Source organism: Gossypium hirsutum, chromosome A05, assembly GCF_007990345.1.
Source record: "Gossypium hirsutum isolate 1008001.06 chromosome A05, Gossypium_hirsutum_v2.1, whole genome shotgun sequence".
In the NCBI taxonomy this organism is placed as follows: domain Eukaryota; kingdom Viridiplantae; phylum Streptophyta; class Magnoliopsida; order Malvales; family Malvaceae; genus Gossypium; species Gossypium hirsutum.
Window position 1 is genome coordinate 23,960,804 of NC_053428.1, and position 122,648 is coordinate 24,083,451.

Consider the following 122,648-nt stretch of genomic DNA (forward strand, 5'->3'; position numbering starts at 1 on the left):
CAGCAAGTCAGATTATAAAAAAAATAATAATAAAGCAGTTTTCTGAATTTTCTTTTTCCTTTTTCCTGGAAACTTCAGTAAAAAAAAAAACATTAGAAGACAAGAGAACAAGTTTTAGTGAGTTGTAGTTGCAGCTTTCTTAGGTAACAAAGAGAGTTTCTCGTCACTTTCATGCCATATGATGCCGTATGCTACAAAAACTTGTTTAACATTATTAATTTCCCTTACATTATTAAAAGAAAAAGTGCATTTTGAGTTATTGTCAGCGTTAGGTTTATTGGAAAAATTACGGCTTTTAGATTAATAAAGCTTGTAGTAAATGAAATGTCTGCCTGCCTTGACAAAAAAGGACAACTCTCGAAATGGCCACTTTATTTTTAACTCAAAAAGTTGAATGGGGAGAAATTAAGTGTTAATAATTACACTAAATTCTTCCTTTTTCTATTATTGCTGACCTATTCGCTATTTGGGTATAAAATCTGATATATAACATTTTAAAATCTTTAATACTGCTATCATTCCTGAAAATCACGTTTTTAGAATATAGTTATTTGTTTAAAAATAATATAATTTATTTTAAATATGAAAAATTATTTTTATAATTTTTTTAATTGAGTTGGTGTAATTGGCTCTTAATATAACTTAGTCTGATATTTTACTAACAGTATAGGTATATATAATTAATAGAGAATAAAATTAAAATGTAACAAATTAGGCCTTGGTTGGATGGTAAATTTAATATTTTTTTAATATAATTAGCATGAGTTTAAATCTCATTATATGTATATTTTTATTATTTTTTTAAATTTAAAAAATCTTAAATTACCATTTAATAACTTATTTTAAACACATAAAGGTTTTTTTTTCTTAAGCGAATTGATACTTGATTGACTTGTTATACCAACTTAATCAAAAATTTTATTAATAATATAGACAAAATGATAAACGAATTGTTAGATTAATTAATTTGGATATTGATCCAAACCAAACATAAGTATATTATTAAGGAACGTAGAATTCTAATAAACAATTTTACATTTCATGACCCAACAGTTTGCTTTAAAGGAGTTTATTTCAAGCCACTGTTTGCTAGAAAAAATCTAAAAAAAAAATGAAAATATAAGTGAGAATTATTTCTTCAAAAAACCAACAAATTACACAAATATAATATGACATTTAAATATCTAAATTCAAAACAAAAATTAAAAAAATAAGTGGGAATTATTTTTTATTTTGAGTAAAGCCTTATTTAAAATTCTTGTACAAATTCAAGCAATATTATCCTGTTATTTATTGATATTATATTTTTTTTTAAAAACCCTTAAAAGCCTACATTTTCTTTACTCCCCACTTGTTCTAATTAAAACTTTCGGGTGAAATCAAGCCTCCAATGGCAAATATATGATCTTCTAGAGGGAACCTAGCTATAGACTTTATTTTTTAAAAGAAAATTAAAGTTGTTAAAAAGTATTTTTCTTTAATATTTTCAAACTTATTAAATTCATGGACAGTACTTGATTTAGAAACCCTAATCAATCAAGCCGATTGAGCTTCAACTTAGTTGATATCGTTATTGAGTTCAAGCACATTTAAGCATATTTTTTTATATAAATATTAAATAAGAATTTTGAAAAAAAAAACCTTAATCAAGAATTGTTGAAAAAAAATTAACAAAAAACCCACTTAATTTGTAGTTACAAATATTTGATGTATTTAATTAAAAATGCTAACATTTTGAATATAATTTGATTTGAAGGCATTAAATATCTCATGCGTCATCATCAGTTAATAATAATATAATATATTTCTAAATTCAAAAATTGAAACTTTAAAAAACAATATCCGAAACCTAAGGCTTGAAAGAAAAATAAAATAAAATAATTTTAATTTTAATTATGTTTAAAAATTTGAATAAAAAACTTGAAATTCAAAACCCCAAATCTTTAATTTAAAATAAAAAAACTTGAAACTCAAAATTTAAACACAGAAAGAAAAACAAAATAATTATAATTAATATTTAACTATCTTTAATACAGTTAATATTATTTATTTTCAAGTCCTTCAATTTTTTTTTCATTTTTTACACCAATAATGATGTAAAACAAATATTAATCATACATTAAATTTGTAAATTAGATCTAAAAAATAAAATATATACTTTTATATTAATAAATATTAGGTGCGATGATAAATTATATTATATGTTTTAAAAAAAAGAATTCGAGTTCAAAGATTAAAAGTGTTGATTATTAGGAAAACAACCGTGAACTCAAAAAAATATTAATTTTTATAATTTGAAAAACAAAAAAAAAATCTGAATAATATAAAAAACAATAATACTCCCATATGACAACCACCACCATAATGCTTTAATTCAAAATGGTCCCAACTGGAAAACAAAGAAAGAAAAAGGGCAGGAAAACAGATTAAATAAAATCTTTCCGTACAAAGATGGATCGACTGACTGAGTTTATAAAATTTTGTTATTATTTATTTTAGTAAACACTGATATACTTTTTAGGCATTCAATTGCAGGAGAGGCAACGCCCACCTACCTTCAACCCCAAACAGATCTCGTCTCTGTTAAAATTTGCAGGCCTACGCCTAGCTATCTCCTAAACGTTTCTCCTCTCACGTCTTCCACTGTTTGGTTCTCGAGAAATAAATCAATTTACAAATTTAATGCCATTCATCTTCAACTATCTTTACCTCTTTCAACCCAAAATTTTCAATTTATTGCACCGTCCTACTCGTATCGTATGTTCCCCGTGTATATTTCGCTCTACGTTTTTTTTTTAATCATTTTGTAATAATTTGGTTTTCCTTTTTATATATATATATTTATTTATTTAGGGCTTGAATTTTTTTACTTCATTTCTATGAATTATTTTTAAATATATATATTTTTATGTTTATTTTATTGTCTATATTGGAGATTTGTAAATATCTCTTTTAACAATGTTGTCTCTTTAAACTCGCGTTCTTTTCTTGTTAAAAAAATATATTTAAATTATTTTTATAATTTTAAATATAAAATATTTTTACATCATAAAAATAAAAAATTAATAAAAAATAAAATTCGCTCCAATTCGATTTTAGTATCTACAACTTTTTAATTTACATTTCAAAAATAATCCAAACATCAATTTTCATTTATTTTTCTTTTTTTTCAAAAACCCTATATATGGTTATGAATTGAGCTTAAAATAAGCCTTGTAGATAAGTAAGATGAATTCGAATGCTTTTGGATTCTTGTAAGAGAAACATGAAGTTTGAAGGAATCAGAGCATAAGATTTGGAACACTCTCTGATCTTTTAAGTCAATCTAGAGACTTTATCATAAAGAAATGAAAGAATAGAGTGAAAAAAGAGACTCAATTAAAATTTAAAAATTATTTATATTAATTATTTAAAAAATACTTAAAATTTATATTTCATATACCACAATATTAACAATGAGTTGCCGTGAATTATTTTATTATATTTACACTATCGTTCAAGTTGAATTTTTTTTAATACCAAAATAATACTAACTTGGCATCGTAGTAATAATAACATGTAAAACTAAGAATAATTTACATTTAATTCTATTATTAATTTTATTATAATTTAAGTTTATATATTTATTCTATATATCATAATATTAATTACTTAATACATTATTTTAAATATTTCGATTATAAATTAAGTTTATATATTTACTATATTATAATATTAATGAAATTAAATATTAAACATGGACATTTTATTTTTGTAAAAGCATTTTTTAACTTCAATGGTAAACTAAATTAATTTCTTGCTATTTTGGTTCTCCTCGTAACCAGATATGTTTTAATATAGTTTTTGTATTGTACAAAAAAATAATTTAATGTGATTAAGTTGTTATGTATTTGATATTAGTGTAAATAAATATAAAACTCGTCTAAATATCGATTCAATTTTTAAAATTTTATAATGTATGTATTTATTTATTTAAAAAAATTATATTTTTTTAATATACTTTTATTATTCGAAATTATTGATATAATTGTAAGTTAGATTTTAGTAAATTAAAAATATTATATGATATAATAAAATTGAAAATATCACTAAACCATTATTTAGAAAAATATTAATATTATTAATTATATATATATTACTATAAAAGTTTGACTGAGTTAGTGTTAGCCGTCAATCAAGTCCCAACTCAATCATAAAAATATCAAAATGTTAATTTTTTTATAAAGCAATAAATATTATTTTGAGGGTATTTGTATATTTTTATATAAATAAATGAGGAGTATTTGGTACACTCAGTGTACTTTTTTTTATTCTACTAGTAGTCTTAAAAAATTGACATGTTTTTTTTAATATATATTTTTTAATAATTTACTATATTTTTTAATAATTTAAACTACCATAACATCTCTCTAATTCATAAATAAGTGAATAATACGTTTTAGCGTATTCGAATCTATCTTTTTATAACAATACTTATTCTAAGTGAGATAAGACTTTATGGGCATAATTTTATTTTATGTAATAAAAAAAAAAACCTAAACGGTAAATAGAAGTGGCAAAGGTTGAATCTCATGGGCTAGAAGGGAAAGGAAAACATTGTTTTATGAAACAAAATGACATGACGGTTCTAATTTTTCCTTCTTTTTTTATTGTATTTGTGGTATTGAGGAGAAGAAATATATAGAAAATGAATAAGTTGGTAATTACTAAATGTAGCAAAACCCGAAAACATTCTTTGACTCGAACATCCAGGAATAAATAATGTATAAATCAGTTGACTTGTAAAATAATCTACCCAGGGAGGGAAAATATTTGTGAAACTGGAAGGGATAAACCTATAACCATATTTCTTTTTAATTTATTGACCACATTTTTGGTTTATTAAATTGAATTATGAAAAGAGACAGATCATATGGAAAAAGGTCCCACTTATCACCAGACTCGTGGCTTTGGGTCTGCGCAATCAGACAGTAGAAGCTCCCAAAAAGAGAAGTAAGGTCAAAAGAACCCCCCAACCCAACCTCCCTTTAAATGAAAAGCATCACTCTACTGTTTCCTTAGCCCGACTTTGACCCTTCCCCCATTTTCAATTAAAATACCACACCCTTCCCAATATATGTCTTCTTGTTTGTCCCCCCAAACTTCGCTTTCATTATCATTATTATCCATATAATACGCGTAGAATAATTTAGGTACTATTTTGAGTTGGTTTTCAAGAGGATTAAATTAAAAAGAAACGACAGCGCATCTTTCTCGCCTTTTCATGTGATTTAAATTTTAAACCCCCCACCCTTGCTCTTTCACTGCAAAAAGAAAAGCGAATGAGCCCCCCCCCCCCCATTTTTACTTTTTCATATATAAATAAACTGATCAAATAAATAAAAGGGAAAAGAGATGATGAGACAATCCCATGGCAGTATGGGACTTCTCACTGATCCTCCTCTTTTTATAATTTATCTCATTCAATATATTTTTTCTTTTTAAGAAAAAACTTTTAACAAAAATATATCTCACCCAAAAAAAAAAATCATGATATTTCCCATCTCCTTGCTATAAGCTGTACACTTTGTTATTCCAAGTTTCCCCTCTTCACCTCCCTACTTTTTAATCTATCTATCTCTTGGAACCATCTTGTTCCCTAAATCTTCACAAATTCACAAAATTTCCACCCCCATGAAAATCATAACGAAATTGAATAAAATAAAAACAAGGAACCCCACCATAATCCCCCAATTTCTGTCCCCCCCCCACCTCCTTTGAATGTACAGGAGCTTGCACCATCAAAATCATGATGATGATGAATCAATCCTCACTTCACCCACCACCATTTCCAACCCTGCTGCAGTCGACTGAGATTGAGCTATCCCAAGATGTTTTGCTCACTAGCTTGGTTTTAAGTGTGCCCTGTGGAGTCTTAGCTCAAAGCTTGTAACGGGGGCCTGAACGATTTCCCCTATATGGGAGAACTGAAGTGGCATTTTCAGACTAGACACAGGCCAGATGTTTTATTCCAATTAGCCTTCTGATCATGCTCTACTCTTCTTCAATGAAAATTCTTCCTATAAAATCCCGAAACCTCTTCGAGTAGAGTTTTGGACCAACAGCTGATATTGAAGAAGGATCAGCTTGTAGTGATTTGTAGGCATGCTCCAATTTCTTGCTGATGTCGTAGTCTTGTAAGATGTCAATGATGCCAAAGTATAACACTACTTCATAAACTTCGCCACTATGTGAAAAGAGACCGACTCCACCCTGTGTATACTGATCAAAGTCGCTTCTTCTTGACATTCGCACTGCTCTTGCTGGCATGTTTGCTCCTAGCCGTATCAATGGTTTCCTGCCAAACGAAAAATACATAGAAAATTATTTAGAATTTCTGTTAAGTTTTCTTTCCCTACAGAATCACAACTCGCAGAAGAGGCATCAATCCACAACACATAAAATTCTAACTGCATACTATCAAAGTCCATTTCAGATCCAATTCCCTAAAGTATCTCAAATGCGTATATAATTTTCACCAAGAGGGTGATGAACAAATGGTATGTCATATGGTGACAGTCCAAAGATCATTAGAAGGGAAAGAGACCTTAAAATAGAACTAGTGATATGCACCAAACCATCGGGTCACATTCTCCACCATTCTCATCCACTGAGTTCATGAATCATTTCCTAGAAACTAGATAAATGGGTAACAAAAAATCAAGGCAACCCTTGATTCTTATCTAGTAGGATCATAAAGGGCCACAATTGCTACATGCCCCACCAAAAAAAAAATTTGTCTTCTGAATTATTTCCACAAAATCACTCAGACAACACAATCAACCTTCAATTATTCCATCGAATATGATCAAGTATCAACAGTTGACCGAGAAATTTAAAATTTAAGCATCATCATGGAGGAGCCTTGCCTAATTCCACATCTACAATAAGGAAATAACTAGAACCAAAAGTATTATCTAAGGAAGAGAGCAAAACATACTGGCCAGCTAAAATCCGATCCATGTCCTGTAGCTCAGCTTCAAGGAATCTACAGCCACGCATAAACTTTTCATTCTGATATGAATCCTTTTTGCCTGCATAGGGAAGGCATATTCAAATCCCGATTCTTATTTCAACAGATATTATCCATTCAAATTTCATGAGGAATAGTATGGTTTTCTATTAACTTACCTGTGCGCAAGAGAAACGGTGATAACCCCATTTTATCGCCTCTATTATCATCCCGAAAGTGTAGTCCAACCAAAAGACTATAATCCATAATTCTCTCAGCCTCCAAGAACTCGCAATCTCGATCAATTTGCCTATCACCATGTAGTCATAGGAAATTAGCAAAATACACGACACTGACATAACTGGAGTAAAGTAATAAAATATAGCTTACTTCATAAGCTCTTGGAACCAATTCCTCTGGAGGCGAAACACATAATTAAGATCCAGGTCTTTAAGGGTAGTGGTTTCATCAATTTCCTCTTCTGGCTTATCAGTTGAGCGGCCATGGGAGGATCCTTTCAGGTCAAACCGTCTATGAATTCGATAGTCAGAGCAAAACAGATTCCCCATCACAATGAACCGTGTCTGGTATTTAACAACAACAATTTTTGAGCAAGTGAGATAATTTCATCAATGATCAAAGCGTTGAATGAGAATAAATTCACACTTACCTTTTGGCCACCTATAGGTTTGACACAGTGCACACCAAAGAATTTTGTCACTAGGGAATTTTCGTATTTAGAAACATGTTGGTAGTAACTGGGAAGCATCCTTATAAGAACCTGATACAGCAAATCATAGACTTAAATCAGTCTAAGCATCCCTACCATTAAAAAAATGTTAGTTTAAGTAATTTGAAAAATGAGAAGCAAACAATTTTCCAACTTTAAAGAATGCATCAGGAAACACAGCAAATTTCACGTTAAGTCAAAAAGGGTGCCAACTAACCTTGACTTCAGATTTCTTTACTGTCTTTATCATAAATCTGTCATCCTGAGTAAGGTAAAAGAAGCTTCCACTCTTCCCCGGGGAAGAAAGCTCCCTAAGGGCATCACTACCGCAAATAGCCACCATGTAATCAGCAGGATCAACTTGGAATAGGTCCCTCAAATGTCTACAAAAAAAATCCAAAAGGAATGCAATCAACAATATAGCACAAAGCAATTAAAACAAATAGGAAGAGCAACAAAACATTTTGAACCAACCGTACCTAAACACTTATCTTCAAAATTTGCAGATAAACCAACGAATTGCAAACAAAGAACAGATATTCAACTAAGAAGAAGAGGCAAAAGCAAACGGACCTAAAAACCACCGGACAATAATCCTTCCACCGGAACTCGACAGATTGATGAGGAGGTGTAAGCTTTGATCCTTCAACAGGAAACCTAGTCCAGAACTTCTCCTTGGGATCAAAATCACTTGGCTTCAAATCGCGCAAAATTGAGGCATCTTTCCCAACAAAATACCTACAATAAAAAACACTCACAGTTACAGACAAAATCCTCAGAATCGACCTATTGAAATCATGTGTCGCCCAAGGCTTCCAAGTGTATTCACCTGATACCCAATTGCAAGTTAAGCATTAACTCATAATTCTTATGGCCTTTGGAAATAGTTTGTCCTGGCTTCTTAATTTCCCCGCTAAAACAACAAGGATTCTTTCTAAATTGCCTAAACCCATCTCTGTAAATCATCGAAGCTTCCACATTATCAATTATATCACAGGTGATATCTCCGGCTTCACCATCGCTTTCCCATATGCAAATCCTTGGGAAATTCATGTTTCTTTCCCCTAAGCTTCCCCTCCCATCTACGGACGATCTTTTCCTCGGCATAAGCACCAAACTCTCTCCTCCTTTCAGGCAATGCTCCTTCCCGTCGTTCCCGTGATAAAACGTCCCGTTCAACTTTTGAGTTTTCTTCATGTTATCTCCGTTCCATGCTCCGATATAGCAACTTCCGTCCGGCCAAGAGAAAACTCCGTCTCCTTTGGGCATACCGTTTTCCCATTGCCCATCGTACCGGTTTCCATTTGCCCATATCAGGGTTCCACGGCCAGAGATGACTCCGTTTTTCCATTCACCGACGTATTCGATACCGTTACTCCAAACATAACGGCCGTGCCCCTCTTGTAGGTTTTTCCTCCATGATCCTTCGTAGTAATCCCCATTTGCGTAACACTTATGACCAAAGCCATGTTTTAGATCGGAGCTCCACGAACCACGGTACGTGTCGCCGTCGGATCCGATAAACGTCCCGAATCCTTCCATCCGACCTGACTTGAAATCACCTTCAAAAGTGGCTCCAGATGGCCAAGAAAACTTACCTTTCCCGTTGGCTTTCCCACGACGCCACTCTCCTTCGTACATGCATCCGTCTTTCCAAAGGTACTTCCCGGATCCGTGTGGCGCGTTGGTTGAGAAGCTACCTATGTAAAGATCACCGTTAGGGAGGAATTTCTCGACAGTATCGCCCGAACCTATGGTGAAGAAAGACGCGGCGGTAGTCGTGGGAGTCACGCGCCGTGTGGCAGCTTGAGATCGGCTCCGGTGATGGTGATCCGTAGGAGTCGTAACAGCAACCACCAACTGGTCCTTCTCCTCGTCGGATTTCTTCTTCTTGGCGTTTAAAACGACGTCACTCGGCTCATTGAGCACTACTTCCTCCATTTTTATTTTTTTAAAAAAAAACTTGCTTTTTCTGTCTTAACTATTTTATGTCTTCCTTCCCTCCTCAGCTACTGGATTTCCCAACTCCGAAACACGCCGGAGAAAAGAGCATTTCCAGCTCCGGCAACCGCTTATCGAAAAATAAATTTCTCGTTATTTGCTCTACTTTTTCTTTTTCTTCTGTTTGGTGCTTTTGTGTGTTTGCAGAAATAGGTGGGAATGGGGGAATCCTAAATGAAATGAAATAAAATTATATCAAAATAAAAAAGAAAGTGAAAATAAATAAATAAATAAAAGGGAAAGGGGAAATTAAAAGAGAGAAGAGGAAGGGACTAAGGGAGGCGGCTTTTGCATAGGGAAACGTTGTTTACTATGCTCAGTAATTGTAATGTTTTAGTACCACACAAAACCAGCTCAGCTTCAGAGACTACTTTTCTTTTCTTTTCTTCTCCATTTTTTATTTAGTTCCTTCATACCGATTATGCCCTTATCTTTCGTGCGAAATATCGGTATCCCCCAACTCCTAGTGAGTATTTTTTTATTATTATTCCACTGGTTATCTTTGCGACGTGACGGAATAGTCTAGGAAATGCGGAGGGTATAAGTGCGTCATTTGTGTCTCTGTTCTGTTTCTGTCCTCCCCATTCACTTTAATTACATAAACACCATTCCTTTTCATTTATTCTCAGAAAAAGAAAAAAAAGATGGGGGGAGAGTGGTCCTTCGTCTTGATTTGGTCCCATATAGATTGCTGGTCCAATTTTTGATGATTCATTCTTCTTTGGTTCTAAATTGTATAAAAAAATAACCATGCATTTAAATGATGTGGATAATTCATGTTAATTCTAAATTACGCTTTGGTTCTATAATAGAATTTATGAGAATTTTGTTATTTAATAAATTTTCAACAATTATCTTTCTTACATTACAGATTGGGAAGGATCCAAGTTGATGCCAATGGCTTGACCATAGTTAAATAAGAGATAAAACAGATTCAACAAGATTATTCATTTTTTTGGGTTGAAATAAAATTATAATGACCTAAAATTGCAGTTATCCCATTTAACCTACACTCCTAACTTTACATGATCAAACCAAAGTTTTAGTTTGAATAAATTTGGTCTAAAACCAGATGTATTTCAGTATGATTGCAATTTGTATTTATTAATTTTGGTTTTAATCGTTCAAATATATTATTTGTAATGGTCCTTCTAATTTAAACCTATACCTTCTTATTTTAAAAAAATAAAAAATTACCCATTAATTAACATAATAATGCATACTTTGTGATTTTTTAAAGATTAATGAATTAAAATAGGTTGAATTCATTTTTATTTTTATAAATTTTTAATGATAAATCCAACCATTAATTATAGTAAAAAACCTTACTGTTTGGAATTTGTTCTCTTTTGGTGTGCTCTATTTTTGGTGAAACAAATAAAAAGTAGCTCTAATGTTATAGTTAGTAATAGTGGATAATTTAATAATCAAACAAAATACAGTACCCATCAACTTTGAAAATTTAAATTACAGTATGGTTTCTATTATTTCATCATCTACCTTTTACATGAAATAGTGCATGGAAATAGTATAAAAAGCGTAGTTATAGAAGCTTAACGTCCATTTTTACAACATTGGAATTCATGCAGAAAATCAACTCTCATGTTAAAAGGGAGCTTATATAAAAATAATTTTAAACTTTTTTACTCCCAGATATGATTTTAACGAAATTTGCAGGCTTATCTTTTATGCATAAATTATTACTTACTTTCTTTTTTTAGTTATATTTTAAAGTGAGTTCTATTTTTAATATGATTTTCTTGTCATTTTTAATTATAATTTATTTATAATTTTTAATGATAATGCATAATTATATTAATGAAATGTTTAAATATATCAAGCTTAGACCCATAATTATATTTGCTTTATTTATGATGTATTAATACATAAAACAGCACATCAACTACATTTATTTTATTGATAATATATTCAATCATTTATTAAAATTATAATTACTTTTTAAAAAATATTTTCACTAGTTAACATGAGTATTAAACATTATTTGATGATTGGAATTACAACTAATATAATATAAATTATTAATTTTATATTTATTAACCTGTCAATCAAATATAATTATAGGATAAAAATTTATTACACTGTCACTACGAGTTTCATAACCTATTTTTAATTTTTTTAAATGATTATGAAAATATTTAAGAAAATTACTTAATAAACCAAATCAAACTGTGGGTGAAGAAACTAGTTTATTATAATAAAATTGAAACATACATATTAATTGTGTATTCAAAGTTGAACAAATAATTATAATTATTTTTTCATTTTATAAAAAAATTTATTTATTAATTATATATTTAGTATTACCAAAGATGAATTCAGGAAATTGATATTGAAGGGTCGAAGATAGAATTTTGAAAATTTAAAGGGCTAAAAAAATTATTTAAAGGGGCTTAAACTAAATACTTGATAATTGTTAAGGGGTAAACTTACAATTTTTTTTTTGTTTTGAATACGATAAACTAATATTGTTGTATAACCATAACCAAGCCGACAAAAAACCCTTCACGATCCTATACCTTGAATATTGCTGCAACTTTAAGTTGATAATATAAAAAATACTAATAAAATAATATAATAAATTATATTGGGATGATGTTTAAAAGTGTGATTTTTAGGCACCAATAAATTATTGTCATGCCATTAAATTTTAGAGATAAAAAAATTTATTATACGCTCATCTATATCTAATATCTTATCTAACTTAATTCAACTTAATTAAATTACTTCAAATAATTAATTTTTTAAATTATAAACAATCATTTTATTCTTCTTTTACAAATCTTAATCATTTTGTTTTTTTTTCTTAAGTTAATTTTTTCTGTGCAACAAATTTAAAAAAATTAGTAATTTTTGTGCACTTATTTTATGTCATTAACACATTATTATAGTAATTATTTTAATCTGAACTTCGAACATAGAACCCTAAATTTTAAATTCGGACCTTGAACCTTAAACCTTGGACACTGACATTTAGGATTTAGGTTTGAGATTTTAGGTTTAGAGTTTGTGTTTGGGGGTTGGAGTTCAAGGTTCAAGGTTGTGTTCGTGTTCAAGGGATCGAGGTTACAAGTTTCAAGGTTACGTGTTTAGGTTTAAGGTTTTAGGTTTTTAATTTAGGGTTCGGGATTGTATATCTAGGATTTAGGGTAAAAATTTTTACCAAAATTATGTGTCAATAGTATAGAAAAAATTTTGAAATGTGATTAAATAATTGAAAAGAAACCATGAATAATGTAATAGAAAAGGTCCATAAAATAATTTCTCTATGGATGAATGTATAATAATAATTTCATATATTTAGACTTTGATGATGTGACAAAATTTTATTAGTGTATAATAAAAATCTTAATTTTTAAAATCATCCTTATATTCTATAAATTAATAATTTATTTTAACAGTAAAATTAAAGTGAATTTTGTTAATCGAATTCGTGTAATATACATATGTCACCGATTATATTTAGGTTCTATAATCATTTTTATTTTATTTACTTTTTTGAGAATCTGGGCTACGTAACAATAATTAACTCCATAAGTGGACAAAAATACATTAGAAAGAATGAACGACGGGCCAACCTTTTTTAAACCCTTTTTCCTTCAAGACAAATCTACAACCTATTCGTAAAGATTTTACTGTGTGAAATAATATTAAAAATTATTCATACATCATATATATATATATAGGGCAATGACCTTATTTAGACGTCCCGTTTATCATCATATATTATACAATATTTGCTCAATTTAACCCAAAGTCAACAAATCACGAAATTAATAGGAGCCTTTTTCCTGCTGCTTCAATTCATCACTGGTCCAGCCAATGAATAACGAGATTCGATGTTAACTTTCAACGACCAATCAGTTGAGCAATTTACCATTTTGCTTCGTTTTGGAGGAAAATATAATTTAAGTAAAATCAAGTATTATTTCAAGGAAAGATTAAGTTTGAACTTTGTTTTATCTGCTGTAACTCAAATATTTCTTTCTTTTTTTTTGCGTGAAAATTTCTCATTAATTGATATTTTAGGATTTTTAATTAATATAACTATAATTCACAAGTCATTGCAAAAAAAAAAAATGCTTATTTTATTATTATTTTTGGCCAAACCTATTTAGTATCAAAAAGTCGCTTTCACGGTTGGACCGACCGCGTGAGCTGGAACAGTGGGACCCACATTACCAGGTGTTTTCGCTGTCGAGTGGGGTCATTTTTACGACGTCGCTTGATGAAAAGTACGACGTGCTTGCCATCTTCCCCCGTTCAACGGGACACAATCGTCACCCATGTCAACCACGTGTCTTCTTCTTAAGCTCCCGCATTTTTAAGTGCCGCGTCAGACTTAAAATTACATTTTTTTTTTCCTAAATACAAAATAAAAACCAATCACGTCTACGCAAGTGTTTCGTTTTAAACAGCTAATTAGATTAATGGTTTCATGTCAAACGTTGTTTTTTTTATTCTTTGAAGTGAATGCTTAAAAAAGTTAAAAAGAATCGTTGAAATTGAATAGCGTTAACTTTGAAATATTCTACGTATCGATATATAAAAAATGAAACTGTCCACATTTTATGAATAGCATATTTTTTTTTCTTTTAGCTTTTGAAGCATGAAATTCATATTCCATCTCTAGTTCCTTTTTAACTTTTTAGAGTTCATATCCTGTTCCCATAATAATTCTGAAAATTAAAAACTCTAATTTAAATTTTTTATATAAAATAAAAAAATCAAATTTTGCTACAATGACATTAGCCGATGTTTCACACGTATGATGTTTTTAAAATCAAAAGTGATACAATTACTTCTTTCTTCAACAATTTATTTTATTACTATTTCGCGAATACATTATTTTTGGTAATACAAATTATAATTATACAGTTATATAATTTACATTTTTAAAAATAATTATTATTATAAAAAATAATTTTTAAACAAATTATCATCAAATATATCACATTAGTCTAAAAATGTAGTTGATAATATGACTATTAAAAAAATTGTAAGAAAAATAAACATGATGTGCAATTTTATCTAATTGTTCTAGTGCATATTTGTTGGACTATCCCCTCTTTAATATTTAACATATACTATTTATTATCATATGTTGGTCATTAACTAAATTCGTTATCTTCTGAATTTGAACCCAGATCATTAAAATTATCAAAATCTCCTTTTTTTCCATGTACTCTATGAAGTATGGATTGCCTCGGTTCCCTTTATGATTGAAACTATGAAATATGCAACATGCTAGTATGATCATGTGACACCCCTAACCCATATCCGTCGCCGGAACAGAGTTATAGAGCATTACCGGAGTTTCCGAAACAAATACAGTTAATTTATGTCATTTACTATTTATGTCTGAAACCAATCATATTGTCGATTAAATGGACCCTCGAGGCCCAATTTATGGGTTAGAAACAAATTGGGACTAAATCGGAAGCTCAAATAATTTTTCGTAAAATTTCAAAAATTTTGCTAGGTGCAAGGGACACATGCCAGTGTGGCCGGCCGTGTGAGCTACATGGCCAGAAGACAAGCCCGTGTCTTAGGCCGTGTGGGCATTCGATGTGAGTCACATGGTTATGTCCCAGCCCGTCTTCATACTCGTGAGGCACACGGCCAATTTGCCACCCTTCTCTCATGTACCATAGCAACCAAAATGGTACCAATTCAATACATATTTAAGCAACCCAAAATATGCTATTTCATACATATATCATGCCATCTATCCACAACCAATTCAACTACTCAATTCCATACTCAAAACATACCAAATCATTATCTATAAATCATACCATAATATACCATTCCTCAAGCATTAATACACCAACTTACAACTATCCAAAATAGCCAACACATAAGACATTATATACATCACAAATATATCACTTATCAAACACAATTCAAGCCAACTTAAATGGCCATACATACCAACATTTACAAGCCAAATCTCATGGCTAATATCATAACTCAAAACATACCAAGATGACACTAGCCTATACATGCTATATACCATATATACAAAGCTTCAAAAGTACCAAAAAAATGATCGATAGTGTGATGACGTTTCCCGATGATCCCTAAGTCCGAGCTAGCTTTAAATTCACTATAAAACACAAAAGAAACAAATGAGGTAAACTAAAAAGCTTAGTAAGTTCGTATTAAATATACTTAGTAGTTCATAATATACAAATCATCAATTTGAACTAATTAATGTCTAAATCATGGTAACCAACAAACTTTTCTCATATTTATTCAAGTGTTTACGAACAAGTTCATAACTTCTTCTATTTGGATTTCATGCTTTATATGTACATATCTGTACAAATTCATATCAAACTCATACCTTTACGTGATACTGTCGAATACTTGATACTCGCACACTAAGTGCCAAGACATAACCTAAGTTTTTATAATCTCACACACTAAATGCCAAAACATAACCAAAGTTATTATAATCTCGCACACTGAGTGCCTTTCACAGCCGAAGCTATCTTGATCTCGCACACTAAGTGCCATATATAACCGAAATTATTCTGATACGCACACTAAGTGCTGTATACAGCAAAGCTATCTCGAAACCCACACTAAGTGCCAAAAATAATCGATTTATCGTCGTACTCAACCGTAGTCTCATATATGCAATTTATGTAATTAATAAAGCATTAAAACATAATTTTAACAATGTTTAACACGTACGAACTTACCTCGGATACTAAGATGACGAATCGAAGCTACTTTACACTTTGGCCCTAAACTTTCACATTTCTTACAATTTAGTCCTTATTTAAAAAATACACCAAATTCACAAAATTCAATAAGACCCATGCTTAGCCGAATTCTCTATAGGTCCCGAGTAGCCCATATTTTTCCTTTATTTCACAATTTAACCCCTCAATTTATACTTTTTCTCAATTTAATCCCTCATATGCATTTTTACTCAAAATCACTTTACAAAACATGTATATCAAACACCAAGCTTTCATATTTCATCATCAAACATCTAAAAATACATGAATTCATCAATGGAAACTTTCAAAATCATCAACACTTTCAAAAATTAAGGCATGGGCTAGCTAGAACACGAAGTAACGATCACAAAAATATAGAAATCATAAAAAACTGAGCTCAAAACATACATCAATCAAGCAATGCAAACGCCAAAATTTCCAAAGCTTCAAACGCTATCTTCTTTTCTCATTTTTGGTTGTAAAAAGATGAGAATCAATTAATGAATTTGTTTTGTTTAATTAAAATATGTTAATTATTAATTTACTAATTTGACATTGGTTTAAAACATTAATAAACATCAAATTTATGCCCATTTATATCCATTACCACTATCAATGGTCTAATTACAACATAGTGACCTCCCATTTAATAAGCCATGGCAATTAAGCATTTTAAACAAGTAGAATGCAACTTTTGCATTTTACGCGATTTAGTCTTTTTTCTCAAATTGAGCTATTAAACGATAAAATTAGCCCACGAAATTTTTACACATATATATTCACATGCTATAAACACAAAAAATAATATTAAAATAATTTTACGATCTCAAATTTATGGTTTCAAAACTACTATTTTGATTTAACTAAAACCGAGCTGTTACAACCATCAAGGAATCCCTTTCTACAGCCAAGTTGCAAAACCTTAAATCTTCGACCATTAACACAACTTGAAGACATGCAATCGCCTCTGTCGTGGTTACATCGGTTACGAAACAGTTCTGGTAAGTGTATGTTGCAAAAATAAACCCTTCATAGTCTCGATATATAATTCCCGTTATCGAAACTAGTGAGTTTTTATTATACGTTGCGTCAAATTTGCCTTTACCCTTGTTTGTTCTTGGCGGTTTCCAAGTAATATCTTGTTGATGTATATTTGTTGAGACTCCCGAGTCTATAAGATTACTTTCTATTAGATTGTATTAATAAATGTGATTAATCCTGCTGCGTTTTGTTTTTCACCCTGATGATAAGCTTTGTTTCTCTAGTACCATACTACCCATAATATTATTGCAAGTCGTGCATATTGTTCTTTATTCAAGCTATTAAATAGATTGGCTAACCAAGGTTCCCATTGTTGTCCTTGGGGGCTGGCGGAGCCATCAATCCCTACCCCTTTACAAGGTATTTTTGACTATTGCACAATTCCAGAAAATGTGATTGATTGGTGCCTCTTCTGATTGACAGAGTGGAAAGTTGTTCACAACTTCCAACTTCCTTGACTGGAGACTATTCAAAGTAGGGACATAATTATGTATTATTCTCCATGTTGTTATTTTTTTTTATCTTACTTACAATTCCCAAGTTTCATAATCTGTTGTAGAAACTCTATAGATTTGTTGGTTGTATTAATTATTCCCCTTGTGTTGTGGTTTGAGTAAGAAACCATTTGTAATCGCTTTTAACGGAATATACCCCTGTATTGTCCCCTCTCCAAATCTTGATATCATTGATGTCAACTCCAGCAATCGAAATAGTTTGGATTATGTTTGCTTGCTCCTCATCAAAGATTTCCTTTAGGATATCTATTCTTCAGATATGTTGCTCAAAATTAATTAAATATGCTACCATCATATAGTTGATATTGATGTTCTGACCCATTATTTTTCCTTGTCTAGGTTCGGAAAGCCAAGCTTCATTCCAAATGTTAATTATTTTGCCATTCCCAACTCTCCACCCCAATCCTGCTTTCAACAACCTTTGCGCACACCATGTGCCAATATTTTTTATAAAATAATGTAGGATATCCATCCATGTCTGACGCTTTTAAATGAGTCATTCTTTTTCTTGTTGTTGCTACTTCCTCCATGCTAAATTCATCTATCAACACCTTATTCATATTTTGTTGAATGCATCTTGTAGTACCCAATAACACCCTATTGTTGATCCATGTATTTGATGCTGAAAATAACACTTTGAAATAATCTATTGCCACCTTTAACTTAACTTATTCGTCTACAACCCATTCTCTATTCGGTCCTTTTAATTTTTTAAAATTATTTCTTTTTTTTTCCGTTGGTTCACGAAATTGTGAAAGAAGGAGGTATTACAATCCCCGAATTTGAGCTAGTTTGCCCTTGCTTTTTGTTTCCAATATAGTTCTTCTTTGTCAACTTCTAAATTTAGGGCCAGTTTGATTTCTTCAATTTCTGCTAACGTCTTGTCATTTGGATCATTTAAATTTAGTTCAGTTAATTTCCTTTCTAGTAATACTTCGTCTGTAATAGCCCGATTTAGACCCTATTGGGAACGGTGGTTTTGGGGCCATGAATTCAAGTCAAAAAAATATTTAAAAAATATTTTATGTGTTTACTATGTTTGAGTTTATATCCATGAAATTTTCGTGTTTTAATGTCGATTTAATAAAAAGGTTTTAATCGCGTAAAATGAAAATTTGATGGTTAAATGTAAAAGAGCCGAATTATTGTTGTCTTTTTAATTTGAGGCATTTATAATGCAATATTACCATTGTTAAAGTGATGGACGGTTTAAGACATGAATTATAATGGTTATATATTTTATAATAAAGGTTAAAAATGTAAATGATAATAATGTTATATATAAGATAAAACATAAAATAAATAATAGCTATGCATGTTTATACTGTTGGTGACCGAATATAAAGAAAAGAAAAAGAAATAAGGTTTCCATAGGTTCGGCCATTGTTGAAGCTTGATTAAGGTATGTAACTAGCTCGGTTTTTGATAATTTTTATGTTTTTGAGATCGTTGCAATGTACTGTACAACACCCATGCTTTAATTTTTTATTTTGATGAATATTTTAAGTTATGCCATTGATGAATAATTGAGTTTTGTGATGTTAGTTGATGAATTATGAAAGATATGTTTTAGATTAATATGTTTTGTATTGGAATTTTTGATGATTTTGAGTAATTAGGGCTAAATTAAAAAATAGTAATTTGAGGGACTAAAATGTGAAATAAATGAAATTTTTGGACTTGTATGAACATGGGCAATATTCAGCCTAAGCATGGCGTGTGAAAATTTTGCATGTTTTGTGTTTTGTGCAATTTGGACTAAATTGTAAAAAGTGTAAAATGTCAAGGGCAAAATGGTAATTTACCTATTTATATGTTTCTGGACTAAATTGAATGAAATTATGTTTGAATGAGTTTAATTTGAATATGTTTAGATCAAGAACCAAAGAAATCAGATTTAGATCGGGGGAAAACCAAAGTTGTCGATTAGTCATCCCGTTCTGATTATTGTTGTCCGAGGTAAGTTTGTAAGCAAATAGATGTTATTTATTTGATTAAATACGAACTATATATGCTAAAATGAACTATGTGAAAGTATATATGTGGTAACTGAATATAAATATGCTTGGGAGCTATGTTTACGAATTCATTTCGACCGAGTTACGACGTCCGAAAGACCCATACGAACCTTAGGAATAGCTAGGATACATATGTCATGACATAGGATTCCGATATGTGATGTGCGAGTAAGACCATGGCATCGATATATGTGTGCGAGTAAGACCATGTTTAATACGTTGGCATCGATATGTGATTCCGATATATGTGTGCGAGTAAGACCACGTTCAATACGTTGGCATCAATATGTGATTACATGTAAGACCACGTCTAGGACGTTGGCATTGTACAATATGTGTGATCATTCGAGTACCCTATTCAATTCCGAATGGTTCAATCGGCAATAATAAGTTGTGATCGAATGTGTAAAACGAGCTAAAACAATCAGGTATGTGATAGTTGATCTCCTATTTGAAAATAAGGTAAGTTGGTTAATTGATATATGATGTAAATTATATATGATACCTATGTAAATATATGTGTATTTGTGAAATATATTCGGCCACATGTTATATATAAGTATGTGATATTAAAGTTTGATTCAGAAGTATACGCTTATGAGTGTATATATATTCGGTTATATAATGGTACCATGGTTTTGAAATTGAATATTACTTTGATAATAGATATATGTATATTCGACCAAGATAAAATTTATATATGAAAGCATATGTTGTATATGAAATTGTAAGCTTGAAATTAAATGTGATTATGATAGCATAAATTGATTTGGTTAAATTGAGTTGATATTGTCATTGTGTTTTTTATTTGCTTATGACTTACTAAGCTATGATAGCTTACTCTGTGTGTGTGTTTGCCTCTGTTTTATAGATTTTGGAGTCAAGTTACGAGCTCGGGGATTGTCAGCGAAGTTTATCACACTATCGACTGTTTTGGTACTTTTATAAGTTTGAATTTAAACCTATGGCATGTATAGGCTAGTTTATATATTTAACTTTGGGGTATGTAAATATGAGCCATGTGAAAATGACTTATTATTTTGTTAAGCTTGGATTCCTTTGCTTTGATCAAGTGATGGCTATGTTTGGTTTTGGTGTTTCGGCTATGGCTTATATATATAAGTATATATATTTATATGTGAATCATGTTTGATATATTTGCTAATGATGATGAAGTTATGTCAAAGTATATGTGTATAGTATATTTGGTATGATGTCAAATTGGCGAATAGATATTTTTGTTAAGTAATATGCATGTCATATATATATAGTGTACTTGGTATATGCTTATGGTTTTAAGTAATGATATGTATAGCTTATGATCGTTCATTATGGTAAGCTTGTCATAATGGTATGTTTTGTATATGTTTATTTTTATGATTCAACTCAAATGAAATAAACATGTTGATGGATATATATATTGGTTGTGGCTTAATAATGGCTAATTTTATATATAAGTATTTGCTATCTTGATCATGGTTCTTGTATGTGCTAAGTTTGGTTTGTATGCTATGCTCAAATGATGATTCTATTTGGTTTGGTTGAATCGACTATGGAATGTATAAAAGTATGAATTATGCTTGATATGTTACTTATTGTTTAATGTTTTGATTAAATGTTGAATTTAGGTAATAGAATTATATTTGATTGATGATTCAGCCATGTTTAGTATTTATAGGTGAAATATGTTTTATTTATATTTGTTAGGTATTATGGTAACTAGGTAATTCGGTTGTGGCTTGTGATAAATTTGAGTTCCATATGCTTGCAATAAGTGAAGAAATTGTTATGAATCATGTTAGTAAGTTAATCATGATTTGGCATTTATATATATAAGTATATGATATATTGGTTTGACATTTTATATATATTATATGAGATATAATGTAATATGTTTGATTTGATGTGCAAATTATGGTTGATATATATAAATATTGATTTATTTTTATGAAAGGTTATATGCTTATAAAGTGATAGATTAAAAATGATGAATTTATACATTGAATAAAGCTTATGTATTAAGCATGAATACATTCGGCTAATGTATTGAAAAATGACCAAATGAATAGTGAATTGTGCATTAGTAAAACAAGAAGATAATATGAGTTTTATATGATGCATATATGTTCGATTTGGTTACAAATTGATGTTTGAGTAGTGTATGGGTTAATCATTAAATGATGAGCATAAGTTGATTGATTTATAAGTAGATTTGTTCATGTTTTAGTCATTTTAAATCATATGTAGTAATGTACACATGCCATGAATGATTTGGTTCAATTTGATATATCCTTATTGTGTCAATTATGATATGGTCAAAATGATATGTGTTTCGATTTGTTTGATTTATATGATTTATGTATGAAATAATGGAATAAAATAATTATATTAGTTAGGATATGCGCATATGCTTGTGTGGTAAAATGATATAAATGATATTTTTGCTTATGAATTATGTGATTACATATATGTTCATTATATGATATGAAAGGATTTGTAAAGAGATTATGTTAGCTATAAGATTTTAAAATTTAATGTTTTGAATGAATAAGAATAACATATTAAGTATGAAATGATATGCATGTAAATTTCTAGTTGTATTTTGTCAAGTAATACCTCATAACCCTATTCTGGCGACGAATACGGGTTAGGGGTGTTACATCCTCCTTTCTTTTGCTTGACATAAAAATGCCTATCTCCTCCTTAAGTGCTTCTCCTAATTTTCGAAGCTTCGTGGGTGCATCCTCCAATTTTTCTTGCCAAAATTCCTTGATACGTTGTTCACACATGTCTTCTAGTATCCAATTTGTATTAAATTTGAATTTTCCTTCGCTTCAGTTCTTGGACTAACACTATTAATCCACAAATCAACCAAGATTGGACAGTGATATTATATGGCATGTGTTAAGTGTTTTAAGAAATACCCTGGAAAGCACTCCTACATAGCTTGGTTCATCACCCCTCTATGAATTCTTTCACAAACATTGTTTTCTGGCAACCATCCTCTTTCCCACGTATACCATTTTCTGGAGAAATCTAAATCATTAAAATCACAAACTGCCAACACATCTCTAAATCTAGCCATGTTTCTATCATTCCTCAATAGACCCCCATCTTCTCAAAGGAAAACATTATCTCATTGAAATCTCCCACGACTATCCATGATAGCTTTTGGTCAATCCCAAAATTTCTTAGAAGAGACTAAGTTTCCCTTCTTTTGTGTTCTTTTGGTGTGCCGTAAAAACCTGTGAATCTCCAAAATGACATTTCTTATTTTTCCATGATTTCCACATCGATGTGATTTGTTGAGAAGCTTCTTAACTGAACCACATATTCCCTTTTTCCATTCTATCGACAATGCAGCTTTTGATCCATTTGCTCCCACATCTATTCCATTGATAAAATCACATTTTTGACGAACTTTTTCCATTAGGGTTGTACATGCTTCACCTTATTCCGGAGGCAATTAATCATTGATAGATGCCCTAATCCACGAATGTTCCAACTTATTATTTTCATTGCGTCCAGTAGGCACGCTTACTAGGAGTCGTCGATTTATCAGCAGGTTGAATTAATGCACTCGAGTTCTCCTCTTTGGCCACAATTTCATGTCTTATTATTTGCCTTTTTTTTCCTTCGTGAAATATGACTGGATTGTTTTCCAACACAGATTCCCTTTAGCCCATTGGTCAATCCCCTTGTGCAACTTCTTCATCGTTTATGTCTCCTTTCATAATGAAAGCATGCATATCTTTCTCGCCCTTTTCCCAATGCTAAATTTTTCTTTCTTTTCAAAGCTAATCTTACATCAATTTTCACTCGAAATCTCATGTACCTTCGTTCCCCTCTTGAGATTAATGTGGCATCATATTGAATGAATTGTCCTATATAGTCCCCCAATTGCCTTGCTAACCTCTTTGGCTGATCTATGAACTTGAATCGAAAAATACGCGTGGTTTAGAAGGATTTTCTTAGGATCTTCTCCGGTAACCAAACAATGAAAAACTATAAGGTGTTTATTAAAAGACCATGACATTCCATCTATTACCCTCTTAATATCCACCTCGTACAAAAATCGAAAAAGATACCTTTTGTCCTCTAAATCTGATATTATTACTCCCCTTAACAGATGCCACAGATCAGCCAAAGTTCTTTTGAGGGAAGGAAAATGATTAACACAGTCAATTGAAGCTTTTCCAACTAAGCATAGTTGATGCTCATTCTCATCTTCAATCAGATTCTTTTCACACGGGATCAGTTCCTCCTCTTCATCCTCCAATTTGAGGTTTTCAAGATCGACCTCCATTAATAATTGCCTTTCTATCTATGGTTCCTTGCCTCAATTGAGAACTACCAAAACCTTAAATTGTGCCGCCATGAATGCCCACAAAAAAATGAAACATAAAGAAAAAATGAAAGAGAAAAAAATGTGCCAAACCCTAGCAGACGAAAGAACTGAAAGAAAGGAAAATTTTAATTATAAAAACTTATATAAATTTGATTAGGAGAAAATCTTATGCTAGGTTAAATATCTATTTTATAATATGTAAATTAAGTAATAAATAATATAATATTCATAATATTTATAAAAGAGGTTTTATAAATTGTCCAAAAAGTTCATAACACTTATAAATAATATAAAAATTTTCATAAATTTAGAATTTTTTTATAAATAAGTTAGGATAAAAAAAACTATAACATTTTTTGTGAATAAGTATATTATTTTTATAATATATAACATGGACACATAAAAAAGTTATATTCATACTTGGCTATAACTTTTTATAAATAAACATATTATAACACTTTTATAAAATGTAAATTATTTTTTTAATAAATTTTTTTATCATAGCTTTAAAAAATTTTAAGATTTAAATAATATACTTTTTTTTCTTATAACTTTTTAAAATACACAAATTATTTTTATAATATATTTATTTTTAGGATTTATAATGTAAAATAAAACAAGCTACCACGATCCACCAGGAGAACTCATAAAGTTGATCGAGAGCGATTTGGTATTCTTGAAGGAGATGGTAGAAAAATGTGTGTAAGGGTAAGTGGAACCCAACTTCCAGAAAATGGAGAGGGAGCAAAAAGCTACCATCACTAGTATCACTGAGACTATGTGGCCCTTCAAGAATGGATAATTCGTAAGCAAGATTAGTGATTTGGATCCTACGCATAAGTAAAGCTCAACTCATTTCTTCTTCTTTTGTATTACAAATGAAGAAATTGGCTTCTATAAGGACCTTTGAAGCGCATTGTCGCGGTGGACAACGGGGAATTAATCAACTACCAGCTCCTCTCATTCTCGACATGTTTTTTATGTAGAAGGAAAAGAAGTTACCTTGAAGAAAGTCTCAATCAAGCCTGTTTGCAGAAAACGTTAAGATTGTAAGTTTAGGGTTTCCAAAACCCCCCTTTTAAATATGTTTCTCTTCCTCGTATTTTGATGGTTCAAATGACTGAGGAGCACCGATGGTTATATAAGAACAGATGCAATCCACTCGTACACGTGGTAAAATTAATGTCATGTCTCAGTGGTCATTGCGTATTCAGCAAGCTGTGTAAATGTGAAGTGATGGCCCTAAGGATCGCCACTTTATAGCCCTCCTTAGACCCAATATAGGGCACTAGATTGTTATGTACTTATGATCACCAACCCGAAAACTAGATAAGGTACGGGTCGCCTATAGTACGAAGCTCGCAAAGGGTGCTCGCTGAGGGAGCTTGTAGACTCCGCTCACATACTCCAGGGGGTGTTCACAAAGGAGATTGCGGTCTCGGTTTGCATATGCCTAATGAGTGTCCAATAGGCAGCCCAGAACAGTACACTTATGCAGCATGCATAGAGTCTACTAATGAGACACGACGAAATTTTACTCAACGACGAAATTTTACTCAACAAAGAGTAATATAAAATTTTGTCATATCACGAAATCTTATACCCTCATTGAATTACAACTTGCACAATGAGGCCCAAAAACACAAAAGAAATCCCTTAAGTCCTCCTGATTTCTACCACCAGAACTTACACATAAGTGTCTCGAGGTCTGGGAATAAGAAATTGGAAAACCGAAAAAACACAATGCATTTCACCTGTAATTGATTTTTAAAAATAATTTAATTTGATTGGCGCATTAGCCAAACTAATTCAATTCAATCTATTCATTTAATTTTAACTGAACCCTGTATATATTTAGAAAAAAGAACCCTTAAAGGATGGGCCAACAGCCCGAGCATTGTCCGGAAAGTTTTATCACTAATCAAGGGTTTTTTAAGACTAATCTATTCTTGAAGTACACACGAATCATGTCTTTATAATTTTTTTTTAAAAATTTTCTAAAAGAATCTACCTTTTAATCATATACCCAAAACAACTTATGTGACCATAAAATATGAATATGCTGCTAACTTTAAATTATAACAATCAATGCTAATTTTTTTATCGAGAAATAAAATTGTATTTGTGTATTGCTCATTTAATAAAATTTCAAATTGTCATTATCATTAAATAATCTTATTTTTAATAGGTATAATGTTAAATTTAACCCTTAACATTTAAATCTTTTGTTAATTTCACCCTTATTCTTTTTTTTTGAAATAAATTTAACTCTCAACTTTTGAAAAAAAACTTCAAAATTTGACCATCGACTTTTTAAAAAGAGTTGAACAACTATTTTCTAACGAAAACATTGAATAAAATGTGAAATTTTTAAACACGGTAACTTGCATAGCAATCCACATATGTTTCATATTTCTTTTGAACTATTTATATATTTTTTGAATTTTAAAAAAAATTTATTCAAAAAATAATTTGTAATTTTTAAATTATTTATTGACATGGTATATAAGGTAAATAATAACATGTCAACACAAAGCACAATGGACTGCCACACCAGCATTGTTAAAAAATTAATGTTTTAGTCAACATTTTTATTAAAAAATAATTTGATTATTTTTTGAAGGATTGAAAATTTAACTAAAAAAAGAATAATAGTCAAATTGATAAAATATGTAAACATTGAGACCTAAGTTTATTATTATACCTTTTTAATAGTAGGTTTATTTTGAAGGAGAGATAAAGTACTCATTTAATATTTTAGGGGTCATTAATGTTTAAATCACCTCTTTGATCTTAACATCATATATATTTATATTATATCAAAGAGGGAACGAGAATATATAAACATTCATTTTTGGGATAGATTTTATAGTTTCAAAATATTCCTTTAATTATTAGTTAATAATTACGAAACTCGTTATTAACTTTATTTAATTATCATATTATATACCTTATTATTAATTATATAATATAATATTTAATTTGAATTAATTTAAGAAGCAAATATAAATATAACATTTATTTATCAGATTTCTTAGGCAAGAAACGGGATAAAGAAATAACCTTATTTTTAGTATATATAATAACTTACATACACGTATCATATATATATATATATAATAAAATAGAGTTTTGAAATAATTTTAATAACAATTAGTTTTAAATTAACTTTAAGATAATTTTCGTTTATTACATAATGACAAATTAGCATAGTTTAATTTCGTAATCAAATTATCGATGGAACATTATAAAAATTAAATAGATTCATAAAAATAATTAAGTGCATTTTAATTAATATATTCAAAACACATCATATTCAAAATTTCCTAAATCTTTTTTTTTTCCATTAAAAAAACCACCTCACTCAACCCAACTACGTGGCTTTCTTTTTAATATAGCATAAGATTAAATTTAGACTTCAACATTTACATTTTATTGTCATTTTGGTCATTATTATTTTTATAGTTAAATTTAGCCCTCAACCTTTTAAAAGAGTTGAATATGACCACAAATCTTTCAAAAAGAGTCAAACCGTTGACTTTTTAATGAAAATACTAACTAAAATATTAATATTTTAATTATGATAGACCGCATGACAATCTACACGTACTTCATGTTCTTTTTTTTTAATTTATGAAAAATTTATAATTTTAATCTATATTTTTTAGTATTTTTATAATTTTCAGATTATTTGTTGACATGACATATGAGATAAATAATTTCATGTTAAGCGAGTTGTCTTACTAACATTATTTAAAATAATATTTTAATAGGTATTTCTATTAAATAAAGCGATTGGGCTCTTTTTAAAAAGGTTGAGGGCAAAATTAAGATAAAAAAAACTTAAATTAATAAAAAAATATATAAATATTGAAGACTAAATTTCACATTATATCTTTTAACATTAAATTATAATTTTTTTCCCAAAATGACATTTTAATTAAGAAAGTAATCTTTCCAAATTAACCTCACATTAATATGCGTAATTAAAACTTTAGGGACAAAAGAAAAAATCCCATAATTTCTTAGCTTTTTCTTAGATATAAATCATGAATTTAATATTTAATATATTGATAATATATATTTTTTCTTTAATTCCATAAACAAAGTTAAAGAAATTTTATTATCTCATTTTAAAAAAAATTAAGATTATAGTTATATTTTGTAAGATAATTATCATCATTCCAATCTTAGTTGTGGAGTTTAAAAACTCTCAAATAATGTATCGAATATTTTCTATGTATGTTAATTAAGATAAAAATTAAAAAAAATTGTTTTTAAAAGAAAAATTAAAATATGATTTGATGGGTTATGAAGTTATGAGAAGGAAATTTTTTTAAACAATCTCATTATAAGTTTTGATCATATTTGCTGTTTTTGACAAAATGTCTAAAATTACCCATAGCTCATCTCCAACCTATAAATAGGAGGATAATGCTTTTCATTACACTCGAACTCAAATCCTCCTACATTAGCAACAACACCTGTACTAATCGAGTTAAACCTTAATCAAATATTCAAAGGAAAGTTAATTAGTGGCAATAGAATCTTATTCATCGTTGACATCCAAGATATATAAAGTTATACCAAACAAACTTATCGTATAGCATGATTAAACTAGCCAAACTTTGGATTCTACAATGTTGGCATATGTTCTTTATATATATATATACATGTAACGCGTCCTCGAATATCCAACTTATCAAACAGAATATTAGCTATCAAATAAAATAAATCAATAAGATGTGTTCCTACATTTTTAAGCTATTCTATTTTTATAAATTTTGAAATACTCATATTTGTACAATATTTGCATGTTAATTCATTTGAAATACTCTTCATTTTTAGGCAGCTTTTATCCTTTATTTTAACTTGCATATCGTGTTTCGAAATTTAACTTTATTTGTTTTTTTTTTATGTCTTCTTTAATCTTAAGACAAATCTTATTTCAAACTATATATATATATATACCAAAACCCAACCAATCTCTGAGACCAAATATCATGATTAATTGAAGGGGAAGTTGAATTTTTTTTAAGAAAAAAGAAAGAAAAATTGAAGGAAAAGGACAAGCAATTGCAACACGGCCATAGCTGGGGTGTCAGTTGTGCATGCAACATGAAGAAGACCCCAACAATACCTAAACCCTAATATCAACAAATACAAAAAAGAATAAAAATGGTCCATTTAGGCACTTAGAAACATAAAAATCGATCAGATATAATTAGGCAGAGATTTTAGATCACAATAAATAAAAATAAATAAATAAATAAGTAAAAATAAGGTTCGAGTGGTTATAAGACAAGCTCTTGGGTGGTCCACCATCCATGTGATGATTTTCTTAAGTGAATAAAATCCCTTCCCATTTGAACATTTTTCTTTTTTATCTTGTATTAATGTGTAGTTGCTGTTGTTTTAGACAAGGAATGCGAGAGGTCAGGAAATATTTCATGTTTGTGACAAGACAATGCAAATGAAAGCGATATAGGGTCGAATCACATAGCCTTTGAAACACACGAAAAAATAATATGAACGTAAGAATTTTGCTACTGGGATCATACAAAGCGTAGATGACGGTGGTTTAGGGTAAAATGGAAAGTTGTTGTATAAGGTGGTCGGGGAGTAGAGGTTATCGGTTTAAAAGAGTGAGAGACAGATAGATAGATAGATATGGATCCCTTTACCGAGGGTTTATGTATCCTCAGTTGTGATCCTAAAATGTCACGTATTATTTCTCTATTGATGATCTCAAAGCAAGTTGATAGGGTGGTAATTGAACACGCTGTTAACTACTCCAAATGAATCGTGATAGTTGATGTCAAGAGATAATGGTTAATGTGCAAGACCCACCGTAGATGTGTGATTAAATAGCAATTATAAAGGGTTATTCTTAGAAATATTTTTGAAAAATAATTCGGTGGGGCAAAAGTATATTTAACAAAGATGTATGAATAAATATTATTATAAAAAATTATATAATATGAATTATTAACGTATACAACAAATAAAAATAAAAAATACACGTAGGAACATTATTAGTTGATAAACAAAAGAGCATGCGGGATTCCCTCATCCCCGCAAGTTTGAAACATCCGACATGCAAGTTGTAATGAAATTTGGATGTTCCAAATGAAGTTTGATCCAACTATTAGAAAAGATTGTGTCTAATCTAAAACCCAAAGCCAATTACATATCCATTCAACAAATATAGATATCGTGTCTTAAATTTTAATTACATGGTTATAAATATTTGTTTTAGTGCATTAAATTTAGAAGAGATTTAAGGTTTTCAATCATTAAACGTTGAAAAATGATGGAATAAAATTTCTTCTCACTACCCATCGTCCAAAATCCAATAATAGTGGACAGTTAAATGAAAATAATTATTATTATTTTATATAATGATGGGTTTGATGTTACCAATTTTCATGCGAACCAAACTTATTGGTTGCTTTATTAATATTAATATTATTATTATTTAGTTTTAAATGCTAAAAATAGTCAAACATCCCATGATAAATAATGCATAAGAATTATAGTAAGTTGATTACAGCAGTATTTGCTTTCAACAAATTGTTGAAAGCCAAAGCAACATAATTAGAAAACACTAACCCTAAATAATTATGTTGATAATAAAACAATAAAGATTAGATAACTATAAAACAAGTATATATTCATTAAATATGATAACGTTTTGTAATTTTTTCATCATCTTTTACCATTTTTATTTTTATAAAATTATTTAATATTCCTATCTACTATTTAGATACTTAACTATACTTTTTTTAAGCTTTAATTATTATGAAAATATTACACTTCAGAATTAATCTTTTTTTTCTGTTTTTTTGTAAAGGAAAAAACTTTTTAAGCACTAGTTAGCATAAAAGTGTAATTTTTAGTTACATGGTTAATGTCTTTTAATCGAAATAAAAAAAGAAATTAAAGAAAGGTTTGTTTGAGTAAATATTTTCTGTTTTTGGAGCTACTGTCATTTATTTTTCTTCTTAAAAAGGACTAACTTTAGATCATGAAATGTTTGACTATCTTTCACTAAGAAAAGAGAAAAGAAACAGGAGATATTTCATATTTGGCACACACAAAAGAAGTCAAAATTTAGATAATTGTTTAGATGTATCCAAAAATTATGGTTTTTTTTTAACAATATTCATACCAACCAAATTAATATTTAATCGGACAGTTTTAGATAAAGAATTTAAAAAAAAAACTTTTTTTAAAGAAAAAATTGCTTAAATTATATTTCTATAAATTATTTCAATCTATAATTTTCATTGATTTCAAGTACAATACAGAAAGAAAGAACAAAAAGGGGTTGTTGATGGAATATAATAATGGAGGATTAAGGAGTAATCTCAGGTCATAATCCCACTTCCAAAATCAGATTGATTCGTAATGAATTTGATTAATTACTGAAATCATAGAATTTTGTAGCAAAAACACATATAAATATTAAAGATGTTGAGTGGATCAAGACTTTAAATGGTAGAGTAGTTTGAGTGGAAAGAAAAAATAGCAAAAATGATCCCAAATGTAATTTACTTTACAGATAAGTTATAACTCAAAATTGGTAAAAGGAAAGGGAAATTGGAATTCCGCATTTAGAAATTGCACGTGAGAGGTAGAATTAGATGTCTGTTGAATTTAAAAATCCCCATTATTCCTTGCCTAACCGCCCAAACTGCTGGATCAATGATATTGTGACTTCAAATTAATTATAAAACCAAATAATATGTTTAAAGGTGACAGCTAATTTGGTAATTATTTTCTTGAGTTTTCAGAAAAAACAAAAAGAAATTATATGAATATGCTATAGATAACGTAACAAAAGGTGAGTTGACGAAGAAAGGTTTGTTTTGTATCGAGAAATGTGAGATTGTCATTAAAAGAAAGATCACCAATTATAAGTCTATTATTTTTAAAAAAAATATATTCAACATATTTATTTTTTAAATAAATAAAAAAGGAGCCAAAATAGAAAATCCCTAATATACCGACGTTTGTTTTTTTTTTAATTTATTTCTGGAGAAGAGAAAAGAAGAGGGCCCTTGGCTTGGCTTATGAAGTTTGATTGGACGGTTAGAGATCATGTTTGCAATCCCATCATCATTTCCTATTTTTCATATAGAAAATTTATAAATTAATTAACAACCAAATTGATAAGAAAATATTATACGATATTAGCAATTTTTTAAAAAAAAATGAGAATAATTTATTAGCAGTTATAGATGCCACAATTAAATGGAAAGTTCGCTATAATTCGATGTATCAAAGATGAATGAAGTTATTGCTTTAAAAAAAATAAAATAATAAAATAAATGAAGAGGAAAATAAAGCATATCTTTTCTTCTGCAAGAAATCGGCACACAAATCCTTATTGCGTCACCGTGTATCTTTTACTACCTTGTGGTAACAGAAACGCCCAGATTGATCTGGATTTGGATGGTAGAATCTCAAATTATCACTTAACCAACAGACTAGGCTTTTCTTTTTTTGAGGGTAGGCCCAGGCCGACCAAATTTGCTCGTGGATATGGTAGATGGTTTAGGGTTTTGTAACGTACGGTGCTTCAATGTTTACTATAAATCATGTATCTGTGTGTTCACTTCACTTTAAAAACTTGGATTAGTTTGCGAAATTTTCCTTGTATTGTGAATCAATACAATCTGTTTAAACCCTATTTTTCTTTTCTGTTGTTGACTTACCCCAATAACTGGATTATGGTTTCAATGTTTTCTTTGTAACAACAGAAAATAATATTCTTAAAGCTATTATCTTATATAAGGCCACCTGCAATCTCCTACATGCAGTGTAATTGTAGTTGTGATGGGGGCAGCTTTGGCCCAGTGGAAGTGTACCCGTGCCCGCCCTGTCTCGTGAAAATATCGAGAAAAAGAATAAAAGAATCAACAAGTTAATGATGGGGCAACTTGCAGTCAGTCAGTCAGTCGGTCAGTCAGTCGAGAGGAGCCTAATCAGAAAGGATTTGACCAAAAATATCCGGACATGAATCCCACTTTCCCTGCTGTCTAGCCTCCCAATATCCACCCACATAACGGTATGTATCGTTGTTTTTCTCCCTTGCGAACCACCTTGGCTTCCAACCTCTCTCTTGCATCTTCCGAGCCTGATTCCCCCATCCAATCATATGTACAAAAGAGACCACATGCAACCATTAACCTATTTGCTAATTCCTTTCATGCAAATCCAGAAAACTGAACAGGATTTCGTTAAACATCTCAGCAAGGATTTTTTTTTTCTAGTGACCAAACTATAATATACCTGCAATGACTCAACTCATAACAAGTATCGCAGCGAGGGTTGTAAACAAACCAAAAAAAAAAAAACAGTAGTTGTAATAGCGTTTTTGGTATTAGCAACCGAGCCGTGTTTCATTCATTTACAAATCCAGAAACTGCTGTTCTCTGAATTTCAACATTGGAAAGGAAATTTAGAGCAAAGACGCCTACAAGTCCATTTCTAAGATTAACAAAAAAGAAGCACTCAAGATGTGGTTAGGCTGATCCCTAGATTGCTCATCCTACTCAGTTATGATCACAACAAGGTAGTTTTCTTAGTTTACCCACGACAAATGATTACTAAACCGTTTTCATGTAGGGTCTAGGATAAAATCACTGCCTATGCATCTGCAAAACTAAGATTGGACAAAGAAACAAAGATGATGGGCAATCCCCATTGGCGTCCAAGTCAGCAGTTGAGTTGGGCTAGTTGCTAGGTGCAATATGAAAACTTTCAAGAAAATGTCTAACTAATATTATTGTTCCCCGGTGATGTCCTTTGGCTTCTTAATGTTTATAGTACATGTTTGGCTCAGCTCATATTCTCTCCACACGGTCGCCTTGAGTCCAACCGTTCAGAACAAATTGAGTAAACCCAAGACATTAAACATTCATATTAGGTCCTGCTACTGCTATACCTCCATATGCATCATTTAAGATCTTTACATTTACTACCTCATTGGCATTTTCTAGTCAGTTCTAGAAAGCTTTGGTGTCTTTATGTCATTAAGCTTTTACTCTGTATTGGGAGTCTAAAACTTGGAATGAGCAAAAAAGCAACTTTAGTTCGTCTTTTCGCTTCATAGTTCCCTAAAAACTCAAAAAAAGAATTTCATGGTGATCTAAATCCATGCCTTGCCAATTTGTGCTGCTGATGCTTAGAATTGACAGTACAGATGAAATGAAATGGTAAGCTTACCTGACGTTGCCGCTGTTCCAACCGTAGCTTCTCTGAATTTGCCATTTCATACTCCCCATTTTCCAGATACCTCTGATCAGGTCTCAGCCTTGAATCAGTAGGGGGTAGCTTTTCCTGCATACAGGAAGGAGATTAAAAAAGTGTCCAATTACTGCAATGTAGTTAATAAGCTATGTAGAGATAGTGCAATGGTTTCAAATTGTTCCATTTTTTCTTACAGGTTCAAATGGAAACATTAGTTCCGATACTACACAAAAGAATTTATTACCAAAAATTAAATTATCAGAGTTTATGTCTTAGTAGCACCCAAGCGAGATATTGTACCAAGTACTAGTTGTAATAGTGAAATTATTGTAGGGATGACTCAAAATGCAATGGCAACCAAATTATATAGATATAAAGGTCACCAAATATCTTCCTGTGTGAAATGAACTGACATAAACCACAATGGAATTTTCACACCACCCCCTTAAGGCATTAGATTGGTACCAAATTTATAAATCCAATCAAAACTATACCTTTAGATCAGGAGTGACTTCATTCAATGTGATGGCAAAACGTGTTAAGTTATATCTGGTCGGAAATTTAGGAGGCTTGCTCTTTTTCCAGAGTAGGTCGGCTTCCGACAAAGACTCTTGCCCTTTTCCCTTGACAGAACATTCTCCATTCACATATTGCATGCTCTCATTCCATTTTCCAAATAACGTAGCTGCTGTCTCTCCATTCTTACCTTGAACTACACCATGTACCTGAATGTAAATTTTTTTTATAAAAATGAGGATAATAAAAGATATTATAATTCTAAAAAATGTAGTTGATATAATTCAATAAGAAGTTACATCGAGGAAAATGAAAGATCACCTGGCGAGGATTTCTGTCTACAATAGATTGCTCCTTGAATTTCAACTTACATGAATATTCACGATTCCCTTTTATTTGCATGGTACCATAGTGATCGCAGTACAACTTTCCCAGTATGAGATTGTATATTGATGTGGTAACCTGCAAAAGAAAGTACAATTTTCGATTGGAGACAACGAATATGTCTCAGTACATACACCACAAACCTAAATATTTGTTTGTTAACTTTTGAGGTTATACCTTACTCCATTGGAACACTTCTCCATCTTCAAACTCCAAGGTCAAAACACCAACAGGTTCAAGCATAATTGAGCGACCCCAAAATTTGCTCTTTAAATTACTATCACCCCAAAATTTCCACCCTGTACCCTCACAATGACATGCTACAATCGTAGGATGATGACTGACCTGACACCAATATGGAATAATTGTCAGCAAATTCATAAATTGCATTAAGATATAAACAAACAAATATGAAAAAAAAAAAAGATTACTATGGAAGTATATGTATACACACAGATGTAAAAAATATTACCATGGAAGTATATACACAAAATAAGCACTTTGTAGCTCATTTTCCAGTACCCTAGACAGAGTAGGAGGTATTAATGCCTCAAGAAAAGCAGAGCCACTAACACTGCCACTCCTTAAGATCTAAATGCATAATATGATGTTTAACATCCTCTATTGAGGTTCAGTGGCTTCGGCACGCTCTCCTTCCCTTCCCCCAGTAATCCAACAACGGCAAGGTTGATTTCACCAGTCTATCAAAGCCACTAGCTTCTGTTATAGTTAGGCACTCAGTCAATATCATTTTAGGTGATGACTAATGATTGATTAACTTGCTACCTTGTTACTTAATGCCCTATTTATTTGCTTTGTTAAGGTTGAACCTATAACAAGTTTTTCTATGAGCATTTAGACCAAAGTAAAAAAAAAAAAAAAAAAAAAGGGCAGCAGCAGATGAAGAAACAAAAAGTGGTAAGGAATAAAGAAGGAAATTCTCACTCTGCCTTTCTACACACCAAAGCATCAATAACGTACTAAATTTGCAAAGCTCTTGCAGTATAGCATTTTGGCTTCAGGGATACAACAAAAATTGAGTTAATTTGAGATCGTTGAAATAAGCATGTGAACTGATGTAGCAGAGAACATGCAAAGTTAATTTCAGCAATATTCCTTGACTGAGATTTACACATTAAAAAAGGGAAGTCCATTACTTGAATCTTGGTTGACGTGGTGAAACAGGCAGTAAAGTTTGAAAGACAATTTTCCTTAGATGGAGTAAAATGAAAAAGTAGACAAGGATAGACCAAGATAAACCTTCTCTGAGAAGAAGTGTACGCCTTTATCTGGAAAGTCGGCCTCATATGTTTCCCCTAATAATGGATTAAAAGGTTTGCAGATTCTTCCTTCTGTTGAAGAATATCCAGACACAGCAAATGCAGCCACATTAAGAATCCTCATGAGGCTATTCCCCTGCAAATTTTTAGAGGGAAAGATTATGTGTGAGAGGAATCTTGCCAAAGATTCAGATTCTCAAAGTTCCTGAAGAGAGGGAACTGGTATAAGCATATAAAGGAAAGATATGTGTAACAGAGAAAAGAGGCTGGGAAATCAGATATAAGAAAGATATGTGTAACTAAATTAAGGAAGTGATATGGTGATAGAGGAATATTAGAGCAGGATAACTTTATATTGCAATGAATGTTCTATTTCCTGAGTACAGACCTCCAAGACTCACCCTTTTCCCCCATTCATTAGCACGGTCAAGTAGATATGAATATTCCAAATCCTCAAAACACTTTTGAAGAGAAGAGAGAGGCTCATTGAAGTAAACAGGAAGACAAACTTTTGTAAGGTCTTTCCCAATATTATCCTTAATCATTGACCAAAGACTTACACCCTTCTCCTTTTCAACAGGGTCAGGCAATTTTTTTCGCCGTTTAATGTAAGGAAAGCTATTTCCAACTGATTTGATTTGAGGATCAGTGTCATCTTCAGAACCAAGAGTATTAAGACCATCATCTGAAGAGAAAGATGACGCCCGGACATCAGATCCATTGTCTTTGAAAGAACTCGATGATAAAAATTCACGAGTATCAAAGAAATTATGGTCATCATCATCAGTTTCTTCTTCTGCAGCATCAACTCTTTCAGGGTCGTCATCTGAGTCGGTTGTATTTCCTTCTAAGTAAGAATTTGGACAAAGGGGAAAAAAACCATAATTAACAATGCTATGAGCAGAAAGTAATGACAATGACTTAAATGAAATTAAACAAAAGAAGACAGAAAGCAATTTGTATATCCTAGCAATCAACACTATAAACACCTGATAATATTATTAAATGGAACACACAATTAACAATAAAAAAGATGACTGAGAAACATACACAAAAATTGATTCAAGATGACTGATAAACCTCTGCTTAACAAGCGTTAAAGTTGTCGACAAATTAGTTTATAGAAGCGACAATTGAAATAAAATAGTTTTACTGCCTAATAATCTTACCACTTCTGTCATGCTTTACCATGGCGTAAGCCTCTTGATTCGACTTGTTTTGGCTCTCGTTGACCACTGTATTTTCCAGATCAACTTTTTCTGCCTGCAAAATAAGAGTACAAACTAGCAATTTCTTAGCAGAAGATTGCAAAAAAGAAGTAAAAACCTTTGTTTCATTTACCTCTAACTGACGCAAGGTTTCAATGAGGAGATACTGTTTCTGTCTAAGCAACAGCATCTGCTTCTGCATTGTTAAGAATTCCGTCCTCATAATCTGCTGGCTATCTTGGATAGCCAATTCGCTTACCCCTTCCTGCATCAGCTGTTGCCTCAACTTCTCCGTGGAAACTGACGCATTGTTCACCTGAACCATGAGCTCGCTATTAGGTATCCTAGGGAACATATCCTTAACCGCCTGAAGCGCTTCAATCCACGCGACCTTATCGTCCCGCGTCTCGGCTCGTAAATGAAGCATTTTCGTTCCGGTGTAAATCGAGAACCTCTTGTCATCTGATTTGCTTTCCCTAATCGAGGAAACCTGAGAAAATTTCAAGATTCAATAAAAAAGAAAGAAAGAAAGAAATGAAATTCAAATTTGTTTTTCTTTTGCTTATTTTAATCGTTTTTCTTCGCTTTGACCTTTAGGTGGACTTCACCGAAGGGTTTGCGACGGGTGAGGGATTGATGACAAATGGGTTTGCGACAACTGGTTATAATACGAAGAGACTCTTCGCCGATAACTTTGCATCCTTTTTCCGTTTCTTGGCTGACGACGATCTTATCAGGTCCATGGAGTTTATAATATGATAGCACTCCGTCTTGCAAAACGAACCACCTCGGTTTCCAACCTTTCCCGTAATTCACCCATTTGTAAAGCACTCCGGATATCCCGTTCCCTACAATGTTGTTTAGCTTCACATCCACTAGGGCCGCCGTCACCTCTCGTCCCGACGACTCTCCGTTCTTCTGTTTCATCCGATTATAATAATTCACGCTTCTGCTACGATTATAGTGAACCTGGTGGCTTGGACTGCACGGGCACTGAATTTGATCCAAAGGTAGGGTCGACTTGGATCGGGATATAGGAGCGGAAGAGGAAGGGGAAAGGTTTCTCACAGAAGGATTACTCATAAAGACGAACGCCGTAGGAAATGTTTTGATCGGAGAATGGCCAGGTACGGTGGTTCCAAACAGCAAAAAAGAATGCGTAAGATTAATTGTTCTTTATAAAAAAATAGAATAATCGGAAGACACCGGGATAGGTAAAAGCTGACGTGGCGATGGAGAGCACGGTGGTTACAGTTACAGTTTTCATGGCTCTCCACTCTTCATTTTTTTTTTTTTGTTCTTTAAATTTCTTGGATTGTCATTTACGAGATAGAGAAAAAGGAGATCCATTAGTTGAATTTTGTTTATTTATATACACATAAATGTCAGTAGAATTTGGGCAGACGGTTACAAAAAATAGTACTAAAAAAGGACGGCCGTTTGAGGAAAGGGGTGGCCGTTGGCGGGAACTTCGGGCGGGTAACCCGAGCGAGAGAGGGAAAATTTTAATCCGCTGACCGGTTCGGTTCAACAAAGATGATATTTAATTAAGACATAATAATATCAGAAATTAGCGAAGAGATGCATGAATTTTGCCATTTGTATTTAATTTCGTCCAACTAAACACCACTTTGTATTAATATAATTAGTTGATGCTCATAAATTCTTTATTTAGTCTCACTAAGTGTTACTCTTAATGATATGTAAAGAATTTATTTATATTTAAATTCATTATACTTTGTATTAAGTTTAATTTTAGTTCTAATTAATGTGTATTTATATTTGTGTGATTAAGTTGGTATAACAACAGGTCAATCAGTTATCAATTCAATTAAGAAAATTACAAAAAAATTCTCGTATGTGTAAAATAATTTATATTATTATGATGGTATTTTATCTTTTTATAATTTTAATGAATTCAGAAAATATATATAAATAAAAAACATTTCCTTTACTATTCTAACCAAAAGCTTTATTTTAATATTTTCATAATACTTCAATATTATTTCACAAAATTTTTCATCCATGTCGTTTTGTATATATATTGATTCTGTCGTTGATTGAATTAGTGTCACAAGTTGGCTTGATACCAACTCAAGAAAAATGATAATATCATGATAAATAATTGAAGTGCATTTAATATTGGAATAATATCTAGTATACTATCGGTTAAGTTTTTAAACTTCACAAGTAGAATCAGAGAGTTGATAAGTCTATAAGAGTATAGTAAAATATTAAAAAAAAAAGAAACATGCCAATTTTTTAATATTACTTATGAAATAAAATATATATATTATCAGTATATCCAATACTTACCCTTTAATATGATGTATTCACCTATTTAGATACTATTTTACTCACAATTTAAATCAATTTATTATTTTAATTTTGTATGTGTTATTATTTTTAATTTCAAACCTTACATTTAATTGTATATTGTTTTTAGTTATTTGCTTTACTTGTATTAATAAACATCTTTTGAAAAAAATTAACCGTTTGTTCGCAAAAGAAAGAAGTAATTAACCAATAAGTCTTTTCTTAATATATGCATATAATGAAAGAATAAATTATTTTATGGTGGAAGAAGTAGCATTAATTAATTAGAACTAGAATTATGCTGGAAGACAACGGCATAGGTTCTAGTGTGGTAAAAATCTTAAAAGGGAAGAGTCAACTACAAAGTTGGAGTATCCTTTGGCAGTGCATTGAATCTGTGACCTTCTCGACAAAACCATCAAGCACAATTGGAAGAAAGCATGGATGTTAGAACTGGATTCAGTTCATTATCCAAGAAATAGAATATTCGATGAGGGAAAGTATCATTAAACCACAAAACCATCCACATTTGTCACATCATCTATAATTATTGTCCACTTTCTTTTTTTGTTGTTGTAAAGCAACTTGGTTTGGTTTGTGAGTGTGCAAGTTTAAGAACAGCAGGCAGGTCGGCAAGTAAGACAAATCGCTATACGATGTTGACTGTGCTGCACAGTAAACAACTTCTACAACTGCACGACAGTCCAAAATTTGTTGATATTTACTTCAAATGATTACTTCATTTTTTCCCATAATTTTTCGAACGAGTCAAATTAAATTATATTCAAGATTAACTAATTTAAGACCTTTTTTTTTCATTTACAAAAACTGGAAACCCAGTCTTATCAACCTGACAAAAGCTGCAGGGAGATGCAATTGTTATGATTGTTATTTGTCCTCATGTTAAAATATTTTATTATAATTTCGTATGGGTTTTGTATACCAGTTCGTATAGGTTCGAACAAGAACTTTTTTTTTGACATAAAAATGTTTCTTAATTCTATCGAATTCATAAATTCATTAAAATTAAATAAAAACAAAACGCCCACTAATATCAAGTCAGAATGACTAAAATGTTTTCTTGTCGGACCTAAGAAACAACGCCCAGGCTGAGAAGGAGAAAAAGGGTAGGGGGGATGGCAATGTTGGACATGAAAGGAAAAAATAACAACATAACACAAAACACCATAAATATAAACATATGAATCTGTCAAAATCTAGATAACAAAAAATTATATAAAGATAACCTACTTCAAACACGTTTATGATAAAAAAAAAACAATATACAAACGTGAAACTAATACATGACACAAGTAAATAAATAAATAAATAGAGAGCATATAAGTTGCATACATGTTATGACATGACAGTTTGCCTCCCGTCAAAGATGCCCTGGAAACGGATGATCTTCATTCAAGTTTTCTTCGGACCAGTCCTTTGAAGAAATCAAAACTGTGGCCAAATGGATGTCAATGTTATAATGAAACAAGGAAATCTTAAATGGCTTGAAATTGGCATGTGAAAGTACATAGAAACTATTACTGCCAATGAAATCGGATGGTTGATTTCATATCCATGGATATTTTAGAACAATCAAAAAGGAAGCCCTAAATTTTCAGTTTGCCGTATTATTGCTTATTTTAACACTAAAACCTTTGAAGCTAGAATGTGTTGGATGGTGGAGAGGCTACATGCACTTTAACAGTGGAGAGAGAACTTATCATCTGTTTTTGCTTTCACTATTGACCCATTTTGCAAATTGCAAGGCAGAGCCAGAGTCTGTCCTCTGCTTTTCCAATCACTATAGGACCCATTTTATAGGGCAGGCCAGAATTCGGGGACCCTATCATATAACTACATTTGAGCCATATATATCATTTTGGATTGTCAGAAATTTTGCCCAAGTTATTTCTGTCACTTTCAGCACCATTTAATTTTAATAGCATTTTAGGTTCCACACATGCAAGGAGCAGAAATTTTTTTTAGGAAGTGGATTCACTGTTTAGAATAATGAGGAATGAAAATAGCACATGGCAGTGTCGATTACTTGGTATCCTCTGGTGTTCTCAGAGAATCCAGTTTTAGAGGAAGCCATTAAAGCTTCAAGGATCCATGATTTGCCGCTTATTTTCTGTATAGTTAATCTGTTAGATTTCTTTTGTAAGTTCCTGGAAGAGGTTAAATCAGATACTACCGATAAAATAGAGCTGAATTCTGCAAGGTGCTAATGTTATCTTTCTATCTGATGGAAAATTTTCTAAGGCGTCATAGGGCAACTTTAGCAAGGACAACAGTAGAAATAGATACCTGTTTCCATCGGGATGAAGCTCACACATTTGATTGTCGTCACCAATAGCTAACAAATAACCTGAGGACGTCAAACCCTGCCAAAGAGAGGTGATCAGTAATTTATAAACGTAGCTTGTAAAACACTCTAGTTTAAGTTAGCATCAATGAAATGAAATCAAGTTCATTTATATGGAACAGAAATTGCTACAGAAACAATAGAGGTTCACAAAACAAGCTCCATATCTTTATGACAAGATCATTGGCTATACCCTTTTCACGTCAGAGATCCACAGGTGTACTAAGGCAATGAGCAGCTCTAGATAACCAAACCATATGTTTGAGCATGACCACTAAAATGAAGACGTTCTTTCATTGCCCCCTTTACTTTTACAAAAAATGATATGCAAATGAAATTTCACCAAGTGACAAAGTCTAGACTAGCAAATATAAATTACAACGTGAAGAATGGGATGGGAATAAATTTACTAACTGAAAATTATTTACTCCAAGAACACAAATAGTTAGTCATGGAAACAGAAATTAAAGTTCCTATTATAGAAAAAGACAAATTTCATCGACGAACTTCAATATTTAGAAGGCCATTTTTTTCACATGCTTATATCCACAAGTTGACATGAAACCAATTAAGCAGTAACCTTTTTGAGTATACCATACCTGGATTGTGACCACGTTTTCAACAACTCTATCCTCATTCTTTTCCTGTACAATAACTCTCTGCCCACTGCACAGCCAATTCAAAATAAAATCACACATCTATAATAACAAAGCTTTACAACATATATAGGCATGCCATATATGATAGGAAAGTTTCAACATGATCCATATGGTTCAGAATACATAGGAGATGCACAAGCTCAATTGGGTTGCATCAATTAAGAAGAGAAGCAAAATGATGCCAGTGTACAGATGCATAGAAGTTTATTAACATAAAAGTTATATAGAAAAGATCAGTATGGAGATACACAAATCAGCACACATGTTGAATAGGCAGTTCAAGTTCAATTAAATTATGGAGACTACTAAAAGCCATAATAGCCCTGGAAGATAAGCAGACCACAATTCTTTTCTCTGGATATAGCCATCCATAAAAACCACCTTCTAAAAGGTTTCTCCACTATATACATTTTAAGACAGTGGGATTCAAATAAGAACATCATCACATTGGCCAACCTTCCTTGACTTTGATGCCATAGATGTGGAAAGGCAAAAATTTTATTTGACTTCATATTAATGCAGCCAGGGGGCAATTGTTTGGAGCAACAAGAAAAGATTGAGGTTGATAAGTGCAACAGCCTAACTTAAATCATGAAAGCCAACTTGGTGCAGACATGCTACAACCAGAGCCACAATCATCCCTAGATCACACTTCAATCATATATTAAGTAACTAAAATAATTTCTTCTCTTGAATTATTAAAACCACAAAGTTTCATAACAGATCAAGTGCATATATTGAAAGGTTAAAACAGTAAGAACTTCACCTGTGAAGCCATGTTCTATAGTAAAGTTCCTCAAGAGTTTGAAATCCTGCATGTTATAGCCCCACCAAAAGTGAACTTTGACTTGGTCTTGTATTGAAAGCTATTAACTACAATTAATATAAATCAACAATTATAGCACATTGTTTTGTTATTTCTAAAAGAAGACTCCTGAAACCATTTGTTTCATAGTTTAGACAATGAACACTCTATATATTTATAGGATTCCTCTTAGAAAACCAAATGGAGAAAACAAAAACAGTGGACACACTATAGCTAAGGGAAGATAGAAAATTTTTGGGACCTACACCATCAGACGGAGACGCAACTGCTTTTATTCACCAAAGGTAATCCACACAAATTTCAAAGCCGATAATTCATTTAGAATTAACTGTAACAAACACAAGCATTTTCTAGCATTTCAGTTTGTCAGAAATTTTTAGAAAAATCGTTTTAGCATGGCACGAAAATTGTAAATTTATATGAAAAACCAATTCAAGAGAGCAAATAGTACTTTCACATACCAGGATACTGTAGAGAAGACCAAAAGATTGACTCACCTTGATTTATAAAAATATCATAGAACATCTCAAATTTATTAAAGAAGGCAGCCATGACATCTTCTCTTCTAAACTCATTAGGAGTAGTAGAAAGCTCTTTTAGTACTGTATTCAAACATGTTGTTGGTTTCTCATTACCAACATTAAAACCTATACCTGCAAAGACATCCATTAATTTGTAAGCTTCATGATGCACATAAATTGTACAAATAAAAAACACAAGCAATATCCTATTCTTGATTGTAGGTTAGGATTTAATAGATCAGTAGTAAACCCCCTAATGAAGCAAGAACTTTGCATGTTGGAGAAGGATGCTAATTGAAATGCCTTCATAGGTGAAAGGGCATAGCAGAAATACCGGGGTCAATATAAATACATTTTTGAAACTACAAGGAAACTCCAAATATCAGAAATTAACTTTCAAGAAATTTACAGGGTCACATCCCATAGGCTTATATCTAGCTAATGGCTCTGCTACTGAATCTAGGGATTTGAACAAACAGACAGAAGTATACATTGCAAGATTGAATTTTTTTATTGTCACCCAAAAGGAGCGAGTCTTTTTACCACAACTAACATTGAACTTCTTTGATTTATATGTTGATGTGCAGAGAATGCCTCCAACTTTAAGGCCATTCAAGTACAGATCATTCGGCCACTTGATCGTAACATTAATAAAGGGGAAGCCCTGAAACAATTTATTAAGAATAAGTCTATAAAAATCTTAACTTCAGGATTACACCGAAAAATAATTTGCAATGTAGTAATGGAGCATGATCTGAATTGCCGAAGTACCACCAATATAAACAAAATAGCCATATAGGCAGAAAAGAGAAAGAAGGCAGGCTTACATTTCGATCACAAACATCCTGTATAGCCTCCGTCACAGCAAGAGACACAACATATTGTACCAGAGGCACAGTTTTTCCATCTTCCATTTGTAATGTAAATGAAAACATAAGGCATCCCCTTGGAGACTCCCACGCATTCTTGGACCGACCTGCAAAGTGTCGAAACATTTACAGAATCACATTAACCGAATTTCAATTTTTTAACATTTCATAAATATTATTTACCTCTCCCTTTAAACTGAGTGTCAGCTACACAAACTGTACCAACTGGAAGCTCACAAAAATTACTGTTCAAAAGCTAAAAATCAAACTTTAACCTTCAATGAATAAAATAGTTCAACGAAATTCGTTTATTTTTTTGCCAGTTCATCATTTGCTTACTGAGAAACGACGTCATGTGTAGAAGGCAACAGCGGGGACCAAATAAGGAACCGACCGAATCGTTTCGTTGAGAGTGAGTTCAAAAACAAATCGACATTAAAAGCATATTCACCAAATCGGAAAGTATTAATCTCCGATTGTAAAAGAGCAGAAACTTTGCCGCCGTTCGGGAGATTAAGAGTGTCGTTGATTTTCAAGGATTTGGCGACTTCCCATTCTGATGATGATTTTCCACATAAAAACAGCATAGAAGGCGAGGCACTATCCATGGCTGAGGAGGCGACAGAGAAAGAAAGGCTTGAGGGAATACGTTTCTGAATGGGAGGGAAAAGGAAGCGGAAGCGGAAGCGGCTGCTTTGTACTAACATGCAGAATCAGCTTTTGGCGAAGTTGGGGTTAGAGATGGAGATGGGTGGGTATTTGAGTGCCTGCCCTTTACTTTGACGGTTAGAACGGAGAAAACGATGAAGGGAAGTTATTCTTACGGTATCAATCGAGGAGTCGGCATCACAGACACCATTCAGACCGTAGATTCTGAGTCCTGAATGAGTGACTTTGGGCTTTTTTTTTCATTATTAAAGTAACCCTAAAAATAAATTAATTACCAAAATAACTCATCCTTTTAATTATGTATAAAAAAGTGGTGGAGCTATATAATATAACGCTACCACTTTACCACATCATTAAAAAATTAATTTTTAGTGAAGTCATGTTGAATGGCACCACCAGTATAAAATATTAAGAAAATATTAAAAAATCTAAAAAACGAGAGACTTAAAAAAAATTTTCATTTTTAGGTGGAGCCATTCTAAATGGCGTCACCACTTTTCTGATGTGTCAAGTTCTTATATTTTTTTTGGTTTTTTATTTTTTACTTTTTTACTTTTTTTCTTATATTTTGTCTTTTTCTTAGATTTTTTTTCTTTTTTATGTTTTATATTATTTTCTTAATTTATTTTGTTTATTTAATTTATATTATTAATTTTAAAAAATTTGTAATATATATTTAAAATGTTTTATAATATATATATTGTAACACCCCTTACCCGTATCCAACACCGGAATAGGGTACGAGGCATTACATTTTTTTTCGTCGGATTTGTGGTCCCGAAACCACTGTTCCGACTAAGCCTAAAATCGGGCTATTACAACTCTCCCCCCCTTTAGGGATTTTCGTCCCCGAAAATCTTACCAGATGGTAGGTTAATGATTTACTTCCACAATATATTTCAAATTCACACATGATTTTGGATTTTCATATCTTTTACAGATAATCACATAGATTCATAAGAAAATCAGGATAGCGATATTTCAGCATCTGAAGCTACACAAAGTATCGAAAAATTACAATCCATATAGAATGATATCCATTTTGATAACCTGAGTAGTTTTCAGAACTATCAAATATTTCTCTCTTTTTATATTGTCCTCATTTTCTAATTCATTCACTTTTCCGACCACATTATTATTCTCCCGTACACGAACTTCTGTAACACTACACTCGTAAGCTTATTCAACCAAAATCTCACAAATTTCATTGTAACATTTTACTAATATGGGGGTGAGTGTAGTAAAGCCTCAAATTTATCTTACACATAAATGCGCATAACACATACCATCACAAATAGCCAATTCATTACTAAGTTCACATTCTCAAAGCATTTAATAAACATTTGCTTTTAATCACTTTTGTTCTCAACACAAAATTCTAACTCAAATCACTAATTCACAATCAAAATTTCTATATAGCATCATAATCCAAATATCATAACTCATATGCTTGTATAATTATAACATTCATCAATAAAAAAATGTTTTATTCTTTGATCCATACCTTTATGAGTTTCAACTCATAATCAATACATTTTCACTCAAACATTTTAGTATTTATTTCTATACTATTAGAATTAACTCAGTTGAAAAACATATCTGTCTCATCAAGATAATTTTCGTCATAGAACAATACTGATAAGGGGGTGATGGTGAAGTCATAAATCTTTCAACTTGCTCTCATAGATACATATATATATGATTTTGTATTCATCATCAATGTAATACCATCATAACCACGTAATTCATTCCAAGCAAATTAACACATCTATTTATTACAAATGTTTTCTGTCACTCACAATTTCACACAACGAATTTACTGACTCAAGCTCAACGTTAATATCTAATTAAATTCCAATACTTGGCTTCTATTTTACTTACCGACATTTGCCAAATTAGAGAACGTCTTACGGAATTGAGTACTTCGTTTTCTCGATGCCATAGTCCAACTATGGTCTTACACGTAATCACAAATCACATACCGATGCCATAGCCCAACTATGGTCTTACACGAAATCACATATCACTTACCGATGCCATAGCCCAGCTATGGTCTTACACGGAATCACATATCACACATATCACTTACCGATGCCATAGCCCAGCTATGGTCTTACACGGAATCACATAATCACATGTTCACATGTTGCCATGGTCAAACCATGGTCTTTTCCGTCAATTCATCACATATCACTGAACGAAAGTACTCATTCCTGCGTTCTACTCAATTTGACTTCCAATTCAATTTTTCATACTATTATAATATTCATGGTTTAGACATAAACAAAATATTTATTATCTTTAATTTAACAATTAAACATAAGATTCTATCATATGAACATACTGATTTCACTTATTCAAGCAGATGTACATACACACGTTCCATCTATTTAAGTAAATTTGCTTATCATATTCACTTAATCAAATATGTTGAGCACATAGCATTATATAATCACCAACATACTTGGATGAGCTTGTCACAACATAAACTTTTTTTTTAACTTATAGTCATCTCTTTTCATACATGAACACATCCATATCACAAATTTTTATACTTACCTTTCCAAATTCCAACATAACGTGAGCATATTTCATTTATCTCAATATCATTTTTAGCATTATCGAAAATAGCTCGATTGAAAATCATCTCTGTCTTAACAAAGCAATTTCGTTAGAGCCCGGAGATATCACATCATCAAGAGTAATAACGTGGCATGTATAGCTAGGCTCACATATGCTACGTTTGGTCCGAGAACCGACTAAACCGTAGCTCTGATACCACTAAATGTAACACCCCTTACCCGTATCCAACACCGGAATAGGGTACGAGGCATTACATTTTTTTTTCGTCGGATTTGTGGTCCCGAAACCACTGTTCCGACTAAGCCTAAAATCGGGCTATTACATATATTTTTTTAAATTTTAATTATTATTTTTAAAAATATTTTTTAACTTTATATATATATTTGTGAAATTAATTTTTTATAAATTTTAAAAATGTATTTTTTAAATTAGTTTTGAAATTATTAGTTTTATAATATTTGAAATGTATGTTTAATATTTTATTAATTTTACATACAATTTTAAATATTATTTTTAATTTCTTTTTTTATCATTAGGTATATATATATTTAAATTTTAAAGTTTAAATTAAAAATTATATATTTATTATAACTAATCACATGATGTCAGTGATGTGACTATTAATAAATTTAAATATAAATATAAATTTTTAAAATATATATATTAAATATTATTTTATAAATATTAAATATATTTTTTTTACTTTTTTATTGTTTTGTTTTTTCTTTTATGTTTAATTATTATTAACTTTAAAAATTTTGAAATATTTTATTAATATATATATTTGTAAATTTTAGATATGTATTTTGAGATTATTTTTTTAAATTTTAAATACAATTTTTAAATACATTTAAAAAATTATAATTTTTTAATAATATAATAAATCATAATATTTTAAATATTTTTTAAAATTTTGTCTTTTTCCTTTTTTTTATTTTTTTGAAATTTTATGTTTTTTCTTATTTTATTTTGTTTATTTATTTTATTATTAATTTTAAAAATTTTGTAATGTATATTTAAAATGTTTTATAATATATTTTTTTTACAATTTTAAATATTATTTTTAAATTCTTTTTTTAACATTAGATATATGTATTTAAAGTTTAAAGTTTAAATTAATATATATATTTATTATAAATTGTCACATCATGTCAGTGATGTGACTATTAATAAATTTAAATATAAATATTAATTTAAAAAAATATTTATTAAATATATTTTTTAGTATTTTGACTCTTTTTATTGTTTTGTTTTAAAAAAAAATTATTATATATATGGGTGGGTGTTGGTCCCCCTTGTATAGATGAAGAAGTTGAGGGAAAAAAAAAAGGTACCTTTGTTAAAATTTTATTTTTTTGTTTTTATATTTTATAGTTAATGTAATATAATAAATAATTATATTGTATGTTTGTTTTTTATATTATACAGATTTGAAGATATCTTCTGGAGTAAATACGGATCATACTTCATCGATTAAAATTAATAATATAAATTAAATAAGTAAAATAAATTAAGAAAATAATATAAAACTTAAAAAAAATCTAAAAAAGAGAAAAAATATAAGAAAAAATGTAAAAAAAGTAAAAAAAAATATAAGAACCTGACAAATTAGAAAAGTGGTGACGCCGTTTAGAATGGCTCCACCTAAAAATGAAATTCTTTTTCTAAATCTCCCGTTTTTCCAAATTTTTTAATATTTCCCTAGTATTTTATACTGGTGATGCCATTTAACATGGCTCCACCAAAAAATAATTTTTTAATACCCCTGGCTGACATGACAAAGTGGTGGCGCTATATTATATGGCTCCACCACTTTTTACCGTAGAAAGTAGGTTATTTTTATACATAATTAAAAAAAGTAGATTATTTTAATAATTAATTTATTTTTAAGGTTACTTTTATAAAAAAAACCGTGACTCTAACTGTGACCGTGACTCTAGTTTTAAATGAGACTCGGAGAGGGCGGCAATATATTAAGTCCGCAAGGTCAAGTTTTTGGTAGGTTTAGACTTACAGCTGACGAGTTAATAATCATAATTTTCATGTATCCAGTTATGTAAAATATTATTTATATACACCAGATTATTATTGTAAATTGTAATTAAAAATTTTATTTAATTAAACAAATTATAACATTTACTATATTTTGTATAATTACATAAAACATTACCCAAGTATATATCACTAGTAAAAAAACATTATCCAATTACACAAATCATCCAACCAAAATATTTTTGATTATAATAAAAAAATTTATCCTAATTACAAGTGGCATTACCCAATCGCTCAAATTATCACAACTTCTATGGTATTTTATGTTACTGTAAAGAGCTTTCCTTAGATTATATCTTTAAAATACTATGGAAAAATTGTGTTGCTATTAATTATATTTTTAATTATAAAACAGGATGACTCATGAGTAGATACATTCACGAAATCTCTGAAGGTTAATGTTTCATCTCGGACACAACAAATGTTAATTTTTACATATTATTACAAAGGGACCAAAAATGAGCTCAATTTTGTCATCCCACAGTTGCAACACTCAAAAACAAAAATGCTGTGGCAAGTATATATTCTCCCTTTTTCACAAACTCTTACCCTGACTGGCTTAGATGTTCCTGGAGCTGAAAACAGAGCTTTGACATTTGAGTTAGCAACTTGCATTGTTGTTCTCGTGATGTTAGTGATTCCGATGTTACCTGAGACATCGGGTCTCTAAGTAGCTGAGTGAGCCGAGAGCATAACATCAAAGCATCTTGATTGTTGGAACATGCTTTGGCTATAAGTTCAAGCAGTTGACAGCTTTGGTCTGGAGCCAAAGATGGTTGGGGAGGGACTGGGGGAACAAGAAAAGGGTGTTGAAGTAGCTCAGGGATCCGCCACCTCTTGTTACGGTCCCATGCAAGACATTTCTTCATGATATCAAGAAGCCACGGGTTAGAAACTGGTTCATATGAAATCTCATGGTTTGGATCAGTTATAACTTTAAACTTAGACCAGAAAGTCTTGTAATCAGCAAAAGGCGTCCTCCCATAAACCATTTGATAAAGTATGCACCCAAGGGACCAAATATCGGAAGGTCGGCCGCATTTTATGGTGTTTCCATTTGCATCACTCTCATTGCACATGAATGCTTCAGGAGACATGTAACTCAGGGTTCCCACCTGCAATGGTAGTTTACAAAAGATTTACATGTGTTCGAGATATATTGGTTTAAAGCATTAACATGACAGAACTAAATCATGAAGCAATTTCTTTGGCCAAGTCATCAACCACTTCAGATAAATTGAGAGAAGTTAAGACATGATCCTGCACGGCATATATGAATACCAGAACATATTGGAAAAAAAATGTAAGTAGAAGTGCATTAACTATCGTTGTCTTGCATGAGATAATAGATTAAATACTCATCTAGCCCATGTACTACATAACTTCTGTGAGATTGCTATGTATAGAATTAAAATTCAATTTGAATCTTATGGCTGGGCAATCGGCATTGGTGGCACCTTCCCTTCCCCTCACTTTCCCTCCTTTATCCTTCTCTCTCCCTATTCTTTTTTCCTTTGTCCCTTAAACATAAAATATCCAAATAATTCTCATTTTTGGGTTTCTTACCACATTACTCAGTTAACAACGATATTAGGTCATCGCCAAAACGAAAGTTCATGCATCTACTTGTGAATTTTTGTCTCTAAGTACCAAACTGACAATAAGTGAATAGTACAAGAGCCAATTGAATATTTAACCCTAAAACAATCAAAGTTCTAATTGATAAAAGTAATAATTTTGAAAAACAAATGTGAAACAAAATTTTGATTGATAAAAGAGAATGATACCGTAAATCTAAAGTTGAAGAGAACAATGAGTAATGAATACCTGTGAATCCCTTTGAATATTGGTTGTATCACTCATTATGGCTTTGGCAATACCAAAATCAATAAGTTTTAGAGAGCCTTTTACAAGAAGAAAATTAGCTGGCTTTAAGTCGGAGTGCACAATTCGTTCCTCATGTATAGTGTTGACAGCTTGAAGTATTTGCTACAAATTGCTCAACAAACTAAAGTAAATATTCAGCCTTTTTGCATAATTAATAATATAAGCTGAAGCTAAAGACTCATAAATGGCACACAAATTTAAAAAAAGTAGAAACATTGAGGAACTTGCTGACAAGAGCATAAATATCTAAACTCTAAAGTGAGATTACTCTGCTTTCAATTTTTCTGAAAATACTGAAACATTAATTGGGAAAGAAGTTTTATATTTTTTTTCTTAGAGTGGCCCTTGGTTCAATGGTAGGTTCCCATTATGACCTGCAGGACACCAATACAAGCTGCCAAAACAGCTGCAACCGAAAGCAAGGGTATGGTACCTAAATCTAATGCTCTCCTATCCCTGCAATGTCTTACCTTTTCTAGACCCTGATATGCAGTGGCCTCCGCAAAATTTTGCCCACTTGTCCTACATGTAATTTCCATTTTCCTCTATTTCTTTCCTTACTGAATTTTCTAGTTTTCCTCTTGATGCACTTGGTTATGATGCCAAAAACTACCGAGTGCATGAAAATATCATCACAGTTAGCAATGAAACTTGTACTATCATGCTGAAATTATTTGAAACAACTAAATATATGCATGTTTAAACACTGTTGATTTCACCTATCAACTTCTCATTGCAACTCTTTTTAGAAATTTTAATTTAGAGATCCTAAACTTTAGCCTGCAAAATCTCAATTTTAATCAAAGCAAAAAAGTTGTTTCCAGAATCCTCATTAGATCCAACTTTGGCTTTCTGGACTGTATGAGACACCAAAGTGAAAGAGGAACATCATCTTATGGAATGTGTCTTTGTATATGTTAGTAGAAAAAAGAGAAAATACTTATGCCCCAAAACACGAAAAGGAGAAGAAATAGCTAAAGAAATTGAAGGAAAGCTAAATACAAATAAGCAAGCTCAAAGAAAAGGAGAAAACCAGAGTTTGCTCCAAAAAGATGCTAAATTGTTAGCCACAACAAAGAAATGTTTATTTAGGTGGATTGCCATTAGAGAAGCACAGCATGAATGATTACAACTATCAAGATTCAAATTAGCTTTAAAATTCTAGTAGAATTAATGCATATAATTTGAAAAAAGAAAAGTTATCAATATTATTAGGAAAAAACAACACAGATTCAAAGAAAGGAAAGCTTTAAAACCTGCCAGTAAAATCGAAGCCAGTTCTCATCTATAGTCTGATTGGAACTATCCATTTCCTTCCATTTCTGGGATAGCATGTGAGCCAAATCAATTTCTCCATATTCAAGTACCATGTACAGATAGCCATCATCCTTGACTCTGCCATCTTTATTTGACATGCAGCCATTCATCACTTCTCGGAGCAGATTCTTATCTGTCACCTAATATCAAGAAAGACTACTATCAACAAGAAAGCTGACGGAATATAACATAAAAGTTCAAGTCATTTATCATTAACACGCCCCCCCCCCCAAAAAAAAAAAAAAGAAAAAGAAGAAAACAAATGATAAACATTCTTGCCAAACAAGATCTACTTTTATGTGCATGGGTGCTATAAAGAATTTTTAGATGGAGCGCTTGATCCTGACATTGCATGTGCATATCTTTGCATCATAGTGAAAGCTCAGAAATTGAGATGAGCTACAAAAGTTATCTCAGGGGAGGCAAACCCCCTCCGAGGCCCCCAACTTTCTGAGAACATAACAAGCAAACAACTACAATGACGAGAAAATGTTCCAAATAGTCTAACTGCAGAAATAAGACAGATAAGCTCCATGGCATATGAAGTTAGTCTGCAAATCAAAGGCTCAATTTGTCCAAAAATATCACTAGTCACTACTCCAAACATATTAGTTTAGCGTGAAATGATTGACCAATATGAGTATCTGTTTAATAGCAACTTAATTAGATTATATCTTACTAATTTGTGCTGTTGGTTAATAAATCGAAACAACCAAAAAGGGGAAAAAATTAGTATATCAAAATTTAACACATAACTACAGTAGGAAGGAGGTACCTCGTAGTCTACTAAGTTGATAATGTTGTTCTTTCCCTTCAACCTGTTTAAATATTCAATTTCCTGACAAAACCCATATGCACTAGCATAGTCACGACCTTTGAGCTTGATTTTCTTGAGCGCGTATATAGTACAATCTGATGAAATGACTTTGTGGACCTCACTGCTTCCTCCACTGCCTATCTTCCCAAGCCTTTGATACAGCTTTCCATTCACTTTGAAAAACAAGTCAGGGTCATAACTTCGTTTACGAGGTGCTGATGCTCCTTTACTACTTGTAGCCTTCCCTTGCTTCTCTGCTTTAGAAGGCTCTAACTTTAGATTTGAATTCAAGTCTTTCGACAATGGAGGCTGAGATTGTATATTAGTGACACAACCTGCAATTTCTTGCCCTTTGATTGACTTATCATTCTGAGGAAAAGAATCTTTTGAAAGTTCATTTTGGGCGACCAAGCTTCCTTCTTGCCTTTTGGACAAATCAAATTCATTAACCTCCAGTTGGGCATTATTACCAGAGGTAGAAGCCTGCGCTGCCAGATCAACTAGCATTCTACTCATTTCCTTCTTTGAAGGAAATTCTTGCTGCAACATCTCTCCTTGATTTAGCAACTGACAATTCACATCAGAATCTCCAGGGGGTTCTTTTGCCACATGAGAACCTCTTTCTTCTTGGGTACGTGAGCAATAAGTTGTCAGGTTAAGCATTGGAACTGAACTAGAATGGATAGATGTTGTGGTAGCACATGATGACCCCACAACTGAAGATTGAGTGACGGTTTGCCCTAAAAAGTTTCTTAAATGATGTATCTGATCTTGTACAATAGTAGTTCTTTTCGCCAAAGAAGAGATCCCACCATCAGACTTCAAAACAATTTCCGATTCTAGGTTCTGAATGTGGCTGTGCTTTGACTCATTATTGACAACTGTTGATGTTTCTACTTGATTGACCGTGTTCCATTCCATTTCTGTCAAGGCAAGTGAACGCATATGAGATGATAAATTCTCCAATCCAGTGGCCATTCCATCATCGGCCCCTGCAGATTTAATGGGAAGAGAAAATACATCGTAGGGCATAGTGACAAATTCAGGTGCTACAGGTAATCAGTTATATTTCAACCATTTAAGTCAGTGTCACAAAGTATTGCGGAAAAGAAGAGCCCAGAAAAACATAAATTAGCAATTTAAAGGGCATTGTAAAACACATTACCTTGGGAAACAGCAATGTGTCCAGTTAAAAACTGAACCTTTCTCTCACCATCAGCATTTTGAGATTGTACATCCTGCAAAGGGATCGGATTATTCTCTTTTTTAGCATCAACCTCCTTGTGTTGATCTCGATCCACATCAAATGGGTTGAAATTTTCATCAATGGTTTTGGTGGTAGTTCCCGTGATGGAAGGTGGAGTAATGAATGCATCTTCTTGAGACTCCCCAGCATTAATTTTGTCCTTGACTAACTGACCATGACTCAACGAACCATAATCCTGAGACTTGTTAGTATCATTATTGGCACCCATATTTCTAGAAGCTGCGCGCTGGGGAACCACCATTCGTCTTGGCATTATACCATTCGTCTGAATTGTACCTGGAAACCCCTCAAAAATTCCAACATAAATTTACATTTGAACCACTCACGTCTCTCATTAGCTAACAAGATCCATCCAATAAATCATGATTTACTTAATTGACATCAACCATAGAATCAACATGAGTATACCTAAAACCAAATAAGCAGCATAAATTTCTACTTCCCTTAACTGGACTAAAGTAGCACCTAAGCCCTAAACAGCTAAAAGAAATCAACTAAAAAAAACCTATCCAAAAGAACAAGTAAACACAAAAACCCTAATAGCAATTAAAATATTAACCAAGCAAAAAAACTAGGGATCTGGATTTGAAGTGGGAAGAGAGGTGTACCGAGAGAGCGGTGGCGCTTGAAGGCGGCTTGGACATCACGGATGAAGCCAGGAGGGGAGGAAGATGACGAAGTGGAAGACGATGTGTCCTGATTAGGGATCGGGCGGACCAGATTGGCAGGTGGTGGGAGCGGAAGCTTAGCCTCCCTGTCCATGGGCGGATCTCAACGGCATTTCCGGTCTATGGAGGGGCAGTTCAAGTTGAAAGAAGGAACAAAAACAAAAAGCTTTTTTAGGGCAGAAATGGCGGAACGAAGAGTCAAGTGGGTAAGGTTAGGGAGTTATGGTGGTCTACTATCTTCTTCGTCCATGAGAAAGAGAAACGCGCTGAGAGAGGGATAGTGAGATGGGGGAGTGAAAAAGTTTTGGAAGTTTGAATGCCTGCCTTTTTGCCGCTCTCATTTGTTCTTTTTTTTTTTAATTTATTGAATATTACAGTGGATGAGCCATTGGATTCTTTTGAGTTTGAGTTGGCTTCTCTTTAAGAATTTATGTCCTGATAAGCAGCCCAAATAAACATATCTCATGGCCCACCTGCTCGCTTGGGCTTTAGGTTCACAAAGCTAGTCCAACACATTTATTAAATGAATAACACAAAGTATCTTCACCAATATATGCATGTATATATTAGATTATGACACACTTATAATTTAATATTTTTATTTTTTAAATTTAAAAATATAATATAATTAAAATTAATTTGTTAAATTTAGATTTATTATAAAAAAAATCTTTTACATGACTATTAATTGGAAAGTATTCATCTGTTGAGGTCTTAAATTGTAACTTTATCCAACTGCTAAATTAATTGATAACTTATATGCAGAAATCTCATCACAGCATTCAAGTTCAACTTTTCATATGCGGATTTATTGTGCTCCAAACCCTTTTATGTATCTCATCAAGTTTTACATGAAGACATTTTGTAAATAATTTTGATTTTAACGTAAGGTTGCCTATAATGAATGATATTATCCCAACCCCTTACATCATCAATGAGACATTCAACCGGATACATTATTCAGAAATTAAGGCTAATATCGAGGATAAGTAGAATGTAGGGAAACAAGTGATGAAGCAATCCAAGAGGGTGGACCCAATGGTGTTGAAGTTGTTTTATTTTCTTAACTTGAAGTAACTCCAAATAAGTAATATTAACAATGAACTTCCTAACATTGCTAAAGGGACAACTGAAACTCTACCACCATATCATTCTCCATTCCACGTGTTCAGCATTGACATTAACGTAATGTTGTACTAGAATTTCTCAAGTTACCGCGCAGAAGATCAGGGCATACGAATTCTTAAAAAATGAGTTAAATAAATTATTTTTTAAATAAAAATGTTAAAATACCCTCAAATAATATTATTTATTTTAAATAAATTTCATAATTTTTCAAATCGAGTTAGTTTTTAGTTAACTCATAATACCAATTCAATTTGAGATTTAAATAATAGCAAGTCTAGATATACAATTGATGAAGATAATAAAATATATAAAAATTATCAATATAAAAGTTTCGGTAGAGTGGTAAATTTAAAATTTTATTAACGCAATTGGTACGGTTTTAAATCTCACTATATTTATATTTATATTTTTTAAATAAAAATCTAAAGTATTCTCGAATAATTTCCCTAATTAAGTTGATCATTAATTGACTCGTGACATTGACTCAAATCAATGATTAAATAATAGTACAAAATAATTATATTAGAACAAATATTAATATAAAATTTAATATATATTTTAAACTCGTATTACATGAAAAATTATCTCATACACATGTTGTGAAATTTTGTAGCCTCCACACAAGGAAAAAGGGAGCGACCTGTTATAGTAATAAAATAAAATAAAATAATAATTTCCACTTAATAAAAAAATAATTATAAAAAACATTATACATTTAAAAAAAAAAACTCACACTCACTGATGTATCATAACAAAATTAACTAAAATGCTTCTATATTTATAAAATACGTTTAAGTATAAATATACTTAAAATTTTTTATACAATATTTAAAACTATTCATAATTCTTATCCAACCTTTAATTGGAAATTAGACGCGTTTTAATGCGTTCAAACTCACATATTTTTATATTAACAATAATATTGATACCAACTGAATTAAGAATCAACCGACAGATTTAATATCTTTAAATAAATCTAGTTTTGATATAACTATTTTGTTTACCTTAAAATATTATTAAACTAATATATTTACGTAATTGTGTTATATAGTAAACAATGTCGTTATTGCATATATTTTAATATTTTCGATTACAACTTTCTATTTTTAGTTATTAAAGTTTCCTTATTATGCAATTGTTGGTAATATATTAAAATTTAAAACCATTTTAATATCAAATTTTGATAAAAATATTTTCTTTTCATATTTCGGGCATACAATACACACTACAATTTTTTAATCCATTAATGTTCTATATCATAAGAATTTAAAAATATACCTGTTCAACCTATTAATGGGTATATAGAGTAAAGTCGATCTTACAGAAATTGAATTGATCAATTTTATGGTTTTTTATGATAAAAAAATTAATGTGAATCTGTAAAAATAAAGAAGAGTAATTAAATCTAAATCTAAATATCAATTAAATAAAAACCAAATAAAAATAAGGAAACAAAATTAGATTTGAATAAATCAATAAAACGAAAGTTGCAGCTTTAAGCATAATTTTGATTCCTGCTTTGAATTGATCTCTTACCATAGATTTTCTCCTCCAATCTATAAGTAGAATATAATGATCAAAGCAAGGTGAAATTAGAAATTTTTTTAAGAGGCTGAAATTAAATTGTAATTTTTATGATAAAAAAATACAATTATACCATTTCAATAGATTATATGTCTTTATAATTTTTAAATAATTAAATCAAAATTTTATATTTTTAGGGGGCTAAAGTACAATTTTACCTTTATTAATTTAAAATTTTAAAAATTTTAAAGGGCCATATGATTTTTTTTTTCATTTTAGGGGGGTTAGAGGCCCCTGTCAACCCCCTAATTTTACCATTGGATCAAGGAACAACCTCAAACCACTAGCCCTTTCATATATAAATTAACCGTGGAAATAATTCGACAACCAACTCTTACCAAGCAAATAATCTTAAAATTAGCTTCCGTGATTTAATTCCTCAAGGGTCTTGCAAACTAGGACATGACTCAAATCAAAGGCCTCAATTGCACTGGTCGTTTAAATTTAATCGTTAACTCCTATGATAAATCCAACAACTCACTCAATTAGTCGCATCAATTTATTTTTAGGTGGACTAAATACGACAATTACAAATTGTACCAATTCAACAACTGAATCTCTTAAATCGGAGAATTAAAATAAATTTAATTTTAATTAATATCTTAAAAGAGATGTTTTTCAAAAAATAAAAATAAAATATTCCTAAAAACTTAATAGATTTGTGCTGATGTAAAATTTACTTAATAGATTTGTGCTGATGTAAAATTTACTACGTAGCGCGCAACTCGATTTGTTTTTCAACACATTAAATAACCTATTTAAAAAAAATCAATTAAATGTCAAAATTAATAAGTTGTAATAGAATTTATATCCAAAATTAATTAAACCAAATGATAAAAATAAATCAATTAAACACCTGATTTTGCATAAATTTATTTAAATGTGGCTTAATCTAATGTATTTTTAATAAAATGAAATCTCAAACGCTAATCTAACTCGAAAAATTAAATGGTTTAGTTTCTCGTGTTTTTATTTTGGTCAAATGTTAGTTTCTCGATTAGATGATCCAAGTACTTGCAATGAAAATCAACGGCCATTATTTGCCATGAAAGGTCTATAATGACCATCTCCATAGAGAAAGCAATTATTTATAAGTTCAATTTGGAAAATAACTCCAAAAACATACAAATCCTAGCTAATGTCTGTATTCGGTAGACAGCAGGTACCTAGGATTTAAGAAGCATGTCTGTTTCCCCTTCATGTCTCTAATGGCAGTCTATCTGAGGTTCTAATACATCAACAAAAAACCCATCACTAGTATTATTATATCTCCTTGAATATGGCTGGTTCAACTCACCAAAGAAAACCCACCATGGAAGCTTACCAAAACCAAAACAAGTGGCCTCAGAAAATTGACAAACCACCTTCTTGGGTGGTTCTCAAAGGATTTTTCTTTGGTAAACATCATCACCACCAACAAGAGCAAGAAGAGCAACAGAAGCTACAGCCGAAGAAGAAGGTAAAGAAGCAAAAGCAACAACAAAAGGAACAAGTGATGGAAGAAACAGGCAAGAAATGCAAAAAAATGAGGTGTTCAGGTTCATTATGCAGCAACACAAAGGTCATCCACTGCAGGCCTGAAATGGCTTCCCCTGAAGTTCACAAGAAAAGGGCATCCTTTGGTTCATTTGATACTTCTAGCAGATCCATGAAAGCTCCTCTGCGTGAAATCAACGGAGTTGCAGTTTCTTCCACTAATTCTTCTTCACTGCTTTCTGTATCTTCAGCAGCAGCAGCCAGCTCCTCTGCCGGTGGTTCCTTTGGAGGAATGCCGTTTAGGAGATTCTCCGGCTGTTATGAGTGCAAATTGGTGGTTGATCCCCTTCTTGGAATATCCAAAGATCCTTCTTTGAGGGGCACCATTTGTTCTTGCCCTGAATGTGGTGAGATTTTCATGAAAGCTGAAAATTTGGAGCTTCATCAAGCTGTTAGGCATGCAGGTAAAATAAAGTCACTCCCTGAGACACCCATCGTTTGTATATAATATGATAATTTTTTTTTATATAAATCAAACACAGTTTCTGAACTGGGACCTGAGGACACAAGCAAGAACATAGTGGAAATCATATTCAAGTCAAGCTGGTTGAAGAAACAAACACCAATCTGTCAAATTGATCGGATCCTTAAAGTCCAAAACACCCCCAAAACAATCTCTAAATTCGAAGAATACCGCGATTCGATCAAATCCAAAGCCACCAAGAAGCACCCACGTTGCATAGCAGATGGGAACGAGCTCCTAAGGTTTCACTGCACCACATTTGCATGTTCACTCGGTCTCAGTGGGTCCACCAACTTGTGCAACACAATCCCAAAGTGCAATGGTTGCAGCATTATAAAAAATGGGTTCAAGGTGGCTCAAGAAACCAATGGAAAAGGAATTCTCACCACAGCTACCAGCGGCAAAGCACATGATAAAGCAGCTGGGGTGGAAGATGGGGATTATGAAAAGAGGGCAATGCTTGTGTGTAGGGTGATCGCCGGGAGAGTGAAGAAGAACATCATGGAAGGTGATAACCTGGAGGAATGCGACTCGGTGGCCGGTGCGGTTGGTGTCTACTCCGATTTGGACGAGTTGTTTGTGTTTAACCCTAATGCTATCTTGCCTTGTTTTGTTGTTATCTATAGAGGGTTTTAGTGTTGTTATTAGGGTTTTTCATGTTTAATTAAATGTAATGTTTGAATTGCTAAAGAAATAATTAATAGACTAACATGTAATGTTTTGTTGTTACCTTGAAAAATGTTGGAAGTAGCAGAAAAATGTTTGTAATGCAGACAAAACTTTTCCAATCAACGAAGAAGGTAAAAGAAATTTTAGGGCAATAAAGAAGTATCTCTGCCATGTGGCATTGTTTATCTTACATCAATGTCCAGATTCCCATTCCATTTGCTAATGCCGAATAAAGTACATTCGGAATTTGGAACATGGAACAATATGGAATAAAACTTTCTTTCCATGGATTTGGAGCACTGCACAGGCCTGACGTGTTTTGTCTTGATCAGGTTTTTTACAACTACTGCAAAAAAAAAAAAACCGACAAACTTTTGTTTTTAATACTGCATATAAGACATTACTGAAGATGCTTTGATTTGCAGTTTGTCTTAACATCTTGTGTTAAAACAAGTTTAGGAAACAGCCCTACCCACTTCCTTGTCCGTACAGCGTGCTAGTTTCTTTTAGATTGACAAATATATATATATATTAGAAATGTAAAACATGATATAATGAAACAATTTGAACACTATAAAAGCTTGAATATCAGATATAATATAATTAATAATTTTGTATATAATAAATATGAAAATTAACCTATTTATTTAATAAATATAAAAAATGTAACAAAATCAATACACCACGTTGAACCAAGATGAACATAATAAATTAATGTCCATAATTTTAACATTTATACTATTATTTAAAAATTTGGTGTCACTCATCTATCAAACTCCAACTCGACTATAAAATTATATAAAAAACTTATTTTTTCAATAAAAATAACAAACATGACTAGGGGAATATTTTTCTCATTTTATAAGTTAAGTTAAATTTAGGATATCATAATATTTAATACGTTTCAGCTAAAGGTGTCGTGGTATTTCTTATATCAATTTATAATTTAGGTGACTAAAACAGCAGCAAAAAGATGCATGCATGAACTGTCAAAAAAAAAAAATTAACGACGGGTTTGGTGCCAAAGGAAGAGGGATAAAGGAAGTGGCTCTCATGCATGCTTTGGGTAGCTTTTGTTCAGAGCTTTTGATGAGTAATGAGTTTTGCTTTTACAGTGGATGAGAAGAGTAAGAATGAAACAACAGCCATGTCATAGATAGATGCTTAAAACACAAGCTCAAGTCCTATTCATCATGCACGCTTTTACCTACAATCCCTAATTCATCTATTTATATTGTATTATAATGTTATAATTATGCATTATTTTTGGAATATTATTATGTTTATGTGTAGCATATTTTGATATCTTTTGTGTGGTGTACATGTGTTCATATTTACTCGAGAAAGGAAGAGAATAAAAATGATGGAAAGGAAAAGAAAGCAACGTGACACGAGAGGAAAAGGAAAAGAGGGTATAAATTATGTTGACGACAGTGAAGACTCCTGTAAGCGTAGCGGAGGGGGAGAGCCCTTCCCAATTTGCAAAACAGTGGGAGTTTTTGGCACTGGGATTAATTATTAAACAGTGTGACCTGACAGTTGGTGGAACTCAGCCACATGTTGTTATTGTTGTTATCGGCTCATGTGTGTTGGGTCAGGGTCAATGCTTGGACCAGCCTTTTAACTACTAGCATGGCATGGGACCATGTTATCTTCCCTATCCCTCTCCCACTTCTTCTTGTTCTTTGATCAAAAATCAAGCTTTTCATTTTATTTTGGCATAATCATAAATTTGACAATTAATATTTACATGTTTTGTTAAAATAATTTTAATTGTGTTTTCGAGCTTTTTTGGCCACTTTTGTATTTTTTTAACAGATTTAATAAAAGTACTATTAAAAAAGTTAATGAGAATTATGTGAAATTTTATATATAGAATATTTTTAATGAGATGTAATTTATTACTTAAATAACTCTATAAGATAATTATATGTGGAAAATAATAAAATAAATAACTCATGAACTTAAAAAATAATAACTCTTAATTCAAAGAAAATAAACTTAATTATCTAAAAAAAATTAACTCAATAAAAAAACCTTTCACTAAACATAAGTATGAAAGATTAAAATGTTTTGAAAAAAAGAGAAAGATTGAAACATTAAATTTATTAATTAAATATGTTAAAGAAACCAATTTGAAAAAAAATCAAAAAAATTGATAGCTAAAAAAAGCTCAAAAATACAATTAAAACTATTTCAACAAAATATATAAACATTAGTGACCAAATTTATCATTAAACCACCTTTTATGTTTCATCACTAAAATGGAACTCTACTGCGTTTAGCTTTTAGAGATGGATTGTTTCTACTTATCTCATTCATTTAAATGGTTTAATTGCATCAAACATCCCTAAACTTTAAAATATTTTAATTAAAATTTTAATGTATTTATATCGTATCAATGAAGTCCTTGTTTTTGTACAAATGCATTGAAAACGAAACATCTGGTTTACTGTCGGGGCAGGATTCTCCTTATTTGGAGTTTGCATGTTTTGCCAGGAATCCAGGCAAATTTCATAGCAGGAATGTGGAAAAGCTAAAAAAAATGACAACACTTGTCATGTCCAATTATGCCTCATTTTTCTATCCTATTCCCACTCACAGAAATAAATGGAGAAATTAACCTTCTTAAATAAGTTCAAGGCACTTTTTTTTTTTTTGAATAAATACATTTCCAACCAAGACAATGCTAACCAGTCTTGTCTGCCATACCAAAAATTTCAATAGAGACAATATCAATAATCTGCAGAATTTTATGATAGAAAAGAACAAGAAAGCTGTCCCGCTCCTGCTCTAAGTGAAATTAACTATGAAAAAAACAAAAGAATCTTGTCAAACAGTACCTCATTTGATCAGGGTCGCGAATCCATCTAAGTCTTACATCCGCACTGCAAGCAAAACAAAATTTGTATCTTTAAGTAAAACCGAAGCACCATCGTTGGAGTATTGAACTCCAAGGTTGGAGAACCAACAAGCCGTCCGCCTAAGCTGCAATCCCTATATGCCTTGGCAGATCAGGCGCAGCAATGACGATGTAGAACAACCATAAACAAAGAAACAGTACGCTCCTTATATATGATTTGATGATTGCACTGTACTGGACTAAATTGACGTACGAACTTCGCTTATTATCTTGTAGACTCATGGTGGGAATTGAGTACATTTGCACCTTCGGTTAGCCTGAATGTTGAATTATTAGAACTCTGGAGACAGGCACATTCCGGCAAAGGGTACGTGTATATGGAAGTTTTTCTGTTGAATTTTTTAACTCTGGGCACCATCATCCCTTTCCGATCACTTTCCGCAAGCATTACTTCCATCTCATCCTTAAAAGCTTTCCAACTGCAAAATAAGAGCAGTAATGTTTTAAAACTCAAGTGACAGAAACAGAACAAACATGCTTTATAACTCAAGTTCAGGATGTATATTTATAAAATCCTTGAACTTTTATCCTTCTTGCCCATAACCCAACATGGCTACATTAACAAGGTGTTTTTACCCCAGAAGTCCAGAAGATAATACCTGATATCCATGTCCTGCAGCAGGACCACGAGTTTGCGTTTATCGGGCTTAATAGTCTTCGAATGTCCATTGAAAAGAAATCTTCGATGGCCCATCAAAAACTGTGGAAAGTTCCCACCCTGGGTTGTCACAAACACTTCACTGAACAAGCTTACTGTGTAGTCTAAAGCTGCCAACTTAGAAGAATACCCCTTCAAAGAGAAACAGAGGATGTTAAACAGGTGCAGTTTGCTTCTTTAAAGGATGTAGTGCCAGAAATCAAACTAAATAGATTCAATCTAGGCAGTCCAATATGATAAAACGCTCCATTCAATCAGGCTAACCTTAAAGATGCAGCTGGACATTCCAGTTTCATAAAGATCAGATGCAAAAAGAAAGAATCACTGCCCTCTAAGTTCTACATATAACTACTGTTGATAAAGGCATTAGATCGCTAGCTATTAATTAACCATTCCCAAGTCTTTGACCTAGAAGTATATTAATAATTTCATTGAAGTAAAACTTTTGTATCCTAAAGGCTTAATACAGGTCATATACATAAGGCAAAGATGTGATGCTAAGTGTAGTTGTTATAGAAATCAGAGAAAGTTCAAACAACTTGCTTAATTTATCTAACTAAAACTCAGTAAGAGCTGTTAAAAAGAGCAAATACATGTTAACAATCTAATCAAGGGAGTGAGCATTTAAGCCACGTAAAACTGGTTGATTGAGATATTAGCTCTTGGTAAGAAAATGAAAATCTATTAATTGTCGTATCTGAGCACAATGACAGAACTGTTAAAGGTAACTTATTGGCGAACTAATTAACTTACAGAAAAAAATCCAAACTATGCCTTCTTCAAACAAACTTCAAACTTGAAACATTGCAAAAATGGTAAGACAAGATTTACCTCAAAAGGAGCAAGTTCATCAGGTGTAGCAAGAGACTCCTTAGTGTAAAGAAGAGGAAACATCTCTAGTAAAGGAGCTAGATGTTTTTCAGCCTGGTAAATTTTCCCCGAGGCTATGTAAATTGAGGTGTTATTGTCAAATCCCATACCTCTTAGCATCAATCCAACCTATGCTGACAGGAAAAACATTGTGCTATTATTTGCCAAAATTGGACTAGCATTTATATCAGAGTAATTCCAAAGAAATACAAAAGATAAGTTGAAATAAAAAAATGAATTCATATAACCTCAAGAAAACAACATGGAGAAGTTGAATAGCATGAAATAATTATCATATTTGAGCTACTATCAGGGTACAGTGTCTGTTTCGAACACGATACATTCAGAATTAAATGCAGCAATAACGAGATACTAAAGCATGTTCTCTCTTGTAGCATTTACAAAGATAATAAGGAATAAAAATCTGGTCAAATCCTACTTAGTAATCAATATAGGAAAGAGAACCAGAACATAATTTATACCAAGAAATGTAGGAAGAGTATATGACATAACAAGGCCTAAGGCCTAATTGAACTGTTATGTATGAATTTATTCTGCCTTTCAGCTTTACTTAGATTTTAGAGATATTTTACTTCCATGGGTTACTTTTTTTCAGTACAGCTCTGAAGTTCAAACTATGACCGGCTTCCTTACTCTTTCTAGCACTATGAACTAAATAATAGCTAAACAAAAACAGAATAAGCCAACAACAGGAGCTCATAAATTTGTACTACCACAATAGGTATAGCAGCACTGCAGCCTTTGCTTTAAATAGTATGGTTCCAGAGCCCCAAAAAAGTATTGAAAGAATTATTTAAATAAACTATAGTTGGAAAAAGTAACAAAAAAAGGTTCAACTTTTATTAGGTACCTCCACAGGAGTTAGAGGACATTTTCCTTTAATTCGATTGAGAGCAGGCACAATGACACGATCTTTTCGTTTGAACTTCCCCTTCCACTCTTGTTCTCTAAAAGAATCCATTTTCAATTTTTCTGCTTCCCCTCCATCATACACGCAGCATGAGAAGGCTACCATATCCTAAAAAATGGAGGGGCAGTTGTCACATTAAGTTCCTTAGGACAATGAATAGTTTGCTCCAGAAGAGGTAAAACAAGGATTAGCACTATACCTGTTCAAACCTCAGGTGGACAGAGACATATTTTCCACCAGTCATTGAGCTCCTCTCAATCATCCTACTCACTAGCTTCTCAGCAAGTGATGATATAGGCGGAGACAACTTCAATGCTTTATAATTGGTTATGCATCTCAGTAACTGAATATGAGATGGGACATTCATTGTCAATCTATTAGCAAATGGTGCAATACGGATAACTCTGCATCAAACATGCATCATCACAAACAAATCAGAAGTATACTTGGGAGAATTTTGATTAAATATCATGTACTAAAATTTCTAAATAAATGGGAAAAAAAGAAGTTTGTTTTTTTACTAAACAATCTGCTAACTTCATTCGCAGTATGCTAATACAATTAATGTTTCATTGCCAACATAAAAATAGATTTAGAAGAAACAATGTGACACATACCCTTGATCCCTCAAAATGGGAAGAACAACTCCCAAGTAATAATTTACAGTAGCCCATGCTTGGACACGGAAATTTGGAATATTGGAAATGTTCTGATCATATCTTTCCATCAATGCTTCAGGCAATTCCCTAACCACATTTACATAACCTTTAAGGTTGTTTATGAAGTGCTCCTCATCATATATATCCCTGAACTGACTGTAAAACAGTTGAGTTTTCACGAATCAGGTCTCTCAATATCCTTTAGCTAATTTTTGAGATAATGGGTCAATGAAAGTATACCTGGGATCTCTCCAAACACTGTTGAGTTCAAACCGAGGAATAACTAGTATTGCATTTAAGAGTCCAGCTACAGCCACTGCATTGCATATCTAAGAAAAAATAGTAACAATGCTTACATGCACATGACAGAATAAATATTATGACAATCAGGTAAGAAGTAGAAACAATGAGCTTTTATGTGTGCATAGCAGAACCATATGTGTACTCAAATAGTGAGAACCAAGCACATCTGTTAAGTTTAATAAATAAGTAAATGGACTGCAGAAAACCAAAATGTAGTACTATAGTAAAATACAATAATAGCATACCGCAGATCGTTGCTGGTTTAGACCACCATTGGCATCAACAATCAAGTAACCGCTAGAACCAGAAGACTCTGTATGTCAAAAGAAAAAACACTATCAAATAAACCGGAGCTCATTTCCTCCCTCTCAAGTAATAAATTTTATGTTCAACCCCACCCTTCATTTGTTATCCCTAACATGTAGGAATAATCATACAATAGCTGTTCCTAAGCTCCAATATAAGTATCGTGGAACTTTAAGAGAGAACCAATCTCGGTAAGAATTACCCATTATGCTCGTTCTGTACATGGAGAAATGATTTCTAGCCGTCGAATTTGGACAAGGTTTCTGTACTTTCACCCTTCTTTTGTATTTCCACACAGAGGACAACTGCAGCAAGAAGCAGCATTTTGAGCTTATTGAAGAAAGAAACATCTCATTTTTAGATCCTATTAAAGGGACTGAAACCTGAAGGAGAAATTTATTTCCTAATCCAATGTCTCTTTTGTAGGAGGGCTTTTTATGTAGATCATTGATACAATAAACAAAGTGTGTCAAATTAGCTCTATCTAAGTCGCCATATTATGATTCTGAAAAACCTAGGGTGGTCCTTTTCAAAAATAAGTTTTTGCTATCGCTGTTGTGAGTTGTAACCGACAATAGCCAAATATAATTGAATTGGAGAAAAAATAAAGGCATTAGCAATAAACATACATAAAGGCAAAATCTCTTATCAACATCATTTTCCATGTAGGATGTTCAAAACACATACATTCATTATCCCCATCAAGCTTCTTTGCTTTCTAATTTCATGATCAGTTTCCTTATTACTACCCTGCCTTGTCCAAGAAACAAATTTATTTTATGACAACTTTTTAAGAATTGTGATTAAAGAAAAACCCATTCTAACTAAAAGCCAAAATTGTAAAAGAAAATCTAGTTTCACTTCACAAGCGAAATAAAAATAAAAACACTCCATTAACATAAAATTTAAGATCCTTTCAAAATTTAACCTTTATCCAACATCTAGCAACCAGCTCCACCATTACTAGAATACAAAAAAAAAATGCAGCAATCAAGAGCATAAAAAAGGTTATAAAGAGATGTCTAGGAAGAAGAAAGAAGACCTGAAGAGCAGAAGAATTATCAAAGCGAATATCATCCCAAAGCCTTTGAAAATTCTCGTAGCTACGATACACTGATCCGGGAACAGAAGCATAGCCCCAAAACCCAGAAAACGGACCGACACACATTAACAAGCCGGAAATGTACAAAAGTGGCAGCAGCAACAAGTAACGGAGATTACGCCGGAAGTTCAGGCCGGAACCAAGGTTTTCACGGCGGACGAAGGACTTGGTCTTGGAACGCAGCCGACGGCGGCACTGCGACAGGGACGGAGTAAGACGAGGCTTCGGTGGCGATGGAGGTGGGCTTGGAGAGTTGTTGTCGCTCCCGTTGCTGACATCGCTGCGGTAGCCATTGCTGCAACAGTTGCTGTTGTTGTTACTGTTGCTGTTATTGTTCTTGGGCTTCATTGCTGTGGCAATGTGAGCTGCCATGTAAATAGACACCCAGCAAAAAGGAAGCAAAGCTGACTCTTCTTCTTCGTCTTCTTCCTTTTTCTTTTTCCCCTTTTTTTTTTTGTGGAGATTTTTAAAGTTCCTAAAGTGAAACTGGGAAGATTGTGGACTGATTTCAGGAGCTTTTCCTAAAATAAAAAATTCGAAAATGAAAGGAAATTTTATTTTATTTCTTAATATTGTTTGTTCTGTTGTTTTCCACTGAGATAACATACAGACAGACATAAGCTTGGCTTTTATTCGGCGTGGCTTCAACTTAGCCGATTAAATTTTATTTTAAACGTTGACTGTTGAAGACACTATTGTTTAACTAAAAATTTCAAGAAAAAAATTGTTAATTTTGTATAACCTTTAATCAATTATTTGTTAAAATTTAAATTCAATTTGGATTTTTTAGAGCAATCTTAATAGGTAATAATTAAGGTGACCCTAATTAATTAGACCCCTTTTTTATATCAAACACATCATTTACTTCGTTACCCATTTTTATACCAAACACCATAAATTTACATTATTTAATAATTATTAATATAAGGTAAATGTAGCTAAAGCCATAGCTTGAGAGTTGAGCCTTGAGGCTTTCTTCTGTAACCCAAAGCCAGTCAACCATACATAATCACGATGATCAATTTTATTATCTCAGGTTCTTGATCCCATCTGTGATATAATATATACTATTTCAAAAAAAAAATCCCATATATTAATTTACTAAAAAGTAAATATCTTAATTTTGTGAATATATATTAATTTTATAGTCTCTCTAATATTTAAATAAAATGATAATACGTTTCACTACACTTAAATTTATATTATTTTATATTTATAATAATATTAATATCAATACCGATTTAACTAAAATTTAATTAATTTTAGGGATTGTTGTCGTCTTTCGATATCATGTCAAAGTTTCGAAATCCAATTATATAAATATAATTTTAAAAAAAAAGTTTTTGTCGTTTAATAAATTGTGCAATATTTTACCTCAGTGGAGCCCTATATTTAAAGATGAAAGGACAGAGACAAATGGTGCCTCAAAAGCGAAGAGAAAAAAAATGATGTTTGAGAAAGAAGAATTGGGTTTGTGTAACTTGATTTTAAATTCAATTTGATAGTAGTGTTCTCCGAGCTAATTTAATTTGAATTATTATTTAATGATAATAAAAGTATTGAGATTTAAATTAAATTAAAGTATAAAAAAGTTATAATTTGAAAATAATTATAGTAAATTTATTTCTTTAGAAATATTTTTTAATAAATTTCTTTTAAATTTTATAATTACTTTATTAAATTTTGTATCATAAGTCAATTGAATATTAATTCAGCGTAATATTTTTATAATATTAAATTTTTCAATTAAATTTAGTGTCATTAATTAATCGAGCATTAATTTAATTAGGTGATAATGCTATGAGTCAATTGAAAAACCAAGTTAGATAATGACGAATATTTCATTATTTTATAAAATAAATTATATCATTTTAAGTGTTTTTATCGATTGATATGTTTTATATGGAAAAATAAAAATATAAATACATATAATAAAATTTAAACCCAAATTCCTATAGTTTTTAACATTTATATTTTGCCGTTCAATCAAAATCTAATTTGTTAATTATACGCCAATAAAGCCTTAACTCAATTAACAAAGACAAGACAGAGGGCTTAAGTTTTTAAATCCTATCATGTATGAGTTTTAATTCACTTAATCTTAATTTGTTGACTTCAATTTAAATTGTATTAGTTTACATAATTTTACTTTATTAATATAAAATTCCACCATCAGTATTATGTTTTAGGTTTTTTATATTATTTTAATATTACTTTTTATCTGATTCGAGTCATGCAGCTCATGCTACGTTTGATCTTATGAAATCAAATTCATTTTACCATAATTCTACAAAATGCTTTTTCTTTAAAGCAAATTGTCAATATTTATAGGATTTATATATGATATATAATTTAATAATGTATAAATTTATATAGTATTAATAAAATATAAAGTATCGCCTCTTTAAAATATGATTGTCTTATTTATTTTTAAATAATTTTAAAAATATTTATTTATTCATTGATTATTGTATCCTTATATTAAAATACAGTCATGATTCTAAGTGATATGTTCCCTAAAAATAGAAGAAGCTAAAATGCCACGTGGAGCCATCACATGGAGACATGAAAAGGAGGAGCCAAAAACTCTCCGAGACATACGCTTCAAGGCACTTTTCTTGGGATCACATCGCACGGTTTAATGGCTGCCCTATATTTACTCCTTTACCCCGCTTTTTGAGAATGTTTGTTGACCTTGTAACGGCCATTTCCGTAAATTCAAAGTTCTTCTTAATCCATTTAGTATTTTCTTAATTAATGATTTAAAAAATTATCCACTGAATCTTAATTTAATTGAAAAATATGTATTTAAGTGTGCTAAAATATGTTTGATGTTTTTTTTTAAGAGTTAAAATGATTATAAACAATTATAAATATTGTATGAAAAATATTTATATAATATCCATAACCAAAGTGCTTAATCATAGTTTAATATATTTAAATATAGTTTATTATTTACTTTAGTAGTATGAAAACATGTGAACTCATCTTGTATGAATTGTAAAAATCGTGTAGCCTAGTGAATTTTAATCTTAATAACTCTAAAAAATAATTTGACATAAAAATGATGATTTCGAATATGCATTTATTATTACCAACTAAAATTTTTATTTCAGTTTTTCATAGATTCCATTAAAAATAATTAATATGGGACATGTTACCACAGCATTAATTATCTCTATTAAGATTGAGTTTAATTACAAGTCAAAGATACTAATTTAATTAAAATTTAACATAAACTATATATATATATATTTATAAATATATTTTTATATATAGTTTTAAAAAATATTCAGTGTTTAATAGTGTTTAAAAAACATTCATTAATTTAACTTTCATTGTAGCGGTATTTTTATTTATTTATATTGTGTTCGGACTAAATCTGTTCATAGGACGATCATTAGAAAAGTGAATGGGTTTAGATAAAAATATAAATAAAAAAAATTGAGCTTCGACAAAAAATAATGCCCGTTTAAAGACGGGCCATACCTCCTGTAAGGCTTTTTCAGCCCAAACTCGGCTTGGTCCAACCCAAATTTGTAATAAAAAAAAAAGAATTGTTATCTTTTTTGTTGTTTTATTGTTGTTGTTTTTTTTATGTTATTTTCTTATTATTTTCTCACTATTTTGTTACCATTTCACCATTATATTACTATTATTTTGTTATTATTGTTTGGATATTATATAATTATTATTTTATTGTTAATTTTATTACTTTTTTAGAGACATTTGCTTGTTAAGTTGTACATATCTTAATGTTATTTAAGTATACATATTTATTTTAATTTATTTTCAAGTTATTGGGAAACATTTATTTTAATGCTTTTAGTATTTTTGATGTATTGTATTTTTTTAAAAATTATATAAAAAATTTAATATAGCTAGTCCGGGCCAGACTTAGGCAAAATTTTAAGTACTTTTTTTAGGCTTATAAAATGGATCTAAGGTTTTGGTTGGACCCGTCTCGGTCCAACCCATGGACACCTTTAGTTTGGACGAGTAGTTGCATAAAATGCAATTATTATTATAATAATTATATCCTCTTGTAATTATAAATAATTTTAATTTTCTTGACTTATTTGATTAATCTATGACAAGTTTAGTATGGCAAATTGTAATTATACAATTACATAATTTTAAATTCTAAAAATATCAATTATTATAAAATTTATCAATAATTCTCGAGAAAAAATCATTAGTAATAAAACTTAAAATTAAATCATCATATATAAAATGTTAGTGCAAAAAAAAATTCGACAATACGATTATTATCAATTCCTGAAATTACAATAAGAATCTAAAAATAAATTATCATATATAATATATTGGTCCAATAAAGTATTTGACAATATAATTACTAATAAAAATAAACATCCTATGCAATTTTATCTAATTGCATGTTTATTGGGTAAGTCTCAATCTTAGGTTAAACATGTACTCTTTATTATCATCAATTGGTTATTGACCAATTATAAATAATTAATCGTAAATGTTATTTAATTTAGTTAAATCTAATATACATAATTTATAATAAATACTATATACTTTAATTAAATTTTAGTAAGTCAAAATGTTTTAAAAAATTATCTTTCGTCAATAAAAATTTTAAATTATTTAAATGATTTTATTAAAATAACATAAAATTATATTTTAAAAATAAAAGTATCCTAAAACTAAAATATTATTATTGAATAAAAACAACTTTCTAAATTTAAATACTGTATCAACATGTTCGAAATACCATGAGATAATTGGTTAAAGTGTAATTGTTAGTATCGGAGAGTATAATCGAGATGCTCTAATTACACTTAAATTTAATTATTATATGACTTTTATTTGCAAATATTTTTAGATTGCGAAAAATAAATAATTTATAACCAAACCTAGAGTAGATCTTTGATGACTGGAATCCTGAATGAGATCCATTAAAATTGAAGTGGGTATTGTAGATGGAATCTAGTCTGATGCTTCCATTTGAAAGTTGAATCCCTCTGCCGACCATTATTTAAGCCAAAAATAAAATGAAAAAGAAAGGTAGTTAGGGAACTGGAAGGGTCTACCCTCTTTAAAAAGGGACAAAGGATTTACTGTGGCGTTATGGAGACCGAAGAAGCATAAGCTTGAGTTGTCTGAATTCGGTGATTCACATCTTCCAACCAGCCCCCACTAGAGTCTCTCAAGTTATAGGCCTCGTTTAGGAGGCATGATGTTAATATGATAGGCTTAACACACACATATATAAAATAATCCCATCAATTAAAATTGTCTATACATCGGATTGGGTCAAACTATACCTATACCACATAGGATAGATGATTTAAATAAAAGAAATGTGGCTCAAGGTGGAATATATTTAGATTTGACTAATATTTCAATATCAAACTATGAAAAAACCATAGATGATTGGGCACAGTCAATGACAATAGTTGTAAACAACAATAGTTCTTGGTCAAAAGAAAAAATTTTAAATTATTTTGTAGGAACTTTTCAAGGAGACGTTTTACAATTCTTAAGACGTTAGGAAGAATCAGAAGTAGGAAAAGTCCAAAAAGGACAACTAATTAATCAAATAGGTACTCCTAAAGATCTTTTAAAAGGATTAACAAATATTCTAAAAATAAAATTTTGTGGTTATTTTGATAAAAAAGATCAAGATAGTATAGCTAGTTATACTTTGTCAAAAATTAAATTATGTGATATTAGATATCTAGAAGAATTTTCTAAAAACTTTCTTCATGAATATCAAAAAATTAAAAAAATGAAAATATAGAATTTTGGAAAAACCAATATTTTCATAAACTACCCCCGCCATGAGATGAGATATGTATAAAAAAATATGTGTCTTATCTAGATAAACATAGTAAAGAATCAGGAATAGCAAAAGAAAATATAGATTCTATAGAAAATAGAATTAGTTTTGCAAGAGAAAGAATAACTCTACATTCTCTACAAACTAAAGCGGCTAAACAAATAAAAAATAAATTAACTTATAGTCATTGTACAAAAATTCTAGAAAATGAATGAGAATTTGGATGTAAAACAACACGTCCTAATACTTATAAAAAACATAAAAAGAAAAATAGAAAATATAAATTTATTAGGTGGAAACCAGGAAATAAAAAATATACTGGTAATAATAAGAAAAAGAAAAAATTTGTTAGGAAAAAAACTTCTAAAAATTCTAAAAAACAGATATGTAAATGTTTTATTTGTGATGAAGAATGCCATATAGCACCAAACTGTCCTAATAAAGGAAAAAGTGCTAAAAAGTCTTCTTTATAAATATATTAATGAAATATGGAAAACCCATATTTTAGAACAATGAGCAAATTTTAGACGAGCTCTTACAAAGTTTTCACAATTTCTAGTTGAAAAAATAACTAAAGAAAATGAAGCACATGAATTATTATTAAAAGTTGTTTTATACAGAGATTGTATAGAACTTGAAATAGAGTATACAAATATCAATGAGATAAATAATCTTATTGATATATTTCAATACTTTATTCATAAAGGAACAAATAGTCCCATTATGAATAAAATGTTTAGAATATGTTTATATAATAAAGCTAGGAAAATACTACCAGCAGAAATTTTTGAAAAAATCAATAAAATTATCTGCAACCTGCAGACTCAATATAAAAAAGTCTTTTCTAAATACTTTTTACAATTATATGTTTATCTAAATGATATAGGGGAAGAAATTCCTACTATAGAATTCAGATTAGATCATGAACCATTTGATATAAACAGTATTGAATGGGGTTTCGTTAGAGAAATTGTAGTACAAAACTTTTATTTTCACTTATTAAAAGATTTTCCTGCTATTATAAAAGCTATATTGTCACTTTTAGTATATCAAGATGATTTTTATTACTATTTTTATATCCAAATAAGTAGTCTTATTGGAATTGTTGAAAAAGAGCGATTCTATCAACCATATCAAATATGGATTATTCAAAGAATGTTTGATAGTCTTTATTTATCAGCAGCCAAAGAAGATAAAAAAACACTTAACCAAAACCATTGACAAGTGTTACAATAATCCAAAATATTTTCAAATCCAAAATATTTAGGAAGAAATGTGATTTTTATTTATTTTTTCTATCATTTCATCAGAAAAGTCTTTTTCTTCTCCAATCAAATTTCCTAATTTTATGTCTTGTTGTTCAGACTTAGGAATTTCTTCTAATTGATTTTTAGAACTACTTCCTACATTAAACATAAATATATATTCTTCTTCATCTGAATTAGAATCTGTTTCTGATATTAACTCATATAATATTTTTTCAGGATTTATTTCCTCTTCATAACAAATTTCTAAATCTTGTTCTTCAAGACTTTTAATCATCTTTTTAGCACTTTTTCCTTTATTAGGACAGTTTGGTGCTATATGGCCTTCTTCATCACAAATAAAATATTTACATATCTGTTTTTTAGATTTTTTAGAAGTTTTTTTCCTAACAAATTTTTTCTTTTTCTTATTATTACCAGTATATTTTTTATTTCTTGGTTTCCACCTAATAAATTTATATTTTCTATTTTTCTTTTTATGTTTTTATAAGTATTAGGACGTGTTGTTTTACATCCAAATTCCCATTCATTTTCTAGAATTTTGTACAATGACTATAAGTTAATTTATTTTTTACTTGTTTAGCCGCTTTAGTTTGTAGACAATGTAGAGTTATTCTTTCTCTTGCAAAATTAATTTTATTTCCTATAGAATCTATATTTTCTTTTGCTATTCCTGATTCTTTACTATGTTTATCTAGATAAGACACATATTTTTTTATACATATCTCATCCCATGGCGGGGGTAGTTTATGAAAATATTGGTTTTTCCAAAATTCTATATTTTCATTTTTTAATTTTTGATATTCATGAAGAAATTTTTTAGAAAATTCTTCTAGATATCTAATATCACATAATTTAATTTTTGACAAAGTATAACTAGCTATACTATCTTGATCTTTTTTATCAAAATAACCACAAAATTCAGTTTTTAGAATATTTGTTAATCCTTTTAAAAGATCTTTAGGAGTACCTATTTGATTAATTAGTTGTCTTTTTTGGACTTTTCCTACTTCTGACTCTTCCCAACGTCTTAAGAATTGTAAAACGTCTCCTTGAAAAGTTCCTACAAAATAATTTAAAATTTTTTCTTTTGACCAAAAACTGTTGTTGTTTACAACATTGTCATTGACTCTGCCCAATAATCTATGGTTTTTCATAGTCTGATATTGAAATATTAGTCAAATCTAAATACATTCCACCCTGAGCCACATTTCTTTTATTTAAATCATCTATCCTATGTGGTATAGGTATAGTTTGACTTGGTTGTCGATTAGAAGATTCGCCTGTATATTCAGTTTTAACTTCATTAGTAGCTATATTTTCAGTTTGATTACCAAAAATTCTTGTTGTATTTTCAACTGTCTCAAATTCTTTATTTAAAGCTTTCAGATAATCATCTTTTTGAATATCTGATTCTAGTTTTCTTTTACCATAAGGATCCGTTTGATCAGTATCCATAGGTTCGGGGACTTCTATATTTTCATCCTCATCTGTTGAAGTATTTTCTTCATCAGATTTATAACTAGTTACATTTAAATCTTCTTGATTATCAGAATTACTAGAACTACTACTTTCTGTAGTATCATAATTTAACATATAGTGATAATTAAACTGAGTAAATAGATCTTTATGTTTTTCATAAAATTCTTCTATTAATTTTAAGTATTCTATTCTTTCATTTTTATCAGTACTTTTAGTAAATTTGACTTTCCAATGTTCTATTAATTCTTTATAAGATTGGAAATCATATTTTTGTTGAGTAATATTTTTTCTTCTCTGTTTTTCAAATTTTTTATTTCTATTAATAGTAGAAGATGACTCTTCTGAAGAAGTTTCTTCTTCTTCATCTGATAAAGTTAAAATTATATTACTATTACCATAATATAAGGGACCTAAATCTATATCTGATTTCATATTATTATTATTAATAACTTGATCTAATTTATTATTGACTTCTGATAAAATTTCTTTAGATTTGTTGTTCAAATCTAATTCTTTAATATCTCCCATGTAATTTACTTTTTCTTCTATATTACTGACTTTATTATATATTTTATTATAATATATAGAGGTTATATCCATTAAACTATTAAATCTTTTACTAAGGGCCGAAATATTATTTTCTTGTTTAGAATCTATATGCATAATATGATTGCAGGTTTTATCTTTATATAAATAATCTGTCTCTTCCATGTCATTTATCTTTTGTACCTAAAACCGTCTGTTATTATTTTGTCTTAACACACAAAGGCCTATCGTCTCTCACCTAGACTTAAAAAGGCAAAAGTTAGACAAAATAACAGATATATGGGTTTCAAGATAAATAACCACGAAATTAACTGGATTGTAAATTAAAGATAAGAACTTACAATGAGTATTATGATATGAATTTTTCCAAGAACCGTAACTCCGGGGGCCTCTGATACCAATTACAATGAGTTTGGGTGCGGAAGATAGATATTTTATTAAAAGAAAAGGAAAGATTTTTACAAGGAAAGGTTGTTTACAGAGAGAATACTGAAAGTAAAAGGAAAGATTTCTGAACTCTTTTTCAATGCCTCGTTTAGGCTCTTTACATTGCTATTTATAGTAAAATTTCTAAATTCTATTTGATTTTTCTTCAATCCCGCACAGTGTTTCTGATAAGGATGAATTTATTGTTTCCTCCACGTATGTTGTCAGTTGTCTTTGTCATATCTTCGTTCGTACATGGATGCCTTGAATTTTTGTTTACCACCAATCTTGAAAATCAGCTTGAAAGTCTTCTTGACTTTCCACGTGGTCTTTGTTTTGTCTTTATCCTTCTTGGATGTTGTCCAGATTCCATGTTTCTATTTCATCCAGGTGTAAAGATTCTGGTGATAGTCTTGGTGAATTCTAAGTCTCCCACATGTTTTTGATTTCTTCAATTATTTCTGAAGGGAAATCGTCTATTTCCATATCTGCTATTTTCTTTAGCAGTTGTATGGATTCTTCATCTCTTGATTTCTGAATCATGCTGTTTTTGTCAGCTACTATTCTTCTTCCATCGGTAGATAGTTTGTATGTTTGATCTTGAAGTACATGTTGAGCTGTTGACATTAAATCAATTCTGGCTTGGATTTGAAAATATTTTGGATTATTGTAACACTTGTCAATGGTTTTGGTTAAGTGTTTTTTATCTTCTTTGGCTGCTGATAAATAAGGACTATCAAACATCCAAGAAGGATAAAGACAAAACAAAGACCACGTGGAAAATCAAGAAGACTTTCAAGCTGATTTTCAAGATTGGTGGTAAACAAAAATTCAAGGCATCCATGTACGAACGAATATATGAGAAAGACAACTGACAACATACGTGGAGGAAACAATAAATTCATCCTTATCAGAAACACTGTGCGGGATTGAAGTAAAATCAAATAGAATTTAGAAATTTTACTATAAATAGCAATGTAAAGAGCCTAAACGAGGCACCGAAAAAGAGTTTAGAAATCTTTCCTTTTACTTTTAGTATTCTCTCTGTAAACAACCTTTCCTTGTAAAAATCTTTCATTTTCTTTTAATAAAATATCTATCTTCAGCACCCAAACTCATTGTAATTAGTATCAGAGGCCCCCGGAGTTACGGTTCTTGGAAAAATTCATATCATAATACTCATTGTAAGTTCTTATCTTTAATTTACAATCCAGTTAATTTCGTGGTTATTTATCTTGAAACCCATATATCTGTTATTTTGTCTAACTTTTACCTTTTTAAGTCTAGGTGAGAGATGATATTTAAATGTTTTCTATGTTTTTCCAGTGTTTCTGAAAATATTAATATATCATCTATATAAACTACACAAAATTTTTTATATTTATTAAATATAGAATCCATCCATAAAATATCTAAGTTTAAAATATGGAGTCAAAGACATATAGAAAAGATTAGTGGCAACACAGTCGCTAAGGATACTAAAGGAGGATTAACAGAAATTTCATTATTTACTAAAGAAAAAATTAAGAGAATTAAAAAAAAACCCTCAAGTTAGATATATACATTTAGGTATAATTATGATAACAATTAGAGCTTTATTTAGAAAAGGACATGATATACCTATCATAGCAGTTTTATTAGATAAAAGATTTGAAAACCTGATAAAAGCACTTATTGGAGGAATACAGTCTAATTTACATACTGGTGTAATAGGATTTAAGGTTAAACCAAACTATTTTATATTTATTACAGACCCTCTAATAGAAGAGTGTTTATGTTTAAGAATTCAGACAAAAAATTCTGAAATAAGTGATTTAGCAGAAGATCTAGCAATAAGTTGGACTTCTATTAATGAATATACCAACACGGCAGAAGTAGAAATTAAAGAAATTAATAATAAAATAATTGAGTTATTTGAACACAATAAATTTACTACAGATATACAACCAAAATTACTACATCTAAAAGATCTGTTAATACCAAAAGATTGGATGATTGATAGAATAAGTGGTACTAGTACTTCAAAACCTGTAAGTACCATAGAATATATGTCATCTGGAGATAGACTATATTTTAAAAATAATGCTATAACAAATACAAATGATAATTTAGTTTTACCTTCTAATTCTCAAATAGAGGAAGAAGAAGATAATATTAGTACAAATTCGACAACACCAATAGGTATGACAATGTATATATCAGATATAGATTTAGGTCCCTTATATTATGGTGATAGTAATATAATTTTAACTTTATGAGATGAAGAAGAAGAAACTTCTTCAGAAGAGTCATCTTCTACTATTAATAGAAATAAAAAATCTGAAAAACAGAGAAGAAAAAATATTACTCAATAAAAATATAATTTCCAATCTTATAAAGAATTAATAGAACATTGGAAAGTCAAATTTACTAAAAGTACTGATAAAAATGAAAGAATAGAATACTTAAAATTAATAGAAGAACTTTATGAAAAACATAAAGATCTATTTACTCAGTTTAATTATCACTATATGTTAAATTATGATACTACAGAAAATAGTAGTTCTAGTAATTCTGATAATCAAGAAGATTTAAATGTAACTAGTTATAAATCTGATGAAGAAAATACTTCAACAGATGAGGATGAAAATATCTAGCCTGAAAATGAGTTTAAAATTTTATTCAAGTTCGATCCAAATAAAAATATTAAAATTCAAGTTCAGTCTACTCGTATTAAAATTTGTTATATAAAAATAAATTTAAAAAATGTAATACATCAAGTACACTAAAAACATTAAAATAAATGTTTCCCAACAAATGAAAAGAAATAAAAAAATACTTAAATGACACTAAGATAACTGCAACTTAGCGAACAAATACTTTTAAAATAGAAGCAAAATTAATAATAAAATAATAGTTATATAATATCCAAATAATAACAACAAAATAGTAGTAATGTAATAGCGAAATGATAGCAAAACAGTGAAAAACAGTAAAAAATAGCAGCAATATTTTTTTTTTGCAAATTCGGTTCAAGCCTGGGCAAAAAAAACTTACCCAATGCATGACCTCTTTAAAAAACGAGCCTTATTTTTTTGTCAAAGCTCAATTTTTAAACCTATATTTTTGTCTAAACCACCTATTTTTTAACTAGACCTTCGGCCCATGAACAAATCTACATAACACAAAACCACATATTATAGAAAAAAATTAGGTAAATATAAAAATCAAATATGGATTTAGTTGAAATGCGAAAATTATTATATTTTCAATATATATTTTTCTAAGTTTAATATAAAAACATAAAAAATATAAAAATACTTTGGCTTTATAAAAATAATAAGTTGATGGGTGATATCAATATAGTCACATTATTAAAGAATCGTATAAATATTAATAGGATTATATCATATGTATGATGTGAGTGACAAAATTTATGTAATAAATTTATAAAAAAAAATTATATGAAAACTAAATGTGATTTTGATTGAAATGATAAAACCGAGAGAAGGAAAATTTTGAGCTCTTAAAATTAGGTCTCATTGTGTGCATGTATTTTTTAAAACTATATGTAAAAAGATAAACATACCTTCAAAATTATATTTTTTACTTTATATATTGGCTTTTGGTAATTTTACAATTAAATTAAGATCGACTAAGGGGGACACTAACTCAATAAAAACTTTAAATAATAATATAAATAATTGATAATCTCCTTTAGAAACAAGTATTCTATATGTACATTATGTAAACACGCGTTAACAATTTTAAATTGAAATGGCAAAAATCATCTTCCATGTTTTTTTAGAAAGTTTATATTTAGTAGTCATTCAATTATCTGTAACGATTCAAAATCCGTGGGCACCGAAAAAGTGTGTTATCGGGCCTCCGTCTTAGTGAAACGGGTTCGTAAATAATTATTAGGAATAATTATAAGTCTAGTAGTGTGTTTAATTAGGTTTTAATTAAGTGAAATTAGCTCAATTTAGAGTAATTAGTAAAAAGGACTAAATTGAATAAGAGGTAAAATTTGAATTATAGAGTAATAGAAAATAAAAAGGACTAAAATGGCAAATAAGCCATTTATATGAAATGAGACGGCATATATGCATTAAAATCTAAGATTTTTGTTTTAATTATTTATATATAAATATATATATATAAACCTTATCACAAAAGAATCTTAAAGGCCATTCAAGATTATTACGAGAGCATCCTCAATCCTTCAGAATGGTCTCAAGAGTACCCGTGGTATTGTAGTCAAATTAATCTTTCAAAGATGAATCAAGAACAAGAAGATAATGAGGATATGAATGAAGACACAAACATGATAGCAAATAGTGAAGATTCCATGGACAGTGCTCAATATCCCCACTCAAATGCCAACAGCTGAAAGCAGTATACCTATGATTAGCTATTGTTTGCTTTATGTAATAATGTCTATAGTATTGTTTGCTTTATGTAGTACTATTTGCTTTATGTAATAATGTCTATAGTACTGTTTGCTTTAGGAAATAATGACTATAGTACTGTCTACTTTAGTACTATTTGCTATTTTATTGTATTACCTCTCCTTCAGCTATAAAAAAGGGGTGATATTGGTTTGTAAGGATGATTGAATCTATTTTGAATAAGATATCAGTGTGTTCTATCATCCATGGCTTTCTAAATTTTCTCTATTTCTCTAAGTCTTATTCTTCTCAGAAATCCATAAATGAGTTAACAATAAATTTCAATAGAGTGTGCTCTGTGCTTGCCATATAATGGATCCTGCACAACAGAAATATTGAAATTCTGATCAAAGATAGCAATATTGTTGAGGATAATATATGACTATTGAATTAAGGGTTTGTAGCTAAAAGGCAGTGCCTGTTTGAATGACCTAAGAGAAGAGGTCTGTGTTTTGGCATAGTATACTTGCTACAAATTATTCTTTCTTGCAATCTCTGTGCTTATCCTCACCTGTATTGGTATTAGAGTCAAGTTTGGTTAAACAACTCATTTACAAGTATTTGTTAAGATAGTAAGATTTAGAGAAAACTTTTTCAATGACTGATAAAATGTTAGCAAGACCTTCAACTTCTTCCACTTCTATTTCTATGCTTGAATTCCCTCTCAAACCTCATTCAGCAAAAAAGATTTCATCTCTTTATGAGATAGAATATCTTGATGAACGAGATAAAGTTTAGCCTACTGATCTTCCTACTGTAAATCCTTATGCAGCATATAGAAAAACTCAATTTTCTCCTGTCAGATCTATTAGAACTTTGATAAAAAGGTTCTTCTAAACAAGTAAGAGAATACATTCAAGCCTCAACGTTTGATAGTTATCCTATTACTGCAACTTCTCCAAAACAATTTGTTACTTTAGAAATTCTAACAGAATTTCTAGTAGAATGGGCTCGCGAAGGATATACTCACATCCATTTTGGAGCTATTCGACTAGCTCTAAATTATCATGGTACAGTTGGAAAACCTGTGGTAGCAAGGATTGCATTATTGGATTCTAGATATTTGGAATATCCAAATGCTTGTATTACTACTATTGAAGCAACTTTGAACTCAGGCCTTGTAATGGTCACTCTATTTCCTAATTTCACCATGGCGTTAGTAGATCCCAACCTAACCATAGCTTTAAAAGTCCAGATCCAGATCGCAGGAGCACCACAAGTGGCATCAGCTATTGCCGCAACTCTCCACTGCCAAATTGTCTACAGGATTCAAGACTATGCTTTCAATATGTCAAGACATGGGACAAATGATTCTCTATTTATCTCAGTAAACACAAATGATCAACCTCATTGTGTTCATGTTCCAATAAAGATTCCTAGGAAGGAACTCATCAAACTCCTTCCAGAAAAATGGATTACCAGCTATGAACAATTGCTTGAGCATAGCCAACCAATTCAGTCCACTATAAGCAAAATTACATGTGTAATAATATGTATAATACAATTGTAATAAAAGTATTATTTATTAAGTAGATATTTATTATTTATTATGAATAAGTTAAAGATATTTATTAGATAAATAATTAAAATTATAAGATTTTTGGTATGAAAAACAAATTAGATAATGACATTTGTAATAATATGAATATATACATTTGTATTATCATTATGTATTTACTTATATTTTAAGTTAAAGATATTTATTAATTAAATATTGATATTATAAGATTTTTATTTGTTAAATAAATAAAATAAAGACAAATAGATGGTAATAACTGTGTACAAATGTACAAAGATACATGTATACAAATGTATTAATTATATTATTATTAAATAGATATTTTATAATTATTAAATTAACTTAAATATAAATATAAAATAAAGCACGAAAGTATAAATAAATAAACAAAACAAACAAAAGAAGCAGAAAGAAACAGAGAAAGCCATTCGAAAGTGGGAAAGGAAAGAAAGAAAGAAAAGAAAAAGAGAAATTAAGGTTTAAAAGCTTGAAGTATAATTGGTAAGTTTAATCAAGTCATTTTCTTATAAATTTGATGTTTTTGGAATCCTAGAGTGAAATACTCTTGGATTTAAGTTGAAATTTTGAAAGTTAATAGATTTTTGAGTAGGGTTTATGTTGAACAAATGATGGAATTGGGGGTTTATTTGATAGAAATTTTGATTGGAATTGAATAAAGGATTGAATTGTAAACTAAGCTATAAGTTTTGAGTTTTAGGGATTAAATTGAAATAAATTCAAAATTATGAAAATATGATAAAAATTAAATAGCTAAATGTGAGTTTGGCAAGAAATTGAGTAGCAAAAAGGTATGAATTGAGAAAGAAAAATATATAGGTTTAGTTAGGATTAAATTGGAATTAAAGTAAAAGTTAGATAAAAATTTCAGCAATTAAATTGTGCTGTGTTAATGATTGTGAAATTATTTGAATTGTTCGTAGCTAATATCAAGCCTGAAGCATTAGTCCAAAAAGGAAAAGAAAATATCATCGAGGATTAAATCCGAAGAGAATTCTGGTTTGTATCACTATAATTCAAACTTTATCATTATTATGTGTTTAATTTACTAATCATGTGTGGTAAGTATTTTAAGGCAAGTGTTTAGTAAAATTATAAATTTATGATTGGGCACTGAAATTGAGACTGATACTGAACTGAATTATGGAATACTGAATATTGTTTTGAGTACTGGATTGAATTGTGAAGTTACTGAATATTGTTATGTATACTGCATTGAACTGTGAAATTACTAAAGTAATCAATTACTGCAATACTGTGAAACTGATTGAAATAAGGAATTATATTTGATACCGAACTTAGATGGAAATTGTACTGAAAAGTGAATTAAATACCCTATTAACTAGTCGGGCTAGTCGGATATAGTTGGCATGCCATAGGATATGGAAGAGTACGGGTTTTTTCCGGCTTACTGATCAGGCACTTATGTGCCGACTACTGTTACTGTTACTGTTACGGATTCGACACTTTGTGTGTCGAATACTGTTACTGTACCGTTACCGATTCAGCACTTTGTGTGTTGAATACTGTTACTATTACTGCTACTGCTGTTACTGATTATTGTTCAGGTACTGTGTACCGTTAAGGCACAATGTGCCGTACTGGTGTGATGGTTGGAATCCGTGTATCCACCGAGTCCGAGTCAAGTTAATAGGAATAAATGAAATAAATTTACTGATAAAACTAAATTTGAATGATATGACATATGTGAAAGATGAGAATTGAAATAAAGAAATAAGAATGGTATATATATTCAAATGATAACATAAAAAGATTGAATTGTTCATTAAGTAATGATAATTGTAACGTAAAAATATGTGTGTGATTTAATGTATTTAATTATAAATTGAATTTATAGTGATACCACTGAGTATATGCATACTCAGCGTACGGTTGTAGAAGTCAAGTGCTGAACTAGCATCCAAAGCCAGACCCGACTTCAGCAAACTTTTGGTGATGTATATTTTCTTTTGGTAATGTGGCATGTACATAGGATGTGTATAAAGGTTATTATGTTTTGAATATAAATACTTAAAAATGTTAGTATTATAATTCTAAGAATTATAATCAAAAAAGTTTATCCATTTCAATTTAATTAGTACATTGATAAATTTAGATTGATATTATATTGATTAAGTTTGATTAGAAGGTATTTAGAATAGAAAATGAGTATGTGAAATGAGTTGGTTGAATTGGTTATGTTTGAAATGGATACGGTTTTAATTGGAGGGGGTTTTATGTAAAAATAAGCAGAAATGCTGTCAAAATTTATAAAAAAAAATTCCGGAGTGCTTGAATGAGTCCCGTTTCACTTTTAATACATGTTTTAGGCTTCGAGAGTTCATTATAGGGACTTAGATATTAAATTATACTATAAATGTTATTTTATTTGTGAATTATTTGTAAGTTGTCTGATATCTCCAGTAATGCTTCGTAACCCTGTTCCAGTAACGGTTCGGGGTTAGGGGGTGTTACATTATCAGTAAATTTCTTTTTAAGTTACCTACCTATAAAAAGTTGCAAAATAGTCACCCACTACATTAGTAAACTTTTTTTGTCACCTAATTATGAAAAATTTCAAAATGATCACTTAACTATTTAATTGTCTTTTTTTCTTACTCATCTATCTTGGATTTCCAGGTGTTTCCATTTTTTATGTTAGCTAATTCATGATCGAAAAAGACAAAGTTGAATAGTTGGGTGACCAAAAAAGAAATTTACTAATACTTGGGTAACCATTTTGTAACTTTTTATAGTTGGGTGACCAAAAAATTAAATTTACTAATAGATGAGTGACCATTTTGTAACTTTTCATAGTTGGGTGACCAAAAAAAATTTACTAATAGTTGAATGTCTTCTAATGTAGTTTACCTTTACTTAAATTATTAAATTATGGCACATTCACAATGAAATAAATATATTTATAAAAAATAATTTAAAGATTAAATGAAGTTTTTTTTGTTGAAATAGTAAAGACATTGAAAATTATGGTGTTTTAGGTTTGAATCCCATTAAGCATATTTTTCTAGATTTCACATTATTTGAAATGACAATAATATCTCCACAATAATATTAATTATTTTACAAAAGGAAGTGTTTTTTTGACAATTGCTCAACAACGTTGAGACTTGAGACTTGATTTGAAATGACTAGGGCATACATATCAAATATTAATGAGGCCACGTAATGTCATTTAGTTTAGGGTATCAAATTGAACATTAAAACTAATCTCAGATACTAAATAATATATCAAACTTATATAAAATATATATTCCTATTATGTCAATTAAGGATGATTTAATCACTTAGTGTTAGGTGTAAATTATATACTCATGTATTATTACATTGTGTAATAGTAAAATACATTGTAATATTATTGAGAGAAGTTAAGTTTGAATTTTGAAAATGATATTAATAAAAGAGACATCCACAAACTCGAAAATTTAGTCTCCATAGAACATAAAATACGTTGGTTCTTAAAAAATAAGAATAAATTAGTTGAATTTCAAACAAACCTCATGGTTAATTATTTTTTAAAAAAATCATATATATTTTTATAAATAAAACAATAACCGATAAAGATAAAATAAGAGACAAAAGTAAACCCCAGGTGTGATTTGAGTTTGAGTCGCGTTTATTGTTCGAGCTTTACCTTATTATTATAATTAAAAAAAAGACAAAAGCAAAAGTGATTAGGCCAAATTGGTTTAAATTGGTTCATCATTAAAAAAATTATATAATATTTTAAAGTTTTTTAACTAAATTAGAAATAAAGTATGCTAAAAAAATAGAATACTTAACTTTGTTATATTAAAACTAAAAATTAAATAAAAATAAATTTTATTTGAATTTCAACACCTTTTTCATCAACGAATCCAAAATTGAAAAAAATATATATTTAATTGAACCAAATTTAATTAAGAAAAATGGAACTCTAAACCCCATCATTCAAATTATTATTTTTGTTCTTTTCTCCATCCTAACCTAAGTTTAATTCACGTAACTAGCAATAATGTAGAGGAAGGCTAATATGACTAAAATTATATAAAAATATTATATAACATTATAATTTATCACACCTACTTTGTGGTGAAAATTAATAAATTTTAATATATATTATATAAATATAAATATATATTAAAATAATAATAATATTAGATATATACTTTAAAAGAAAAATAAAATAATATTTTAAGTGGATGATTATTTTAAGAGGTAGGTATTTATTATAACCTAAAAGTCTTAAATATTTCTATTTTAATATAGTAATTTAACTTTGAGGTGTATTATGGCTATTGAATCTTAACTCGATTGATATGAATATTATTATTAAGGTAGGAGAAGGATATAGGCTTAATTGGTATGAGTACTATTGATATGGGCATTACTATAATGAACATCTCCATGGGGTTAGAGAGTTCTTAGTGAAGCATAAGTATATATGCCGAAATTAAACATTGCAGCAATTTTTTTTTTTGTTTTGAATATAGCAGGTATTTAATTTTTGTTCTAAGAGAATTAAAATGATCTTATATTTACAATTAGAGACTTGAAATGAATTAATATTCAAATGAAAAATCAGGATACAACCATACATGCTTTGCCATGTTGGAGGATAAAAAAGATGGTCCTATTTCTTCCTCATAAAAGGAACCTGAGATTAGCCATCAAGAGTGGTGCAAGTAGAGTTGCCCACCATCTTCCTACCAATGGGTTTAAACCATTTGCTTTGTTCTTGCAAACAAGCTTGTGATCATGATATGTGCATACTGGTTGATTCCTGGATTTAATCGAAACATCAGACAAAAAGTTTTCAGTTCAAAAATCACCAATTAAAAGGAGATTGTAAAATGGGTTGCCTTCATTATTAGTTCCAAAATAGGACAGTTTCGATTTCTAAACTTGAAGCTTAACTCGGTTTGAGTTCGATATTTAATCGGGAAAAGATACGAACCTGGTTGAGCAGAAGGTGATGACATAATCTGCACCAGAACAAGTGAAAATACTAGTAGGATCATCATATGCATAACTATAGGAAGTAGGGCATGCAGACTTGAAAATGTTGGAATAATATGTAGGTCGACAAGTTGAAGGGTTTCCATATGTCCCTCGGCAACAATATTCGTCGGTGTCAAACACGTCGCATGCGCTTCGGCAAGCTATAACCTTCCCTTTGGCCTTGACAGCGAGTTCGGAAGGGCAATTATGCCTGACGTCAGAGTTACATCCAGCAGTGGAGCAATTTCCCTTACCGTTTATCGGTGTAACGGATAGTGGCAGATTGAATCCGTCAACGAGGCTAACATCGTAAAAATCAACAGTAGCAAGTGTAAACTCAGCGAGTGATACCGGGGTTTTGCCGGCAGCTCCGCACTTAAGGGTTTGGGCACAGTCCCCTGTTTGGCATGGACCATTTCCATTGTCGTCGAACTTGCAACCAGTTCGACCCCATATGCGGCCACTCCAGCCAACCGGGGCGTCAAAGACGACAGATTGGTGTGATTTTAATTCAAGACCTCCACCATTAAAGCTTTCACCAGGGATAATTCCAGGCCAGATAGTATCCTTGCAATTGTTTATAATGGTGAAGGTTCTTGCACATTCATACACTTTTGCCCCTGCCAAAGTCCAAGAAATAGAAAATATCGGAAAGAACTTAGAATCGCTATTTAAATGGAATAAAGCTATGTGTGGATACACTGTTACATTATTATAAAGAATGGAAGAGAATTTATGAATACCTGATGAAAGCATGAGCAGTATGAACAAAAGAGGTAAAAGCTGATCCATTTGGTGGTTTTATCTGTTTGAGGAATTTGCAGTAGGTATATATAGAGAGAGAGACATTTAAAGCAAAATGGGGGATGAAGAATACGTGCAAAGGTAACGTAGTAACCAGGAAGAGTTGAAGTTGAATAGGCATTAACCGGTCATAGGAAGGCTTTTCCATAGAAGGTAGGCTAACGTGATTCTTTCCCTAATCCTTTTCCGCAAGTTTATTCAGGTTCCCATCTTATTTTATAATAATTGCCACCCTACCTTCTCTTTTTTGTTGCTTTATTGGATTAATATTTTCTGACAATATTCTACTTCTGCTACCTCAAAACTTAAAACTTGTTTTAACACATACATTACTATAAGATTCCTTTAAATATATGAAACAATGTTCACAGGCTTGGACTGATTCACACATGATTCACATCTAATGTTTTGGATCAACTTAAGCCGATGGAGGCCTAAATAAACCAAACACCAAATCATTTTCGAACCTTAAATATTAGTATCAAAATTTTGACATTTCTTATTTAGGTTTTAAATTTATAATTTTAAAATATAATTATTCTAGTAATTATATATATCTTTTGGTTACATTATATATGTTGATACTAGAATCAACAAGAGAGGAAATAAAGAGGTTATGGTAGTCTAACGGAGGTTGGCTCACTTTAACAAGTGAAGAGTCAAAGAAAGAAAATTGAAAGAAGAAGGAGACCGCGAAGGTTAAAGAAGTTACTTGTTGAGAATAAGTGCTTAAGGATTGCTTAGGGGAAGAAGATCTTTTTCTCATCATTTGGGAGGGTGAGATCCTTTTATCCTTTATTGGTGATGTAGCAAGGTGGTTACCATCATACTGTAAATAAGGGACATGCATAGTGGGGCTTGTTCTATTATGCATTTTAATAGAATACGAGTTCATTATGCTTATGTGGGACCTTGAAGAGAGTGTTCACATTAGGAGGTATATTTATAATGAAAAACGAGATTGTGGTGAGCTGATAGCTTAATGAAAAGGAATGCTATCTTCTATCAACAGTTGAGGACATCTTGACGGATGGGAGGTGAAGGACTATCTTAAAACATCCATTTGATGCTTTTTGGGAGTACCACGTGTTTAGCCTGGAAGAAGGTATAACAATATATATTCTATTTCAACTTAATGATGAAAAATAAACAAGTTAATAAATATTTTAAATATTTATATTAAAATATATGATATTTTTTTATTTTATATAAATAACATTATATATATAAATATAAAACAGAGAAACTATAAATTTGAAAAGAGTCTATATTAAAAATTGAGTTTAATTTATATTTTAAATGAATATAGTTTTTCAATTCAAATCTATTTTTCCAATTTTTTTAAAAAATTGCTCACAATGTATTTGATAATAATATTAAAATAAACTATATTATTAAATTTAGAAATATTTAAAGCTACTTTATTTTAAAACTGATAAGATCTTCTGTATGTATTGTTGTATAGTATTTTCATTTTCAGTCACACATAAGTATTTCAAACAGAGGTGAAAAAGGCCAAAGCTAATCCATTCACAATTAAGCGACACCAGTCAAACACTCCAAACGGATAAACCACCAAATTTTCTAAACCCTCAGATCCAATCCAATTCCTCTTTCTACCCTCCGATCTTTATCCCGCATCAAACACGAAAATAGCCGCCCCCAATATTCTTGGCGCAGCCAATAAATCCACACAGAAGAAAAGAAAAAAAAAAAAAGGCCCCGGTGGAGAGACTTATTTACTTTAGGAATTTTCTAGAACCTTCTCGAAGGCAATGGCTGAGGCGACCAGCACCGAGAGATCCACTGGCACAGTCAAATGGTTCAGCGCCCAGAAATGTTTTGGTTTCATAGCTCCCGACGACGGAGGCGACGACCTTTTCGTCCACCAAACCTCTATTCTTTCCCAAGGCTTTCGTACACTCTCCGATAACCAACCCGTCGAGTTCTTCGTTGATGTCGGTGAAGATGGCCGAGCTAAGGCCGTTGATGTAACTCCTATGCCTCGACCTCGCCGTCCTTCCCGCGGCGGTGGAAGAGGAGGATATTTTGGCGGCAGAGGTAGAGGAGGTGGTGGTTACAGGAGAGGAGGTTATGGTGGTGGCGGTGGCGGTGGCGGAGGTAGTGGCGCTTGTTATAATTGTGGGAGGACGGGGCATATAGCCAGGGATTGTTATCAAGGTGGTGGAAGTGGAAGTACGAGATACAGTGGCGGCCGTGGAGATGGTGGTGGAAATAGAAGATACGGTGGCGATAGCGGTGATGGACGAGGAGCTGGGGGACGATGTTTTAATTGTGGAGATGAAGGCCATTTTGCAAGGGATTGCCCTAACAAATAATTCAGAAAACAAAACCGGACATTTCCTATAATATTTTGTGAGTATAAGTTTTTCTTTTACGGTGTTTTGGAAAGGGGTTTATCAGCAAAAGAAGAAGAAACCGGAAAGTTGTCTATTCTTTCCGATCAGGCTTACTTTTCCCGATTCCGATTGATCTGGTAACATCTTTAAAAAAAAGGTCCATTGTTTTGTATAATGTGTTGTAATTGTTGTTATTCTCTTAATTCTTATCGATTCTTCTTTCTTTAATCCTCTATTCTTAGTCTTTGCATTGACAGTATGAACGGGCAATCATTTGTCTTCCTTGAAGCAGATTTCTTTTATTTTTCATGTTCGCTGTTATTTACTATCGATTGCTTTTAGTTTTTACTGTTTGATGCTTGAAATATATAATATATATGCAAATAGGTATAAATTAATTTTTATATCCTACATTAAACACTAAATATATCTTTAGTTGATCTGATAAAAGATTTTCTCATTAGTGCGACAACTTTTCATGAGCCACTCCTCCACCAGTTTATGATTAGATATGATTTGACAGATAATATCTGTTATTTAACCTTGATGCTAGTGTTAATTCTTAATTGATGCTATTTATATTTTATTACTAAAAAAAAGTAAATATATTCTTTTACTAAAAATTTAATCAATTTTTACTATTAAAAATTAGTCTTTATATGTCATAGGTCACGTGTAACTGTTAAATTATTTCGTTAATCATATTAATTTTTAATAATAAAAATAATTTTTTAATAAAAATAATTAATTTATTATTTCATCTAATATGTAAAGATCAAATTATTTATTTTTTAAATAAAAAAACAAAATGCAATTTAGAAAAATTAAACATACATGTCATGGAACACAGTAACATAGGATAAAATGTATTGGCATATTGTGGTTTTTTTTTTTTTCAATCTCGTGGATATTGTAATTTGGTTGTTATGGAAGGTACATTGAAGAGGGAAAGAAAGACATTCATGAGATTTGCGGGTCTCCACTTTGTTGTTAGCAGCATTGTGTTATGAGCATCTTAAAAAGTGCATGTTGAAGGGCTCAACTGATGTGTTTCCCTTTGAAAAGGATGAGGATTGAGGACCATATAATCCTTATCTTGCTTTATAACATTTTGAGAGGTTGCTGTTTGATTGGCGGAGATTACATATACGGTCACAAGATTTAGTATACCCTCCTAATCTTAAGGTTTAAATCATTTTTGGATATTGAATTTAGTAAATTTTTTTTTCAAACTAGACTTTGAATTTGATAGTTATTTTATATCGAGGTTTTTTTTTTGTCTAAATTAGCTCATGAACTTGGTAATTGTTCCCACATTGGGGTTTAAAATTTTTTTTGGCCAATCTAGTCCCTAAATATTTCTTTGAAAACTTTAAAGTTCAAGCTTCAATATAGGAATAATTGCCAAGTTCAATGATTAATTTGGGCAAAAAAAAAGTTAAAGCCCAAATATGGAAATATTTGCACAGTTCAATCCCAATGTGAGAACGATTCAGCCCCCAATGTGAGAATTATTGCAAAGTTCAAGTTCTAAATATTGATTTAACCCTAATCTTAAATTTTTTTTGGGGTTAAATAAGTATTTGGCTTTTGAACTTGACAATTATTCTCTCATTATAGTTTCTTTTTTTTTTAAAAAAATTAGACTCTAAACTTGGCAATTCTTATCACATTGAAGCCTAAACTAGGCAACTAGTCCCACATTGGGGTTTGAATCTTTTTATTCAAATTAATCCCTAAATTTGATAATTATTCCCATATTAGGCTTAAACTTGGTAACTGTTTTTACATTAAGGCCAGAACTTTAGGGTTTTTAAGGAAATATCAGGTACAAATTTGGACAAAAAATAAGTTCAAAGCCTAGTATAGGAACAATTGTCGAGTTTAGGTCTTAACTTGAAAAAAAAAATTAAACCCCAAAGTGGGGATTGTTGCAACTTTATTAGTTATTTTATGTTTTTCTTTAAATATTATATTAATGAAGACATTATTCTAGATCAACTTAATAAAGATATCAAATTAATTTAAAATTTTATATGCATAATAAGTATAATTCTATCGATAAATTTAATGGTTGAATTGTTAAAATATTAATTATAAAAAAATTATAAAACTAGTAAAACTATTTTAATTTTATATTAGCGCAAGTGAACCTCTTCATTTATTATAATACTTATATTTTCAACCCCTAACTTTTCTACTCTTTCAAATTTTACACTGAATTTTAACTTTTCTACTTTTTTTTTTTAAATTTACACTGAATTTTAACTTTTTTTTTTGCTTAATTTCTTAATTTCACTGTTAAATCCTTGATTTCAAATTTGATTTTGTAAATTTCATTTTTGCTGGTTTCTTTAGATATGACTTTGTAAAATACAATCATTTTGCTAGAATTATTTCTAAATTTGTTAACTATTAAAGATGGAACAACTTCTAGAATACAATAAATAATATTAGATTATTAATGGATGGAACAACTGGGCCATATCCACCATTGGGATCCGATGACCCTTGGCCAAGAATGGAAGGGGCCATGGCTCCTGGAACAAACACTGTTTAACCCAAACCCATGGCCAAGAATATTAAATTTCTTTTTGCCACTATTTAACCACGAAGGATTGATAATTAGATGTGACCATGAGTATGGACTAGGCTAGGTCTAAATATAATAATTAATATATTTTCTATTTATTTAAGTTCGATTTCGTTCGAAATATGAGTTTAAAATTTTATCTAAACTTATTAATATTTGTAAAAAATTAACTTAAAATCATTTTAGGTCTGTTCATATTATTTTAAAAAAATATATATTATATTAATTTAATATTTAATAATTTTATATAGTCATCTTAAAATTATTTTAATTTTTATATTAGAGTAATATAATAAATTTAGTATAAATTTATTTTTTAATGTTATAACATATATAATATATGAAAAAATATAATATAAAATATTATTTATTTAAAATAGGCTAGCCCTGACTTTAAATGTTCAAGGGTGAGCTTGACTCATATTTTAATCGGATCTAATTTTTATTTAAACCTGTTTTTTGATCATAATATTTTTATCTAAGTCCTTTCAAATTTTAAGCGAACTTTTAAACCTGATCAGATGAATAATGCCACGTATAGATGTATTGTTAATGTATATATAACTGAGCAAAGAATCAAAATGGAAAACAAGCGAACAAACACAGGCATTGAAGTTAATTGTTGTTAGGGCTTATTTATGTTAAACGTTGTACGGATAAAATAAAGTGCCCAACAAAATAGATGATAGAAACCACGACAACCCATCAATTAACCACCCTTTAATTTAAATCGAACAGTTTTTTAGATCTCGACCATTCAATTTACCTACCAAAAAAATTATATCAACACTTATCTATATAATAATTATTGAAAATGTTATACCTCTTCTTAAGACTTAGACACGTGATATTACGATTTACGACAAATATATTAAGAAATACTTTATAATGATCTTCCACTTTGCACCGCTCGACTTGTCATCTTGTGTGTTCAACTATTCACATCCCTTAGACCTTTTATAAGAAGGCCATTCGCTATTGATCACTCGCACACCCCAGTTTTTAATATATTACTTTTATTTCTTAATGTGAAAATAATTATTAAATTTAAAGATTATTTAGACCAAGAAAATTTAAATATCAATGTGAGAGTAATTGTGAATTTTACTTAAAATTAATAAATATAATTAAATTGTTTAATAAATATAGAATTTAGATTATTAAAAATTTTATTTTACATTTTATCTTTAATTTTTAAACACAATAAAAATTTAAATGTAAAGTCTTTATAAGATAATACATTGTTAAAATAAATAAAATACTATTAAATCAATTAAAAATATCCTCCATTAAGCCATAAATAACTCTTATCTACTTTTTACTTTTACACTTTTTTATAGATAAATTCAATCAAATTATTTTTATTTTAAATTATGAAATATATTTTCAATTAATTTAATTAAATCATTGAATATGCGCATGTCTTTGAATTTTTTTTAAAAAAATCATGTATTTAAAGCATAAACATCGTATCCGCGTATTCATAATAAAGAGTTTATAACTTAATTTGCCTTAATCATGCTGATTATAAAGAAGTCTTGTGAGCCTATTTCGTTAGTCTTTTACTGTTTGCAGGTTTTCAGAAATGATGGAAACCATGGGTCATTTGAATGATAATCTAATAATCATTGGAAAGATGGTACAGCAATGAACAGAAGAAGGATGAAGCTTGAAACGGTACATAAAACTTCACACACATATTCCTAGATACGGTAATTCTTATTTTCACTGCAGAGCTGGCCATGGAAGCTTGTTTAGTTTAAGCTGTAATTTTATTTACGGTAAAGAAACAGCTTATTGGGGAGTCTTGTTGAGCTTGCAGAAACAATACTGAGAGTACTTTTTGGATTTGAATTTAGGTGGATTTGCTTCATTAACGAGCTTAGGATGAGGCCCTACTTCTAAGTCCGATGGTGGCTCCACAAACACTGGCCATGAAATTCTTGTCTTCTCTTTATTCACTTTGGCCCTATGAAGCACACTCTTGTATTTTCCGTTGCTCACAATCTGTAAAAGTACATTAATAATAGATAAATTAATGGGATAATTTTGGTGATTTTCCCAACAATACTATACAGTTTTCTAAGTCATATGATATATTTTTATCTATAAAAGCTAATTTATTTTTCTTTAAGATGTACAGTAACATAGGCGAATTTAAGAGCCGCAGGCCTGGCACTTAAAATTGAAAAAATCGATTTAATCTTTTAAAAATTATAAAGAGATAAACTATAAAAATTAAAATTTCATTTATTTTAGCTTTTCCCTGCAGTAAATATGTTCAAGTTGATCTTAAAGTACATATTTTAGTGTTATAGAAATTACTTAAAATTTAAGTTCACATTCTTTGTAACATACCTCGATTTGGTCTCCAATGTGAACAATGAGTGCATTAGGAATGTATTCAACGTCATACCAATGGTCATCTTTACAAGCTTGGAGGCCCTGGACATCATTAGGCACCAATATGGTGATGGCAGACATGTCGGTGTGAGCAGGCACGCCGAGCGCCAGGTCCGCCTGAGGGCACTGCGGATAGTAGTTGATCTTAAGAAGGTAAACCATGTTGTCGCCACCCATAGCCTCCTTCATCTCATTCCCTTCCAGCCCTAACCCTAATGACAGACATCTAAATAGCTTGTCGACCACCCCATGCATGTGCTTTGCGTATTCCTCGTTATTCTTTCTGCCATTAGCCAAAGAAAATCATACATAAATGGAAAAATCCCATGAAATCAATATATTATATAGGTTAGTCCACGCATATATGTGAAGGAAAGATGTGGATTCGAGACCTGTAAGAAGGTGGGTTTTTAGGCCAAAATTGATAGTTAATTTCAGAAGGAGGCCAGATCTTATGGAAGAGATGATCAACCCAAGCTTTCTTCCCTTCAACTTCTCTTTGAAGCTTCGTTCCATAGCCTTCAATGGATTGAGATCCCGGGGACTTGGCGTAAGCTTCCTTTTCCTGTGGTGGGAGCTCGAAGAAAGCCTTTCCGACCTCTTTCAGCTTCCTTACGGTTTCATGGGGAATGCCATGGTTCACAACTTGGAACATTCCCCAATTACTGCTCGCGTCCACAATGGTTCGTACAACCTTCTCTTCATCGGGGTCGCTTAGATCGATAACCGGGACCTCTAGCACCGTCCCCTGAACCGTAGTCAGTGCTGGCTGCTCGTACGTTGTTCTAATGAATTCTTCCGGGATTGTTTCTTTCGAGAAATTAGCAATCTCTTGCACTCTCTCCACCTCCATTTCTCTCAAATTTTCTTGGTTAGATGTTTAAAATAGCTTCACAATATATGATTATATATATAGGAGCCGAAACATCCAATACAAAATTTCCAACAACCTATTGGTAGTTGCTAAAAACATAATAAATTTTATATGGAACAGAATCCACCAAGAGATTTTTAGATAAATGAGTTTCTTATGATAGGAGATCAGAAATGTAAGCATCAAAACCAAAATTAGTTAATTAAGTACCCCACATATTCAATTGATATTTTATACGATAAATTTATATTCATTTTATGATCCATGACATTTAATTTTATCTGATTTGATGGTTACCTTTTTCAATAATATTACTTTTACAATTTGAATTTGATTTCTCTCCCTAATACTACTACAATGTGCCTTGGTATAAAATGTAATTATTACTTATTATGCCTATTACATCTATAATCCCACACTAACCACTTTAAATTGTGCAAATTTTCAATCCATTCACACTATGTTAAGAATTTACCATTACGTGCAAACTCATTCATCAGTCTTAATATAAACTAGCTTAGAATTAATTGACGGTAATAAAATATATTACACTTTTAAGAAAAGAACTCATATTTGAGCTTTGGAAACAATATTCTTGAGTTGAGAAAGCCAACTCTAAACCACAAATATGAAAGATAAAAAAAAAATATAATAAATTTAGAGGTCTTATTAAATAATTTTATGAGGTGATAACTCTATAAAAAATAACATGTAACAACGATAAAACAAAACTTATAACCTTGATTCATTTCAAGGTTGACCTTTCTCTATAAACTAATATGTTAGAAATTTAAGTATAAATTAATTCAAGATATTCTCTCCTTTTTTTGGGGGGGGGGTTCATAATAGGCTTGTGTATATACTTCACCAATAATCTATTCATATGAAACCAACGTACTAACCTTTCTTAAAAAAACAACTATGTGCATTTTACAAACAATTTAAAGTTTGAGGAGGTGGGAGAGTTTATTTCAGTAGAATATTTAATAGTTTTCATTAATTGCTGTAATTATTCGATTTAATTTTTTATTTAAAATTTGAAATAAAATATATTGAAAATTAAAAAGTAATTGAATCGAATTTCATTGGTAGTATACAACTATTTTACTAGAATTATTTCTAAAATTTTTAAATATCGACAACTTCTAGAATACAATAATAAATACATTATTAAATTATTACTTATGAAAACAAAATTAACAGTGAGGCCGAGGACCACCAATGGAGGAAGTAGTGTGGTCTTGGTGACAATTATTGTATTTATAGTATGTCGGTAAATAATTATATTTAAAATATTTTATATGTTGGAAGATGGCAACCAGCCAACCACCAGCTTCAAAGTGGATGGATTGGTGTCAATAAATATGGCGAAGGTGAATGGGAATTGGCGGGGTGATTAGAAGACCAAGTGAAGGCTGGTTGGTGGTCTTCAAAATGTCAACAGGTATGATGAATATTTTTCGGGGTTGAAGATAAGAGTGGTTCTCGAAGCTCTAAAGTTCGCTTGGAGCTGAGGGTTCGGACAGTTAAATTTGGAAAGCGACAATGTGAAGTTGATTGAAAGTATTCGAAATGAGTTAAAAGGGGTAAGTAATGTTGAGGAAATCAGAATGATATATGATTGGTGATTTAAAAAGTGAAAAGTTAATTTTCGATACATTTAGAGAGATACTAATAAAGTTATTACTTGCTTAGCGAATGAATTGATCAAATGATTTTTTTAGATAACTCTCCACTTTATGTGCGGGGGCTTTTAGAAGTGGATATTTTATATATTTTGTAAATTTTGATAATACTCATTTAAATGTTTTATAAGTTTAATGTATCATAGTAAAATAATAACATGACACTTAATCATTAAATAAGGTAAAAAATAGTGAAAAATTTATAAATAAATATTAATTGTAGATAAATGTTAAAATCTTAAACTTAAGACTTAAACTCTAAACCTTTAAATCAAAGAACCTAAATCTAAAAAGTATTAATATCTATTTATAATAGTTACGTTTAATGTTAAATAAAATCATTAGTATGTATTTACAAATCTTTCATATTTTTTATTTAATTTAATAATAATATATTATGTTATTATTCGTATAAATTTATATACACGATATTTTATTATTATTATTATTATTATTATTATTATTATTATTTTAGCTTTAGGGATTTGGGCTCAAGGGTAGGTCGCTAGCTGGAAGTAATGAAAATAATAATGAATGAGGTGAAATTGCTTAAGAGAGAAAGTGGTACCTCTCTCTTTATTTGTCCAATTTATTATTTGCACAAAGTTAGTTTTCATTATTAGTTACTTTAGGTTTAGATCTGCCAAATCAAATCTAGAAACGGAAACTTTTTATTTTAAAATGTAATAGTCTAAACTTATTTAATTTGAACTCGGATAGATTAAAATTCAAATTAATTTAAATAAAAAATAACTTCAAACTCAAAATCTTGAAATATTCTAAAACTGTATTGACCAAATTCAAAAAACTTGAATGATCAAACTTGATATGAACCTCTAAAATAAAATAATTCAAAAAGTTTAAGCTTCATCTTTGTGATTATATGGGTGATGAACTCTAAAATTAGGTATAAATTTTGATTTAACTATAATATCAAACAGATGTTATATATGAAAATTTAAATTTCATTCTATATTAAATTTTAATTGTAATTTAGTTGTGTTACTTGTGTATATTAGAAATTTTTTTTGAGTATTTTTATTTTGGATAAATATAAATTTTTTATTCATATAATATAGGCTTACATTGTATACAAAAATTAAATTAGCATTAAAGTGTAATATATATAATTGTATTCAAAATCAATTTTCTTGTATCACTTTATATATTAAATCAAAATTTAATTTTAAATTTGAGATTTATTTTAGGGTAAACTATACTAAAAGTCACCTTAAAATTTGCGTCGTTCCTATTTTGGTCACTTTAAATATTTTTTGTCAATATAGTCACTGTCGTTAGAAAAATTGATCAAAATGGTCACTCAACCATTAAACCCCTTAACAGATTGCTAATTGGACTTGGAAAAAAGAAAATTTGTTCTTTTAATCCCTTAAAAATTACAAAATTTCAATTAACACTATTGCTATTCCAACGAAGTTTTAATTTTTTATGCTAAGGCAAAGGAAAAGATAGAGATTTAGCATAGCTCTACCCTCTATGACATTGCCACCATCTCTGCTCCATTATTTTTCACCCAAACAAGAAAACTTTATCATGATTTCTGCCCTAAAAAATGTCATCACTGGTTCAACACTTTCCTCTTCCTTCACCGTTGATGTTGTTGTTGACTTTAGTTTGGATTTCGATACCTTGACTGTGGTCGGGGATTCTTCTTCTACTTTTATGGTATTACAACCGAGTGAAGTTATGGATAAGTGTCACGTGTGCAAAATTGATGGTTGTTTGGGGTGCAACCTTTTTCCCACCAAGTCAATAAGAAGACAAAATTTGAGCCACCACTACTAATAAAACTAGAACTAAACATTTATTTTTATATAACTATTTTTCTTAACTATTTAGATTCACCATTTTTTTGCCTATTGTTACTCATCTCTCTCATAACTTCCTACTTTTATAAAAAAATGGTGAGTCACAAAGTCGTCATTGCTCATAGCTACGATTGTTGGGGATGTGACCACATTTTACCTTATATCAAGGTCGCAAACCTCCTCAGCTTGACTTTTTGACCCAGATTGTTGCACCCTCGTTTTTTTATTTATATTATTTGAGGCAATATTTGCAAAACTACAAAAGACAAAATTAGCATCCAACCATGCAAGCCATCATAAAAATGGTTAAGCACTACATACTCGTCGAGGACCTAACAACTATTGTGACATACTTGTTTGAAGAAATGCTGACATTGTGAGAAGAAAATGGCTCATTTAGGTTTGGCTTAAGCATGAACACCATGTGTAGAGCCTAGCGAGGGACCTACCACCTACGATCTAGGAGCCTCACATACCTACCACCTACGATCCAAGAGCCTCACATACTCAGTGATAAAGTTTCATGGCTCCAGCCACAATCCTCAGAGATACTTAGTAATAGTATCTTAGGAGTCAAAAGGCTATGAGTGTTCACATTGTTTCTAGTTCCTAAAATCATTCAAGCCATCTAGTAGGTTTGCAGGTACATATCCCATTGCACCTTTATCATGAAGGCAATAACGAAATATCCTCAAAAAGAGATGTCTTGAGAAACGGCCAAATGACCATTATGATTAAGAATATTATATAGTTGTTAACCCAATCATTAATCTCCTCCACCTTCAGATGATATAGAAAGCAGGAGGGCATTGGCCTAGCTTCAACTCCACCAAAAATATACTTTTTAGGGTCTTGCTTTAGCTTTACCACCCTTCTAAAGATGAGTTTTTCATTCCCTCCCTTAGAACAACAAAATAAAACCCTTGGTGGTTTTCTTTCTCCTAAAGGGCGTACATGTTGGGAAATGTGCTCATATTGTAGTAAACATGCAACTGTTTTCTATTTATTTGAATGATGAATAAATAAATAAAATTAATTTCACATTTCACTATTATGTCTTTTGTATTTATGCATTTTATGTTTTGCATGCATAACGAAATTGTGACAAACAAATATTAACTCATGGATTGTCTAAGTTCAAACTGAAGATAATTGGTATTGTAAGAACGTTTACATTGCGGGAAAGATAACTTACTTCAGTAGATAAGCTAAATAAGTTTGTAATCCTGTAAAAGAATTGAAGTGAGCATTTGATTTAAATATTGAAAAGGATTGCTATGTTGTCTACAATTTTAATTGGGGAGATGATTAGTCTTAACTATTAGAGCAATTGACTCCACGGGTAGAGATATAGATGTATTCATTGGTAGAATGATATATTGGACTAGACCCAAGATGAATTAATTTTGAATCAGTTTGTGAATTAATTCACTTGTGACGTTCATGGTGTGATTTACCTACATCTTGAGTTAGTCACTGACCATGCGTATGCAAATCATGTGCTTTGATATAAGTGTAGGGTTATGCTCTAAAGATGATCGAGCCCATAGCTGAAATGTTGGGTATATAATTTGTGTATGGCATAACTTTACTAGCAACAGTGGAATTTATAGTCCAATTAAAAAGTTAATGATATTCTCTCATTGATATTATGTGGATTGATAAATATGGAACGTGGCCACAGGTTGTTTATTCTTGAAGGAGTAATTTATCACAATCATTTGTTGATAGTGATCATATTAATCATTAGGAAGACACAATGGTGACAATGAGATAAAATAGGATTGTGTTGAGTGAACGGATTTAACTCAAAGGAATCAATGATATCATATGAGGGTAACGCACACATGATAAGGTCATTGGACAAATCAGTTGGATGAATTGCTTTCGTAAATAGTATACAACAAAGAGTTTTCAATCATGGTATTTCTTGTGGATTGACTCCATGAATAAGTAATTGTGAATTATTGGAACAATACTTCTGGACATAATTGCAATTACTAGAGCCTAATTGTATATATCCGATTGGTCCCTCCACTAGCTCAATAAAAGCTCGATCGGACTGCATTTGAATAAGAAGAAACTTCTATGACTTTGGAAATAATTTAACTGAGTCGATTTATTCGATGTGGAATTAAATTAAGTGGTCATGATAATTGTTTAGCTAGAGAATTTGATTAAAGAATTTTTTTAAAAATTTAATTTGGAAAATCTAAGTGATTTTTAGAAAATTTAATTTTGATCAAGTAAAATTAAATTAATCAAATTAATTAAAATTAATATGATATTTTTAAAAATTAATTTTCAAGTCAGACAATTGGCCTAATGGGTAATTGAACTTGAAAATTGGATCTGAGATCTTAAATTGGGTATGGATCCCAAAAACAAGACCAAGACCCAAAAATTGGTCGAACTGGGCCTGGTATGTGAAGTTGGACTGATGGTCCAACCGGTGGCTAGACCGGACCGGTCGGGTTGTCACTGACCCAAACTGAACTGGTAGTAGCTGAACCGGCTTGAGGTGTCGTAAAGGTGTCACACCTGCATCACTGAACACGACGGCTGTGATGGCAGTGTCCCGGTGGCTGGCAATAGTTGGTCTTCGGTAGTTAAGCAGTGAAAGTGTTACATTCCTACTGAGACTCTAGCAGAGAATTTGATTTTAGATTAACTATTCCAAAAATAATAGTTTAATTGTTTGATATTAAAATAAATTTAATATTTTATCTTAATAGTATTTTATTAACTTATTATTAAATTGATTATTTTATTATTAAATTTAATCTGATATTTATGTTGATAAATATTATATTAATTTAATATTAAAGTGATTAAGTTTAATTATAGTTGAACTCTTTAAATTTCTAAAGATATTTTTTTGATTTACAATTTGACTCAAAAGTTTAGAGAAATTATGAAATTATCCCACTAATAAAATTTTTGTGAATTTTTTTCTAATTCGAATTGAGTCTACACTCAGTAGACGTGAGCTTGAGGATAGTGAAGAAGACTACTCGGTCGAAGCGCTTATCCTACACGAATCGAAAAGGTATAATTTTGATTAAACGCTTATTACTTTAGATATTATAACCAAGATCTTATTTTTTTAAAAAAAATTAAAACTTTATTTTTCCTAAATTAATTTCCGTTGCCCATTCCAAACCCTTTTTTACAAATCATGCCACTAAGAGCAGACAAAATAGAGAGAAAAACGTATCATTACCGCAAACATTTCAATAGTTATTAAAATTTTTCATTATATATTCCAAATAATATGAAATGTAAAACATCCAATTAATAAGGTGGGACACACACAACATTTTTCTTTCTCTTGCTACAAGCATTCAAGTTTAGATTCTTATAAACTGCTTTTGTACTAATAAAAGATGGAAACAGTGGAGATCATATAAAAAGGAGGAGAATGTTTAAACTATATCTAAAAAATCAAAATTGTATATTTGATGGATTAATAATGAATAAATATTATATAAATTCGTATACTATTAGTAAATTTCATTTGTTAAAAAATATAGTTATTATTATTGTTTTGTTTTTTATACTTTAAAATTATTTTTTTAGTAGAAAAAATAATTATTTACTTAATATCATTGATAATTTATAATATGAAAGTGTGTCACGCACAAAATGTTAATAATGATGAGTTTGTGTAAAGCAAGCAAGAGCATGGAGCAAAAATGATGGATCCATTTATGGTGCCGATCCTAGGGCAATTTCTAAATTTTGGGAATGTGTTTTTTAATTTCGTCATTTTACTATATTTTTCTCATTTTTAATATAAGACAATAAATTTTTTTTTTTGTCTAACTTGCTCCAAATTGAGTTTGGTCAACCGAGTTGTTTGACTCTTCGGACATATTTAGTAACAAATTTTTCACGGCTTTTTATTTCATAGTTTTATAAGATTTATTATTTATTATTTTTATTTTTTTAGTATAAACTAAAAGTATCTTCATCCGTTTTTTAAGTATAGTCTTATTCGGACCAAGGGTGGTATTCAAATAAAATTCTTCCAATAATGTTGAATTTATTTTTAACTACTTAGTGAGATTCATTACTTTTTATTATTAAATGTTATACCATGTTGATTATATGGATGGCAAAAATTACAAAGAAATATATAAATTAATTAATACTTTTTTTAAATTTTTTAATAATTTTTAATAAACTAATAAAAATGTACACAATTATAGATAAAATAATACATAAAAAAAATAAGAAACGATTATTGATAAAAATTTACACAATTATAAAATATCGGGTTTGTGGAGAAATTATAGGGGAACTAGTGGGTAGATTTTCAAGCTTTGTGAAATTTCTAAAATATTTAATTTTATATCTTTTTATATATAAATATAGTGATATTATTTTTCGACTAAGTTAATATCTGATTAATCTATGACGCTAAACTCACTTGAAAAAAATTATATTAGTACAGATGTGGAACAAAATATGTCTAATATAAGGTTTTTTTTACCTAAATAATATACAAAATTAATTAATTACAAAAAGGTATGGGAAACATATTAATTACAAAAATAAGCATTTACTATAGTGTTCTGATAGTGCCACCTGACATATTGACGGTATCAAATTAAAATGTCATGACCTAAAATATTCAGGGACCTGATTTGTAAATTTCTTGTTTTGATTGGCAAGTGAAAAAAGCTTTAATTGTGTCGTCTGAGTTGCGGCACCAAACTTTAAATAGGGTAAATTGTTTCATTAACCCCCTTATTTATTATTTTCTTTTATTCCCCTTTAATACCAAAAATAGAGAGGCCTCTTACCAATTAGTCGAAAAAGTATTTTTGTAAAAAAAGCTGATTCCAACTGGAAATATATTTTATTTAACTTTTGAAAAATAATTTATTTGTTCAAATTACGTCTAGCAATTAACAATATTCATAGTAGTTTTCTTTCACTCACATTATATTTGAAAACTATAAATTTAACTAATAATTATAATTTATACATAGTAACTTTTTCTAAAGTTTTTATAATTATAAATTATATAGTGTCCGTAAATCAAATTGATAATAAAATTATAAATATTTTTTGAAAAATAAATAAAATTTATTTTCAGTTAGAATTGACTTTTTTATAAAAATACTTTTTGGTAGAAATTTTTTTGGACTAATTGGTAAGAGGCCTTTCTATTTTCGGTGTTAAAGGGGAATAAAATAAAATAATAAATAATGAGGTTTTATGAAGCAATTTACTCTATTTAAAGTTTGGTGTCACTACACTGTCAGGCAGCACCCTTAAAAGCCCTTTTTCAATTGCCAATCAAAACGAAAATTTATAGATCAAGTTCCTGAATATTTTAGATCATATTTTAGTCTAGTGCTCCCAATATATCAGGCGACACTATCAGAACACTGTAGCAAATGCCTATTTTCATAATTAATCTATTTTCCAAACCTTTTTCATAATTAATTATTTTTTATATTATTTGGATAACAAAACCCTAATATAAACTAGAAATTGAACCCCAGTTGTGGGTGAAAAGTAATAAAATATTAATAAAAATATGTATAAGAGAGGTAAAAAAAAAGGTATTGTTATGGTATTAAAAAAAAAGATAAAATAACATTTAGTCCTTAAATTTGACAAAATTTTCACCTTGATCTATGAATTTTTTTGTCCACATTAGTTCTAGAACATGACAACTTTTTTCAATTTAATCCCTAAGCTTGAATTTCGTTAAGGTATAATGACATTCCACTCTAAGATTATACCATGTCATCACTTGAAATTTTATAAATATATATATTTGATAACCATTTGCTATTTTTAGATTTTTTTAAATTTTTCAAGTGATGATGTGGCATGATCTCAAAGTGCCATATTATCATACATTGATGAAATCTAAGTTCAGGGACCCGATTGCGTCACGGCTTGCGTGCACCTAGACTTAAAATAATGCAATTAAATATTTTAATGAAGTGTTATATCTGCAAGTGTACAAGTCAAATTATAATATAGTTAACTGCAACAAAACACTTTGGAAGTATTTTGAGGATCGTATCCAAGGGAGGTCCGCTTAAACAAAATTAATACTAAAGCCTAACATGCTAAGCTAAGTCTAGGCAGCTACTAATCTACTTATTGCAGTACGATTAAACACTAAAATTGAGATTTTAAAGTAAGAAGGTCTAAAGTGCATAAATAATAAAAATTCCAAATTAATAATCAAGATTAACATGCAGAAGGGTGACTAATGTCCATGGTTGTGATTAACCTAAAGTGGGAAATTTTACCAATTAATTAAAAATTAATCAAGTTAATACCTTTCAGCCCATAACTAAATTAATTAATCGACTTAATCCACTTATCTTTTCACCTGATGGAACTAAACCAGGCTAAGTTGGATTGATTCTAAGTAGAATACCCTTTTGGTCTCATTTACCTAAATGACTTCATAAAGTTGTTAATTCTAGGATTTAAGTACATTCAACAAAATCCAATTAATTGGTTTACGAACTGTAGCCTTAAACTAACCACACTCACTTTAGTCAACCAACCTTCATAGGGATTTAATTATGAGTGATTCTATAAACGATTAATCTTACCCAATTATCAAACACCACAAACAATGTAAAATAATAAAGAGTAAGAAATTCTCAGGAATTTCGGTGAATCCAAGACTTGTGATTGATTGAATGGCCACAATGATCTACAAAATATGTCGTTTATTGCTTCAGAATGAAGCCCGAACAAAAAGAAAATAAAATGGAAATAACAAATGAAATTGAAAATATATTAACTTGAAAACTGAAGAATAAAGAAACAATCCTTGGAAAAATTTGAAATCTACTAAACTATGAATTTAAAACCCTAAAACGAGCTCCCTAAAATGATGGTTTAACATAATATTTATAGTCTAGGTGTATTTTGACCTAATTATGTCGATTATAATCTGAATTACAAGTTAAATGAGGCTGTTCGGACAAAAACACTCTTGTAGAATTTTTGGCTCATCGAGTTCAATGTCGCGACATTCACTGACCAATGTTGCGACTTTATAGACAAATTACTCGATCTTTGGGACTGGGTTGAATGTCGCGACTTTACTATCCTAGTGTTGCGACTATGAGGCCAATAAGCTTGCCTTGTGGATCTTGGTTGAAATTTTGACTAAGTGTTGAGGCAGCTTCCAATGTTGCGACTTCCATGTTGAATGTTGTGACATTCAGGCTAAGCCGCCGACTCTTTGGCTTAGGTTGTTTCCTTCATACTCGATTAACTTGTTAGTTCCACCTTAGGTCTAAATCGACCTAATAGGTCATAAAATATCACAAGAAGCTCAATTTATTCAATTGTAACTAAACACTAAATACTTCTCAAAATAAATGAAAATAACACAAAAATGCTTGAATACAAGCTTCTTAAGTTGTGAAAAGAGCTTAATTTGTTGTAATAAATTACAGCAGATCAATACTAAAATTGGGAAAAGTTGACAGGTTCTAGGACTAAAGTGAAGCAAAGGTCTAAGGATCAAGTTGAAAAAAGTTACCAAATTCATGGACTAAATATTATTTTATCCCCAGAAGAAACATCATTATGAAAGATTAAATTATTTAAAATTAGTGGGAAAAGTTGGTTTAGTTTTAGCTTAATTGACATCATTATTGTTTATAATATATAACAAAAAGTGAGTTCAAGTGCTTTTAAGCATGTATTATCTCTAAATGTAAGATTTTAGGGAGTTGCCCGTATGGCTTTAGAAATTAAAGACTATTTTTGTAAAAATGTATTTAATTAAAAATTTGAAAAATAATTTTTGAAATAAAAATTAGAAAACAATAAAAATTTTACTTTCATTGAAAATATTTTATAAAAATAAGAGTTCTTAGATTTATTAATTAATTGTTCGTGATGCAAAATTCACTGAAATATATAGATATTTATATTTTCAACAAATTTTAAATATCAAAGATTCAAATACATATAAATGTAGTAAATTTTTTTTTATTTTCGATATTTCTATTATAAAAAAATTAGTGTACTAAACATGTTTTTCTATTTTCATTATTGAAATTAATATATATTTTAATTTCCAAACATGTTTTTTCAATTTTCAAAAAAAGTTAAAAAAATCAAAGGGAGCCTTATTATTAGTATGGATATAACAATAATTAACCATGAGGTGAGATGTGATAATTACTTACCTTGCCTCATCCCTTAGTCGTGAGATTGTAGTTCAATTCCCATCTATGAAAGTGAAACACCTATCAAGGTCAATCTAGAGAATTAATTTCATCAGAAGTGAATACCTGATTTCGACTAATATTTTGTGTTGAACCAAAAATCTCGCTACTCGTTTCAAAATTAATTTAAATTAAGGTGTGAAATAGGTTGGGTATTGTGTGTATATATATGTGTATATATATATGACTATTTCATCTTGGGTACTGGATATGGCATTTGGTCCGAAACAAATTACCTTGTCCGAATAAACTGAAAAAGCCAACTTATTTCAATTAAATTGATTCAGTTCACTTCAATTTGATCGGCTCACCCCCTATTCAAATGGTTTGAGACAGCAATAATGTATTAGGTCTCCAGTCATGTGGGCATGCATAAGTTCCTAACTGTTACCTGAAATACAATCTTGACATCCCTAAATAATCTCTTCAAAACAGAGTTTACACACAGAGAAACTAATGGAACATGTTTCTCGAATCAAATCGACATGTTGTAGAAACAGAGCAGTATCAGCCCACCATTTAGCAAAAGTTTGAAAGTACATAAAAGCATCTCTGGTTTTATAGAGGTTCAAAGTTGCCTGTTTCACAGGCAATCTATTGGCATTAAAAACATGTGGAACATCCTTACTTATAATTAGAGGACTTTAGCTATATAACATTGTACATGCACAAGATGTATGCTTGCAGCAATTAGCCACCGCAGCAGGAGCCACAGGCAGGAAGGGAACCTGAAATATAGCACCAGAAAGAAAAATCTTTTAACGGACAAATTAAAAGGAAAGAAACGAAAGAAAGAGGAAAGCTGTGACAAACAACAGATAAAAAGGGGGCAAATGACGTACTATGGTCAATTCCCCGAACATTGTCCATTCCCCGTGGTGGTCGTCGTGGGCCACCACCACCACCATATGGTCCACTTCCAGGTCCTCCTGGACCACCATCCCATTTCTTGCTTGAACCAAAGCCTTTTCTGTAGGCATCGGACTTTTCCATCTGATGCACATCCAAAGGCCAAGTTTCCAGTTGATTGATACAGATTAACAAAATAATGAAAAAGAAAACAGAAACCCTAAACAAAGGTCAATGACAAAAGGGAAAAATGAAAAACTTACCGAGAACATGGTTGAGAAGAACACTCCAATGAAATTGATAATTGCCCAGAAAAAATCAGTGATAGTTCTCAGTCGCCATATTGAACGCTTTGATTTCACAACACCTAAACAAACATGCATGGACAAAGGTTTCCTTATGAACGAAGAGAGGGGAAGTCTCCATGACAAATAGCAATATGCTGAAGTAACGAAAAGGCCATTTTTTCATCACGAAGACAATATGCCATAACTTATCTTCAAATTACCAATGTATTTATGAATGCTATGCAATTATGGTCATCCATAAACTCAGAGCAAAGTTTAAGAATATAACCAGCAACTCCACAATCAATCAACCCAAGACAGGTAATCAACACAACTATATCCTCCTGATATATAACACAAACACACGTACATACACTCATGGGCTAGGGCTACATATGGAAGAACATAAAGAACTTTCAAATTCATAATAACATTAGGAATTAGGAAATAACAGTCTTCAAATATCACAGTTTTAGCCGGTATCAACCACTAGATGCAAAAACAAGAAAAAGAAAAAGCTGAACCTTTAAATGAAAACACAACGATAGATATGTCAAAGAAAGGACTTTTGCAAAACCATTGAAACTTTTTGGGAATGACCTGAGTTGATTCCAATGAAAAGCACCTAAGAACACTATAATATATGCATTGCCTCGTTTGGGAAAAATCTGTGATTTCATCTGGACTGCGATCAGAATATCAAATAGGTTCAAATTTCGAATTCTCATTTTGAATGTTACCTAAAAAGTTTTTTCTTTTAAACCAGAGTTCCCGCAAACCCTAAGACAATGCCAAACTAGGCTCGACAATAGCTGAAAGCTCCGTTTCAGCTGTTTCATAACAGCGTGAAGAAGAATAACTCAGACAGATTCATATAAAAAAAGGGTTAGAAATTCAAGATTGTTCGAAACTAGAACAATTCTCAATAAAGACATCGTCAAATCACAGACAAACCCAATTTGAGCGAACTCAGAAGAAATTACGATCTATAATCATCCGATATCATAAATACGATAAATACACTCCTTTTCCATACCTAATTAGATTACTACAATATTAAATTTCAACACCCAGAAAGAAATCCTCATACATCATAAGAAAAGATCGGCAACAAATTTCGAATAGAAACTAAAAGATCTCATAACATAAACAATAATTTGAAATATTATAAGTAAAAAAATTAAATTTGAGAGAAAGAGAGAAAGGATACAAACCTCCCTCGACGTAGGCCATGAGAAAAACTCCAGGGTCTTCTCCTCCAAAAAGAGGAAAATAAAAGAGACGGTTGCGGTGTTCTAATCGGCGTATTTTAAACGTTTCATTGACTTTTGATGTTCAGTTGGAAGACTTAAATTTGATTGGTTTGCAGAAGTTTAATTGTACACGCGTCTTGTTATGATTCGATATGCTTATGGAAAACTCTCAACGACCGCCACGTGTAAAACAATTTATTTGCAAAAGGGTCTGACTCTAAATTTGGTAAAAACTGAAAATTAGTTAGGTCAATATTAAGAAATTAAATCGAAATCACCATTAAATTTTATTGTTAATTTTTTAATAGTAAACAATATATATATAAATACCAAAAATAGATAATTTATTGATTTCTATATATTTATTAATAATTATAATAACTTTTTAAATTTCTTTAAAATGTGATATTAAAATAAAAGGACTAATTTTTAGAAAAATGAATTTCACAGTCAAACCATTACAAAAAATATCACCAAAATTATAGGTTTATTTCACAAGCGTTTTTAAACTATAACCTAATTTAAAATTCCTAAACTTCAATTTTTTTTTAAAATATATGCAAAATATTAATATCATACCAATTAACTACTTCAATTAGCTTAAATTTTAAACACATTTGCATGTTGCGATTGTTGATTATGTGTTAAAAATATAACGTATCATTAAATTTTAAGAAGATTATTTTTTAACACCTTAAATTTAAATTATGCATGCAAAACCAACTCTTTTTATATGTGCCCAACTTCATATTTGATCTAGAATTTATGCCTAAACTATTAGTTAAACTAATATAATAACTTGATTGATTCAATATTGAAACTTCAAGAACTCAATTAAAATATTTTAAAATTTTGGGAACTTATTTAAAATTTAAATTATATCTTGAAGATGTCTTGTGAAATAATCCAAAATAATTTCAAGTGGACCTAGCCATTTTTTTCTTTGTTTTTTCTTTTAATTTACAGCTAACAAATTACATCGATCAAAATTAATTATTAAAAGTTTACTTAATACATATCAAAGAATAGAACTTTATTAGATTAATTATATTAATATTTTTGTGATTAATCTTATACATGAATATGTTAATATTTAATATAAGATTAGTTAGTGAATGTGTGGGGATTTATTTGATATTACCTATAAGGCAATATTATGTTTTGAATTGAAAGAATTGAAAAGGGGACTAGTTTGTAAAATGAGGAAAAGTTTATATGAAAGGTAAAAATTATGATTGAATATTATATATTTATATATGAAGAGATATATGTTATTGAATGATTTGTATAATGATTTTGAAATATTGCTATGAGAATAATTATTGAATTTTGAATTGATGGGGGACTAAATTGAAAAGAATTCAAAAGTATATAAATTATTTTTTGAATTGTAATGAGAAATTGATTCTATTATATTTGCCCATGTAGACAAGATATGAACTAGTAGGATATAGATGGTATGCCATTAGGGAGCATTTAGCACAATATCTATTTGTTTGAAGCACTTCGGTGCTACTCTGTTCAGTTGAAGCACTTCAACGCCACTCTATTTTGATAAAGCCCTTCAGTGTCGTTCTGTTTTATTATTGCACTTCAGTGCTGCTCTATTCTGTTCATGCATTTTGGTGCATATTTGTTTTAATTTCACATATCTTGCATGTTTTGTTAAGTCTACATTGGGCATTCGATAAATTCTAAAAGATAAAATAAATTTATGATCATTGTGACAAGATTAAGGTAAGCGATTGGAATGATAATGAATCCAAGTATGATGAATGAACTCTAGTATAGAATTCTATTGCTAACAAGTTCTAAACTTACATATTATGACATTTTTGTATTTTGTTTATACTTAATTAATGAAAAAGTAAGTTTAATATTCTCATTGTACTTACTAAGCTTTCACAAGCTTATCACATTATTTCTAACTCGTAGGTAAAAACATGAAGTGAGGATTTGCTGAGGATCAGTGTCTCCACATCTCATCATATCTCAAGGGCTTGGAGAAGAGTATGCTATCTCCACTATTTTTGTTTTAAGTATATGACATGTATCTAGGTGGATGTTAATGTAAGTAAATAGGGAGCTAACTAATTCCCACACTTGTGTTTGATGTGTTTTGGTGAGTAAATATAAGGTATTAATTGGTATATGAGTTATGGTTTATGTTTGGAATGATTATGAATGATTTCGATATAGTTTTGATGGAAAATATAAGGTATTATTTTGTTTGTTTTTCCATTGTTTAATAAGTTTTCACTTTTAGAAGTTTTTGTTTACTCTTGTAGTACGCTTCTTGTAGTCTTGTAGTACGCTTTTGCGAGTGATTTTAGGATTGGTTTTGTCGCCGTCCTCTCTAGTTTGGTAGATGCTCGGTTCTTTTGCCGATTTATATCCGCCGCTTTGGACCATCCGGGGCTAATTTTCTTATTGTATTAAGTACTTGCAGTCACTTCTGATATGTTGTACTTGAGTTGTGACAGAATCAATTGTCAACGTGTCATAATGTTCTATTGATGATAAAACGGAAGCTTTTGTTGTGTTGATAGAGCTTATCATCCAAAGCATACAATATGTATTTATTATCCCTGAATTATACGATCTCATCCATTTAATGAATTAATGAATTTCTTAAAATCTTCTATGCAATCGATTATACCATTTCAATTAAAATCAAATTTCGCTTTCATAGAAATTAGTAGGTGAAAATAAACCATTTCTCGAGCACTATCTCCCCATCCTTACATCTACCCATACGTCTAGTCATAATAGACAAAATAACAACATAAATTTCATCAAATAGGCAAAGCGAACATCTAATAATATTAACTGTGATTCTAATAGTTCTCAAGGAAATATTTGTACAAAAAGCCGAATAAAATACAGCCAACCCCCCACATTTAGAACTTTTTTTTCTCTACAGGAAAATATGCACAAACATTGCCAATTCTTAATAGAACAGTGACCAAGTTCCACCACCATTTACATTATCTGGGGCCTGAGATTTGCTGTGAAGAGATATAAGAAAGGCAAGTAATTGAACCACTTGTATTTTTACTACTACGAGTAGCATTATCTTGTTGAAAAAACACGAAATGAGCATCACTTTGCCTATTATCCCCTTCTGCCATGGAAGCCTCTATAAATGTGCGGCCATAATAGCGCAAAAAGTTCAAGGATTCCACTCTAGGCTGACCTAAAGGAAGCCCACCTTCCAACATCCCAACAACAGCAGCCATACTTGGCCGAAGTGCAGGCTCCTCGTGAACGCAACATAAAGCGATTCGCACTAGTTTCTCCACTTCGTTATTGTTTACTCGCCCCTCGAATCTCGGATCTGCCAGCTCCAAGTATCTGCCCTGTTCATGCATCTCGAGTGCGAATAATGGGAAATAAACCAATCCCGCTACTGATGACGATGAGGAGTTGTTGGCTCCACAACTGTTTGTTTCATTGAATGTATGGCTGTTTGATTTTAACGAGCAGTTCTTCCTGCCGCTCACCAGTTCAAGCAGTACCATCCCGAAACTGTAAACGTCGGTTTTTTCGGAAATGGCGGAGTTTGTAAGCCATTCAGGCGCTAGATAGCCTCGAGTGCCTCTCATTGTTGTGAAGAGACTTGATTGTTCAGGTGTTAGAAGCTTTGAGAGCCCGAAATCGGAGATCTTTGCCTGGAAATGATCGTGTAAGAGAATGTTTTCTGGTTTAACATCACAATGAATGATTTTATGTTCGCAGCCGCCGTGCAAGTATGCGAGCCCACGAGCAGTCCCAAGTGCTATATCGAACCTCTCTTGCCATTCCAAGGCTGGACCATTGCCGAAAAGGGATCGATCCAGGGAACCTCGGTTCATATACTCATAAACCAAAAACCTTTGTCTCCCATGGGCACAAAAACCTCTCAGTTTAACCAAATTGACGTGGTGAATGTTTCCAATGACTGCAATTTCAGTGCAGAACTCTTTTTTCCCTTGCTTGCCTGGATTTGTTATCTTCTTCACTGCAACAATAGTTTTGTCGGGGAGCGTGCCTTTGTATACTGCACCAAAGCCACCTGATCCGATTTGGGTCTTGAAATTATGAGTGGCCAATTCAATTTCTTCGTAATTGAACTTTTGGGGCAAGCCTGGAATGTAAAACCCATCGAGATCGTCAGACGAGACTGAGTTTTGGTGGCCTAATTTTAACTCTTCAGCTTTGTTGAATTTCCATCTTTTCGACCAGAAAAAAACTAGAGCAGCCAATAGGAAAACGCCGGTGAAAGGTAAGAGCACAGCGGCAGCTGTTGGGAACTTTTTCCTTTGGTTGCTAATACCATTGTCGCCATCGGGATCAGTCGAAGTAGGTCCAACAAGTACTTTAACATACCCTTGAAGATCATTTGCACCGGTATCGCTTAATATAATGGACCCTAATTCATTTTCAAGCACATAGCAAGAACCAGAAGAATTTTCGTGGAAAATGCCCAAGCAAGCACAGTTCCCCGTGCATACATCTTGACAAACTGAGAAATTTACACCGTATATATCAGGCTGAGAGAAAACAAGAGAAAAGTACTCCATACCAGAGCCTAGTTTGATATAGGAAACATCCGAAGAATTTGACTCGCTAACGCTGACATTTTTGGTTGAATCACAAGCAGTGGGTAGAGAATAAGAACGATCATTTGGCAGACACCCACCAATATTTTGTGAAGCTGAACGAAAACCAGAGGGGCATGAACAAGTGGGGGCATTTGAGGTTGATTCACGAGTGCATAATCCCATTTTGCCACAGTTTGTTGGAATTTGACAATTATCAGTGGGGCCAACCAATTCCTGAACCCATTTGCCACTAGAGAAACTACTTACAGAGAACTGACCTGAAAAACCCAACTTGGCAATCCGGAAGTTGGTCGTCGACAAGTTAACCCGAATGACAACAGCCGATCCATTACGACCAAGGAGATATAGGCCTGTTTTGTTTATTGCCATGTACTCGACATCATAGCTTGAGTCCACATAGGCCTTGGTATCCATGGACAGTTTCCAAAACGCCTGTTTATACCATTGCAATATTGCATCAGAAGCTGTAACCGTGAACCTGTAATCACCGGTCGACAAGTTACTTTCCGAGACAGCACTCGACAGATTCGCCCCGACCGAAAGCCGTTGTCCGAACACAATTGTATCCGTCGGATAACGGAAGCTTTCCCAAAGAGAAGCATTGTACTGATCGAGCAAAACCAGATTGCCCATCTCAGTCAACACCAACGCGTGAACCGTGGCTTTTAACCGTGGAGTTGACCATTTGAGATGACCATCTGAGTTAACAATGCTAATTCCTTGGATTGTAAGACTCATTTCGCCAGAGCTGGAGATGGGAGAATCACGATTGGCTGACCAGATGATGGTGTTGGATTCAACGTGTATGATGCATAAATAAAAGTCGGTTTCATGAGCTTCGGGATTGTAGATGGAAGCTTTGAATGTTCCATTACGAGAGAACAAGAAGGCGCCATTATCGTTGATAAATTGAAAGTGTGAAGCAGTGAAGTTTGGGTAGATAAATTCCGTGAAAGAAACCCCGGAGACGGAAAAAGGATAGAAATTAAGGAGACCGATAAGAAAGAATAAGGATCCCATCAGAGGCGGGGGGAAAGAACTCAACGATGGAGGCCTTGTTGATGATAATGGCGGAACTGCTATGGTTTTCTTTATTTTTTTTTCTTCGTGCTCAGCAGGCGTTGACCAATGAAGGTGCACACTGAACAAATCCAGATTAATAAAAAGTAAAATCAGTTTCATTTGATGTTAACAGCAACTGGGCATGTAAGATAACGAAACATTTGGTGCCGGTCAAAGCCGGTGAAATGTTTATGTCTATGATTGTTCCCATGGGTTGAAATACAAAGAGCGTAAATCATATTTATATGAACTAATATTGATTGATTAATAATCAAAGTGATAATATATTCAAAGTTCTATCGAAGGAGTAAAATCATAAGCTACTAAAGAATTTGGATTCGAGATAAAAAAGAAAAAAAATCATAAAAAACATATTTAAAACTAATAGATAGGTTTTATGAATACTATGACACCCGCGACGTGGGTGAATAAAATTATTTTACATTAAAAATATATTAACAAATGGTTATTAGTGAAATAATAAAGGATTTTCGTATGAATTGTTGGTCTTGTGTTTGATTCTCAAAGAATGTTTTTTTAGTTATTAATTAACTTTTTAAGTAAATGTATTTTAGTAATTTCACAATTAAATTAGTGTTGAGTTGACTTGTGACACCAATTAATCTGCCACTTTATATATAGTATAGACAAAATATAAAAGTAGTATTTTCATTAATAGTGTTACCCTTACCCTTATTATCACAACTAATTGGACTCCGAATACATATTAAGTTATGATTGTTATATTTAATTATCACTTAATGTTAATAAAGCCTTAGCATAATTGACAATGGCGGAAGTTTTGGTTTTTGAGTCTCAAGGTTGGAGACCTACTATACGCTATTAAAAGTATGGGTCTTTGAGCCTCACCTTGAACTATTATTATGTGTGGGTTTTAATCCATCTAGTTAGTACGTAATTTAGATTATTCCAATTTGTAGTTTGTTTGTGCTGAGATAATTTTATTCTTTTTTTTGGTAAATAATAAAACATTAGCCAAGTCTAAACTATACCAGTACTAATCTTTAGCTATCAATGTATGCATCACACGATGGATATCATCTTCTAGTAGACTTCTCACATATTTCGGTGGATCTACATGGATAATTAACTTCTCCATTTCGCCTCTAACCTCTTTAGCAATACAATCAACCACACTGTTGTTGTCCCTCAAGATTTGGTAGAATGTCACAACCCAATCTTTGAAGCACCACTCGTATACTTGACGAACTTCACTGTACTTGCTACTCACAACTACCCTATTTTGGATGACGACAATCAATAAAGTATTGTTGTTTTCAATCTCCACTTGGTGGTATCCTCCTGCCAAAAAAAATTTTAATCCCTCAACCAGTGCTCAAGTTTAAACTTGAAAAATATCTGGAAGTCCTATCTTCATCTCAAAGGCCCCCATCCAACCTCCATTCGGTCCTCTCACCACTCCCCCTATGGACGCCTTTGGTCTTGTTGTTAACACCGAGCCATCCACATTCACCTTGATTCATTTGTTATGTTCTTAATTTGTTTGCTAATTAATATAAGATTTATCATTATACATAGATTTATTAGCAAGACAATTTTAGCGTCGGTTTGAACAATATAGAGTAAGTAATTGGGTGAAAGTGTAATTATTAAGGGTAGTAATTACATTTTTTTGTGATTACAAAAAATTATAATTCTCCAAACTGTTTTGCTGATAGAGTGATAATTACATTGCAATTCTCTATATAATATAATTTGTAAGTAAACATTTACATAATTTATATATTTTTAAAAAATATTAATTCCTATAAAATTTTGTTAGTATAAATGTTAGTTGAAGAAAGTAGCGAATTATATGATTACTAATAAAAATTAACTAGAAAAATAAAATCATGTGCAATTTATCCAATTGCTCTAGCATTTCATATTTTTTAGGGTATTCCCTCTTTAACATTAAACATATGCTCTTTATATATAATCATCCATTGGTCTCTGAATGAGTTCCTTATCATTTAAATATAAATAAACATCATTAAAATTATCAATATCTTCTTCTTACATGTACTTTTCAAAGTATGGATCATCTCAATTCTACCTACGAATAAAATTATGAAATATGCAATATACTGCTTCTATCCACTTTTTTTTCATACTGTACTGAATTAAAACATATTTTTTAAATTGTAAAAATATATTATCTAGTAATTAAAATTAAAATTTATAAAATTACGTGTAATGTATGTTAAATTAAAAGTTATTATATATATGAGTTAATATATGATATATTCACAATATATAATTTTATACATAACTAATCAAACGGTTAAGATAATGCGAAGCCTTATCACAAACTATTTCAAATAACATAGCTTCTAGCATGTGGTACTCTTATTCTACAAGCCATATCCGTGCAAATATAAAATTTGTATATTGTTTGAGGAGAAAGAGTTGTATAAAATAGAAAAGTCACGTTATTTAATCTCTTTTTAAATAATCTGATATTACATTAATATCTTCATCCTGTAATAACGTTTTAAAGTATTATATTTAAATTCCATTGGCACACATTTCTCACTTGTTGATGAAAGTATGGGTCTCATATTAATATTTAAGTAAACCTTACATAACTTAAAATAATAGTTGATCAATGATGGTAATTGTAAGTGATAGGTAAAGGTGAAGTCTCCATCCTAATAGTATCTCGAAAGGTCGATTTGAATAAAATTCCCTTACATAATGAACCGTACGTTTCTTTTTCTTCTTTACCTTTTTACATCAAAACATTCAAATTTAAGCTGAATATTTTAATGAAATCCCTACAAAGAAGCATTGCAAAATGCAAATGGTAATAAGTGAAACTATTAATGGCGTCAGTTAACATGCTTAAACTTTGAAACTTTAGCGTTTAGGGCAAGTTGAATGGATCAAAATAATAAATTATTTAGATTTGGTTGTGTTGGAAAGTTTTTTTCATTATTTAAAATCTATAAAAGAATATTTTATATTAATTTTAAATAAAATAATTTGATTTAGTCAAATACATTAGTATTATAATCCTATTCAAACTAGATGGAATAAGTAATCAAATTAATGAATATCAAGTTGGTTTTATTGACTGTCAAAGCCCAAAAAAGCCATAATAAAATGTCAACTTAATCAAATGGGTTTAGTGTTTTTGCACGTAACAAGTCATAGTGTTTAATTTTGACAAACGTTGTAGGAAAAACGCATCAATGGTTTAGTCATCCGTGTACATTTTTAAGTATATATATATATATATATATTTCTAAAAATCTGTTTCTTAGGCCGATTGAGTTTTAACTCGATTGGTATTAATATTGTTATTGTTA

The 122,648-nt window shown here is 30.7% G+C and overlaps 11 protein-coding genes and 1 long non-coding RNA gene across 20 annotated transcripts; 3 read left to right on the forward strand and 9 right to left on the reverse strand.

Annotated features, from left to right (window-relative positions):
- Window positions 1–5,508: 5,508 nt before the first annotated feature.
- LOC107924158 (phosphatidylinositol 4-phosphate 5-kinase 1) lies at window positions 5,509–10,236 on the reverse strand. Its single transcript, XM_016854466.2, has 8 exons — window positions 8,551–10,236; window positions 8,295–8,459; window positions 7,939–8,104; window positions 7,662–7,772; window positions 7,382–7,575; window positions 7,171–7,301; window positions 6,980–7,073; window positions 5,509–6,337 (listed from the first exon to the last, which is right to left on the reverse strand). The coding sequence occupies exons 1-8, from the start codon at window positions 9,660–9,662 to the stop codon at window positions 6,034–6,036; spliced, it is 2,277 nt and encodes a 758-aa protein (XP_016709955.2). The 5' UTR covers window positions 9,663–10,236; the 3' UTR covers window positions 5,509–6,033.
- Window positions 10,237–32,275: 22,039 nt separating this feature from the next.
- Window positions 32,276–39,395, reverse strand: LOC107924548 (oxysterol-binding protein-related protein 1C). 7 transcript variants are annotated; one of them, XR_001691794.2, is made up of 11 exons: window positions 38,633–39,395; window positions 38,175–38,531; window positions 38,003–38,096; window positions 37,235–37,680; window positions 36,814–36,969; window positions 35,731–35,898; window positions 35,491–35,631; window positions 35,148–35,378; window positions 34,630–34,743; window positions 34,386–34,520; window positions 33,785–34,270 (listed from the first exon to the last, which is right to left on the reverse strand). XR_001691794.2 is itself a non-coding variant. In XM_041114037.1 (10 exons), exons 1-10 carry the CDS (start codon window positions 39,122–39,124, stop codon window positions 32,498–32,500), a joined length of 2,223 nt encoding a protein of 740 aa, XP_040969971.1. In that variant the 5' UTR covers window positions 39,125–39,395; the 3' UTR covers window positions 32,276–32,497. The 7 variants fall into 7 exon arrangements, 6 of the variants coding, with proteins under 6 accessions (XP_040969971.1, XP_016710540.2, XP_016710538.2 ...); XM_041114037.1 differs by lacking the exons at window positions 33,785–34,270; window positions 34,386–34,520 and adding an exon at window positions 32,276–32,524 and having other exon boundaries at window positions 37,235–37,677; XM_016855051.2 differs by lacking the exons at window positions 33,785–34,270; window positions 34,386–34,520 and adding an exon at window positions 32,277–32,524 and having other exon boundaries at window positions 38,633–39,394.
- Window positions 39,396–41,530: 2,135 nt separating this feature from the next.
- Window positions 41,531–46,483, reverse strand: LOC107922700 (biotin--protein ligase 2). 2 transcript variants are annotated; one of them, XM_016852833.2, is made up of 9 exons: window positions 45,937–46,483; window positions 45,781–45,842; window positions 45,556–45,704; window positions 45,272–45,392; window positions 44,705–44,860; window positions 44,148–44,193; window positions 43,322–43,388; window positions 42,665–42,741; window positions 41,531–41,809 (listed from the first exon to the last, which is right to left on the reverse strand). In XM_016852833.2, the coding sequence occupies exons 1-9, from the start codon at window positions 46,302–46,304 to the stop codon at window positions 41,767–41,769; spliced, it is 1,089 nt and encodes a 362-aa protein (XP_016708322.2). In that variant the 5' UTR covers window positions 46,305–46,483; the 3' UTR covers window positions 41,531–41,766. The 2 variants fall into 2 exon arrangements, 1 of the variants encoding a protein (XP_016708322.2); XR_001691408.2 differs by lacking the exon at window positions 41,531–41,809 and having other exon boundaries at window positions 44,148–44,254.
- Window positions 46,484–51,224: 4,741 nt separating this feature from the next.
- LOC107924806 (serine/threonine-protein kinase MPS1) lies at window positions 51,225–57,253 on the reverse strand. 2 transcript variants are annotated; one of them, XM_016855406.2, is made up of 6 exons: window positions 56,798–57,253; window positions 56,088–56,465; window positions 54,881–55,914; window positions 54,045–54,245; window positions 52,729–52,890; window positions 51,225–52,016 (listed from the first exon to the last, which is right to left on the reverse strand). In XM_016855406.2, exons 1-6 carry the CDS (start codon window positions 56,949–56,951, stop codon window positions 51,447–51,449), a joined length of 2,499 nt encoding a protein of 832 aa, XP_016710895.2. In that variant the 5' UTR covers window positions 56,952–57,253; the 3' UTR covers window positions 51,225–51,446. The 2 variants fall into 2 exon arrangements, with proteins under 2 accessions (XP_016710895.2, XP_016710896.2); XM_016855407.2 differs by having other exon boundaries at window positions 54,881–55,845; window positions 56,798–57,206.
- Window positions 57,254–60,645: 3,392 nt separating this feature from the next.
- LOC121229500 (uncharacterized) lies at window positions 60,646–62,297 on the forward strand. The gene is made up of 2 exons (XM_041114038.1): window positions 60,646–61,509; window positions 61,588–62,297. The coding sequence occupies exons 1-2, from the start codon at window positions 60,849–60,851 to the stop codon at window positions 62,202–62,204; spliced, it is 1,278 nt and encodes a 425-aa protein (XP_040969972.1). The 5' UTR covers window positions 60,646–60,848; the 3' UTR covers window positions 62,205–62,297.
- Window positions 62,298–64,870: 2,573 nt separating this feature from the next.
- LOC107924681 (O-fucosyltransferase 10) lies at window positions 64,871–70,556 on the reverse strand. Its single transcript, XM_041114040.1, has 10 exons — window positions 69,930–70,556; window positions 69,090–69,192; window positions 68,827–68,894; window positions 68,519–68,607; window positions 68,237–68,434; window positions 67,819–68,023; window positions 67,560–67,727; window positions 66,650–66,817; window positions 65,760–65,950; window positions 64,871–65,579 (listed from the first exon to the last, which is right to left on the reverse strand). The coding sequence occupies exons 1-10, from the start codon at window positions 70,359–70,361 to the stop codon at window positions 65,366–65,368; spliced, it is 1,836 nt and encodes a 611-aa protein (XP_040969974.1). The 5' UTR covers window positions 70,362–70,556; the 3' UTR covers window positions 64,871–65,365.
- Window positions 70,557–80,514: 9,958 nt separating this feature from the next.
- LOC121229501 (uncharacterized) lies at window positions 80,515–85,490 on the forward strand. Its single transcript, XR_005927286.1, has 2 exons — window positions 80,515–80,701; window positions 83,726–85,490. It is a non-coding gene; the product is annotated as an uncharacterized lncRNA (long non-coding RNA).
- A 4,453-nt stretch (window positions 85,491–89,943) lies between these two features.
- On the reverse strand, window positions 89,944–91,363 carry LOC107923292 (pathogenesis-related thaumatin-like protein 3.5). The gene is made up of 3 exons (XM_016853497.2): window positions 91,226–91,363; window positions 90,439–91,102; window positions 89,944–90,264 (listed from the first exon to the last, which is right to left on the reverse strand). Exons 1-3 carry the CDS (start codon window positions 91,272–91,274, stop codon window positions 90,126–90,128), a joined length of 852 nt encoding a protein of 283 aa, XP_016708986.1. The 5' UTR covers window positions 91,275–91,363; the 3' UTR covers window positions 89,944–90,125.
- Window positions 91,364–92,775: 1,412 nt separating this feature from the next.
- On the forward strand, window positions 92,776–93,955 carry LOC107922871 (cold shock protein 2). Its single transcript, XM_016853076.2, has one exon. The coding sequence runs from the start codon at window positions 93,062–93,064 to the stop codon at window positions 93,623–93,625; it is 564 nt and encodes a 187-aa protein (XP_016708565.2). The 5' UTR covers window positions 92,776–93,061; the 3' UTR covers window positions 93,626–93,955.
- A 3,886-nt stretch (window positions 93,956–97,841) lies between these two features.
- On the reverse strand, window positions 97,842–99,868 carry LOC107923058 (flavonol synthase/flavanone 3-hydroxylase). The gene is made up of 3 exons (XM_016853269.2): window positions 99,035–99,868; window positions 98,598–98,925; window positions 97,842–98,246 (listed from the first exon to the last, which is right to left on the reverse strand). Exons 1-3 carry the CDS (start codon window positions 99,493–99,495, stop codon window positions 98,034–98,036), a joined length of 1,002 nt encoding a protein of 333 aa, XP_016708758.1. The 5' UTR covers window positions 99,496–99,868; the 3' UTR covers window positions 97,842–98,033.
- Window positions 99,869–111,749: 11,881 nt separating this feature from the next.
- On the reverse strand, window positions 111,750–113,723 carry LOC107924842 (selenoprotein K). The gene is made up of 4 exons (XM_016855448.2): window positions 113,612–113,723; window positions 112,374–112,477; window positions 112,104–112,254; window positions 111,750–111,989 (listed from the first exon to the last, which is right to left on the reverse strand). Exons 1-4 carry the CDS (start codon window positions 113,628–113,630, stop codon window positions 111,952–111,954), a joined length of 312 nt encoding a protein of 103 aa, XP_016710937.1. The 5' UTR covers window positions 113,631–113,723; the 3' UTR covers window positions 111,750–111,951.
- Window positions 113,724–116,389: 2,666 nt separating this feature from the next.
- LOC107923269 (G-type lectin S-receptor-like serine/threonine-protein kinase At5g35370) lies at window positions 116,390–119,442 on the reverse strand. The gene has a single exon (XM_016853482.2). The coding sequence runs from the start codon at window positions 119,434–119,436 to the stop codon at window positions 116,638–116,640; it is 2,799 nt and encodes a 932-aa protein (XP_016708971.2). The 5' UTR covers window positions 119,437–119,442; the 3' UTR covers window positions 116,390–116,637.
- Between the last annotated feature and the right edge of the window lie 3,206 nt (window positions 119,443–122,648).

Excerpts from the sequence above, each read along its gene's own strand:
- LOC107924548 (XM_016855048.2), bottom strand. The coding sequence starts at position 39,124 with ATGAGTAATCCTTCTGTGAGAAACCTTTCCCCTTCCTCTTCCGCTCCT. Across the intron at positions 37,681-38,002 it reads GGTAAAGCATGACAGAAGTG|AAGGAAATACAACCGACTCA; the intron begins GTAAGATTATTA and ends ATTCTTACTTAG. Across the intron at positions 35,379-35,490 it reads TAGACAGAAATCCTCGCCAG|GTACATGGTGTAGTTCAAGG; the intron begins GTGATCTTTCAT and ends ATTTACATTCAG.
- LOC107922700 (XM_016852833.2), bottom strand. The coding sequence starts at position 46,304 with ATGTTAGTACAAAGCAGCCGCTTCCGCTTCCGCTTCCTTTTCCCTCCC. Across the intron at positions 45,705-45,780 it reads CACTCAGTTTAAAGGGAGAG|GTCGGTCCAAGAATGCGTGG; the intron begins GTAAATAATATT and ends GACACTTTGCAG. Across the intron at positions 44,194-44,704 it reads TGATATTTTTATAAATCAAG|GATTTCAAACTCTTGAGGAA; the intron begins GTGAGTCAATCT and ends TATAACATGCAG.
- LOC107923269 (XM_016853482.2), bottom strand. The coding sequence starts at position 119,436 with ATGAAACTGATTTTACTTTTTATTAATCTGGATTTGTTCAGTGTGCAC.
- LOC107924842 (XM_016855448.2), bottom strand. Across the intron at positions 112,255-112,373 it reads TCTTCTCAACCATGTTCTCG|ATGGAAAAGTCCGATGCCTA; the intron begins GTAAGTTTTTCA and ends GATGTGCATCAG. Across the intron at positions 111,990-112,103 it reads TGTTCGGGGAATTGACCATA|GTTCCCTTCCTGCCTGTGGC; the intron begins GTACGTCATTTG and ends GCTATATTTCAG.
- LOC107924806 (XM_016855406.2), bottom strand. The coding sequence starts at position 56,951 with ATGGACAGGGAGGCTAAGCTTCCGCTCCCACCACCTGCCAATCTGGTC. Across the intron at positions 55,915-56,087 it reads ACACATTGCTGTTTCCCAAG|GGGCCGATGATGGAATGGCC; the intron begins GTAATGTGTTTT and ends TTAAATCTGCAG. Across the intron at positions 54,246-54,880 it reads TCAACTTAGTAGACTACGAG|GTGACAGATAAGAATCTGCT; the intron begins GTACCTCCTTCC and ends TCTTGATATTAG.
- LOC121229500 (XM_041114038.1), top strand. The coding sequence starts at position 60,849 with ATGGCTGGTTCAACTCACCAAAGAAAACCCACCATGGAAGCTTACCAA. Across the intron at positions 61,510-61,587 it reads TCAAGCTGTTAGGCATGCAG|TTTCTGAACTGGGACCTGAG; the intron begins GTAAAATAAAGT and ends AATCAAACACAG.
- LOC107923058 (XM_016853269.2), bottom strand. The coding sequence starts at position 99,495 with ATGGAGGTGGAGAGAGTGCAAGAGATTGCTAATTTCTCGAAAGAAACA. Across the intron at positions 98,926-99,034 it reads AAAAACCCACCTTCTTACAG|AAAGAATAACGAGGAATACG; the intron begins GTCTCGAATCCA and ends GGCTAATGGCAG. Across the intron at positions 98,247-98,597 it reads ACATTGGAGACCAAATCGAG|ATTGTGAGCAACGGAAAATA; the intron begins GTATGTTACAAA and ends GTACTTTTACAG.
- LOC107923292 (XM_016853497.2), bottom strand. The coding sequence starts at position 91,274 with ATGGATCAGCTTTTACCTCTTTTGTTCATACTGCTCATGCTTTCATCA. Across the intron at positions 91,103-91,225 it reads ACTGCTCATGCTTTCATCAG|GGGCAAAAGTGTATGAATGT; the intron begins GTATTCATAAAT and ends GGACTTTGGCAG. Across the intron at positions 90,265-90,438 it reads ATCACCTTCTGCTCAACCAG|GAATCAACCAGTATGCACAT; the intron begins GTTCGTATCTTT and ends GATTAAATCCAG.
- LOC107922871 (XM_016853076.2), top strand. The coding sequence starts at position 93,062 with ATGGCTGAGGCGACCAGCACCGAGAGATCCACTGGCACAGTCAAATGG.
- LOC107924681 (XM_041114040.1), bottom strand. The coding sequence starts at position 70,361 with ATGGCAGCTCACATTGCCACAGCAATGAAGCCCAAGAACAATAACAGC. Across the intron at positions 68,435-68,518 it reads AGTGTTTGGAGAGATCCCAG|TCAGTTCAGGGATATATATG; the intron begins GTATACTTTCAT and ends ACTGTTTTACAG. Across the intron at positions 67,728-67,818 it reads TCCACCTGAGGTTTGAACAG|GATATGGTAGCCTTCTCATG; the intron begins GTATAGTGCTAA and ends TCCATTTTTTAG.
- LOC107924158 (XM_016854466.2), bottom strand. The coding sequence starts at position 9,662 with ATGGAGGAAGTAGTGCTCAATGAGCCGAGTGACGTCGTTTTAAACGCC. Across the intron at positions 7,302-7,381 it reads TGGTTCCAAGAGCTTATGAA|GCAAATTGATCGAGATTGCG; the intron begins GTAAGCTATATT and ends ACATGGTGATAG. Across the intron at positions 7,074-7,170 it reads ACCGTTTCTCTTGCGCACAG|GCAAAAAGGATTCATATCAG; the intron begins GTAAGTTAATAG and ends TTCCCTATGCAG.